This window comes from Schistocerca piceifrons, chromosome 9 (genome assembly GCF_021461385.2).
Source record: "Schistocerca piceifrons isolate TAMUIC-IGC-003096 chromosome 9, iqSchPice1.1, whole genome shotgun sequence".
NCBI lineage: Eukaryota > Metazoa > Arthropoda > Insecta > Orthoptera > Acrididae > Schistocerca > Schistocerca piceifrons.
In genome coordinates this window covers 115,531,371-115,675,549 of record NC_060146.1, presented here as the reverse complement: position 1 = coordinate 115,675,549, position 144,179 = coordinate 115,531,371, and the positions used below count along the sequence as shown (strand labels likewise).

The following is a 144,179-nucleotide window of genomic DNA, read 5'->3' as shown; positions in this document are numbered from 1 at the left end:
CTGTACGATACGTCAGTGCAATCCTCCGACCGATAGTGCAACCATATCGGCGGCATATTGGTGAGGCATTCGTCTTCATGGAAGACAATTCGCGCCTCCATCGTGCACATCTTATGGATGACTTCCTTAAGGATAACGACAACACTGGACTAGAGTGGCCAGCATGTTCTCCATACGTGAACCCTATCGAACATGTCTGGGATAGATTGGAAAGGGCTGTTTATGGACGACGTAACCACCAACCACTCTGAGGGATCTACACCGAATCGCCGTTGAGGAGTGGGACAATCCGAACCAAGAGTGCCTTGATGAACTTGTGGATAGTATGCCACGACGAATACAGGCTTGGATCAATGCAAGAGACGTACTACTGGGTATTAGAGGTACCGCTGAGTACAACATGGACCACCACCTCTGAAGGTCTCGCTGTATGATGGTACAACATGCAATGTGAGGTTTTCATGAACAATAAAAAGGGCGGAAATGATGTTTATGTTGATCTCTTTTCCAGTTTTCTGTGCACGTCCCTGAACTCTCGGAACCGAGGTGATGCAAAACTTTTTTCGATGTGTGTAGATTATACACTCCTGGAAATTGAAATAAGAACACCGTGAATTCATTGTCCCAGGAAGGGGAAACTTTATTGACACATTCCTGGGGTCAGATACATCACATGATCACACTGACAGAACCACAGGCACATAGACACAGGCAACAGAGCATGCACAATGTCGGCACTAGTACAGTGTATATCCACCTTTCGCAGCAATGCAGGCTGCTATTCTTCCATGGAGACGATCGTAGCGATGCTGGATGTAGTCCTGTGGAACGGCTTGCCATGCCATTTCCACCTGGCGCCTCAGTTGGACCAGCGTTCGTGCTGGACGTGCAGACCGCGTGAGACGACGCTTCATCCAGTCCCAAACATGCTCAATGGGGGACAGATCCGGAGATCTTGCTGGCCAGGGTAGTTGACTTACATCTTCTAGAGCACGTTGGGTGGCACGGGATACATGCGGACGTGCATTGTCCTGTTGGAACAGAAGTTCCCTTGCCGGTCTGGGAATGGTAGAACGATGGGTTCGATGACGGTTTGGATGTACCGTGCACTATTCAGTGTCCCCTCGACGATCACCAGTGGTGTACGGCCAGTGTAGGAGATCGCTCCCCACACCATGATGCCGGGTGTTGGCCCTGTGTGCCTCGGTCGTATGCAGTCCTGATTGTGGCGCTCACCTGCACGGCGCCAAACACGCATACGACCATCATTGGCACCAAGGCAGAAGCGACTCTCATCGCTGAAGACGACACGTCTCCATTCGTCCCTCCATTCACGCCTGTCGCGACAGCACTGGAGGCGGGCTGCACGATGTTGGGGCGTGAGCGGAAGACGGCCTAACGGTGTGCGGGACCGTAGCCCAGCATCATGGAGACGGTTGCGAATGGTCCTCGCCGATACCCCAGGAGCAACAGTGTCCCTAATTTGCTGGGAAGTGGCGGTGCGGTCCCCTACGGTACTGCGTAGGATCCTACGGTCTTGGCGTGCATCCGTGCGTCGCTGCGGTCGGGTCCCAGGTCGACGGGCACGTGCACCTTCCGCCGACCACTGGCGACAACATCGATGTACTGTGGAGACCTCACGCCCCACGTGTTGAGCAATTCGGCGGTACGTCCACCCGGCCTCCCGCATGCCCACTATACGCCCTCGCTCAAAGTCCGTCAACTGCACATACGGTTCACGTCCACGCTGTCGCGGCATGCTACCAGTGTTAAAGACTGCGATGGAGCTCCGTATGCCACGGCAAACTGGGTGACACTGACGGCGGCGGTGCATAAATGCTGCGCAGCTAGCGCCATTCGACGGCCAACACCGCGGTTCCTGGTGTGTCCGCTGTGCCGTGCGTGTGATCATTGCTTGTACAGCCCTCTCGCAGTGTCCGGAGCAAGTATGGTGGGTCTGACACACCGGTGTCAATGTGTTCTTTTTTCCATTTCCAGGAGTGTAGATTCAACAAGGAAAGTGGCGTTGTGTTGACCGTAGTGCTGAGCTTCTTCTGATTATTTGATAACTTTTTCTTTTATGTTCAGATCGCTAAAATGTCAGTACACGTATTTTTATTCACCTTAGCTATCTGTAACTATACTTGAAGGACATTAAAGTTTCTCTCGATAGATAACAAGTTGCAAAAACAACCTAATGAAGACTAAATTCGAAACATAATGTGGTGTCACCGCCAGACACCACACTTGCTAGGTGGTAGCCTTTAAATCGGCCGCGGTCCGTTAGTATACGTCGGACCCGCGTGTCGCCACTATCAGTGATTGCAGACCGAGCGCCGCCACACGGCAGGTCTAGAGAGACTTCCTAGCACTCGCCCCAGTTGTACAGCCGACTTTGATAGCGATGGTTCACTGACAAAATACGCTCTCATTTGCCGAGACGATAGTTAGCATAGCCTTCAGCTACGTCATTTGCTACGACCTAGCAAGGCGCCATTACCAGTTACTATTGATGCTGTAAAACATGTACCGTCAAGAGCGATGTTCACCAATTATGGATTAAAGTTAAGTATTCCAGCAGCTACGTATGTTTTTTGTTAGTCTCATTTCCTTGACCTGTTCCAGACCTCGCGCCAGCCTGCGTGAGCTAAAACACGTACCTTTCGGCTTCCTCTCATTGTGGGTTGGCTGTCTTGTCAATCCACAACACATAATTTTGTTGATATGTAAGCTAATAATAGGTATTGTGTAATAATACTATTTTCAAAATATTCGATGTTGTTATTGAACAGAATAGCAACGGGATGAAAAACTATTAAAATAAAGAGATAGCGAGGAACACGCAAAAGAAAGAAAGGTTATACAGAAACAGCCTTACTTCCTTTCCACAATATAAATTCTGCGTTTGTTATTTCATGTAAGTGTTTTACATTAACACGACATTTGTACGCACCTACGCGAACCGTTTTCGTCTTTGAAGGGGATAAGAAAACTGCCAAAGTCCACAATTGAAAAACTTGATACTCGCTGTAAAACCAAAATACACGTTGTTATCGAATAGTAGGCTAGAAGAAATTGTTTGAGGGCTCGTTCTTTAATGACCTCTGTGGCTAGGAGACGTTGAACGCTAACCGTTGAACGACGTCGAGTGCAATGACAAAGCCGGGCGCCCGAAGATATAGCGCAGTCGTCCAACCGAAAGCGAACATAAACGGAATAAAAGTTGAGTGTTGCGCCGAGATCAAAGATTTCCCGAGATGACTTCATTTGCGGGCAAAAACCCTGCGGTATTCGCCGGCAAGAAGCAGGAGCCCCCCACCACGCGTTTCGCGTCCGCCTTTACGCGCCTGTGCCGTATTTTCCGTCACTTCTAACTTCATTTTGCGCTTTCTTTCCCGCCTTTGTCGACGCGGGAGGAACTTAATACGCAAACAGCGGTTCATAATTTCGCAGCTCCTCGCCTCTCGTCAGCCTCGCCTTCCGCCGCCTGCTCCCTGAGGACTACTGTTTAATTATTCCGACTTAATTACAATCCAGACAGCCGACAGCAAAAACAGGCCGCGTACTGACTGCGCGCCCACTCCACTGGAGGTTTTGCTAAACGCGCTGCAGCCATTGAGTGCGCGCTGCTGGCTTCACAAGTCCGTTCCGTTATGGAAGGCCGTAAGTTCACCGTGGAGTCATTACCTAAGCGTCTGGACGCGGGTGGCAGTAGCAAAGATTTGTGGCGCCTGCATCTAAGTTCTGCAGGTCTTCTTGTAGTGCTTGGCGGAGGGCTTTTCTAGAGATCAGAAACTGAGCGAGTACGAGTCGTATGTTGAGGATTGCATACCTTCCAAGGGAAACTCCCCATCGCATTTAGTGGTAAGATGGCCCAGTGTTATAGCCCGCCAAACATTGAACACAGATCAAGCATGTAAACATGAAGAAGGTGTACTGAATTGTGAAAAAAAAGAAGCAACATTGGAACAGTGAAGGGTCGAAGCTCATAATGTGTAAGAGCGCAATGTGCTGGGTTCCAAAAGGGTAAGATCCATGCTCATATCTCCCTTGTACCTTTCCGTCCAGTCACTGACGTGTCTGTTCGCTGTATTCAAATTTTGTGTCTGTGTCCGTTTTGAGATGTTCATATTTTCCCACCTCCGCGTTGCAAATGTTTTGAGTGAAATGCCCAGTCGATGCGCTGTTGTTTTCTCGTCAATTCTACCAACATTGAGAGTTGTTTAGTTCTAGGGGTTTTGTAAAATTCCTGGATTCATGTCTCGTCGCTGTGCAGCCTATGAAAAGGATTGCGGAAGACTCCCAAATAAATTCCAAAGTACAGTGCAGTTTTAATACCACTATATTTCCAGGACTCTGGTGTCCGAGCCTGGTGAACTGTACCGGTCTACATCACATCTACCCAAAGTTGACATCAAACGACACAGAGTTCACAACAATCAAAAAACGGGTCAGCCTACAATACATTTGCTCGCAACCGTAGCCAAAAAAACGAGTGCCCCAAGGCGCCTGCGTGACCTCTATTTATACTTTTGTTACCTACAATGAAAACTACAATTTTATGTAAAATCACAATTAAAAGTTAAACCGAATATGAGCTACACATTGCTAAAAATTTACAATATCAGTGCTGAACAAGGAGAACCTATTTTCAACTTAGTTACGAGTTAATATAACATTTTCTGACTAATTATGTTACAGGTAACAATTACATTTCTAAATCTGTTTATAACAAATCAACTAGTGCCTGTATTTTAGTGCTAACATATATCGGAGATTCAATTAACTTGTTTTATTTTTATGTTCTATTTAATTTGCTGTAGTAATTTTATAACGACCGGTTTACTGGTACATCCTGACCATGTGCTACATTTCTTTCGATTAGTTACAGTATTAATTTCACATTTATATTGTGTTTCTAGCATTAGAACAATGTTAATCAGCAAAGCATCGTTTTCGAATTATATGTATACTGAAACAGTGGTTATTTTTGTACGTAATTTGGAAACAGGTCACTTTACAATTGGACAATTAGGGCTGGTGTTTATCTTTAATGCTCTCAGAGGGGTTGTGATAGGTAGCAGTGAGATACAGTAATATTTCAGTTTGCAACAGAGCGAGGTGTGCGGAAGGGACCTCCAGACGTACGTACCTCCTATTTGTTCTACATAAATGCCACGTGTTATGAGTATGGCGTTCGGTTTAGTAAGTTTTGACTCTTGAATTCCTTTAATGTGACGTAGTTCACACCTATTTATTTGTTGTTTTCGTATCTGTGGGAGGTCTATGTGGCATCTCGCCTGCTCTCACTATTCGTCATATTTACTTTGGACGGTAATATATTCTCACGAAAACACTCGCAATCTGCGGATGACGTTGTCGTTTATCGACTAATAAAGTCATTAGAATATCAAAACAAACTGCAAAACGATTTAGAAAATATATTTGAATGGTGCGAAAAGTGCCAGTTGACACTAAATAACGGAAAGTGTGAGGTCATCCACATGAGAGTTAAAAGGAACTCGATAAACTTCGGTTACACGATAAATCAGTCTAATCTAAAAGCCGTAAAGTCAACTAAATACCTAAGTAATACAATTACAAACAACTTAAACTGGAAGGAACACACAGAAAAAGATGTGGCGAAGGCAAAAAAGGGCGTTTTACTGGCAGGACACATAGAAAATTAACTGACCTATTAAGGGGACTGCCTACACTACACTTGTCCGTCCTCTTTTAGAATACTGCTGCGCAGTGTGGGATCCTTACCGGATAGAACTGACGGAATAGCTCGAAAAAGTTCAAAAAAATGCAGCATATTTTGTATTATCGCGAAATATGGGAGAGAATGTGATACAGGATTTGGGCTGGACATCATTAAAAGAAAGGCGTTTTTCGTTGCGACAGAATCTTCTCTCGAAATTCCAATCACCAACTTTCTCCTCCGAATGCGAAAATATTTTGTTGACACCAACCTACATAGGGAGGAACAATCACCACGATAAAATAAGGGAAATCAGAGCTCGTACCGAAAGATATAGGTGTTCATTCTTTCTGCGCGCTATACGAGATTGGAATAACAGAGAATTGTGAAGGTGGTTCGATGAACCCTCTGCCAGGCACTTGAATGTGATTTGCAGAGTATCCATGTAGATGTAGATAACCAGTGTACCGTATGACAATAGCCAAGAGTACGGAGGAGAACAGACAGGTCAGTAACCAGACGGAAAGTTCATAATTTTCTGAAAAAAAAAGGGGCACAAATGAGATTTGATCATGGATGTCCTGCGTAGCAGCCCAACAACATGACCATAGCACCACGACGGCACGGTTCCTGTAATGCGCTTGATGTTACATATCTTGAGATTGAGGGTTCACTCTTTCTGTTTTTCTCCTCTTTCCACAGCTCAGTGCACCTTCTTCCTGTTTTCATTCTTGATCCGTGTTCAGCTTTTGACGGGCTATCCACTGACTCAACTTACCACTAAATCTGAGGCGGGTGCGATGGGGAGTTTCCCTTGCTATAAATCAAACCGCCGCTGTTATGTCAGTGCTGTTCCGGCCTCTTTCCTTCCCGCTGCAATTCCGGAGTGTGAGAACGGTGGCATTATGCTCGCTTCCTGCTCGTCGACTTGTTCCGGGCACGAGTTTAAGGTTAGTCTATTGAAGTGGAATGCACAGTCTCGCTATATTGTAAAATAGCACTTCCAGGTCGAATGACGGATCCTCGGCATCTGATGGCCTCCATGGAATCTGTGTTTTGTGAGACTATGGAGGGTGTAAGACAAACATAAGGTGACACAATGTGAGTAATTACAAATGGGCTCCATTAGAAGAAGAGTGCTGTCTGGAAAAAGTTCAGTGTAATAGTCGACATTTCAGACGGAAAGCATACAAAATTCCAATGTAATCAGCAAAATGGTTGTATTCTAGTCCAGATCTCCTCCACCACCATGAGAAAACGCGTGTACACCAAGAAACGAACACTGTGCACTGTTATTTCCCTGTGACCAAAAAGCGCTCCGTTTGTGTATTCTTTGGGTATGCCAGCTTGCGTTTATGGACTAGTGTATCGTACATTTCTGTAACTTTCTCGAAGACTCCAGTAAATTAACTTTTATAATTAATCACCACTTGGAGAATGCTCTTGAGCCTCATGTCTTGTTTTCTTCTGCTAAAATAAACATGTACAACAGTGGTCAGAGACAGCCTGAAAAGCTGGTTATATTGAGACACAGTTGTAAAAAAAAATTCGATACGTTGTGTTTTTCTAATTGTCATTGGAGTTAGCCCATCAGGGTGTTGAAGCGGCCCGCCAGATGCAATTAGTGTCAGTTTGTAAGGTGGCTCAATAACTGAAGGTCAATTTCGCACCTTACATTAGAGTTCATACATCTTAATGGGAAGGTGAATATGACACCTAACTTGTTGTTTGTTGTTCTGGTATTCAGTCCAGAGACTGGTTTGGTGCAGCTCTCCATGCTACCCCATCCTGTGCAAGCTTCTTCATCTCCCAGTACTTCTGAATCTGCTTAGTGTATTCACCTCTTGGTCTCCCTCTACGATTTTTACCCTCCACGCTGCCCTCCAATACTAAATTTGTGATCCCTTGATGCCTCAGAACATGCCCTACCAACCGGTTGCTTCTTCTTGTCACGTTGTGCCACAAAATCCTCTTCTCCCCAATTCTATTCAATACCTCCTCATTAGTTATGTGATCTACCCATCTAATCTTCAGCATTCTTTTGTACCACCACATTTCGAAAGGTTCTATTCTCTTCTTGTCCAAACTATTTATCGTCCATGTTTCACTTGCATACATGGCTACACTCCATACAAATACTTTCAGAAACGACTTCCTGACACTTAAATCTATACTTGATGTTAACAAATTTCTATTCTTCAGAAACGCTTCCCTTGCCATTGCCAGTCTACATTTTACATCTTCTCTACTTCGACCATCATCAGTTATTTTGCTCCCCAAATAGCAAAACTCCTTTACTACTTTAAGTGTCTCATTTCCTAATCTAATTCCCTTAACATCACCGGACTTAATTCGACTACATTCAATTATCCTCGTTTTGCTTTTGTTGATGTTCATCTCATATCCTTCTTTCAAGACACTGTCCATTCCGTTCAACTGTTCTTCCAGGTCGTTTTCTGTCTCTGACAGAATTACAATGTCATCGGTGAACCTCAAAGTTTTTATTTCTTCTCCATGGATTTCAATACCTACTCCGAACTTTTCTTTCGTTTCCTTTATTGCTTGCTCAATGTACAGATTGAATAACATCGGGGAGAGGCTACAACCCTGTCTCACTCCCTTCCCAACCACTGCTTCCCTTTCATGTCCCTCGACTCTTATAACTGCCGTGTGGTTTCTGTACAAATTGTAAATAGCCTTTCGCTCCCTGTATTTTACCCCTGCCACCTTCAGAATTTGAAAGAGAGTATTCCAATCAATATTGTCAAAAGCTTTCTCTAAGTCTACAAATGCTAGAAGCGTAGGTTTGCCTTTCCTTAATCTTTCTTCTAAGATAAGTCGTAAGGTCAGTATTGCCTCACGCGTTCCAATATTTGTACGGAACCCAAACTGATCTTTCCCGAGGTCGGCTTCTACCAGTTTTTCCATTCGTCGGTAAAGAATTCGTGTTAGTATTTTGCAGCTGTGACGTATCAAACTGATAGTTCTGTAATTTTCACATCTGTCAACACCTGCTTTCTTTGGGATTGGAATTATTATATTCTTCTTGAAGTTTGAGGGTATTTCGCCTGTCTCGTACATCAACACCTAACTTACTTCAGTGGTAATGAGCAGATTTGCCTATAAGTATGTAATGTAAAAGGGATGACACTCGGTCGACGGTATTAAGACATGACTCCTATATAGTGCACGCCAATGAGCAGAAGGTGAAACAAGCAGCGAGAGGAAACGTTTTGTGTGGAAGCCAGCAGAGGCCGCACCACGGGAGGCACAATGAAAAGCTCAAGGGGGCGCGTCCTGCAGCGAGAGTCAGTGACTGGACAGATGACGCATACTGCAGGGCGAATAACGGGCCACCAGGACTAGGACAGAAAGAAGCTTTAGAAAACTGCGTTTCTGAATGTCAAAGGGATACAAACAAAACCAGTGATGCATTCGATCTGTGAACTGCAAGTGGTACACATGTGATAGACACATGCAACTTTTTAGGTGTCTGGAGCTGGTTCAAAACGTTCGATTGGCGGAAACGCATCGGGAAGGAGTAAAGTGGCGAGATTTCGACACAGTTCGATGGGAGGACCCTTGCAATTGGTAGAGAGAGTTTCCACAAAATAAGAAGAACACTCGTATTGGTAGAAAAAAGCCGTGACGTGGAGAACAAAAGAACACAGGTGGGAAGAGAGTTCAGCTACGAGAAAGACGAGAGCGAAATTTTCGGGGACTCTCCTGTGAACTGGCGTCAAGTCAGAACGGAGTGCATAACGCTCTGTACGACACAGAGGAGAAATTTGTGTGAACACTGCGTTCACAGAGGCTGACCTCCAGCTAGAAATTGGCTGTAGCATCGTTGAGCTCCAACTGTGGAGAAACCAATCAGCCAGTTAGTTAATTGTTCTTGCGAGAACTGAGAGGGCATTATAATATGCACGCTGGTCCAGCCATACACGTGTATATCGCCATAGTGATGAGCTCATGTTTTCTCTCCATATTGGGAAATATAGAGAGAGTTTCTTCGGGAAAATTCAGCAAAAAGCTTATTTAGATTTTTTAGGAATTTCAGTGGGCGAGAGCGGCCATGCAGACAACACCTCATCGCAGCTATGGTAAATACCGCGTGCAGAGGTTTAAAGTTGTTAGTTCGGCAGCTTGCGTCCACTGTAAAGTCGAGCGACCTTGGGTAATCTTTTGCTCGACTTGTCACAAAACTAACCACCCACCGTAGACTTGATTGTCATCCTAAAAATAGCACCGAACTTTGAACTGTAATCGAATGATTTATCGTAGTATTCGCCAACATCATAACGTAATCGTAAGAAAAAGTTGTAAAGAACTTCTAGTTAACATTTAATGTTGTGTTTAGTATTATTTAACTTTCTGAGAGTTACAATTTAATACTGTTATATTTAGGATTAGTTCAATTTCACAGGCCAAGATGTGTCATTTTGACAGCTGCCTAAACATTTTCAGATTGTAAACTGTGTAAAAGTGTGTATTTCCGTGACAAAATTGCAATATTAAACAATTTCATTACAGCTTACACAGTTGTGTTCAGTCATAGAATAAGAAGCCACGTAACCATAATCTTACAAGTTGCTCTAATAGAGCAGATCATTGGGCTCGAGAGTGCTCAGACTTTGACCGTCCCATGTACAATTTTTGTAGCGCTCTCTTTCTCGGTTTTAGGAAACCATACGGAGAACGCGTTTGGCGACTCTGTCTCTGACAGGCTGCTGGAATTTGTGCCCAACTGTCTGCTTGGCTGACTTAAGTACTAAGTAACTCCGAAACGGTGCAACGTAAAGTATTTTTTCTTAACTATTATTTCTCAACACAATATCCCCTGCAACACCCTTACAAGCTTTCCAGACTGTTCCTCACTACCCTATATTTATGTCGACAATATTCACTGCTAAGAAATCAGTCACGGTTTTGATATATATTAAACCTCGGTTACACTTGCAAACTCGTGTACTGAGATTTTCAGTCTGCTGCCAAGTGTGCGCTGTATGAAACTTCCACCGCTGTCCATTTAACTCAAAACTTGTCACTTCTCACTTGAGTCTTTTGTCGAGCACAACTGGGCTATAACAGCGTACAAAAGGAGAAATGAAACTTCCTGGTAGATTAAAACTGTGTGCCGGACCTAGACTCGAACTTGGGACCTTTGCCTTTCGCGGACAAGTGCTCTACCATCTGAGCTACCCAAGCACAACTCACGCCCCGTCCTCACAGCTTTACTTCTGCCAGTACCTCGTCTCCTACCTTCCAAACTTCATTCGGGAAACATCCCCCAGGCTGTAGCTAAGCCATGTCTCCGCAATATCCTTTCTTTCAGGAGTCGTCCAATTCTGCAAGGTTCGCAGGAGAGCTTCTGTAAAGTTTGGAAGGAAGGAGACGAGGTACCGGCAGAAGTAAAGCTGCGAGGACTGGGCGTGAGTCGTGCTTGGGTAGCTCAGATGGTAGAGCACTAGCCCGCGAAAGGCAAAGGTCCCGAGTTCAAGTCTCGGTCCGGCACACAATCTACCAGGAAGTTTCATTTCTCCTTTTATTCGCTGTTATAGCACAGTTGTGCTCGACAAAAGACTCAAGTGAGAAGTGACAAGTTTTCAGTTAAATGGACAGCGGTGGAGACACGCTAGTCGAATCTCAGAGCGTACGGAGACGGCAAGTTCATAGGACCCGCTGGCGAGTTTAAAGCGAGCTTATGGAGATCATTTTTGATCTCTGTGTGGTGTCGCTGTCACGTGGCAAACTATATCTCCACTTCGGGGTCACGGTGAAAGTAGGTAAAGCCCAATATGTTGATTTACGGAGTGATGCTACATGGAGCTCAATTTCGAGATCATCCACACCGTTACTAAAATGATTCGACATTAATGTGGGGAAAATGTTTCAGATTGCGTTTAAAAAGGTGAAAATAAGCTGGCAACACAAAAGATTAGTCTCTACCTTCAAAGAGGACAGTGGTAACTTTGGAACACTTTGAACGTTGTAGGAATGCTACGAGACGGTCATGTGATGCTCCACTGATGGCGTTATTGACGTTTTGAAGTGGTGTGTAAGTGCCAGTCGGTTATACAGAATCAACGGAATAGTAGTGATACTCATGAAATAATGGCAAGTAGGAGCTATCCCGTTGGGATGTACCGATGACAGTACTGAGTATAGAGTTGGCAGATTTTTTGAGTCTCGAGGCTGGCTGTTGAACGTGTCTACAAGGCATGGTGTACCACTCACAACTGGTGCCGCATACCGCCGAAAACCTACTAATCCGTGCCACGCGGAATAGCGGCTGTATTGCGTCCCAAGTGCTGAGCAATAAGCTGTTAGACAAGTGCTTATAATGTATTGGCTGATCAGTCTATACTGTGTTATAGTATCCATAGCCATTGTGTTTGTAAGCAGACTAGTACATTTGTTAGACAATAACGATCCTACATGAACAGTACTCAAGTTAATAACATTTCTTATCTATTTCTTTCAGGTAAGCCGTACTGCTTATTTGGATTTCGTGAATTTGGCTCTGAAACAAGAAACTTCGTCTGTAAGTACGTTTATAGCTAGTTCCTTTACTCTATAGAACTTAACTATAACTATTTATTTTGAATAATAATGAAATAATACCGAATCACAAAAAGATACAATTAGTGATAATTATTCTTAAATATAAATTGTTTCACTTCGATTGATTGTAATAATAATTTGAAACCTTACTGACTATTAATTGACGGCGACTGTTCCAAAAATTTGAAAATGTTTTCAAATACCGCTACCAGTCGCAAAATTTGTTGACAACAATATTATTTATTTAGCAACATGTTTCGAGGTGATACCTCATCATCAGGCTCAATTGGCATTACAAAAACATTTAACATATGTTTATGTAGACGTTAAAGCTTCTTTATACGACAGCTGTGATCATCCTGCGGTGAGAGAGAATGATAACCTAGTAAGAGGCGACGTCACTCTGCGTATTGGTCTTCTATTCGCACTCACTTTGTTCTTGGGCGTGGCGTGGCGGTCAAAACAAAACTTGTATTCTGCACTGCTGATTTATGTTGTGTGACGTGCTTTAAGGAGACCGTCGTGAAGTCTGTGAACTGTGGTGAAGAAGTCCAAAAGAGCCATGGAAATAGCGATGCCTCAACAGACCATACGGAAACTGGAAGGTATCTAATCAGTTCATATCGGATCACAGGGCCAGTTTCCATACTTCCAAATCAGGCAACGCGTTAACTTACAGTTTAATTAGAGCTTGTATTGCGAATGTGAACACATGTTACATAGAGATAAGGGTGAATTTAATCTCGTGCTGGGTTGTCATAGCTGTGGTACTGGTTCATAATTTTAACTGTATAGACTATTTGGCACTAGAAAGTAACAGCCTCAGGACATGGGGCTACACAAAGAAACAATGCAACAGATCAGAATGGCAATGTTTGCCATTACGAATGAATCTGCGTTGACAATTTATATCTAATATATTACTGTATCCAATCTGATTTCTTTAGACATTCCTTCCGAGTAATATGATCAGCTGTATTTATAATAAAAGTTACCACGTGAACGGCCAACGAACTTCACCGTTCGCGACAGTAAGCAGGTTCAAATGGTGGGGCAAATGAAAGTGTCTCAGAAAATACACACTATTTGATCAAAAGTATCTGGAGACCCCCAAAAACATACGTTTTTCATATTAGGTGCATAGTGCTGCCACCTGCTGCCAGTTACTCCATATCAGCGACCTCAGTAGTCATAGACATCATGAGAGAGCAGAATGGGGCGCTCCGCCAAACTCACGGTCGTCGAACTTGGTCAAGTGATTGGGTGTCACTTGGGTCATACGTCTGTACTCGAGATTTTCACACTGCTAAACATCCCTAGGTCCACTATTTCCGATTGATAGTGAAGTGGAAACGTGAAGGGGCACGTACAGCACAAACGCGTACAGGCTGACCTCGTCTGGTGGCTGACAGAGACCGCCGACAGTTGAAGAGGGTCATAACGTGTAACAGGCCGACATCTATCGAGATCATCACACAGGAATTCCAAACTGCATCAGGATCCACTGCAAGTACTATGACAGTTAGGCGGAAGGTGATAAAACTTCGATGTCATGGTCGAGCGGCTGCTCATAAGCCACACATCACGCCGGTAAATGCCAAACGACGCCGCGCTTGATGTAAGGAGCGTAAACATTGGACAATTGAACAGTGGAAAAACGTTGTGTGAAGTGACGAATCAAGGACAATGTTGTGATCCGATGGCAGGGTGTGGGTATGGCGAATGCCAGCGTGTTGAGTGCCTACAGTAAAATTGAAGGCGGTGGTTGTTATGGTGTGGTCGTGTTTTTCATGGGGGGGGGGGGGGGGCCTTGAACCCCTTGTTGTTTTGCGTGTCACTATCACTCTACAAGCCTACATTGATGTTTTAAGCACCTTCTTGCTTCCCACTGTTGAAAAGCAATTCGGGGATGGCGATTGCATCTTTCAACACGATCGAGCAACTGTTCATAATGCATGGCCTGTGGCGGAATGGTTACACGACAGTAACATCCCTGTAATGGACTCGCCTGCACAGAGTCCTGACCTGAATCTATAGAACACCTTTGGGGTGTTTTGGAACGCCGACTTCGTGCCAGGTGTCACCGACCGACATCGATACCTTTCCTCAGTGCAGCACTCCGTGAAGAATGGGTGCCATTCCGCAAGACACTTCCCAGCACCTGACTCAATGTATGCCTGAGGGAGTGGAAGCTGTCATCAAGGCTAAGGGTGGGCCAACACCATACTGAATTCCAGCATTACCGATGGAGGGCGCCACGAACTTGTAAGTCATTTTCACCCAGGTTTCCGGATACTTTTGATCACATAGTGTAGTTCCAGGGTACAAGGAAAGGCAAAACACTACTAACCTGACTATAGTAGATGTTGAAAGTGACCACCATTCATCTCTTGGCACTTTTGGGCCCTGCTCACCAAGCTGCTGAAGGCAGATCGAGACTGCTGGAATTGCTGCAATATCATCCTAAACGTTTTGCTGCCATTCTTGAAGACTTAGGGTTAGGAATCTTCACACAAAATAATCGCACACTGACAGATCAGGTGACCTGGGTGGCCAGTTGGGATGGTGACCAGACTGACCTCTGCTAACAACTCTGTCAGGCGTGGGTTGTGTAATGGGTTCCAAGTTTCGGCCGGCTGTATGGGGAGTTACTTCATCCTGTTGGAAGTAACTGTACGGCTTTTCCTCCTCCGTTAATGCTGCCACAAACTCACGTCCAGTCGTATCTGTTGTGCATAAACGTACATATGCAATATAATAAAACGTAAATACCTAAATATAAGCGCGCAGCGCAGATGAGAAGCGGCCTTCGGGGAGACGAGGCTCGAGGTCAACTCCCGTGGCTCATCTCCTGCTTACGGCGCGGTTAAGTGGAGGAAGCAATTGTAGTAATAAATAACACTGTCACGCCTCACCCACAAATCACGTAGAGTTAACATCACAACATACATACATACATACATACAGTACCCGCTATAGTAGAACAGAATATACTACTTGAGGTAAGACAGGCTTGAAGTCCTCACGCTTGAAATAGCCGGGTAAAGGGACCTGTTTTGCTAGCTGTATCTTCCCATTCGTGTATTTTTTCTTAAGAATAACAATTTATTCCCAATTGTACTTTATGTATCTTGCTCTTTTTTTGTTTCTTACTTCTTAAATTAATAATTTAATTATATAAATAAACAAGAAAAGTATTAACATTTTGAAAATTGTCTGGTTTGTAGTAGCAAACAAGCCACTATATTTACCAAGGTGGCGGGTCACTCTTAATGTAAATAAGTAAATAAATCGTATCTGTTCGTCTGGGCCACTTTTATTTTCCCCATCTTGCCTTCCACAGAATATATTTTCTAGATGTATCAAACAAGTCTACGGGCTGAAGACCACAGAAACGCCAGCCGCTGTGGCCGAGCGGTTCTAGGCTTCAGTTTGGAACCGCACTGCAGCTACGGTCGCATGTTCGAGTCCTGCTTCGGGCATGGATGTGTGTGCTGTCCTAGGTTAGTTCGTCTTAAGTAGTTCTAATTCTAGGGGACTAATGACCTCAGATGTCCCATAGTGCTTCGAGCCATTTGAACCATTTTTGAACCACAGAAACAATCGTTCCGTAGGACTACCTGTGTCATCTTCAGCTCCTCTTGAATTTTGGATTACATCTGATCAGAAGTATGTGCACAACATTTAGTGGACATTAATATGGGATATGTCTAGCTTCGCCTTTATGACGGCTTCAACTCAGCTCGAACCACTTTCAGTCAGGTTCCTCAAGAGCCGAAAACAGAGAAGCTTGGCTCTGTGGTCTGGAGCGAGGTTGATCTTCTAGCTCGTCAGGTGATCTGTTGGGTTCAGGTAGGGACGCCGTACATGCGAGTCCATTGCACCAATGTTATTGAAAACAAACAACTGCTTCACAGATGGTGCATTCTCAATCTTGTACAAACAACAATCATCTCCGAAATGCTACTCTGTCGTACACTGTACATAATACTCGAAAAATGTGTTTTCAGCGTTTGCTTAAACGCGGTAGGTAGGCAACGCCCTAACCACGAGTAATGCCCCTCACCCTGACTGCACTTCCTCAGTAGCTCATTGTTGGCACCATCCATGATAGCAGGTAACACCCTCCATGATTTACCAAACCCATACCCTTTCAATGGATTGGCATAGGGAGGGTAACATGATGTAGCGTGATTCATCACTCTAAATCTGTTTCCAGTCATCTACTGTCTACTCTTTACACCACTTCAAGTCTCTCTTAGCAGCGTCTACAGGAAATGGTGACTTATTACGACTCGCATTCGGGAGGACGACGGTTCAATCCCGCGTCCGGCCTTCCTGATTTAGGTTTTCCGTGATTTCCCTAAATCGCTCCAGGCAAATGCCGGGATGGTTCCTTTGAAAGGGCACGGCCGACTTCCTTTCCCCATCATTCCCTAATCCGATGAGACCGATGACCTCGCTGTCCGGTCTCCTTCCCCAAACAACCCCAACCCAACTTATTACGAGCTGCTTGACCGTTCTACTCCATTCTTTGTAACTCCCTACACACAGTCATTGTGCTGCCTGGACTGCTGGTAGGAGTCTGGAATTCATCAGTGATTGTTTCCTCCAGTTGTGTCCGATTTTTTAAAAGCATCATTCTGCAGTGTGATGGTTGCTGCATACGACTTCATATACAATGGTAAGGAGACGTAGGCTGCAGTGTGGTGTGACAACTGTGGTCGTAGGAAAACTCAACCAGAGCAGATACGATTAGCGAACAAGTTAACACAGTAAGCAGAACATCTACTAAACTTGTAATTAACAATGCAGCATCAAGTAATGTCCAGCTCTCGATGTCAACTAGGGTGAGGCTCTCTCAACTGAAGCACGAACGATGGTGTCTGGGCTACGATTAGGCGGCGTCTGTGTAGCTTCATGTAGCGAAGAATCTTCAAGTGCAGGTGGGTTGTCTAGCTATTACCGGGCATCCTATACCGCAGCGGCAGAGGGCGCTCGTGGTACGGAGCCGAGGAGGTATGGCTCAGCGGGCACACACCATTGGGTCTGCCAGATCCCGTGCGCCCACTGTTGGGATCTGACGGAAACTTGCAGTACCATTGCCAACATCGCGACACTCGTGGATACGTGATATCACAACAGTTTCTGACCGCCATTATGTGAGGTGTACCTGGTCTCGGTGTAGGTGTGGCTGTTCCTCTGCGTTTCCACGTCACAATATCATGAGCGGCAATCAACGTGGGCAGCTTTAGAAGTGTTGAAATGTCCCTGATTAATATCCAGTAACTACGATGCTGAGTCAAATGAAAACCTTAAATTTGTAATAAATCGAAATTTCGTGCCGTTATCCTGTAAGTTGGTAAGCGTGCTAGAAACCGCGTGCAGAATGGCCTGTAGGTGGCAGCATGGTGCAGATACTTACATACCGTCGGCCGGCCTGAGTGGCCGAGCGGTTCTAGGCGCTACAGTCTGGAACCGCGCGACAGCTACGGTCGCAGGTTCGAATCCTGCCTCGGGCATGGATGTGTGATGTCCTTAGGTTAGTTAGGTTTAAGTAGTTCTAAGTTCTAGGGGACTGATGACCTTAGAAGTTAAGTCCCATAGTGCTCAGAGCCATTTTTGAACACATACCGTCGCAGTATCAGTATAAAGACGGCCGCCCCACTTGCGACTTTCACCAGGGAAGAACAGCGTTCTGTCATTCAGTTTTTGCATAGTGAAGGTGTGAAACCTATTGAAATTCATCGACGAATGAAGGTTCAGTATGGTGATGCCTGTTTGTCACAGCAGCAAGATTACGAATGGAGTAGGAAGTTCGCAAATGGTGAGACTTCAGTGGAACATGCTCCTCGTCCAGGTCAGGCACAACGAGTTGTGACTCCACGGAACATTGCAACAGTTGAAGCCATATCCATTATAATTATCCGGGCTGTTATGCCGTGGTCGGTTGATGACTTCTGTGTCAATTCCCAACGTTTCGTCTCCGTCTGCGGAGGATATCTTCAAGGGGGTCTGTAGCTCGACGGAAGGTCCAACACACCCACTGGCTCACTACTGACTTCCATCGAGCTACAGATCCCCTTGAAGATATCCTCCGCAGACGGAGACGAAACGTTGGGAATTGACACAGAATTTATCAACCGACCACGGCATAACAGCCCGTATAATTATAATGGACATGACATTTCCGGCCGTGAAAGTCTACATTTTAGTATCAGTTGAAGCCATAGCGAAGGAAAACCGCCGAGTGACACTGAATGACACTGCTGCATGTTTACAGATTAGTCATGGGTCAACACACCACATTGTGCATTATGCGCTCCAGTTTCGCAGTGTCAGCAAGATGGGTGCCACGGCAGCTGACTCCTGAAATGAGAGAACGACGTGTTGCGCCTGTGAAGAACTTCTTCGGCGCTTTGAACGAGAAGGTAATGGCTTCCTTGCAAGAATCGTTACTGGAGACCAAACCTGGGTTCACTTCCACCAAACTGATACGAAGAGGGCGACCAAGGAATGGCGCCATTTATCATCACCAAAAAGTTTCGAACAGAACCATCAGCAGGGAAGGTTATGCTGACTCTCTTTTAGGACGAAAAAGGCGTCATTTTGGAGCATTGCATGCCTAGAGGGACCACTGTCACCAGTGCATCATACACAGATCTCCTAAAAAATCATCTTCGGCCTGCAATCAAATCAAAGCAACGTGGATTGCTGTCAGCAGGTGTACTTTTGCAACATGACAATGCAAGGCCCCACACTGCCCGTAGAACAGTTGCAACAATCACAGACCTGCATTTTGAGTGTCTTCCTCATCCACCATACTCACCAGACCTTGCCCCAAGTGATTTCCATAAGTCTGGACCACTCAAAGGCGCAATGGGAGGAAAGAAGTTCCGTTCTGATGAAGAGGTACGCCACGCGGTGCATGAGTGGTTGCGCGGACTACCAAAAGAATATTCGTCTAAAGGAATTTATGCACTTTGTAAGCGCTGGAGGACTTGCAGTGAGTGTGAGGGAGATTATGTTGAAAATTGATACAGCTTTGTACCTATTTCTGCACAATAAATAATATTTAAAAAAGTATTTAAGTTTTTCATTTGACTCACCCCCGTAGTACACAAACGAAATCACTGAGCACGCCTGACCTACCCATTCTGCTGTTAATGCTTCACCGATCGAGATGGCGCGGTGGTTACGACACTGGACTGGCATTTGGGATGGTGACGGTTCAAACCCCTGTCCAGCAAACCAGATTTAAGTTCTCCGTGAGTTCCCTAAATCGCTCCAGGCCAATGCTGGGACAGTTTCTCTGAAAACAGCACGGCCGATTTCCTTCTCCCAACCCTCTGTAATGCGAAGTTGGGTTCTAATGACCGCGCTGTCGAAGGGACGATTACCACTGTGTTCTGTGCTTTTTGCTACTGCTCCACTACGGACAACAAAATACTCCCGACGTCATTTCCCGCTGGCTGATTCACCTGTTGTGGCATTCAGTGGTCAGCTCTGCATCACACAGTAGTGTTCGGACACATTTGGTCAGATAGTGTACGAGGGGCGTTTGAATAGTCCGTGCAAAAATAAAAACTACTCACGTGTTTGGGGTAAACAATTTTTATTTTTCGACATAGTCTCCTTTTACACTTACACACTTCGTCCAACGCTGTTCTATTTTGTTGATAGCTTCCGAATAATAGGAATCGTCCAAGTCTGCAAAATAGCTATTAGTTGCTGCAATCACCTCCTCGTTTGAATAAAATCTTTGTCCCGCCAGCCATTTGTTCAGATTGGGGAACAAATAGTAGTCCGAGGGAGCCAAGTCTGGAGAATAGGGGGGATGTGAAACGAGTTGGAATCCTATTTCCATTAATTTTGCGACCTTAACTGCTGAGGTGCGTGCTGGTACATTGTCGTGATCGAAAAGGACTTTTTTGTTGTCCAATCGCCGGCGTTTTTCGTGCAGCTCGGTTTTCAAACGGTCCAATAATGATGAGTAATATACACGTGTAATAGTTTTACCCTTTTCCAAATAGTCTATGAGGATTATCCCTTGCCGGCCGGTGTGGCCGAGCGGTTCTCGGCGCTTCAGTCTGGAAACGCGTGACCGCTACGGTCGCAGGTTCGAATCCTGCCTCGGGCATGGATGTGTGTGATGTCCTTAGGTTGGTTAGGTTTAAGTAGTTCTAAGTTCTAGGGGACTGATGACCTCAGATGTTAAGTCCCATAGTGCTCAGAGCCATTTGAACCATTTGATTATCCCTTGCGAATCCCAAAAGACAGACGCCATAACCTTTCCGGCCGAAGGAATGGTCTTCGCCTTTTTTGGTGCAGGTTCTCCCTTGGTAACCCGTTGTTTAGATTGTTCTTTGGCGTCAGGAGTATAGTAATGTATCCATGTTTCATCCACAGTGACGAAACGACGCTTAAAGTTCTGCGAATTCTCCCTGAACAGATGCAAACCATCCTTGAAACACTTCACACAATCCCGTTTTTGGTCAAGCGTGAGGAAGCGTGGAACCCATCTTGCTGATAGCCTTCTCATGTCCAAATGTTTATACAAAATATTATGTACCCGTTCATTCGAGATGCCCACAGCACTAGCAATCTCACGCCCCTTATCTATATAAATGATCTTTTGGATAGGGTGGATAGCAATGTGCGGCTGTTTGCTGATGATGCTGTGGTGTACGGGAAGGTGTCGTCGTTGAGTGACTGTAGGAGGATACAAGATGACTTGGACAGGATTTGTGAGTGGTGTAAGGAATGGCAGCTAACTCTAAATACAGATAAATGTAAATTAATGCAGATGAATAGGAAAAAGAATCCCGTAATGTTTGAATACTCCATTAGTAGTTTAGCGCTTGACACAGTCACGTCGATTAAATATTTGGGTGTAACATTGCAGAGCGATATGAAGTGGGACAAGCACGTAATGGCAGTTGTGGGGGAATGCGGATAGTCGTCTTCGGTTCATTGGTAGAATTTTGGGAAGATGTGGTTCATCTGTAAAGGAGACTGCTTATAAAACACTAATACGACCTAGTCTTGAGTACTGCTCGAGCGTTTGGGATCCCTATCAGGTCGAATTGAGGGAGGACACAGAAGCAATTCCGAGGCGGGCAGCTAGATTTCTTACTGGTAGGCTTGATCATCACGCGAGTGTTACGGAAATGCTTCAGGAACTCGGGTGGGAGTCTCTGGAGGAAAGGAGGCGTTCTTTTCGTGAATCGCTACTTAGAAATTTAGAGAACCAGCATTTGAGGCTGACTGCAGTAGAATTTTACTGCAGCCAACTTATATTTCGCGGAAAGACCACAAAGATAAGATAAGAGAGATTAGGGCTCGTACAGAGGCATATAGGCAGTTATTTTTCCCTCGTTCTGTTTGGGAGTGGAACAGGGAGAGAAGATGCTAGTTGTGGTACGAGGTATCCTCCGGCACCCACCGTATGGTGGATTGTGGAGTATGTATATAGATGTAGATGTAGTCTTCTGTCATCCATCACCATATCATGGATTTTATCAATGATTTCTGGAGTCGTAACCTCCACAGGGCGTCCAGAACGTTCAGCATCCCTTGTGCCCATATGGCCACTCCGAAAATTTTGAAACCGCTTATAAACTGTTCTAATCGAAGGTAATGTTTATCAACTCTTTAGTCTCCTTAGGAGTTTTGCCTTTCAAAAAGTAACGTTTAATCACCACACGAAATTCTTTTTCGTCGATTTTTTGACAATCACTCGACTTCCTTGATTCACAAGAATGCCAAACACAAATAAATAGACGAATATGGCGGAAGCTTGGTGTGCATTCTTTCCAAAGATGCTACCAACTAAACATGATCTTGATACGCGCCGGTGGTGCTGTAACAATACAAGATAGATGTAACGGAACTTGAATAGCGTATTTGCCTCTATTGGTTACGGTAGAGAGATCGATCTTTCGGTCCTGTCTGTATATTTATATATAGTATTGCATGAATAAAGGCTGGCCGAGTGTAAAGCTATCGTTAAAAACGCACGCCGCGCGATTTGTTACGATTTGGTCAGTCATGATAATAATAACATGCTTTTGAATACAATCAAAATATAACGGCGATACCTGTTTAGTGTTATTGGAAATAATATGTAGTAAATTAATGAGTAAGGTAGCCGATCCTATAAGAAGAGGTAAAATTGGGCATATTGAGGTGTTTTGCTTTATATCGACGAAGCCGATGATACTGTGGGGCGGCGGATGTATAAGTTTGTAACAATAATAAAAAATCTGATTGCTGGATATATGCTTGCGTGTTGAATCAGTTTCTAGCTTTTAGAATGTTGTTAATGCTGTCTTTTGCCGTTCTCAACACTGGCTCTCTATTTACTTCGTGGCCCCCAGAAAGTGATTTAATAAAACTTGGAGCCAGTAAATAGATATCCTAGTGCCCACTTTACCTGAGAATGTTATTATAACTGCAGCTTATAGCTCTGAGGAATTAGGAGATTGTCCGGGATTTCTAATCAAAAACGGTTTTCCAAAATAGTTGAGTATATTCTGAAATTCACTGATAAACAACACAAGTATCCCTACAACCTAACTAACAGAACAGTTCAGAGTCTAATGCGCTGATGCAACTATAAATGTCCGAATCAAATGTTAAAAAGAATGCTCGCCATAATTTGATGAAAATATTTCATCAAACGCCACGCTAAATTTTTGGTAGAATGTCTGTCCCGCGACGGCACGTGAAAATACGACAATACGCAATTGAAGCTAGATAATGAAAATCATTCCAGAATTAACACTTCACATGAAATGTTTTCATGGTTCCGCATATCTCTAGTAACTTAATACGGCACCCGAGGCTGTTTGTAGCAGATACACTGATGCGACGCGACTACCGACACAGATGGCGTGTCATTCAGCGTCTGGAGAGAACTGGGGCCTTGCTTCCTCGCGCAGTGTTCTTATAATATAAAGCCGCGGTGCGGACGGCTGAGGGAACGCCTGATCAAATCCGCTATCCCGACTAGCCGCTGGGCTAGTAACGCACCACTTCAAGTTACATAATAATTTATAGCTTCTTTGGCTGATGGCCGAAGAAGCTCTTAATTTAAACGTGCATTCAGCACGCAGGTAAGTATTGATAATAAAATTTTGACGTGGCTAAGTTAAATACTTTGAGCGAGAGAATTAATTAAATTACACTGCATGCAGCAGATGAGCTCTGAACTGTCCCTTTTGAGATCCGCTATCGCTATAATTTTATAGGTATTAAAAAGAAACTTTACACATGTTCATAATCATAGCGGACCTCCAACCTATTTAAATCTAAACATCCTAGCCTTATTTACTAGCCTACTTAATCTATCTTGCTTCCTTCATTTTTGAGACGAAAACCAGAAAATCATGAATTTCCACTAAAGTCTTAATTTGTGAAATCCAAAGTACTGTTTTTATTAAATCATTATGAAAGATGAATCTAAATATAAATTTTGAAGTCTCTAGCTCTTTTCTGTTGCGCCAATGATTTTTCCAGAAAAACGTCCAGATCTCGGAAATGGCTGAAGTTATCGAACTGATATTTAACACACATTAATTTAGTAATATTCCTGACATGCTAGAAAAGTTTTAGGTTCTTTGCTTGATTTTTAAAGTATTGCGCAACATTTATGACGTCAGAGCTAGTTACAGCAGACTGGCTGGCACCCAATGGAAACTGATGTGAATTTACTACAGCGGGAGTAGGCTGCTTCCCTACATCACCCTCTACTTAAATTTTTTTGTTTATGAATGTTAATGAATGAAAAAAAAATTTAATTACAAAAAGGGAAGCAAGAGTAAAGTTTAACTCCCTATGAAAAATCAAAATTGAAATATAAACCTGTAGAAACATTAAAGAAAACTTATTACCTACATTAATTATTTAAATTGTAGGCATATTCACTGCCTTTTTAAACAATGTCATTACTCAAAATTTTAAGCAAAGTCAACGAAATATTTTGGCATACATATTGCCTTAGACAAACAAACACATACATATTGAAAAATTATGAAAATCTTAACTACATTAAATAAATTTTTACATACACAAATTCAAAGAAAATAACATGACACATAAACAGATGATTATCTCTTAGCAGTCTTTTCTAAACCTGAAAGAAAAGTTCACAAATAATTTTTACACACGTGGTTGTAGCCGCTTTGGCTGGCGTCCTACACTTCCATTCACAAGGGTAGAGGAGGGGAAGTTGCTATGGTGTGCGTCCTTCACGTTCACTCTAAATTACATGGGGGAAAGGGGAGGGGTCACTGTGAGTTGTGTCCAAGTCACTCCACGCTTTCACGCAGCTACCAGGCTGCCATTATCTGGTTTGTCCTGTAGAACAAACAAAAAGAGTGCCTCAGACTCTGTTCACTTAATATCTATGGGTGGGTCACAATGAAATGGGGATATATACATTTTATCCTTCAATATTTTTCTGGAACAAAGTTAACAGAACCTTTCTCAATTTTACTCTCGTGGTTACTTAACTGTCATAAAATCGGTAAACAAATGGCTCAAAACGCCGTTAGTCACGTACTAGAGAAAATCTATGCTCAAGGCATACAATCATGAATCCTATTTAACATCAATTTATTATTTCTGGGCCGGAACACTGAACCAATGCTCGGTACATCCTTGATACATTTGCATTTTAAGCACTTAACTGACTCATCTTTGATTACCTTATTCTTAGAGATAGTATGTGTATGATTAGTGGTTGTTTTCTCAGCTTCTTGTACAGGTGAGTAACTTTTGGTAATAGTACAGTTGTGAGTGTTCAAAACACACTACGTTTAGTTGACTACAAAATCCACTTATTGGTCCTCTGCTGTTGTCAGTTCCACATCTGCAATTAGGTACTTACTTACTTTGAAGTGTATTTATGCGGAGCTAAAATAATGTTTTACGTCTGTCAGTATGTTATTTATTTATTTTGCTAGTGTATGTACTTATTTAACACTCACTCTATTAATATTTAAAGCATAGGATAGCACATTTATTTCATATTCATAGTGTATTGCAGCTGATTAGTTTGCTCACGTGGCAATCCATTTCCACTCGATTGGACGCTGAAACCTCAGGTAGTCTCTCTCAGACCTACCACTAAAGTGCATCAAATAATTCTGGCCAAGCGTAATGCTAAATTCCTTAAACCTATAGGACACCATGAGCTATTCTGTCTCATCTAACATAAGGGTACCTATGGTCGCATTCACGCCTCCAACTCATAACCTCAATACGTGTAGGTGTATCCTGTCACACACTACACTAAAATAATGGCCAGCTCCAACCTTATAAATACTTCAGGGACGTGTCCTTCACGTCTCAACCACAAACACTGCCCAATTCTATTACACTGCCTTTCCTTGCTACACCAGGTGAGTTTATACTTACAACTTATCTGCATATTTTTCATAACACTAAGCAATCTCTTTTATTATTAATTAGTTAGCTCTACAGCATACACTAGGTTTCACTACCACTTCAGATCCTGCTTGTACACGAATTTGTACATCCTTTTAAAATATTATTGTAGACCATTTCCAATAAAACAACACTTTGTACTTATTATATTACCAGGGTACTATACATACTTGTTACTCAAATACATTTTATATCTTAATTACGTCATACTTCTCTATTGTTTGTCACTATTAGGTTTGTCACATTAGGTATTTTCTTTTGTCACTAATCGGTAGATAGAATGGTTACATAACTCATGGCTTGATAGTCATGACAGAAAATTTTCATGTCTGGAAAGAAGAGGTCGAAATTTTTGTGAACAGGAAAGAGGAAGAATGAGTGAGACCTGAAAGGGAAAGAAGATCTCACACAGCTGGGACTGCACAGCTGCCACACTGTGTAGAGGTTAAAGAACAACCTCCTCCCTACAGCATTCAGTGGCTACCTATGAATCTGCCAGGTCGATCTGAAAATACTTTATGATGCCTTTTTAGAACCTGTCTCAGTTCTTCCTTTTGATTGCCTGAAATCCTATCGATTTCCTGCAATTTAGCTTCTATTTTGTCCAAAATAATTGCTTCTTCTTCTTCTGTGTTTAGCTTACTTGTACTAAGATTAACACCATCGTCCCAATACCTCCTATTTTTCAGAACTCGAATAGGCAGCTCCCAAGTTTCATGATCAGTTACTACATGTTTATCACTAAAAGGTACTATAATTACTCCGGTTATTGGCAAGACCATTTTTAACTGGCTTCTTTCAAAGTCAACAACACTCTGATATTTCGACAAGAAATCTATGCCAATTAAAACCTCAATACTGAGATTGTTTACAATTAAACATGGATGATCAATTAAATTACCATTAATGTTAAAGGGTAGTAAAGCTTCTTGCTTTACCGTTTTTGACACCTTGCCAGTAGCACCAATTATTCTTAGTCCTGATACCCTCATTACTGTAAGCTTGTCTTTACCAGGTAATGCATCAAAGAAGGACTGAGATATTGCACTCACCTCACTTCCACTGTCTAAGAGACAACGTACATTGATACCCAACATATTCACTATTATTATAGGGTGGCTTATTCTAGGTTGTACAGGTGGTTCCTCAAATTCATCTAATAGTTCCTTTTGGATTTGTCTCCAACTAAAGTGATCAACATCTGTCTTCATTACATTTAGGTCACAGTGTGTAGGGGTTTCCTGAATTACATTTTCAGCTGCTTTTTCCAGTCGGTCTATTAATTTTAAATCGAAACACCGCACGACTTCATTACATTTAGTTTGCTGAACATAACCCAAATTACTGTAGTCTGAGCGATTCTGCGCCTCCAGACCGGGCATAACATTAGTTGCAGCTAAACCACTTTCACCATTATCGTCGGTTTCCTTCTCAAGTGACAACTGGTCACAGCTACTGGGTTCATCGACCCCAAACAGCCTACCCTCTACATTCCCACTTATCTCCTGTCCTAAATCTATTAGTACATTATCAACATCCTGCACAGGCACTTTAGATAAGAGCACATCATCCTCATCGTAAATATAAGCATGAATTTCTTCTGCTTCTTCACCTGTCAATTCAGTATTTTGTAGCTCATCCCTACTGTTACACTGCTGCGCCTTCTCTTTCTCTTCCCACTTAGAAAGCGTCTCTAACACGGTATCTATCAAATACTGTGAGTGATCTAATATTTCTGTTGTATCCTTAGGTGCTACCGACTCTTCATCCACATGTTCGGTTTGAGTATTCTGATCTGTCTTACCAATTCTCTTAACTACTGGCATAGGAAAAGTAACCGCCTGGTGAGCGCCAGTGTCCTCATAGACGGGAACTAGTTTTCCTGCCTCGGCATACTACTGTTTCCTTTAGTTTCATTATAGTTAGCTGGCATAGCCTTACTTTCCGTACTGTTGTTTACATGCATATTTCTGTTTGGAACAACATTATTATCCCTTGGACGCCATTGTTGGCTCTGATAATTATTTCCCCAATTCCTACCTCTCTTAGGATGACGAACACCTACTGTTCTGATGTTTACATTGCCATTTTGCTCGTTCCTAAAATTACTATCATTATTATTGGCATTACGGTTATTACGTGCTTGCTCCTCATTGGCAGCAACACGTTCTACACGTTCCAAATATTCAATGAAACGATCCAGATTGTCTCTAGGGGCTGATATAATTCTAGTTTGCCAGTACCATGGCAGTTTGGCTTCCAGACCTAGTATAATCATTTCTGGTTTTAGCTTTTCCGCCAAATGTGACAAACGTGAAATCCATGACCTAGCAAACTCTTTAATTGATTCCTTGCCTGCATTGAAGCGTTTCCCACTCCAAAATTCTCTCAACACTTCATTTTGCTTGTTACTAGACCAATACTCATTAATGAAAGCTGTTTTAAACTCCGCTAATGTTTTACACTTTAACATAACATCAGCTGACCAACGCATGGCGTCACCTGCTAAATGGCTTCTAATAAACGAGATTTTCTCTCGTTCAGACCAATTTGGTGGAATCACATCTTCAAAATCGTTCCAGAAATCTAGCGGGTGGATATTTTTATCTGGATCAAACCGCAAGAACTGCCGACACCCGATAAAAGCGGCGTTTGCAGCTACAACTTGTTGTATACTACCATTACCAGAAGTTACTGAAGCTACTTTACTTTCAATGTTAGCAATGTTAGTACTGATATTTTCTACTTTCATTTCAACATTATCTACTCTTTGCACAATATGAGTAGTGTCAGTTTTGATTGCTTCTAGTTCTGCTTGACATATGTTTACTTTTATATTAACATCTTTAAATCTATCTGAGCACAGTTCAGATTCCGCTTCGATCTTTTCTGTTAACTTGTGCTCCAGCTTCGCATCTTCCATTTGGAAGTCTTTGCGAACCTCAGCAACTTCGGATTTAACTGTTTTATACATTTCAGAAAACTGTTGAGCAACCTTTTTCTTAATATCCTCATGATTGCAATCAATTTTATAATTCAAACTGTCCAGATCCTCTTTCAACTTATTGCAACCAGCCTTGAAGGTATCGTCCATTACCTCCAATCGTTTATTAAAATTAGTTTGACTAGCCACAATCCTGTTATTTACCTCAATTATATTAGATTTTAATTCATCATTACTGCTTTTGACCTGTTCACTTATCTCAGACTTAAACTCAGCTGTCATTTGTGCATTACTGGCAGCTATTGCTTGTAATATAACATTTAGATCAACAGCCCCAGCATCTTTGGGTTGCTCACGAGCTGGCTTTTTATCACACTCAGGTGACGAAAAACTAGCTCCAATACCAGAATCATCAAAACCAAATGAAACTTCTGATTGGTTAGTCATCTCTAACTTCTCCTTCTTAAACTCTACCATTTCTGATGACTGTTTCATTTTTAATTCATCAGAGAAACTATCATCCAATAAATTTACAATTTCTACTTTCCGCTTTACTACAGGGGTCTCTATTATTGAATCATTGCCCCTTCCCACACTACTGTCAGGAGACAATACTTCATTTTTCACTTTAACATTACTACTTTCATGCATATTTACACTTGAACCGTTGTCTGGATTTACAGTTCCCTCAACAGACATAGGTTCTGATTTAAGTTTAACCTCAGTTTCTTTTGGCGGTTCCATCGCCGACAGTCTTTTAGTGCAGGTAAGTAAAATTTTTAACAGCTTTTCACTTAACTTAGTTCCTTCTGCACGACGTATGGCGTTGCCGGCGCGGCGTACCAGGATTCCTGATGCGACGTGGCACGTTGAGCTGCGGACGGCTCTCCGACGGCTGTTGTGTGTTTGCGTGGCCCGCAATTGCAGGCTCTGCGCCGGCTGCTCCAGGGGACGATTGCGGTACAGCGAGACTGGCTTCTCGCGATGCCGGCAGCACCGCTAGACTCAGTGCCAGCTCCGTCAATCCAGATGCGCTGTTAATCCAATTGCGTCGTCCACATGCACACGTAACACATTCACTGTTCTATTCTCAGTTGCGTGTCGCATTTCACTCGCGAATCCGAATAGTTAAAAATCACTTTCACTTAGTCGATTTCCCGGCCGATGCACCATATGTGGGGCGGCGGATGTATAAGTTTGTAACAATAATAAAAAATCTGATTGCTGGATATATGCTTGCGTGTTGAATCAGTTTCTAGCTTTTAGAATGTTGTTAATGCTGTCTTTTGCCGTTCTCAACACTGGCTCTCTATTTACTTCGTGGCCCCCAGAAAGTGATTTAATAAAACTTGGAGCCAGTAAATAGATATCCTAGTGCCCACTTTACCTGAGAATGTTATTATAACTGCAGCTTATAGCTCTGAGGAATTAGGAGATTGTCCGGGATTTCTAATCAAAAACGGTTTTCCAAAATAGTTGAGTATATTCTGAAATTCACTGATAAACAACACAAGTATCCCTACAACCTAACTAACAGAACAGTTCAGAGTCTAATGCGCTGATGCAACTATAAATGTCCGAATCAAATGTTAAAAAGAATGCTCGCCATAATTTGATGAAAATATTTCATCAAACGCCACGCTAAATTTTTGGTAGAATGTCTGTCCCGCGACGGCACGTGAAAATACGACAATACGCAATTGAAGCTAGATAATGAAAATCATTCCAGAATTAACACTTCACATGAAATGTTTTCATGGTTCCGCATATCTCTAGTAACTTAATACGGCACCCGAGGCTGTTTGTAGCAGATACACTGATGCGACGCGACTACCGACACAGATGGCGTGTCATTCAGCGTCTGGAGAGAACTGGGGCCTTGCTTCCTCGCGCAGTGTTCTTATAATATAAAGCCGCGGTGCGGACGGCTGAGGGAACGCCTGATCAAATCCGCTATCCCGACTAGCCGCTGGGCTAGTAACGCACCACTTCAAGTTACATAATAATTTATAGCTTCTTTGGCTGATGGCCGAAGAAGCTCTTAATTTAAACGTGCATTCAGCACGCAGGTAAGTATTGATAATAAAATTTTGACGTGGCTAAGTTAAATACTTTGAGCGAGAGAATTAATTAAATTACACTGCATGCAGCAGATGAGCTCTGAACTGTCCCTTTTGAGATCCGCTATCGCTATAATTTTATAGGTATTAAAAAGAAACTTTACACATGTTCATAATCATAGCGGACCTCCAACCTATTTAAATCTAAACATCCTAGCCTTATTTACTAGCCTACTTAATCTATCTTGCTTCCTTCAGTTTTGAGACGAAAACCAGAAAATCATGAATTTCCACTAAAGTCTTAATTTGTGAAATCCAAAGTACTGTTTTTATTAAATCATTATGAAAGATGAATCTAAATATAAATTTTGAAGTCTCTAGCTCTTTTCTGTTGCGCCAATGATTTTTCCAGAAAAACGTCCAAATCTCGGAAATGGCTGAAGTTATCGAACTGATATTTAACACACATTAATTTAGTAATATTCCTGACATGCTGGAAAAGTTTTAGGTTCTTTGCTTGATTTTTAAAGTATTGCGCAACATTTATGACGTCAGAGCTAGTTACAGCAGACTGGCTGGCACCCAATGGAAACTGATGTGAATTTACTACAGCGGGAGTAGGCTGCTTCCCTACAATACGGCGTCATTTTTTTCGTTTATTCTTAGAAACAAACAAGTAAAGAAGTGCTAATTGTGTGTAGTGAAAAAATACAGTGGAGCGTTTTAAATAACTACGGTATACAATCAGAGTAACAAAAGGACATTTAGTTACACGAAATCGCGGATAGCGAAGTGTGGTCATGAAATTGGGTACACCTACAGGGTGGTCAATTCCGGGATAAATATGTACGCATCTCACGAGGGACGCGGTACTGAGACCGTTTTTTTTTATGTCGCGGAGAGCGGGCTCCAATTTATGAAAAGGAGAAAAACTGTATCATTATCATTGACTGTTGGAGTCGAGCAACCAAAACTGTTCATCAAAGGGTTTTGATGAAACTTGGGAGTTAGGGTTCAGGCACTCACTTATACCTCACATCAGAGTGTGAATGAGTGGTGAATGCGAAATAAAACTGTGAACAAAGTTACGTTAAATAAAACAGAAGAAACAAGACAGTTTGGTCGTATCTGTTATTATTCCATAAACTGTAACATTTCTTATCGTTGTGCGAAGCCTTTATAGACGATCGTTATGACAATTTGCTTCGAAGGGATCTCGTTACGAGTTAAGTTTTGGGGACCTGGTCAAGAGGGGGTAGTTGCTAGATCCTAACTACTGCCGCTATTCTGGAATCAGGTGCTACCGTGACCGTTGTGTATTGTCAATGACTTGTTGTTGTTGTTGTTGTCTTCAGTCCTGAGACTGGTTTGATGTAGCTCTCCATGCTACTCTATCCTGTGCAAGCTTCTTCATCTCCCAGTACCTACTGCAGCCTACATCCTTCTGAATCTGCTTAGTGTATTCATCTCTTGGTCTCCCTCTACGATTTTTACCCTCCACGCTGCCCTCCAGTACTAAATTTGTGATCTCCTCATGCCTCAGAACATGTCCTACCAACCGATCCCTTCTTCTAGTCAAGTTGTGCCACAAACTCCTCTTCTCCCCAGTTCTATTCAATACCTCCTCATTAGTTATGTGATCTACCCATCTAATCTTCAGCATTCTTCTGTAGCACCACATTTCGATTGCTTCTATTGTCTTCTTGTCCAAACTATTTATTGTCCATGTTTCACTTCCATACATGGCTACACTCCATACAAATACTTTCAGAAATGACTTCCTGACACTTTATACGCGATGTTAACAAATTTCTCTTCTTCAGAAACCCTTTCCTTGCCATTGCCAGTCTACATTTTATATCCTCCCCAAATAGCAAATCTCCTTTACTACTTTAAGTGTCTCATTTCCTAATCTAATTCCCTCAGCACCACCCGACTTAATTCGACTACATTCCATTATCCTCGTTTTGCTTTTGTTGATGTTCATCTTATATCCTCCTTTCAAGACACTGTCCATTCCGTTCAACTGCTCTTCCAAGTCCTTTGCTGTCTCTGACAGAATTACAATGTCATCGGCGAACCTCAAAGTTTTTATTTCTTCTCCATGGATTTTAATACCTACTCCGAATTTTTCTTTTGTGTCCTTTACTGCTTGCTCAATATACAGATTGAATAACATCGGGGACAGGCTACAACCCTGTCTCACTTCCTTCCCAACCGCTGCTTCCCTTTCATGCCCCTCGACTCTTATAACTGCCATCTGGCTCAAATGGTTCAAATGGCTCTGAGCACTATGGGACTTAACAGCTGTGGTCATCAGTCCCCTAGAACTTAGAACTACTTAAACCTAACTAACCTAAGGACATCACACACATCCACGCCCGAGGCAGGATTCGAACCTGCGACCGTAGCAGACGCGCGGTTCCGGACTGCGCGCCTAGAACCTCGAGACCACCGCTGTCATCTGGTTTCTGTACAAATTGTAAATAGCATTTCGCTCCCTGTAATGACTTAAGGTTACCATATCTCATGCTCTAAGATTGACGCGCCTTTCCACTTGGTATAACGGTGCCTCACGGGAACAACAACGCCGAAAAATGGTTCAAATGGCTCTGAGCACTGTGGGACGCAACTGCTGGGGTCATCAGTCCCCTAGAACTTAGAACTACTTAAACCCAACTAACCTAAGGACATCACACACATCCGTGCCTGAGGCAGGATTCGAACCTGCGACCGTAGCAGTCGCACGGTTCCGGACTGCGCGCCTAGAACCGCGAGACCACCGCGGCCGGCAACAAAGCCGACGACGAAGGAAGATACGCTAGAGTGCCATCTCTCGGACTTTGTACGGACTTTTCAAACGCCCCTCGTATGTTCGCAGATTTTGAGGTGGTGCGAAACTAGCTCTGAGCTGTGTAGTTTAGCTATTTCTCCTGGCCGCGTGCGTACGCGAATGAAATACGGTGTGGGGACAGAGTAAGGAGCGCGTGGCGCGACTGGCTTCCCGAACCGCACTTTTTGGTCGCTCGCGATACCGGAGCCATCGCGTGGCTCGGCGTCCCAGAGGAGGGGGCGGCGGGGGCGTTAATGGAGGCCCGCCGCACACAGGGGCAGCCCTTGTGGCGCAGCGCCGCCTATCTGGCCACTTATCATAACACGGGCGGCCGCAGCTGGGCCGGCGCGTCTTCCCACAGGATCAGCCAGCGACTCGCTCCTCTCTGGCGTCCGCCGGCCACAAGGAGGGGCCCTGTGTGTCTCTGCGCTCTATCCCAAAGTAGTGAGTAAACTCTGTGCCGTGTGTACTCAGTGGTGTAGACACGCACTCGCTACAAAGTATTCGTTACTCGTTATCTGAGCCACTGAATGTCGTTGCGGACAATCATTTCTTTCGTCTTCTTCTCTCCGTGGAGCAGGCTTACAGCCTGTTCCGTCCTCACGTGGGCCGTCTGTTTCTCGGTCGTCCTACACCTCTCTTTCTTCTTGGCTTATTATCCACTATAACTAATCTGCTTCACCGCATCCTTTTTCCTACTTTTCTTCTCTTACGTAAGACCCACTATGGCCTACGTTCATTTCAACTGTTTCTCATTTCTTTTCCTCTTCATTTCTCTTATCATATCGCGATGTTTCTCTCTTCCATGTTCTGTCCAAGTATCTGCAGCTACGGAAAGAGAGAGAGAGAGAGATAGTCATATGTACGTGCGTATGATAAACCTTTTCTCTCAAAAATATTTCTCTCCTTCATACCACAGATGACGTGTCACTGATCTCATTTGTACTGAGATTGCAGTGAACACGAGGTGCCTATTTGCTTCCACCGCCCTGAGTGGAATGGCAGCCTTGTATACAGGGTGGTCCATTGATAGTGACCGGGTCAAATATCTCACGAAATAAGCATCAAACGAAAAAACCACAAAGAACGAAACTCGTTTAGCTTGAAGGGGGACACCTGATGGCGCTATGGTTGGCCCGCTAGATGGCGCTGAAATAGATCAAACGGATATCAACTGCGTTTCTTTAAATAGGAACCCCCATTTCTATTACACTACTGACCATAAAAATTGCTACACCAAGTAGAAATGCAGATGATAAACGGGTATTCATTGGACAAATACACTCCTGGAAATGGAAAAAAGAACACATTGACACCGGTGTGTCAGACCCACCATACTTGCTCCGGACACTGCGAGAGGGCCGTACAAGCAATGATCACACGCACGGCACAGCGGACACACCAGGAACCGCGGTGTTGGCCGTCGAATGGCGCTAGCTGCGCAGCATTTGTGCACCGCCGCCGTCAGTGTCAGCCAGTTTGCCGTGGCATACGGAGCTCCATCGCACTGGTAGCATGCCGCGACAGCGTGGACGTGAACCGTATGTGCAGTTGACGGACTTTGAGCGAGGGCGTATAGTGGGCATGCGGGAGGCCGGGTGGACATACCGCCGAATTGCTCAACACGTGGGGCGTGAGGTCTCCACAGTACATCGATGTTGTCGCCAGTGGTCGGCGGAAGGTGCACGTGCCCGTCGACCTGGGACCGGACCGCAGCGACGCACGGATGCACGCCAAGACCGTAGGATCCTACGCAGTGCCGTAGGGGACCGCACCGCCACTTCCCAGCAAATTAGGGACACTGTTGCTCCTGGGGTATCGGCGAGGACCATTCGCAACCGTCTCCATGAAGCTGGGCTACGGTCCCGCACACCGTTAGGCCGTCTTCTGCACACGCCCCAACATCGTACAGCCCGCCTCCAGTGGTGTCGCGACATGCGTGAATGGAGGGACGAATGGAGACGTGTCGTCTTCAGCGATGAGAGTCGCTTCTGCCTTGGTGCCAATGATGGTCGTATGCGTGTTTGGCGCCGTGCAGGTGAGCGCCACAATCAGGACTGCATACGACCGAGGCACACAGGGCCAACACCCGGCATCATGGTGTGGGGAGCGATCTCCTACACTGGCCGTACACCACTGGTGATCGTCGAGGGGACACTGAATAGTGCACGGTACATCCAAACCGTCATCGAACCCATCGTTCTACCATTCCTAGACCGGTTAGGGAACTTGCTGTTCCAACAGGACAATGCACGTCCGCATGTATCCCGTGCCACCCAACGTGCTCTAGAAGGTGTAAGTCAACTACCCTGGCCAGCAAGATCTCCGGATCTGTCCCCCATTGAGCATGTTTGGGACTGGATGAAGCGTCGTCTCACGCGGTCTGCACGTCCAGCACGAACGCTGGTCCAACTGAGGCGCCAGGTGGAAATGGCATGGCAAGCCGTTCCAAAGGACTACATCCAGCATCTCTACGATCGTCTCCATGGGAGAATAGCAGCCTGCATTACTGCGAAAGGTGGATATACACTGTACTAGTGCCGACATTGTGCATGCTCTGTTGCCTGTGTCTATGTGCCTGTGGTTCTGTCAGTGTGATCATGTAATGTATCTGACCCCAGGAATGTGTCAATAAAGTTTCCCCTTCCTGGGACAATGAATTCACGGTGTTCTTATTTCAATTTCCAGGAGTGTATATTTTACTAGAACTGACATGTGATTACATTTTCACGCAGTTTGGGTGCATAGATCCTGAGAAGTCAGAACCGAGAACAACCATCTTTGGCCGTAATAACGGCCTTGGTACGCCTGGGCATTGAGTCAAACAGAGCTTGGATGGCGCGTACAGGTACAGCTGCCCATGCAGCTTCAACACAATACCAGAGTTCATCAAGAGTAGTGACTGGCGTATTGTGACGAGCCAGTTGCTCGGCCACCATTGACCAGACGTTTTCAATTGGTAAGAGATCTGGAGAACGTACTGGCCAGGGCAGCAGCCGAACATTTTCTGTATCAGGAAAGGCCCGTACAGGACCTGCAACCTGCGGTCGTGCATTATCCTGCTTAAATGTAGGGTTTCGCAGGGTTCGAATGAAGGGTAGAGCCACGGGTCGTAACACATCTGAAATGTAACGTCCACTGTTCAGAGTGCCGTCAGTGTGAACAAGAGGTGACCGAGACGTGTAACCAATGGCACCCCATACCATCACCCGGGTGATACGCCAGTATGGCGATGACGAATACACGCTACCAATGTTCGTTCACCGCGATGTCGCCAAACACGGATGCAACCATCCTGATGCTGTAAACAGAACCTGGATTTATCCGAAAAAATGACGTTTTGCCATTCGTGCACCGAGGTTCGTCGTTGAGTACACCATCGCAGGCGCTCCTGTCTGTGATGCAGCGTCAAGGGTAACCGCAGCCATGGTCTCCGAGCTGATAGTCTATGCTGCTGCAAACGTCGTCGAACTGTTCGTGCAGATGGTTGTTGTCTTGCAAACGTCCCATCTGTTGACTCAGGGATCGAGACATGGCTGCACGATCCGTTACAGTCGTGCGGATAAGATACGTGTCATCTCGACTGCTAGTGATACGAGGCCGTTGGAACCCAGCAAGGCGTTCCGTATTACCCTCCTGGACCCACCGATTCCATATTCTGCTAACAGTCATTGGATCTCGACCGACGCGAGCGGCAATGTCATGATACGATAAACCGCATTCGCGATAGGCTACAGTCCGACCTTTATCAAAGTCGGAAACGTGACGGTATGCATTTCTCATTCTTACACGAGGCATCACAACAACGTTTCACCAGGCAACGCCGGTCAACTGCTGTTTGTGTATGAGAAATCGGTGGAAACTTTCCTCGTGTCAGTTCGTTGTAGGTGTCGCCACCGGTGCCAATCTTGTGTGAATGCTCTGAAAAGTTAATCATTTGCATGTCACAGCATCTTCATCCTGTCGGATAAATTTCGCGTCTGTAGCACGTCATCTTCGTGGTGTAGCAATTTTAATGGCCAGTAGTGTACATATTCGTGTAGTACGTAAAGAAATATGAATGTTTTAGTTGGACCACTTTTGTCGCTTTGTGATAGATGGCGCTGTAATAGTCACAAACGTATAAGTACACGGTATCATGTAACATTCCGCCAGTGCGGACGGTATTTGCTTCGTGATACATTACCCGTGTTAAAATGGACCGTTTACCAGTTGCGGAAAATGTCGATATCGTGTTGATGTATAGCTATTGTGACCAAAATGCCCAACGGGCGTGTGCTATGTATACTGCTCTGTACCCTGGACGACATCATCCAAGTGTCCGGACCGTTCACCGAATAGTTACGTTATTTAAGGAAACAGGAAGTGTTCAGCCCCGTGTTCGCAGGAGAGCTTCTGTAAAGTTCGGAAGGTAGGAGGCGAGGTACTGGCAGAAGTAAAGCTGTGAGGACGGGGCGTGAGTCGTGCTTGGGTAGCTCAGTTGGTACAGCACTTGCCCACGAAAGGCAAAGGTTCCGAGTTCGAGTCTCGGTCCGGCACACAGTTTTAATCTGCCAGGAAGTTTCATATCAGCGCACACTCCGCTGCAGAGTGAAAATCTCTTCCTCTCCCATCCTTCCCTAATGCAGTGAGAGCGATGACCTCGCTGTTTGGTCTCTTCCCCCCAAAATTAACCCAACCCTGCCCAGAAAACAGCACTCAGGTCGTGAATCCGTAATCTTGAGGCTGTAAGAAACTCTTTGCAAGGATCTGTTATTCTAGAAATGATTAAATTTCCAATCAGTTCGTTAATAAGCGATACCGCTCGCTTTTTATGGGCAGAACACGAAAAACTGCACAATTATATTCCTTTTTAGAGTCAAAGATGATTTTTATTTTTCAGGAAATTAATGAACTGCATATTTCCTTAACAGTATCACTCTGTTCTCAACTATATCTCCAAATATCCATACATTGCTATTAAAGTCTTAACCAACATTGACCGCGGCAGCATACATGTCTGTCTTCCGACACTGCCGAACCTGCTCTGATTTACACACTATACATTGCAAAGTAAGTCTTCACTAACACCGCGGCGGACGACATGTCCGTCCTCCCAGAGAGCGCCGAACTAGCTCTGATCTTACAGCCGAACCACTTCGCCCGCCATCCGGCCTTTTTGCAGTTCCGCAGTTGTTTATTATTCTGCTGGTTACTAACACTTGTGAAATAACGGAATGATAGCACGCTATTGAGAGATGCTCTAAATATGAAATGCAAGTATATGCGATGTGTAATTTGTCTAATTTTAAGAATAGAAAATTGTCATTTTGGCGCGCAACTTGCGAATGCAGCAGCCAATCGCCGAGAAGGACTATAATTTAGGCGGTCTTTCCCACGATACCTTTACCGAATAAACAACCTGTCATCGCTACCTCACACCACATTACCTCATCTCACTACAGCTGCCTTCTCAACTGCTCTAAGAAGAGCTTGTTGTATCTGAAAATGTTGACTGCAAAGCCAGAAGTATTACACAATCTTCTTCTAGGGTTTTACACGGAAATTTTTGGAATCTAACAACTTCTTTTTGAGCGGTAGTCGTTCTTCAATATCTTGTGGAGTAATTCGTTGTTTCTGTATGTCCCTCCCAGTTTACTTAGTTTATAATTTACCGAATTACGTGAACAGTTTCTTATATCAGTCTGTCTGGGTCATAGAAAGTTGTTCTTTTCCTAATGATGTCTGTAATTTTAAATATGACTATGTAGTTCACTATCATGACGTCCTATGTTTTCTCTTTAACTGGTTCCAAATTTTCCTTAGTATTAATCTTTCTGTGATTTCTGGTGTTTCCATGTTTAGTTAGACATTCTGTGCTTAAAGTGCTTCTGGGCAAATTACTGTAGTAACTAAGTGTAGGATTGAGGGATGTTGGTTTCTTACTTTAAACGTCCTAAGTGAGGTAGTACTCCGTTGTCATCTTGTTAACCCTTGCATTAATGGCTTCTTTCTCCAAAAATCCTTGTTCGATTTGCTCACCTAGATACGTGAATTTGTCACTGCCCGCAATTTTTCCGTAAGTAGTTTTCGTTATCTTCGGGATTGCCTTAATGTTTGTCATAAATCTGGTGTTCCGAAAAGAGATTTGTAAGCATGCTTATTCAGTTTATTTTTTTTTTTTTTTATCTCTCTAGTGGCTGTTCCTGCGCAGTCTGTCGCTGATTTGTTTCCATTTTATCACCGCTATATTTTTGTCATTTATAATACATATTAAGTTCTTCTCTTATAAGGACGTTCTATATTTGATGTCTCCGGCCACATAATTTAACTTCCCTCCAGAATTGCATTTTAGCCGGCTGTATTCGTCTTTTGTCTTTCTTTATTAATGTTCAAAATTCGCTTCCTTATGGTAGAGTGCGGGGTCGCCTTTACGTCGTAAAATTTTAGATATTGTTTAATTTATTAGTGACAGCGTTTTTGTATTATTCGTGACTAGTACTGATGCCTAACAGCTGAAATTGTCACGCCTAACCTGTTAACTGCTCGTGTAGTACTAGACTGGAATAGGCTGTGTCACTAACGCAAGGGAAGCTGTTATTTGAGGTGCCTGGGCAGAGGACCTGCTTGTGTGAGCCGGTTCGCAACCTACCAACTAAAAGGGACAATTTGCTCGGAGCTTTCACTTCCTTTAAACTAAGAGACCTGCCCCGGTTTCTGCTTCCCGGATTACGTCAATGTATAGTCAGCTTAAGACAAATGTGAGGGTGTAAGACAGGGATGTTGTCCGTCGCCCGCTACTGTTCAGTCTGAACACCGAAGAGGCAATGATGGAAATAAAAGAAAAGTTCACGAGTGGGATTAAAATTATAGGGAAGATATCAGTGATACGATTCGCTGATGACATTGATATCCTGAGTGAAAGTGAAGAAGAGTTACATCATCTTCTGAATGGAATGAACAGTCTAATGAGTACAGAATATGGATTGAGGGTAGATCGAGCGGTTCTAGGCGCTTAAGTCTGGAACCGTGCGACCGCTACGGTCGGAGGTTCGAATCCTGCCTCGGGCATGGATGCGTGTGATGTCCTTAGGGTAGTTAGGTTTAAGTAGTGCAAAGTCTAGGGGACTGATGACCTCAGATGTTAAGTCCCATAGTGTTCAGAACCATTTTGAAAGACGAAAGTAATTGGAAGTAGAGAAAATGAGAACAGCGAGACAGGTTACGAAGTAGATGAAGTTAGGAATTCTGCTACCTAGGCAGCAAAATAACCCGTGACGGAGGGAGCAAGAAGGACATCAAAAGCAGACTAGCTCTGGCAAAAAGGGCATTCCTGGCGAAGAAAAGTCTACTAGTATCATACATACGCCCTATTTTGAGGAAGAAATTTCTGGGTATGTACGTGTGGAGCACAGCCTTGTATGGTAGTGAAACATGGACTGTGGGAAACCAGAACAGAAGATAATCGAAGCATTTGAGATGTGGAGCTACAGGCGAATGTTGAAAATTAGGTGGACTGATAAGGTAAGGAATGTGGAGGCTCTGCGCAGAATCGGAGAGGAAGTAATATGTAAAAAACACTGACATGGGCAGGTTGTTGTGGCCGAGCGGTTCTAGGCGCTTCAGTCCGGAACCGCGCTGCTGCTATGGTCGCACGTTCGAATCTTGCCTTGGGCATGGATGTGTGTGATGTCCTTAGGTTAGTTAGGTTTAAGTAGTTCTAAGTCTAGGGGCTGATGACCTCAGATGTTAGGTCCCATAGTGCTCAGAGCCATTTGAACCATTTGAACACTGACAATGAGGAGGGACAGGATGATAAGACATCTGTTAAGGTATCAGGGAATGACTTGCATGGTACTAGAGGGAGCTGTAGATGGCAACAATTACAGAGGAAGACAGAGATTGGAATACATCCATCAAACAATTGAGGATGTAGGTTGCAAGTGCTACTCTGAGGTGAAGAGGTTGGCACAGGAGAGAAATTCGTGGCGGGCGGCATTAAACCAGTGAGAAGAATGATGACAAAAAAAGTCCTGTTTGTCAGAGAGAAATCACGGCAACCCTGGGTAGAGGGTCTGTAACTCGCGTAGTCGGCAAACGAAAACAAAACACGAAACTTCCTGCCAGATTAAAACTGTGTGCCGGTCCGAGACTCGAACACGGGACCTTTGCCTTTAGCTGGCAAGTGCGCTACGAACCGAGCTGTGAGGACGGGTGGGGAGTCGTGCTTGGGTAGCTCAGTTGGTAGAGCACTTGCCCGCGAAATGCAAAGGTCCCGATTTCGAGTCTAGGTCCTGCACACATTTTTAATCTGCCAGGAAGTTTCATATCAGCGCACACTCCGCTGCAGAGTGAAAATCTCATTCTGGAAACAAAACACGTCTGGCAGAGGCGTCGCGCACAGTGGTACGCTAACAGGTCACGCGCTCGCCTTGCCTGATGCTCGGGCCGGCGTTTGTTTGTTTGCGGATACGCGGCCAGCAGCTGCAGAAGTGGGGAAGACGGAGGCATTTCTATGAGCGGCGGCCGCAGCGACAGCGGGGGACGGGCAGGGCTAACTGGCGCGAGTCAAGAAGTGTCAACTGGAGCAGATTGGCGCTCATTGGCCGGCTCGGCCAGCAGCGGCCAAGCGCGCGCCTGCGGCACAGACTTCTGGAAACAGAGAGCTGCGTTATTCACGGAGCTACGTCGCACGTTGCTTACAGCCGAGACGCATTAACAGTTTTGGAGTGTGAGGTGGCTATTATTTCGCACCTTACAAGCACTCATCTACATACTTTGTCGTCATCTACAATCACAATTAGGTATCATTTGGTAGGTTGTACATCGAATATATGAATATTTAAAGAGTCTGACATTGTCACGTATGCCTCGTAAATAATAGTAAACGCTTTTGCATAAAAGGTGACGGAGTGTCTTTGTTATCAAAACGGCGTAATGAATGATTGCCTATACTAGTAGAGGTTGGAACGCCAATGGAGATGAAACGGAACTCAAGCCCTGGGTGGAAGGCCCGCACAGGTGTGTTGTGGCGATTCGTGAATCAGTCGTTCATTTGAACGACTCTGAATAAAGAATCGTAAGAATCGAATCGAATCGTGATACGGACGAATCGTCGTTCAAAAGAATCGTAAGAACGATTGCGTGTTTCCGAGTCGTGACGATTCCAACGATTCATCGATTCTTAGTACGCTATGCTTCGAAGGCAACTTCCGAATCATGCCGAGTCGTGCCGAATGATTACGACCGCCAGATGGCAGTCAAGTGGAGGATGCGTGTGGACAAATGAAGCTCGGAACGAACAAACGAAGTCCGTGGGCCGTAATATTACTCGTGAAAACCAAGCTGACACTTGGCGGTGGCTGACGGGAACGAGCGTAAAGGCATTTCCCATTTACTATCGCTACCATCAGCCACCGCGCCGAGGTCAGCTTAGTTTGCGCGAGTAATACACGAACTAGTGATGACAGAAACGATATACAGCGAGTACACACGATTAAAATCAAGAAATCCAAGTATGATGAATAAATACGCACCTCTTATTTGTTGCAGATGCAATGCAAAAGTAACACACCTTCTTTACACACGAGCAATAGCACTTGGATTATGTATTATATTTCGCGTATCTCGAAAACGGCCCTAACGATTTGGATGAAAATTTTGTATTTAGACTGGTTTTTGCTTTTTGAGTTCACCTACATAGTTCATTCTTTCGTAAAAAGTCAATTTTACAATACATATATATATATATATATATATATATATATATATATATATATATATATTATTGCACACAAATTCACAAACAAGAACGGCATGAGACTCATCGAGTTATGTCAGCAAAACAACCTAAAAATCGTGACAACATCACTTCGAAAAGACCCCAAGAAACAAAAAACATGGAGATCACCAAACCTTCAGCTTGGTGAATTTCAAATAGACCATGTTGCGATCTCCTATGACTTCCAGAAAGAAATACACGACGTTCAAGTCCGCAGAGGGGCAAATATAGATTCTGACCACTACCTTACCAGAGTTAAAATTAAATTCACTCCAAAAAGGAAACGCCAAAGGAAATCACCACTAATTCCCAAATTTGACTTGAAAAATATCAAGGAATCAGAAATTACAGAAGCATGGGATAAACAACCAACAAACAACTGGAAAGATTTCCGAACGAAAATTATACAGAAAGCAAGAGATTTGATTCCGTTAAAGAAAATATCCAAGCATCCATGGTGGAATTCGAATTGTGATAACGCATTAGAAGAGAGACAACAAGCCTTTTTAAATTACAATTGTGACAAACAGAAACCACACAACAAACATTTTTCAAAGTGAGAAAACAAACAGCTAAAATACTTAGACAAACTAAAAGAAAATACCTTAATGAACAGCTAAACACAATTGAAGAAAACTTTAAGAACCACAACACTCAAGATTTTTATAAAATATTCGCAAATCAAATCAAAGGATACACTCCACAAAATCTCTGCTTCCGGAAACAGAATGGAAAATTGGCACTAACTAACAAAGAAAATTGCCAAGAACTAGCTAAATATTTCTCACAACTCCTAAATTGCCCACAACCAAGTACAAGATTCCCCAGATTACAACCAGAACACACGAATGAGACTTCACTACCACCATCTCAAGAAGAAATTTATAGTCACATTAGAAAACTCAAAAATAATAAATCATCGGGAGAAGATGGAATTGTAGCTGAACTACTGAAAAACCTTGGTCCAAATTCGTTAAAAGAGATCACTAGCATCATCCAAGAAATTTGGCAGACAGAAAATATCCCAGAGGAGTGGAAGTGTGCACTAATTCACCCATTGCACAAAAAGGGAGAGAGATCAGACGTAAACAACTACAGAGGCATTTCACTTTTACCAGTTACCTACAAAATTCTATCTGCATGTCTCCTAAAGAGGGCACAAGAACAACTAGAACATACAATTTCAGACTACCAAGCAGGCTTTCGTCCTAATAGATCATGCCCGGAACAGATATTCAACCTTAAAACTATTTTAAAGATTAAAGCAATCAGGTCAAAACCAATAATCTGCACATTCGTTGATTTCAAAAAGGCATACGATTCCATAGACAGACAGTCTCTATGTCACATTCTCGAAGAACGAGGCCTAGACACTAAAACCCGAAAACTAATTGAACAAACACTAACAGAAACCAAATCAAAAATTAAATTCAGAGGGGAAATTTCGGAACCATTCTCAATTAAAACAGGAGTAAGACAAGGAGATGGGATCTCACCACTATTATTCAATATAGTTTTGGACAAAGTTATGAAAGAGTGGGAAGTAACACTAAGGAAACAAAGCTTTTGGAAGCCAATTGAACTAGGAAGAGGTAAAGGAAAATTGAACATCCCTTATTTAGCGTTTGCAGATGACTTGGCAATTATAACTGACAGTGAAGAAACAGCAGTAAAACAAATTGAGACACTTAAAGAATGTGCTGAGAAGGTTGGCCTGCAAATCTCCTTTGAGAAGACAGAATTCATCTGCTCAAAATTAGATATTTCGAAACTAAAAACAAAGTATGGTGAAATAACTAGAGTCAAGCACTTTAAGTATCTCGGTGAAGTTATTGAACCAACAGGACTTGAGAAAATAGCACAAAAAAACCGATTACAGAAAATCAAGAAAGCATTCGGACTTATTCAAAATATATATAACAAGAAATGTCTATCAAAAGGCACTAAAATCAGACACTACAACACAGTCATCAAACCAACAGTCACATATGCAAGTGAAACACTCTCCCTGAATAGAAAATTAGATTTACACGAAATTAAGAAAGTAGAGAGAAAAATTATTAGAAAAATCCTAGGACCACGATACACACAAGATGGATACAGGCTGCAGACTACCGAGACAACCGAAAAAATATCAAACATCGAGGCAGATATCAGGAAGAGGCGGATGAAGTTTTATGGACATATAGACAGATTACCTGGAAACAGGTTAACTAAACGTCTATTGGACTATATGACATCACTTAAGGCAACAATACCCTGGGTCACTGAAGTTAAGAAGGATTTGAAAAAGGCAAAAATTGACATAACAAACACATCAGACCGGGATACATTCAGAAGAAAAATCGACAAGTGGAAGTTTACTCCAGAGACGGAATCTAAACCTTTCCGACCAAAGTGGACCGAAGAAAGGAAGAAGGCCTTTGGGGAGGCAATGAAGAAATACTGGGAAAATAAGAAGAACATTAAGAAATGTTAATCACCTGCTTATCGTTCTCCCATGGGGACATTCGCTAATAATAATATATATATATTATATATCCTACATAGTTCCATTCGTAAAAACGCAATTTCATATTATAAAAACGCTATTTAATATGTTTTTATAACGCCATCTCGTAAAATTTTGTTAGTACGCATTGAATGTAGTTAAGGTTATGGTTTTTATGTTTATCTGTATATAGGTGTCTTTCCTTTCATCAATTAAGGCATTACACGTATAAATCGAAAATCACACTTGTAACGTCATATGCATGTTTATTTATAAATAAACTATTTCTGGCATATCTCATCATGACACAGTTCGATTCTAACCCAATTTCAGACATGTCCTGCCATTTGTGAGTAAGATGTAGAACTTTTTGCATTCCGCAAGAATCATGCCATCGCAGAGTAGAATGAATCGTGAAAGAATCGTGAACGAATCGTAGGAATCGATTCTCAATGTGAGATTGAATCGTAGGAATCGAATCGGGAAAAAGAATCGTGTTGCCTAACTCTACTGCACTGGTTTATTGGTCCTGCTCAAACACAGGAAGTAGCAAGACGGACGTCGTGGCACCTAAGCGCTGGAGCACAATAGAGTCGCGATTGGCCAGTGTTGTAGCCGGACAGGAAGGATTACCGGGAACTCTGCGAATCTTGGATGCAGCTGAGAAGAACGAGGAAGCGTCACCTCGGAAATCATGCAGGCTGGGTTATTTCCAAGGATTTTTACTCAGAAGCGTACCATTGTACAAGTATGGGTATTCCCGCGGAAACTTTTGCACTGAACGACAAAATATGGTTGGTCGGCGTTGCGAAGAATCTGTACAGAGGGAGAATATTCCAGGGTTTCGAGAATATGATTCGTCTTCTGCAGTTACGAGGGAGGGGAGCCGAGCCTTGCTGGGAAGCCAGTGGCGGAGAGAGAGCGGTCTTCCGTTTCGAGCGTCCATGGGTGACGGTCGCTCAGTATCAGCTTATTTGGTACAGACGAACTTGCTGTCTTTGCTCTCAGGAGATACTGTACTGTTGCGAACGTACGATTCTGGACTTCACCTCCGGGTTGGACGTCGTCATTGAGTACACAGCGTTCAGTGATTGAGAGCTCTTCTTTTGCCTATACTTACATTGAAACATTATTTGAACTCTGTCCTTGTGGCTGGGAGTTCGCGATTCTCGTCTATAGAACACACAGAGGAGAAGACAGTATTAGAGTTTATTAGTTAGAGGACCGCCTTCTGCCGTCCTAGTGTTTGAAAGAGTTTTATTTTGTGGCTAGAGTTCTTCCATCGTCGCAGACATGTACGAGAACCATCACTCCGACGAACCGGATGCAGTACATACGGTGATGTTGCTAATTGCTTTGGCTTATTAGGGCTATAAAGCTAAACAACTGTGATCACGCTAGTTTATTCCCACTGAGCTTGCACACCGCCATAGATCTTCTTTGAAAGTAGTGTCTTCTACTGTTTGGTGCGTGGACGATGTCAGTCATTTCGCGTTATTTATGTTAGATCGCGTGGCCATAAACAGGGACAGAGTTGGACAATTGATCAAAAATCTTAGTTAGGAAAAAAAATGTTCAAATGTGTGTGAAATCTTATGAGACTTAACTGCTAATGTCATCAGTCCCTAAGCTTACAGACTACTTAACCTAAATTGTGGTAAGGACAAACACACACACGCCCGAGGGAGGACTCGAACCTCCGCCGGGATCAGCCGCACAGTCCATGACTGCAGCGCCGGAGACCGCTCGGCTAATCCCGCGCGGCAGTTAGGAAATATAGACATTTGTAATAAAGGGTTGTTTTTAACCTACAATAAATATATAATAAGAAACAACGTTTTAACATTTAGTAGTTTTAGTTGCCTTACTCATTCATTTAAGTTGAGGCTCCAGTTTATATGTTAAAGAGCATTAAGAGATCCTGAGACCTGCTTCAGGGGATAGTCAGACAGGGCCAAATAATTTTAGTGTTCAATATCTTTCCGTTGCGCACATGCATTTTACACCCCCCCGGAGTAGCGTCATGGGCGTGTTCTAATCGTGTAAACAACATAGTGTACAACGTTCGCTCTGTTGCAGTATCTAAACCAGCAAATCCCCCCGCACCCCCAATACTTTAAAGAATTCAACTCTCATACATAAGCAGAAACGACATATTGTAACACGTGAAGCCCCTGTATAATTTATTTTCAGTTGTACGACAGGTTTCTATCGCAGACAATTGTCCAATAGAAAGTCATGTCAATGTCGGGTGTTTGCACACATATACAGGGTGTTACAAAAAGGTACGGCCAAACTTTCAGGAAACGTTCCTCACACACAAATAAAGAAAAGATGTTATGTGGACATGTGTCCGGAAACGCTTAATTTCCATGTTAGAGCTCATTTTAGTTTCGTCGGTATGTACCGCACTTTCTCGATTTTCAGAATCAACATGTGTGGGCTGATGAGAATCCGCACGCAATTGTGCAATCACTTCATCAACACATTTTCTGTGAACGTTTGGGCAGGCATTGTTGGTGATGTCTCGATTGGGCCCCATGTTCCTCCACCTACGCTCAATGGAGCACGTTATCATGATTTCATACGGGATACTCTACCTGTACTGCTAGAACATGTGCCTTTACAAGTACGACACATGTGGTTCATGCACGATGGAGCTCCTGCACATTTCAGTCGAAGTGTTCGTACGCTTCTCAACAACAGATTCGGTGACCGATGGACTGGTAGAGGCGGACCAATTCTATGGCCTCCACGCTCTCCTGACCCCAACCCTCTTGACTTTCATTTATGGGGGCATTTGAAAGCTCTTGTCTACGCAACCCCGGTACCAAATGTAGAGACTCTTCGTGCTCGTATTGTGGACGGCTGCGATACAATACGCCATTCTCCAGGGCTGCATCAGCGCATCAGGGATTCCATGCGACGGTGGATGCATGTATCCTCGCTAACGGAGGACATTTTGAGCATTTCCATTAACAAAGTGTTTGAAGTCACGCTGGTACGTTCTGCTGCTGTGTGTTTCCATTCCATGATTAATGTGATTTGAAGAGAAGTAATAAAATGAGTTATAACATGGAAAGTAAGCGTTTCCGGACATATGTCCACATAACATATTTTCTTTATTTGTGTGTGAGGAATGTTTCCTGAAAGTTTGGCCGTACCTTTTTGTAACACCCTGTATATGCTGAGCTAACGAAAGTCGTGGGATAGCGATGAACAGATGGCGGTACCATCGTGCACACAAGGGATATAAAAGGGCAGTGCGTTGGCGGAGCTGTTACTGTTACTCTGGTGATAATGACCGCGCGACGGCAATTAACAGACTTGAAAAGCAATGGTAGTTACAGCTATACTTGTGGGACATTGTGTTCCGAAAATCGTTAGCGAATTTAATATTCCGAGGTCCACAGTGCAAGAGTTACCGAGACTATCAAATTTCAGGCATTACCTCTCACCATGGACAATGCAATGGCCGGGCGGCTTTCACTTAACGACTGAGAGCAGCGGCGTTAGCATAAAGCCGTCAGTGGTAACAGACAAGGAATACTGCGTGAAATAAATGCAAAAATAAATGTGGGACGTACGACGAACGTAGCCATTAGAACAATGCGGCAAAATTTGACGTTAATGGGCAATGGCAGCAGACCACGGAAGCTAGTGCCTTTGCTTACAGCACGACATCGCCTGCAGTGCCTCTCCTGGGCTCTTGACTATATCGGTTGGGCGCAACACGACTGAAAATTCACGGGCGTGCTCAGGTAAACCCCAATTTCGGATGGTAAGAGCTGATGGTAGGGTTAGAGTGTGGCGGAGATCCCACGAAGCTATGGACCGAGATTGTTAACAAAACACTGTGCAAGCTGGTAGTGACCCCACAACGGCGTGGACCGTGTTTACATTGATTGGACTGGGCTGAACCGATCATTAATTTAAATGGTTATGTTTGGGTACTTGGAGACCATTTGCAACAACCATCGATGGAATTTTTATGGATCCAATGCCCATGTTACGGGGCCACGAGTGTTCCCCATTGGCTTGAGGACATTTTGGACAAATCGAGCGAACGTTTCTACCACCCACACAACCCGACATGAATCCCATAGAACACTCACGAAACGTATTCGGGAGTCACTTCGTGCAAAAATCCTGCACCGGGAACATTTTCACTGTTATACGCTACATAATGAAGAGCCAAAGAAACTGGTACACGTACCTAATATCGTGTAGGGCCCCAACGAGCACGCAGAAGTGCCGCAACACGACGTGGCATGGACTCGGCTAGAGTAGTGCTGGAGGGAACTGACACCAGGACTCCTGCAGGGCTGTCCATAACTCCGTAAGAGTACGAGGGATGGAGATCTCTTCTGAACAGCACGTTGCATGGCATCCCAGATATGTTCAATAATGTTCATGTCTGCTGTGTTTGGTGGCCAGTGGAAGTGCTTAAACTCAGAAGAGTGTTCCTGGAGCCGCTCTCTATAAATTCTGGATTTGAGAGGTGCAGGTGGTCAGACAGGATGCTTACGTACGTGTCACCTGTCGGACTCGAATGTAGACGTATCAGGGATCCCATATCTCTCCAACTGCACGCCCCCCACACCATTACAGACCCTCCACCAGCTTCAACCCCTGCTGACATGCAGGGCCCATGGATTCGTGAGGTTGTTACCATACCCGTACAAGTCCATTCGCTCGAAACAGTTTGAAACGAGACTCGTTCGACGAGGCAACATGATCAACACTCCAATATCGGTGTCGATGGGCTCAGACGAGGCGTAAATCTTCGTCAATTATTCAAAATGACAGTCACAATCGCATTATTTATTTTGCCGCCAATCGGTTTCAACCCGCGATGGGGTCATCTTCAGGGCAATTTACACCATGTGCTTGCTCGCTGGAGTCGTCACCCTGTCTGTGTACAGTGCGACCAAATGGTGTAAATTGCCCTGAAGATGATCCCATCTCGGATGAAACCGGTTGGCGGCAAAGTAAATAATGTGATTGTGACTGTCATTTTGAATAATTGATTATAAGTAAATCAATCGCTGTTATTTCCACACAGGTATGTTGTCCAAAAAAAGTAAATCTTCGTGTCGTGCAAGACATCAAGGGTACACGAGTGGACCCTTGGCTCCGGAAACCCATATCGATGATGTTTCGTTGAATGGTTAGCACGCTGACACTTGTTGATGGCGCATCATTGAAATCTGTAGCAATTTGCGGAAGAGTCGCTCTTCTGTCACGGTGAACGTTTCTCTTCAGTCGTCGTTGGTCCCGTTCCTGCAGGATCTTTTTCCGGACACAGCGATGTCGCAGATTTAATGTTTTACCGGATTCCTGATATTCACGGTACACTCGTGAAATGATAGTACGGGAAAATCCCCACTTCATCGCTACCTCGGAGACGCTGTGTCCCGTCGCTCGTGCGCTGACTCTAACACCACGTTCAAACTCACTTAAATCTTGATAACGTGCCATTGTAGCAGCAGTAACTGATCTAACAACTGCCCCAGACATTTGTCTTATATAGGCTTTGCGGATCGCAGCGCCGTATTCTGCCTGTTTACATATCTCTGTATTTGTATAAGCATGCCTATGCCAGTTTCTTTGACGCTTCCGTGTTACGCCACTATTCATTTTTTTCTTGTTTCCTTCTTGTTCTCTTCCAAAACATCTTCATTATTTGGCAGTGTTCCTGTTTCCGCTGCTCTGTCCATATTTTACCTTTTTTCTTCCTTTCTTTTACTTCAAATTTCGTGTTCATAATTTTGTTTCTAAATTTGTCTTTGCCATTTCAGAACTGCCTATTTCAGGTCGTCTTGTATTTTTTTGATGCCATTTTGTTCTTTTGATTGAAGTATTTACTACGTCTAAAATCTTCTTTGTTGTTCATTCTATGTATATTTCCATACAATGTTAGTCGGCGTTTTCTGATCATGTCTGTGACCCTGTCTGTGCATCATTCGTATAATTCTCCGGTTGGTCTCTTCATCAATATACCATCTCTGTGTACCGCACCAAAAATTTTTCTGAGGATTTTAGTTTGTTTTTTCTGTCTTTATGATTCCTGATGCTCCGATAGTGGCCGTTTGTGATGAGTAGAGTGCTCTCTGTAGTACAGCTGTACTGTAGCACCTTTGTTTGGCCTGTCTTAAATATTTCTTTTATTGTAAAGTGTCTACGTCTGTTTCTACGCTTTCTGAAGTTTTTCTTTCTGTGTTCGATGCCTTGTTTGCTCCTCCTATTTGTATACATTCCCCAAGATATTTGAATTTTTCCACTCTGTTAACCTTTACGTATTTTTTGTAAATACCTTGGTGGTTGTTGTTCTTTCTTTCCACATACTGCGGTCTCTCATATGATGTCTGTGCACCTGTTTCGGCAGAGACTTCTTGTAAGTATTCCAGTGCTTCTTTTTCTTCCTGTCTGTTGCTGAATACTGACAGATCATCTGCAAATGCCAGGCATTTTATGATCGTCTTGTTTGTGTACGTTCTTGCTAACTGAATTCCTGTTACTTTTTCTTCCCATTGTATGATAATTTTGTCCAAAGCCATGTTGAATAAAAGAGGTGAGAAACCATTTTATTTTTTGACCACTGTATGTGTCTCGAAAATTTTATTTTTGGTGTGGTGTCTGTAAGTGTCTGTTGTATGAGTGTCCTAGTTTTTCTGTCTATTCCATGCCCTCCTAGTGTGTCAAAGAGAGTATGCCTGTCTATGAATTCATAGACCACAAACGTGAATACTCGTGTTGTTCGTCTTCCTGACCTTCAGGGGCGTTCGCGGTTTCCAAATCTGTTCAGTGCAGGACCTTCCTTTTCTAAAGCCTGCTTGATATTCACCTATCTTTGCATGAGCTTGTGGTCCTATTCTTTTGTGCAGTGCCTAGGAGAGAATTTTGTAGGTGACGGATAATAATGAGATACCTCTGTAGTTAACAGGATCAGTGTTGTGGTCCCTTTTTTGGAGCCGGTGAACCAAAGTACATTTCCATTCCTGTAATTTTCTCTGTATTCCATATTTCTGTGAAAATGTCATGGATTTTCTTTGTGATTGTTTGGTCTTTGAGTTTCAATATCTCGGAGATATTCCATCTTGTCCTGGGGCTCTGTTGTTTGTTAGTTGTTTTATAATCTCCTCTGCCTCTGTTATTGCAGCGGTTTTGAATCTGGGTTTGGTGCTGTTTTCGTGAAGTGTAATTTTTCCTTAGGCCTCTCGCAATTGAAGAGTTTATAAAAACAGTATTTCAAGAATTTTGCAGTTTTCTTTAGTATTTGTTTCCACACGCCCGTATGTTTATTCGTAGCAAATATGTGGAGCGTGATATATACGTATACTCATGTTCCGAAAAAACAAGACTCCTCGAACGACTAGAGATAGGACGTTCATACTCAGGGGACGTGTACGTTAGTACGTTCTGCAGAAATGATTAACATTTGAACTATGTCGGCCCGCGGTTTCGAGATCAACATGGATATCGCGGCGCAACACCACCTACTGGTAAAATGTGCCTGCGGCTCTCGTTGTCGCTGTAAACCGAAGGTAATGGATCAGTTTAGCTTGAGCAGACGTGCAGGACGCCTCGAAAACGTATGTGCGAACCGTGCCGTCAAATCAGTGAGTTTGAAAGAGGGCGCATTGTTGGCATGAGGGAATGTGATGCATCAATCCGGGAAGATGCTGCTCATGTGGGACCAAGTGTTTCGGCAGAGGATATTGCTAGAATTGTAAAAAGAAAAAAAAAACGCGAGTACAACATTTTTACAGTGTACGAAATCTCCAAATTTGACGTTCTGTTTTTTTTTTTTTTTTTTTCGTCAGAGGTACCGGTGCATACTGTCACAAACCAAGAACAATATAACACACGTCAGAATATAATATTTGTAAATAATTTTTTTCATGCAAAGGTAGCTGCATGAAGTGGCGATTACACAACTGCTTCCCATAGCTGCCAGTAACAGCAACATCAACTCCTGTTTCTCGTCTTGCTGCTCCTCCTCCTCTGTCACCATGACTGTAAACCATCACAACCACGACGACGACGACGACGACCACCACCACCACCACCACCACCACCACCACCTGCATTAACATCACCTCCTCATCCTCCTCCTGTATCATTATCATGGCAAACCATCATAGTCATCGCCATTGCCTCCTCCTCCTCCTCCTCCTCCTCCATCAGAGTAGATCACCAAGACCGCGAATACGAAATCTGTAACCGTCAATCGTTCCCACCACTACCTCCTGCTACCCAGCCATCATCTATGTCACCAGCTTCTTCGTCGTTTTTCTGTCAAGTAAGTACTAATTCCCTGTGTACATATTTATTTTTAAAATTTGTATTCGTTTTGTTTTGCTGTACCAAGGCAGTGAGTTAAAAGTATTGGTACATTTCCTCTTCTAATCTCCCCGTATTATTGAGTAAACTTTACAAGGTACTTTTTAGCTGACATCCTTCAGTAATGTTAATTTCCAGCAACTTGCAAATATTTCGTTTTAGGACGTATATTTGTAACCATATTTTTATTTCTCCCTCAGTTCGTCAGAACCCTCTGCGAAGAGAGGTTGTATATACAATTTGCGCTTATTTATATACCAATCTTTTCACTCTTCTTTTCTCCAATTCTTAAGCGCTTCTTGGACATACATATGAAACAAGCATAATGACAAAGAACACGTCTCAGTTAGAAATTTGTTGACTATTTTGAGGCTTTGCGGCTGATCTTGAGATAATCACTTAATTTTAAATTTTAACAATATTAGAGAAGGAAAGTTGGCACTCACCATATAGCAGAGAAGCTGAGTCGCAGATAGGCACAACAAAAAGACTCACACAATTATAGCTTTCGGCCATTAAGGCCTTTGTCAACAACAGACAGCAACTCGCACACACACACACACACACACACACACACACACACACACACACACACTCACGCACAAACGCAACTCGCACACGCGAATGCAGTCTCAGGCAACTGAAACCATACTAAGATACACACACACGTGCGCACACACACACACACACACACACAAACAAACAAAAACGCGACTTGCAGTCGTGTGTGCAAGTTGCGTTTGCGTGAGTGCGTGTGTGCATGTGTGTCTATAGTTGAGAAAGACCTTAATGGCCGAAAGCTACAATTGTGTGAATCTTTTTGTTGTGCCTATCTGCGACTCAGCGTCTCCGCTACATAGTAAGTGGCGACTTTCCTTCTGTAATAATGTTACATTCCATCCTGGATTTTGCATTGTTTGATTTCAAATTTTCCTGCATGGATGTGTACCGCTGTGAGAGATCTAAAACCTACGTGGTGGTGAATTTTGTGTCGTGATGAAGGGAAGTGTGTTACGTATCATCTTATTCATTTTGACGACGTGACAGACAGTTTTAACAGGAACATCAGAGACTTTGCAGATGATGTGTTATATATAATGAAGTACTGTCTGAAAAGAGTTCCACAAATATTCAGGCAGATCTTGATAAGATACCAGTCTTCAGAAACGTTGAAAGGGTCCTGTAGCCACCTTTCATTGCCAACTCTCGTAGTGGTCAAGTCGGCAAAGAGGTTTCCGCTACTTGTGAGAAATCCACCTGCGTTAGGTTGGTGGCGGAAATGGCATCCTGGGGTTTTCCGGTCCACGCGGAGCGTGGAAGAGGCTGGAGAAGCGGGAGGCAGTCTGCCGCCGGTACGGGAAGCGTACACAGCTGTGCTCCAGTCGAAGAAGGGTGAGTTGGACTGACCGCGTGGCGCGTTGTCACATAGAGAGGGGAGCTTTTAGCTTTTGGTCTCGAATTTCGTCTTATAAAGATTTACTTGCTGGGTTGCAGCAGGGAATGCAAGGCTTTTGTAGACTTTCAGTTTGATTCCCAATGCAGTCTTGACTTTGATCCGTGAGAGGAACGCAGCACAAACGAGTTGCATATGTTGAAGTGCCCTCGGTTCAGTGTGAATGTTTATGTGCCTACAACTGTGTGTGTATGCTTCTAATCTTTTCCGGATCTTGGTAATTTTTGTGTATTTGTGGATTTTCTTGGTCTCATGTGATTAAAATTTGGCCACGGTCCATAGAAGTTGTCTCCGCGGACCGAGTGGGCACGCGAGTCTGTTATGAAACGTATAGTATTTCACAAGCAATTGTACATAGTTAGCATGCAACAGCAGTCTATAGATGCACTACATCAATGTTTTAAGGAATAAATAATTTTGCCTTCAATCTTATCTTGTGTACCGATGTTACGTCGCCGTTACCTTCGCCATTTACCTTGTAGTCTTCCTTGTTGGCCCACCTATAGCGTTTCCATGTGCACAGGTGTAGTGATTAGTGTCCCTTTTTTTATCTGAAACAAATGCTCTGGAATAGATCGTGTTTTCACGAATCTTGCTGCAGGCTGCACTTACGCATGGTGTTCACGACCTATTTACTTTACTCAATATTTGATTCACGGGAAGAATGCCTGGATCATATTAATAACTACATCCCATTCTTTATCAGTGACTTTACAATGAATGTTCTTTTGTGAGTTTTTCTTATTAATAAATTAAGTAATTTTCGGACTCAGTGCTACCTCTTCTTTGTCGTGTGGCTAGAGTTGGTGGCGACCCTATCTTTTATATTGATTTCAGTGTCAAATAGCATTTTCTTATTCAAAGTGTGCGTGGGTCTTTTAGCTATCAGGATACATTCAAAGGGCGCTTCATGCTTCTTGCACATAGCGTCCTTTTATTCACGCTACTTACAACGTAAAATTGTGCACTTCACAAAACGTTGGAACGTAGTGTCCTATGATCACTATACGTATCAGTCAGCTCATACAAATGCCTAGGTGTAATAATTTGCTGGAAAATTAAATGGATCAAGTAGCTTCAGTCGTAGGTACGGCGGGTAGCTAAAGGGAAAATGAAATCAGTGTAGAAAGGAAACTGCATACAAAACACTCGTCCTAGAATGTTTCTCAAGTGTGAGGGACCCGTGACAAATTGGACTAACAGAGATATCGAACGTGTATAGAGAACACCATAAATGATTAGAGGTTTGACCTGTGGGAGAGATTCACGAAGATTGTGAAGAAACTGAAATGGTGCACTCTAGAAGATGGACGGAAACTATCCCGAGGAAGCCTACTTACAAAGTTACGAGAACCGGCTTTAAATGATGAATCTGCAAATATACTGCAACTCCCTAAGTAGTACTCGCATAGGAATGGTGAGGACAAGATTTTGGTACGTGCTAACTACTGTCTGTTATGGACTGTACAGTGGTTTGCAGAATATGGGCGTAGATCGCGAAGGAAAACCCTTGAAGCCATACCGACCACAACAATTCCCTGACGATGCTCCGCCTTCTTCTGCTTCACCGAAGATTGTACAGGTCACGCTAACTGAATAAAGGCGCGAATGGAAGAGCGCGGGCCTTAAAAAGCTGATAATGAAATGAAAATTTCTCACAGGAGTTATTTTTCCTGCGCCCCTCTCAGCAGTTACAATAACGCTCTCACGCCTGTCAGACATTTACGCGCTCCCATTGTCTGCTGCGGACCGTCCGCTTTAGTACCCCAGCCGAAGGGCTCACATTATTTACACCCTTGGCCAGTTTATCACGCCACTCACTGTCGCACATCACGTATCAAAGGCAAGGGCACGGAAATAAACTCCTCGCGAAACCATAAAAGCAGCGAGTTCTGGGGGCACCTTCACTACCTGTCTGTCCGACGGCCATCAATCTCGCAGAGTCTGGCGCCAGAGGAGTTCTGAGCTGGGGACAATGGATCGCTCTTCCAGCTCATTGCGGAGGGGCAGTCGTATCTTTACTGCGACGGCACTCCTAAATTTACTTGAAATAGTTGCTGGAACTGCTCTTTGAAGGGCAACGAGAGGGCAGGAGGTTACTGAAGTCAGTACTGTGGGTGTACTGACCTAGTCTGGCGATGACATGTCGAGGACTATCAAAAAAGCAGGCTCGTGACATGTCGAGGACTATCAAAAAAGCAGGCTCGTTTTCATTTATGGGGGGGGGGGGGGGGGTACGTGAGGATTATCTGCAAAGTAACGTTACAAGGCATGTAGCTTTAGCACGAGCATTCCCAGCGATCAGTAGCTCGCCAATTATTGTTGTGGTGACCACTAGAAATGATCGTTCTCTTTCCGGTTTCTGCGAAAGTGCGCGCTGTAATTCGCTAACTAAATGCTAAGGGCATGAACGCCGCTGCGATTCATCGCGAAATTGTTTCAGCTTATGGAGAGGACGTAATGTCAAGGCAGCATGTGACGAAATGGGAAGGACGCAAGTTCACGATGAAGACAGAAGCGGAAGGCCGTCTGTTGTCACTGATGATGCAGTGCACAAAACTGAAGAACATCTTCCCTATGATCGCCGTTTGACAATTGACGACCCGCATGTAGTTTGAGTTTGTCCAAAAATGGCGGTGAAAACTCTGCCCACGTCTGAAAATTCGTAGAAAGTGCGTTGTCAGACGACCATAACTCACAGAAATGAGCGTGTTCACCTCGCCAAAACAGATGAGAAAACTCCGCAACATCAAAGCCATAACAAGCTGTAGATTGTGTAGCAGACTAGCTACCAACTTAAATACCCAGTAGCTTCATGTAAGTAAGCACAACAAGTGCTGAAAAATGTCTGGGTAAAACGAAGCTGAAGAGATGTCTTGGAATTCCTCGTCATATTTTCAAGCAAGCACGGATACAAGAAAAACTGCAACCCCACAAAATGATTATTTGCCCAAACATTTCACGAACTCAATAAATCATAACTGATCTAATAAACTGTCGCAAGTCGTGTGCGCGATGAGTTCCCAAGATGGTAACAGAGGCACAGAAAATGAAGTCAGTGCAGCTCGCGAAGCCCGCCTGTGCTGCCGAGCGGTTCCAGGCGCTTCAGTCCGGAACCGCGCCACCGCTACGGTCGCAGGTTCGAATCCTGCCTCGTACATGGATGTGTGTGATGTCCTCAGGTTAGTTAGCTTTAAGTAGTTCTAAGTCTAGGGGACTGATGACCTCAGATGTTAAGTCCCATAGTGCTCAGAGCCATCTGAACCAGCTCGCGAATTTCTTGGCCGTTTTGAGACAGGAGATAAAACTTGGGCTTGTTACCGTACTCCAGCGAGCCAACCACAATCAGTGCTGTGTCGGCAGACTCATTCTCCTTCAGCCAAAAAATTCAAAACTGAGCAAATAGCGAGGAAAATCATGGTGTCAGAGTTTTGTTACAGAAAAGAGGCTCTGCACGTACTTTTTTTTTTTTGTGGAGGGGAAACAATAAATGCTGCAAGATATTGTGAGGCCGTGAAGAAAGTTGGCAGACCAAATACAAAACAAACGGTCGTGATGCTGATAACGGGAGTCTGTCTCCTTCATGACAACGCGCGTCCGCACACCGCTCATGCAACGCAACAGTTCTTCGTTTGGTTGGGATGTTATAAGCCACCCCTCTCACAGCCCATACCTCGCACCAAGAGGCTGTCATCTGTTCACTAAACTGAAGGAATACCTTCGTGGATAACACTTTTCCGACGACGAGGAGGTGAAAATCGAAGTGAAGAACTGGCTGAAAAATGCGGAGGGGGACATCTCTGACACAAGAATCAAAAAGCTCGTCCCACGGATGACAAAATGTATTGAAGTAAATGGTATATTTGTGGGAGATTAATGCGAAACCTGTGCTACAATCCATGTAAATTTTGTTAAATTCAATTTTTGTACTTCAAAAAATTCTTGTAACCTTACTTCCAGGATTAGCCTCGTAGTATGTAGAGTGTGCATAAAATAACTTGGCATGTATCTGAGCATGAATGCTGTTCATAAATGGCGGCACAACAGGTCAAATCACCATACTGACGTACCGAAGTTGAAACAGCTGATTTACGACCAACTTTCCATCCTCCAACGACAGGGCAAGCAAGTGTCCTTTTGCTGGGTGCCAGGGCATGTGGGCATACGAGGCAATGAACAAGCTGATCGAGCTGTCAAGGACGCCTGCAGATTACCGGAGGTGACACAATGTTCTATTCCTTTGCAAGGCGTCGTTTCTGTGCTGCGGTGGAAGTCTATGCAATTGTGAGAGGAGGAATGGCTGGCGGTGAGGGAAAATAAGCTGCGGTTGGTGAAACCCACCATCCAGCCGTGGTGTTCCTCCTGCGAGTCACCTAGGCGTGAAAAGAAGTGACCCTTACAAGTCTTCGCATAGGGTACTATCCTCTTACGCATGCCTTCTTACTACGGCGAGAGGAACCCCCGCTGTGTGATGCCTGTGGCGTACGAATCACTATACGCCACATTTTAGTTGAGTGTGGTTTATATCGTTCTGTCAGGGCGGAAGTTAATATTAGTGGGGATCTGCCTTCGATTTTAGCCGATGACGAGGCGAGTGTCAAGAAAGTTCTAGGTACTGTGATGTTTCTGGGTTTCAGCCTAAAATTTTAGGTTGGAATTTTTAGTGTGTTGCCGAGTGGCTGACCACTCCTTTCTATTCTTGTAATAGACCAGTTCCAAACATGTGCTATGTGTTTCATTTTAACCCCTTCCCCTACGTTCTCTTGCAAATGGTTCAAATGGCCGTGAGCACAATGCGACTTAACTTCTGAGGTCATCAGTCGCCTAGAACTTAGAATTAATTAAACCTAACTAACCTAATGACATCACACACATCCATGCCCGAGGCAGGATTCGAACCTGCGACCGTAGCGGCGCCCGGTTCCAGACTGTAGCGCCTAGAACCGCACGGCCACTCCGGCAGGTCGTTCTCTTGCAGTTCTCCTCTTCATGTGCTGCTTTCCACTTTGCTACTGTTGACGTGCACACTGCCTATGTAGACTGTCACCTTTATTTTTAATCTTAATTTTGCACTTGCTGCATTTTAGTGACACTCGTCCGTTATTGTTTTCCGTTGGTTGGTTGTTGGTTGGTTTTTGGGGGAAGAGACCAAACAGCGAGGTCATCGGTCTCATCGGATTAGGGAAGGAAGTCGGCCGTGCCCTTTCAGAGGAACCATCCCGGCATTTGCCTGGTGCGATTTAGGGAAATCACGGAAAACCTAAATCAGGATGGCCGGACACGGGATTGAACCGTCGTCCTCCCGAATGCGAGTCCAGTGTGCTAACCACTGCGCCACCTCGCTCGGTTATTGTTTTCCGTTCGGGCGCTAAAGACTACACTGTTGAGCGCCCATAGCACCATATCCATCCACACACAACCATTCATACTGACGTACCAATTTGCAGTTAGGGTGCGTGGTATATCGATCGTACAAATATGTTAGTATGACTGTTTGCAGACTCGCTAGCTGTAGGCTACAAGTTAGACGAGATGTGCGTTTGCGTGTAGGCCTCAGCTGTCAAACCGCTCCTCCCCTACTGCGTGGCTGGGATCCCCACCCCTGCCATTGCCCCCCCGCCCCCAACTGTGTTCGGAGGGATGTCGGATATCTGATCTTTTACCGGATTCCTGATATTCACACAACACTCGTGAAATGGTTGTACGGGAAAATCCCCACTTCATCACTACCTCGGAGATGCCGTGTCCCATCGCTCGTGCGCCGACTATAACACTACGTCCAAACTCACTTAAATCCTGATAACCTGCCATTGTAGCAGCAGTAACCGATCTAACAATTGCGCCAGACACTTACTGTCTTATATAGGCGTTGCCGACCGCACCGCCGTATTCTGCCTGTTTGCATATCTCTGTATTTGAATAAGCTGTTTCTTTGGCGTTTCAGTGTAAAAACTTAACACTCCATTCGTAGTATTCAGTAAAAATATCTGATGTCTTTGTCTACATACATACCTTAATCTGCTTTCTGCATTTCAAAACGGACAAAATGACACGATAAATGGAGTTCTTCAACCTCAGTGTTCACCCTTTAGCACTATTCCTAATGTTCAAATAATGTTATGATCCCCGATAACATTATGACTTTTGAGCAGAGTTTCAAGAAATTACCATAAATAAGAGAATGTTGGTGATTTTCCGTAGTAGTCAACCACTTAGCACTTTTCCAAAATAGCAGCAAATGGTGGACGGAGTAAGTGTTTTTTATTTGCCTATTTAATTTAATATTTTGATTCTATGTATTTTATAAGTGAGGGAGTGAAAATTTTTCAGTCTTTGTTCGATTTCTATGTTTATTATAGGAAACAGGAGGAAAAATGTCAAAATTGGTTATTTCAGAAACCGGTTATTTTGAGCGGATTTAACCCTCCTGTTAAAATAGCGTTGAAAAAACCAATATAACCGAAAACCGGTCGTTTCAGCAAAAAACGTCATCCCTTGCCACCAGGCGATATTCCATCTCACCTGAGCAGTAGTCAAAATCTTTTAGGTGATCAGTGTATAATTGTCCGCAAACGATAATTTTACGTGTTAATTGGGGAACAGAAATAAAATAACAAAAGAAAATAACTCGCGTAGAATCTGCATTGTTAGGGCAACTATTCCTAACGAACAATGCGTGAGTCGCGGACTTAGGCGTGTGTGTGTGTGTGTGTGTGTGTGTGTGTGTGTGTGGAGAGAGAGAGAGAGAGAGAGAGAGAGAGAGAGAGAGAGAGAGAGAGAGAGAGGGAGGGGGAGAGAGAGCGCGAGAGCCCATTTATTGTGACGCTTTAGCCACACATAACGAGATTTTGAAAGGCTTATAACCGACATGCAGATGTGTACCAGTGGGATTTTTGTGCCACGTCTTTACAAGATTTCCTCGTCAGTTACTTTGATTTGCAAAACCCGTGCTGCTCGATCGCATGGGAAATAATGTATGCGAATATTCTCTTTCAGAGCTTTCCAGCGCACTGATATGCAAAGAAATACTCGTCCATTATTCACACAACAGATTCAATTCCGCCGCTTGATGGACGCAAAAGAGCAGTGCATAATTTCGGCCGTGTTATTGCAACTTACTTTACACGGGAAATGAGACTTTAAACAAAATTTCCGGCGCCGCTGGTCCGTTTAATACTGGTGACCGCGCTTCCAGCCTAAAGTAATATTCTAATAGCTGCAGTTTCTGCTATAAATAATGCACGCGTATTCCAGACTAATAGACGGTGATATTAATAATTATTTTATACTGCAGAATTCACGAACACTGAAATATGTTCTAGATAATGAATACCTGTTACGTAACAGTGGACAGTGATAGATATAACGATTTTATGGTGTATGACACACGAATATAGAAATACATTGATGAATTTCAGCGATTTTCCAATGTGCCAGTTCGCTCTGATTGGACGTGGCTACTCATATCGCCAGAGAACCGAAGTACTTGAGAACACGGCAAGTGCCATGACCCGATTTCCCAGGAATTTCGCTCAGTGGAACATAAATAAGCGGGCACGTGTCTCGGCTTATACGTCGACACTCGATCGCTTCTGTAGAAAAGCGACAACCGAATTTTCGAGTATTTTCGAGGCACTGTATGTGGTGTCTAGGAATCCTGCGTACTTGATTCGCTTGACAAACATTCAAACAAATCATGTTAACGAGTTTTAATACAAAAAGAAAAGATACAATACTTAACTTTACAACTAAACAGATATGTCGCAAGCAAAGAGCGACATACGAAATATTCAAGCTTCATCAGTATAAACAATTCACAATTCCGTGATATAGAGAGTACAAGCGAACTAACTAGATTTGACGCTGCTATAGGACTGGGCTGTCACAGCACTTATGTCCTCTTCACATAGGGGCCACTGCTGTGGCGTTGTCGTCCTGAATGGAGGTCCGGTCAGCGTGCGATTGGCTGACGTCTTCTCACAGCCTTCTCCTCCCCCGTCGTTCCCGACAGCCGTGCCGGCGCTTGGGTTTACGCTGCAACATGTGGCTGCTATCGCTTCACGTCGTTAGATGAAATAGTGGCTCTGTGGTTAGCGTCTTTGCTTATTTATTTTGCGCCTCGTGTTCCAAACCCGAATATTGTTTTTATTTTTATTATTTTCATTTATCTACCCATGACCGTAGAAGGTTTCTACGCGAATGTTTCTTATCAAATTAAGAGATACAAGGGCGTTATATTAACTGCAAAAAATCAACTGGATTTCACAATGAGGGTGATACATTAATTATATATGTGTGCATAGTATGTTGAGAGGTTACAATATTTTTAAATTCTCATATTATGATATTTCATTCTTAAATATCAATTCTTGTATTAATTCTTATATTTTATTCGTATGTTTATTCTTCATGAACGTTTAGTGCATTCCCTTTCATGGTACCGATCGTAGAAACATTTCAATCACAGACATTTCGAACACAATGCCCGAAGGCAGGTTGCCACAGTGACATTTCTTCGTACGTATCTCACTTGGCAAAGGAATGTCTTTAATACTCATGAAACCGAGCGAGATGGCGCAGTGGCTAGCACACTGGACTCGCATTCCGGAGGACGACGGTTCAAACACGCGACCGGCCATCCTGGTTTAGGTTTTCCGTGATTTCCCTAAATCGATTAAGGCAAATGGAGGGATAGTTCCTTCGAAAGTCCCCGGCCGATTTCCTTCTCCATCCTTCCCTAATCCGAGGTTGTGCTCCGTCGCTAATGACCTCGTTGTCGACGGGACGTTAAACAATAATCTCCTCCTCCACCTCAACGCTGGTGAAGATTTCGCGCGTTGTCAGCAATTTCGCGGCAAACCATGCTTTCCGAAAACTAGCGCTTGCAACTGATTCTCAATCACAATAGGCTACAGGAACTTAACCGAAAACAATTTCAAATAGGATGCGATTTTCACTCTGCAGCGGAGTGTGCGCTGATATGAAACCTCCTGGCAGATTAGTAAGCCAAGAGGATAACCACTATGCCGCCGTTTCGCCCGAGGATATCATGCGTAAAAGGCTCATAAAGTACTGGAAAATACCTCGAAAACTTTGACCGTCGTTTCTTCAGAAGCGGTCGAGTACCTACGAGTAAGCCAAGACACGTACCAGGTATAGAAGTATGAAACCGGTGTTAGCACTCCGTGTAGGAACCTTGAGACAGCGTCTGCAGCTCCATCTGCTTCCAGTCACGGCTGACGACCACTGTCAACACGGAATAACCCAAGTTCCTTACATCGGTATCAGTTTCAAACCCGTAAACATGTCGAGTTCTGTGCCTACGAACTACGATTTACGGACAGCATTGGTTTTCTGTTATCATCTGAAGAAAACTGCTGCAGAATCGCATCGAATGGTTGTCGAAGCTTTCAGCTAACATTATCTTCGAAAATTACAGTATTTCTAGTGATACAAAAAATTCAAAAGTGGTGATTATGACGTGAGGAAGGACTAGCGCGGGAAACCAACGAAAACGTACGAAGTAAATGAATTGCAGGAATTATTGGATGAAGATGACACTCAAAGTCAACAGGAACTCGCGCAAGAATTGAAAGTGATGCAGAAAGCCGGCCGCTGGTGGCCGAGCGGTTCTAGGCGCTTCAGTCTGGAACCGCGCGACCGCTACGATCGCAGGTTCGAATCCTGCCTCGAGCATGGGTGTGTGTGCTGTCCTTAGGTTGGTTAGGTTTAAGTAGTTCTTAGTTCTAGGGGACTGATGACCTGAGATGTTAAGTCCCATAGTGCTCAGAGCCATTTTTTTGTGATGCAGAAAGCCTTTTCGGTTGAAAGCTATGGGAAAGGTGAAGAAAGTGGGAAAACGGGTTGCTCATAAACTGAATGAAACACAGCAAGCAAATCGGAAGACCACTTGAGAAATGCTGTTCGCCAGATAAAAAAGAAAGTCGTTTCTCCATCGAATAGCGACAGGTGGTGAAAATGAATATATTTTGAGAATCCTAAGCGTCGCAAATCATGACTGAATGGAGGCAAACCGTCGACATCCACTGCAAGACCAAACCGCTTTGGAAAGAAGACGATGTGTTTGGTGGGATCGGAAGACTGTTATGTATTATGAGCTGCTAAAACGTGAAACCGTTAACACTGATCGTTACCGACAGCAAATGATAGATTTAAATCGAGCATTACCTGAAAAACGACCGGAATATGAAAAAAAAGGCAACACAAAGTCATATTGCCCCATGATATTGTCCCATGTCATCGTCCTTCTGGAATTGCCCAAGGGCGTCAGAATGCACAACGGACATGCGTCAGAGTCGTATCTAAATGTATGACCGGGTCCCGTATCGTTCCAACTGCACACGCCTCACTCCACACATAACCTGCAGCAGTTTGAACAGCCTCTGTTGACTGCAGGGTCCGTGGATTCATGAGATTGTCTCCATACCCGTACACATCCATCCGCTCGATACAATTTCAAACGAGACTCGTCCGACCAGGCAACATGTTTCCAGTAATCAACAGTCCCATGTCGGTGTTGATGGACCCAGGCGAGGCGTAAAGCTTCGTGGAGCGCAGTCACCAAGGGTCCGCGAGTGGGCCTTCAGCTCCGAAAGCCCATGCCGATCACGTTGCGTTGACTGGTTTGCAAGCTCAGACTTGTTGATGGCCCAGCATTGAAATCAGCAGCAGTTTGCGGAAGCGTTGAACTTCCGTCACGTTGAACGATTCACATGAGTCGTCGTTGGTCCCGTCTTTGCAGGATCTTTTTCCGCCCGCAGCGATATCGGCGATTTGATGTTTTACCGGATTCTTGATATTCACGGTACACTCGTGAAATGGTCGTACGGTAAAAAGTCACATCATCGATACCTCGGAGATACTGTATCCCACCGCTCGTGTGTGGACCATAACACCACGTTCAAATTCACATAAATCTTGATAACGTGCCATTGTAGCAGCAGTACCGATCTACAACTGCACCAGACACTTGCTGTCTTATAGGGGCGTTGCTGACCGCAGAGCCGTATTCTGCCTGTTTACATATCTCTGTATTTGAATATTTATGCCGTACCAGTTTCTTTGACACTTCAGTGTACCTGCTAAAACACTACTGGCCATTAAAATTACTACACGTGCTACAGACGCGAAATTTAAGCGACAGGAAGAAGATGCTGTGATGTGCAAATGATTAGCTCTTCAGAGCATTCACACAAGGTTGGCACCGGTGGCGACACCTACAACGTTCTGACATGGGGAAAGCTTCCAACCGATTTCTCATACACAAACAGCAGTTGACCGGCGTTGCCTGGTGAAACATGATGCCTCGTGTAGGAAGGAGAAATGCGTACCATCACGTTTCCGACTTTGACAGAGGTCGGACTGTAGCATATCGCGATTGCGGTCTATCATATCGCGACATTGCTACTCGCATTGGTCAAGATCCAATGACTGTTAGCAGAATATGGAATCGGTGGGTTCAGGAAGGTAATACGGAACGCCGTGCTGGATGCCAACGGCCTTGTATCACTAGCAGTCAAGATGACAGGCATCTGATCCGCATGGCTGTAACCGATCGTGCAGCCACGTCTCGATCCCTGAGTCAACAGATGGGGACGTTTAAAGACAACCACCATCTGCGCGAACAGTTCGACGACGTTTGCAGCAGCATGGACTATCAGCTCGGAGACCGTGGCTGCGGTTACCCTTGACGCTGCATCACAGACAGGGGCGCCTGCGATGTTGTACTCAACGACGAACCTCGGTGCACGAATGGCAAAACGTCATTTTTTCGGATGAATCCAGGTTCCGTTTTCAGCATCGTGATGGTCGCATCCGTGTTTGGCGACATCGCGATGAACACACATTCGTGTATTCGTCATCGCCATACTGGCGTATCACCCGGCGTGATGTTATGCGGTGCCATTGGTTACACGTCTCGGTCACCTCTTGTTCGCATTGACGGCACTTTGAACAGTGGACGTTAGATTTCAGATGTGTTACGACCCGTGGCTCTACCCGTAATTCGATTCCTGCGAAACCCTACATTTCAGCAGGATAATGCACGACCACATCTTGCAGATCCTGTACAGGCCTTCTGGATACAGAAAATGTTCGACTGCTGCCCTGGCCAGCACATTCTCCACATCTCTCACCAATTGAAAACGTTTGGTCAATGGAGGCCGAGCAACTGAACAGTTATTACTCTTGATGAACTGTGGTATCGTGTTGAAGCTGCATGGGCAGCTGTACCTGTACACGCCATCCAAGTTCTGTTTGACTCAATGCCCAGGCGTATCAAGGCCGTTATTAGGGCCAGAGATGGTTATTCTGGGTACTGATTTCTCAGGATCTATCACCCAAACTGCGTGAAAATGTAATCACATGTCAGTTCTAGTATAATATATTTGTCCAATGAATACCCGTTTATCATCTGCATTTCTTCTTGGTGTAGCAGTTTTATTGTCCAGCAGTGTACATGTCTCATTAGTGATGGTCAGATAGTATAGATACAGTGCTGCCATTTAAGTTAGTACGTCTTGCGCACAGAGAGGACCTGCCACCGCGGGTTAGGGTGCAGTGCAGTGACCGCACGAGCGGTGTCGAGGGCGTGCTGCAGACGACGCGCTGTCCAGGGCGCGGCGTCCCCGCCGCCCGGTCGATTTCCCTGGGGGTGGGCACCCCTCTCCGGGGGGTGTTGCGCCCCCGTAAACACCGGAATTAATTAAAATACTGCCGCGCTCACAACTTCCTCACTCCGGCGCCAACTTGCCGCCGGCGCTCCCAGCCTGGCCGCATGCAGCTTTAATGGCCGCCGGACAGGTGGCGACTCCCTCACCGTACAGCCACAGTGCACACTGTGGCGCTCCCAGGAGGCCGTCTACGTGGCGGGCTGTTCCATCTGCGTCTCCATTCCTGCTCTGTACAGTAATCCGTACACTCTGCCGTTTGTGGCGGAGGACATTGCCAACACACCAAATTCATCTACATCTCCACCTGCATGTACACCTTCATGATTACTCTGCGGTTCACAATTGACTGTTTGCCGATGATGCTGTAGTATACAGGAAAGTAGTATCACACGAAAGTTGTGAACAAATCAGTGAGGATTTGCAGAAATGGTTCGAATGGCTCTGAGCACTATGGGACTTCTCAGGTCGTCAGTCCCCTAGAACTTATAATTACTTAAACCCAAGGCAGGATTCGAACCTGCGACCGTAGCGATCGCGCGGTTCCAGTCTGTAGTGCCTAGAACCGCTCGGCCACATCGGCCCGCATTTGCAGAAAATAAATGCGTGGTGTAATGACTGGCAGTTATATCTCAATATTGGTAAGTGTAACCTACTGCGTATAACAAGGCGAAAATCCCCATTAGTGTACGAGTAAAAAATAAATACCCAGTCTCTGGAAGCGGCAACATCCGTCAAGTACCTGGGTGTGACTGTTCGAAAATGGAATGATCAGCTTACACAAGTAATGGACAAGGCGAACTCTAGATTGCGGTTTATTGGTAGAATCCTGAAGCGATGCAGTCCTTCAACAAAGGAAATTGCTTACAATACGTTAGTTCGTCCAGTCTTAATTGTTCGTCTGTATGGGACCCTTACCAGTTGGGTCTAAGAGATTGAGAAGGTCCAAAGAAGAGCGGCAAGATTCGTGACTGGTGTATTTAGCCATCGTGACAGCTTTACAAATCGCATAGGAAGTTTGAAGTGGGACACACTTGCAGATAGGCGGCGCGCTAAACGGAGGGGCTGCTCACTAAATTCCGAAATCCGATCTTCGCCGAGGATGTAGATCATATATTATTACCACCAACTTTCAAATCGCGTAATGACCATCATTCAAAGGTAGGTGAAATTAGAGCTCGTAGTGCCCCTGCCCAGTACACTCACTACTCGAGGCAGACAATCTTGCCGAGTCCCGTAAGAGTTCGGGCAATGCGTGTGCATCCGCGCAGAAGAAGAAGGTCAATAGCCTGTTAGCTTTAACTGTATGAAGGTGGTATCTGTTCTTTCTTTTGATGTATATCAACGCCTGACGACAGCGTAGTGTCTTGATTTATTTCTCATTTCTACGTGATAGAATGCTCGACGTTTCGATCCCTCTGCTGAGGACTTCTTCAGGCTTGTTTTTGTGTACTCTGGTGCTTCGACAACACGAGACACCAGAACAATCATGAAGAAGTTCTCTGCAGAGGGGTCGAACGTCGAGCATTCTGTCATTTAGAACAGCTATAATACACGGCGTAACATCTCGGAAGATGTTATCACGAGGAACGGAGCTCTGCTATCTCGTCCGAGCGCCAGTCCGGAGAACGTTGGCGATTCTGCTACCGCCTCTGGCTGACGCGCACACGGAGTTGGCACGGGAACCCAGGAAACGCGCGCAGAGCCTGGGAAGTGCGGAGGCTGGGCTGGTCTGCTGTGGTGACTCAGCCAGCCATTGGCGAGCAGCTGGGCGCTCGCGGCGGGCTTCCCACCCACCGCCCTACCTTAACTTACAGCTGGCACCGTCCACACTGCCCGGGACCCTCACCTAACAGTACTGCTTCCTACGGTAGCGCGTGGTTAGTTCTACAAAAATTCACAGCGTAACCGATTATTTTTCAATTCATAAATTGTTAGTAGACCTTGAATTCAAACGAGGGTCATTCAATAATTAAAGAGACAAATTGGTCTGGGGAAAAAACTGTTGGTAGGGCAAGTTTGATACTTTTATGGCTTTAAAGGGATGAGCCCTGATCAGCTGATGTATCAACATTGTTTTGCTTATAACCTGAAAAATACATTTCAAGATGGCGAATCCGCTTGAAACGTCCACATTAGTTGAACAACGTTTCGTTAATGTTTTTTACTTGCTGAAGGCGAGAAACCAGTGAATATACAGGGTGATTCAAAAAGAATACCACAACTTTAGGAATTTAAAACTCTGCAACGACAAAAGGCAGAGCTAAGCACTATCTGTCGGCGAATTAAGGGAGCTATAAAGTTTCATTTAGTTGTACATTTGTTCGCTTGAGGCGCTGTTGACTAGGCGTCAGCGTCAGTTGATGCTAAGATGGCGACCGCTCAACAGAAAGCTTTTTGTGTTATTGAGTACGGCAGAAGTGAATCGACGACAGTTGTTCAGCGTGCATTTCGAACGAAGTATGGTGTTAAACCTCCTGATAGGTGGTGTATTAAACGTTGGTATAAACAGTTTACAGAGAATGGGTGTTTGTGCAAAGGGAAAAGTTCTGGACGGCCGAGAACGAGTGATGAAAATGTAGCACGCATCCAGCAAGCATTTGTTCGCAGCCCAGGAAAATCGACTCGCAGAGCTAGCAAATTCCACAATCAACTGTATGGAGAGTCCTACGAAAAAGGTTGGTTATGAAACCTGAACGTCAACTACCCGAGGCGATGGATCGGCCGCCAGGCAGCCCGTGACAGAGCACTTCATCACTGGCCTCCAAGAAGCCCTGATCTTACCCCCTGCGATTTTTTCTTATGGGGGTATGTTAAGGATATGGTGTTTCGGCCACCTCTCCCAGCCACCATTGATGATTTGAAACGAGAAATAACAGCAGCTATCCAAACTGTTACGCCTGATATGCTACAGAGAGTGTGGAACGAGTTGGAGTATCGGGTTGATATTGCTCGAGTGTATGGAGGGGGCCATATTGAACATCTCTGAACTTGTTTTTGAGTGAAAAAAAACCTTTTTAAATACTCTTTGTAATGATGTATAACAGAAGGTTATATTATGTTTCTTTCATTAAATACAAATTTTTAAATTTGTGGTATTCTTTTTGAATCACCCTGTATACTGTAGAATGTCTAAACTTTATGGTGAAAGTTGTATGAATCGAGCAAATTTTTACAAGTGGGTAGAGCAGTTCAAAAATGGTCGCGACTCAGCGACTGACGGACACCGGTCTGGCCGACCAGTCGCAGTTTCAACGCCCTCACTTGAAATCGAAAAAAATGGTTCAAATGGCTCTGAGCACTATGGGACTTCACTGCGAAGGTCATCAGTCCCCTAGAACTTAGAACCACTTAAACCTAACTAACCTAAGGACATCACACATATCCATGCCCGAGGCAGGATTCGAACCTGCGGCCGTAGCGGTCGCGCGGCTCCAGACTGTAGCGCCTAGAACCGCTTAGCCACCCCGACCGGCTCTTGAAATCGAATTGATGACGTTATTCGTGCCGACCGCCGTGTGACCGTGGAAATTATAGTTGATAAGGTTCAAGTTAGTACTGGTACAGTTCATTACATTATCTGCAACAAGCTGAAATACATATGCAAGATGTGCACGGAGGTAAAGCAACGTTACGAAAGAGAATATGAGCACTTCCTCAATAAAATTTTAACTTGTGATGAAACTTGGGTTCACTATTACGAACCAGAATCAAAAAGACAAAGCATGGAATGGAAGCACACCAACTCACCTCTGAAGAAAAAATTCAAAACCCAAACATCAGCTGGAAAAGTCGACAGTGTTTTGGGATGCTGAAGGGCTAGTTTTTTGTGATTATCTCGGAGATCAGCGTGCAATGAACAGCCAATACTACTCGGATTTGATTTTAAACAAGGTGAAGCCAACCATGAGAGAGAGGCGTCGTGGATCTCAGAGGAGAGGTGTGATTCTCCAGCAAGGCAACGCACGTCCCCATATTACTCAACTAGCCCGTGAAACCATCGACAAAATGGGCTCATCCCCCTTACAGTCCTGATTTAGCACCTCCTGATTTCCATTTGTTTGGTGCACTGAAGGAGGCATTATGTGGGGAGAGGTTCCAGGACAATGAGGAAGTGAAAAAGTTTGTGGGAAATTGGTTCAAACATCAAGATAAATAGTACTTTGCAGCCGGTATAAAAAAAGCTTGTAGCTCGTTGGAACAAGTGCGTACATGTTCAAGAAGATTATGCTGAAAAGAACAGGCACCAAAAAAAGTTTTGCATCACCCCTGTTCCCAGAACTGAAGATAGACGTTGACTATGTATATTGTATCAAAAACACATGGCTCTGAGCACTATGGGACTTAACATCTATGGTCATCAGTCCCCTAGAACTTAGAACTACTTAAACCTAACTAACCTAAGGACAGCACAAAACACCCAGCCATCACGAGGCAGAGAAAATCCCTGACCCCGCCGGGAATCGAACCCGGGAACCCGGGCGTGGGAAGCGAGAACGCTACCGCACGACCACGAGATGCGGGCTATCGAAAACACAGTCCCATTGACTGTTCAGAGGCCGGCCGGTGTGGACGTGCGGTTAAAGGCGCTTCAGTCTGGAACCGCGTGACCGCTACGGTCGCAGGTTCGAATCCTGCCTAGGGCATGGATGTGTGTGATGTCCTTAGGTTAGTTAGGTTTAATTAGTTCTAAGTTCTAGGCGACTGATGACCTCAGAAGTTAAGTCGCATAGTGCTCAGAGCCACTGTTCAGAGATCTCACCGAACCCGCCCAAAGATGTAAACAACCTTGCATGAACAGCGCCTATTAGACGGAGGGGGTCCGACAGCCGATCAGTTCCAGTCATTCACCAGGAAGGAGTTACACGGCTCGTGTTGTCTGTAGTTCAACCATGCCTAGACGGTCAATACTGCGGTTCGATCGCGTCCGCATTGCTACTTTGTGCCAGGAAGGGCTCTCAACAAGGGAAGTGTCCAGACGTCTCGGAGTGAACCAAAGCGAAGATTTCGGACATTTTAACGTCGCTCAGTGCGGGTATACAGAAGGAAGTAAAATCGATAATACTGGCACGATGTACCCTCCGCCATGCAATGTGCTCTATTTGTGGACATAATGGAGATGTAGATGAAAAATACAGTAGTAGAGGTACAAGTGCAGATGTTTCTACTGATGGCCGAGGACAATGTACTCAACAACATTAGGTCACTATTTACTTAATATGTCCGCCCCGATAGCTGAGTGGATGCCGGCACGGTAGCTCAGCGTGTTCGGTCAGAGGGCAGCGTGCTCTCTGTAATTAAAAAGAAAAAACTGAGTCAAGGAGTCAACGATCAACTTGAACGGATGTCTTGTGACGTCCGTCCAGACCAAACGCAACGAACTATATCGGGAAAAAAAGTGTTCAGCGCGGCGGTCTGTCACGCCTAGGGACTCGGGTTCGACTCCCGGCTGGGTCGGAGATTTTCTCCGCTCAGGGGCTGGGTGTTGTATTGTCCTCATTACCATTTCGTCATCATCAGTGGAAAGCAGCGGGACACCACCACTGGAATCACTTCGCTAGACGCTCATGCGGTGGACCTCCTTGACGAGGCTTCCCCCTTGACCAGACCTGCCGCAAGGCAGAACACAAAGTTTAAGTTACTTCATTTGCAGACTAATCGGCTAGAAAAGGAACTAATTCTATGGTTCATGCAGTGTGAAGCTTGATCGAAGGGTAACAAGGTAACAGCGCCGTAAGCTAGTCTCCTGCGGTTATCAGAAAAGGTGCCACAAACACGTGACCCACTGTACCAAACAACATGAATCAGGTGTCCGAGTTGCAAGAGTTCGGTGCGAGCTGCGAGCGGCGGGCTGCAGCGAACCCTGGACGGGCGCCAACTGCGCGCAGCCCGACAGCTTGCAGTCACACACACACACACACACACACACACACACACACACACACACGCTGCATGTACACTCGCTTCCCGCCGTGACTCACCGCCCACGGTATGCACTGAGAGGAAGGCTGCAGCATCACAGACTACGTCCTTGTATCCCAGCTGGCGCTAACGCCAGTCCCGTTATTCCGTAGATACTTTCCAAGATTATCTTCTCGCGGTGTTAATCGTATGTTTCCAGTGTGTCCACGATGTTTCGGGAACAATACTGTATCTGCCCGCCACCACTCCGCAGCTCCACTCCTCCCAAAAAAGGAAAAAAAAAGTCCTTGCGGACACCTTGCGAATTGACGCGAATATGAATCCGCCAAGATTTTATAGGAACTGCTCGTAAAGTTTCACATGCGTAACACTTACGCTGCACTCACGCAGACGAACAACTTACTTTCCGTTTTCACTTCCACCAATCTATTCACAAAAAGAGAACATTACTAACGTTTTGATAATTACTGTTACTTTCACTACAGACTCTGCATGAATAAGTGTAACGTATGTGATACGCCCGCTAAACCCGCAGGGCAGAACAGGTGATTAGGATTGTGGAAAGGGCCAAATAAGGTGGTGGTCAGTTTCACTTCAAAATTGTAATTTAATAACACATTTAAACCAAAACGGCACATAGCCGAACCTTTACAACTACGAGTTTCAAAATCCAATACTTTCCAAGGCCTCCAAACAAGAAATCTTAAAAATCAACGAGATAAATTTTAAGTGACTGAAGACACGCTGTTAAAATTGCAAATAAAATAATTGAAAGTATATGTATATATTATAGTTATGCTGAAAGCCTCGAGGCAAAACTGGATACAACAAACATAAACAAGGTGCAATACCAACGGATGAAGGCCACAATTGCCGGCCGAAGTGGCCGTGCGGTTAAAGGCGCTGCAGTCTGGAACCGCAAGACCGCTACGGTCGCAGGTTCGAATCCTGCCTCGGGCATGGATGTTTGTGATGTCCTTAGGTTAGTTAGGTTTAACTAGTTCTAAGTTCTAGGGGACTAATGACCTCAGTAGTTGCGTCCCATAGTGCTCAGAGCCATTTGAACCATTTGAAGGCCACAATTAAATTTTAAAATATATTACCATAATCTTTTAAGGCAGAAGGCCGCAATGTTTTCTCTTAAGGGGAAATAAGAATAAGGTTTTAGGCGGCTGAAGGCCCACAACTGATTTTCCAAAAATTCAAAATACCTTAAGCCTTTAAGTTTTAAGTGACTGACAGCGCACTAAATGAAAAGATAGCACAACAACAGTAACTTTCAGCAAAATATCCACTTGCCAGAATTCAAGCTTACTTATACCAGCTTAAGACCCTTGATTTACATAAAACACAACAAAAAGATTTTGCCTTTAAAGCATTGGCTATAATAGATTACCAACAGACCATTAAACACCCATGAAAAGGACATTATAGACAACGGCACTCAGAAGCCTCCAGAGGGGGAGGTGGACTGCCCTCGAAACATTAATGTTCACTTAGGTGAGACAGGTGGTGCACCCAACTACACTTGATCCGTCGGTAACCCAACCAAGAGACAGTCACAGACCGACCGACCAATCGACTTGCTAGCCACCAATCGGTACATGAAAACTCAAGGACCAAACTGTTACGGACGTGATTATCTACAATGAAATGTGTATTAAGCTGTCAGAACTGCACACCGTGTTGGACAGCGACAACAGGTGAGGAAAGGACACTGCCTGAAATTACGTTAGTGGCCATGGCAGGTAACTGGAACACTAACGGCCACAAGGCAGAAAATTCCGCTGGTGCACTTGAATTGTAGTGAACGAATATAGTTAATTCCACTGCACGGCGGCTCGATTTCACCACTACAAACACTCGGTGTTGCTCACAGGAAAAGCTCCCCAACAGCGAACCACCGGAACGAATGACACAACATGAACGGACGTGGTTTGGGTACTGAACACACCACTCAACTCTGTCGTCCTGGGTCGGTGAGCTACGAAGTTCGTAGCGATCGGACAGCTCCACACACGCTCCGACACTGTGCAAGGACCGCCGGCGGACTCAGCCGACTGCGCCGCATGGAGATATCCTCCCTGGTCCGCACCGACCGACCGACTGCCCGCACATCCCCTAGGCGGAAACTACAGGGTGTTTCAAAAATGACCGGTATATTTGAAACGGCAATAAAAACTAAACGAGCAGCGATAGAAATACACCGTTTGTTGCAATATGCTTGGGACAACAGTAAATTTTCAGGCAGACAAATTTTCGAAATTACAGTAGTTACAATTTTCAACAACAGATGGCGCTGCGGTCTGGGAAACTCTATAGCACGATATTTTCCACATATCCACCATGCGTAGCAATAATATGGCGTAGTCTCTGAATGAAATTACCCGAAACCTTTGACAACGTGTCTGGCGGAATGGCTTCACATGCAGATGAGATGTACTGCTTCAGCTGTTCAATTGTTTCTGGATTCTGGCGGCATACCTGGTCTTTCAAGTGTCCCCACAGAAAGAAGTCACAGGGGTTCATGTCTGGCGAATAGGGAGGCCAATCCACGCCGCCTCCTGTATGTTTCGGATAGCCCAAAGCAATCACACGATCATCGAAATAGTCATTCAGGAAATTAAAGACGTCGGCCGTGCGATGTGGCCGGGCACCATCTTGCATAAACCACGAGGTGTTCGCAGTGTCGTCTAAGGCAGTTTGTACCGCCACAAATTCACGAAGAATGTCCAGATAGCGTGGTGCAGAAATAGTTTCGGATCTGAAAAATGGGCCAATGATTCCTTTGGAAGAAATGGCGGCCCAGACCAGTACTTTTTGAGGATGCAGGGACGATGGGACTGCAACATGGGGCTTTTCGGTTCCCCATATGCGCCAGTTCTGTTTATTGACGAAGCCGTCCAGGTAAAAATAAGCTTCGTCAGTAAACCAAATGCTGCCCACATGCATATCGCCGTCATCAATCCTGTACACTATATCGTTAGCGAATGTCTCTCGTGCAGCAATGGTAGCGGCGCTGAGGGGTTGCCGCATTTGAATTTTGTATGGATAGAGGTGTAAACTCTGGCGCATGAGACGATACGTGGACGTTGGCGTCATTTGGACCGCAGCTGCAACACGGCGAACGGAAACCCGAGGCTGCTGTTGGATCACCTGCTGCACTAGCTGCGCGTTGCCCTCTGTGGTTGCCCTACGCGGTCGCCCTACCTTTCCAGCACGTTCATCCGTCACGTTCCCAGTCCGTTGAAATTTTTCAAACAGATCCTTTATTGTATCGCTTTTCAGTCCTTTGGTTACATTAAACCTCCGTTGAAAACTTCGTCTTGTTGCAACAACACTGTGTTCTAGGCGGTGGATTTCCAACACCAGAAAAATCCTCCGTTCTAAGGAATAAACCATGTTGTCTACAGCACACTTGCACGTTGTGAACAGCACACGCTTACAGCAGAAAGACGACGTACAGAATGGCGCACCCACAGACTGCGTTGTCTTCTATATCGTTCACATCACTTGCAGCGCCATCTGGTGTTGAAAATTGTAACTACTGTAATTTCGAAAGTTTGTCCGCCTGAAAATGTACTATTGTCCCAAGCATATTGCAACAAACGGTGTATTTCTATCGCTGCTCGTTTAGTTTTTATTGCCGTTTCAAATATACCGGTCATTTTTAAACACCCTGTATATGCACAAGACCAAAGATGGTACACGGCGCAAATATCGATACGCATCGCTGCTGCCTCACGTAGGAGGAGGAAGAACCACGGCATAACCGCAACAACGGCGGGAATCCAAACCCAGATAGACAGCCAAGTTCAAGGAAACGCATAGTTCGGATTGAGTATGGCTCATAAACAGACGGAAGATACATTGTCTTTCGGTTTCACAACTGGCTCTCAATCCCTGGAAACTGTAACGACTGTCAAATTTATAGGTACGTGTGTTTGTAGGAGCGAACTTCTAACAACCACAAGCTGTTATGTGTATCTAATACACTGATCCCCAAAACATTATGACCACTTACTTAATAGCTTGCTTGTCCGAACGAACGAAATACATCACTCATTCTGCGTATCAGGGTCCGACAGTTTGTTGGTAGGTTTGTGGAGGTGTGTGGCACTAGATGTCTACGCACAGGTCAGGTAAATCGCGTAAATGACGGGACACTGATTTGTGTACGCCGTGATAGCACCTGACAGCTAACCCAGATGGATTCCACAGGATTTACATCAGGCGAATTTGGTCGCCAAGATAACAACCCGAGTTCAGTATGATGCTCCTCAAAACACTGTACCACGGTTGTGGTTTCGACACAAGGACAGTTATACTGCTGAAAGATGACATAGCCGTCGGGGAAGACATCAAGCATGAAGGGTTGCAGGTGGTTCGCAACAGTTAGCGCGTCTTCCCTTGCAAGCGCAGGAGATTGTCTCCCACAGCATATACTGCTCCCACCAGCGTGCATCCGTGGCGCGTTGCACGTTTCGAGCCGCCGTTCACCTCAGTGACGGCGTTTGTGGAGACGAATATCGACCTGGTGTAGCAAAAATGTTGTACCACCCCACCCGTCACTTATCTGGTTTTGGCGTGTGTTCACCCCAGCTAATTGACTAACAGATCAACAGAGAGTGCAAAACTGCCGCAATATCGGATAATGCAAAGAAAGTAATAAGGCCCTGTGACCCCTGATTGAACTGTGGTGGCAGTGTTGACATCAATTGATTCAGAATTGATCCCTTTTAATTAAAAAGGGGTGCACATTGATGTTATATTCAGCTATTGAACACCAGATGCAAATGTTGAACATTAAATTAATTAAGAAAATGACTTGGGATTTCAACTACTTGATTGAAAACAGATGCAGTCGATTAGCACAAATTTATTTTAACTCACGACCTTCAATCAACACATTACATGACTCTCCTAACGGGCAGTGGGAATGAATTGCGTTTACGTGGAGGAAACGCGATAAATCAAAATTAATTCTTATCGACTGACCCAGGCATAATGCGAAATGCAAGAAGAATTCTGCAATTCACGGCCCATGAAACCCTCATGGAAACTTTGCCGGTGTGATCCAACAAATTAATCAGTGGCCTAACTCGAGCCAGAGCGGGCGCAATATCATCGAATTAAGCGTGGCAGGGCGGCGCCGTAGTGCGGACATCGGTCGGCATCGTGGTGCTGCAAGGCTGCGCTCGTCTATTCACTCCTAGCTATCTTGCTCAGTACATAGCTGAACCAAAACTATCTATCTCCAAGCTCAATCGTTCCATTTGCTAAGTCCTAAACTGCAGAGATGCTCACTCTCTCTCAGGCAGGCTGAGTAAAGAGCGCCACATCCGCACTCTAGGCAAGCTAGGAACGGAAGACTTCTACCGAGACTTCTGCCAGTCCGCTCTTCACCTCGGTTTCCCCTCCAGCAAAATCACATACGCCAATTGCAGTGCAAGTCACGTTAATTATGTGTCGCTTCCCAGCGCCGACGAATGTCTGCTCTGGGAAGTGAACAAATTCCCACAAAATTTCCCTTCCTCTCAACTTCTGCTATTTAGCTCCTCCCTGGCGTAAAACACAAATTTTTCCGAAATTCTGACTCCCAGGAGAGTACTTCAAATTCCTTGGTCCTACGTTCCCATCGGAGGGTGGCGTATTTCATTCTGTCGCTCTTCACCTTATTTACTTCAGACTCTGTGGACCGTGAATTGAGCGTGAAGTTGCTATAGTCACGAATACGCATATTTTGGCCTCTGTTCACTGCTCCACCGTACCACGGTGCGGCTTTCTCGCATATTTCACTGAAAACGGGTCAACGGACATTTGTCAACAGGCGTGCAAGTTGTCTGCTTTCCGCTACACCAGCATGGAGTCAACCACCCCCTTACTGTCACTCATCTTAAGGCAGCTGGAGGCCGCGCCCTGTTACTGGTTTCTCAGAGGTTGAGCCACCCTAAGCTGCCTATTGTTGCTTCCTTTTACCGCTCCCCAGCCACGCACCGCCACCTGTCTGTGGTCCACTCTGAATACTTCACTGGGATAAACTAGCCTCCAGTAAATCGACGCGTTTCCACAAAGTTTTCATGTCGCGTGAATTACTTTAAAACCATCACCTGACATTAATTATTCCAATACGTCCATACTATACCCTCTACAAGATGCGTTGTGCCTTGTCAGTCATTTTTGTTCAGCCCTACTGTTTGGTCAACATGAGTTCGGTGATATTTGATGACTTCATGTAAGGGGCATAGTTCTTGCCATCTTACAATGTGACTCACCCGAAGAGCCAACACGTTTCCATTGACTGACGGGGGAATCAGGGTGGCCTCGTGTCCACTGCTTTCGTAATTGACCATGTCGTAGGGTCAACATGTGAACACGTAGGGATGGTTGCTGAGGAGCTCCATGTTCAACAACATACGACGAACAGTGTGCCCTGAAACACTTGTGCGTGCACCAGCATTGTGCTCCTTCAGGAGAGATGCGACAGATCACCACATGTAATACTGCAGAGAGCAGACAAGCCTCCGACCCCCACGTCCTGTGATGAGTCGTGGACATGCAACGATTTCTGTAGATGTTCACGACACTAGCACGTGAACATCCTACCAGCTTCGCCGTTTTCGAGATACTCGTTCGCACGCTCTGCGTAGTAATATCTGCCGTTTGTCAAAGTCGCTTATCTCAATGGATATCCCAATCGGCATCCAATGTCGCGGTGTGCAGTGGTCATAATGTTTTGGCTTGCCAGTGTATGTTCCAAAATGCCGGTCATAAAAACGGGATTTTCCAGAGCCAATACCTCGGGTTCTATTGATGATTAAAAGGTAGGGACGAGTGTTTTGGATAGCCCTTAGGTTAGGGACCATTTGTATACTCAACAGAAGAATCTTCTATTCTCACTATTCTACAGTATAGTGTCAAACTACGAATATTACACACTTCCTCTTGCTTAGGCAAATGGAGCAAATCGTTTGGTCCCCTTTGCATTTGATGTGGTCTTCGGTGGGCTTGATGGGACTTACGGAGACACCGTTAGTTCATGGGCGGTTCCTCGGAAAACTGCAAAAAAAGGTTTTTTTACTATATTTTCGTCGTCACCAAAAAAATGGCTCTAAGCACTACGCGACTTAACATCTGAGGTCATCAGTCCCCTAGACCTAGAGCTACTTAAACCTAACTAACCTAAGGACAGCACACACATCCATGCCCGAGGCAGGATTCGATCCTGCGACCGTAGCGGTCGCGCGGTTCCAGACTGTAGCGCCTAGAACCGCTCGGCCACTCCGGCCGGCGTCAGTAGATGGATATGAGCGACTCACAGCGGTGGCCTAGTGCGTGTGAGTTATAGTCAAGGGAGCTTGGGGAAGTTTGAGGCTACCTGCACGTTAAAAAAAAGCGCTAATATGTTCACATGCCAAAAATTTTTGAGAAAATTCTTAAAGATGCTGGGGAAGGTAGAACGAGGCAGCTGCTAATTGGAGCACTTTCCGTTGGTGTGTTTATACTGTGGTAAGCATACACCATTCAGCAGAACATTACAAGCTCTGCCCGCTGCCACACTGAATGCCATCTGGTAGCGTTGCGACCGCGTGACGCTGTCAGAGATGTTTATAGGCGGAGCAGCGGCGATACGGGCTGCAAAGGGCGGGAGCGACTTTGGCAAAGAGCGGATTGTTATGGCCCGGAGCTTGGGAAACTCCCAAGTCTTCCCGCATGCTACTGTCCCGAGAATCTAGAAAAAGCGGTGAAACCACGGGCAGCCGGCAAAGTGTTGGACGACCGCGCCTGATCTCAGAACGTGGATGTCGGAGGCTTGCCTGCTCTGTAAAGCAGGAACGGCAGCGATTTGTGGCAGGTCTAAGGACGATGCTGGTGCAGGGACAAGCGTTTCGGAGCGCTTCATTGTGATAACACTTGCGGCCCCGCAGCAGACGACTCTTACTGTTGTCATGTTGACCCAGCGACATCATCAATTACACATGCATGGGGCACGACCCGTCTTGACTGTGAGAGTCTAGCGTACGGTTCAGCATCCCCCTCGGCATTGCGGATACTGGGCCTCTTTATCATTGGCGTCCAACTTGCGACGAGAGCTTTCCGAACTAGCCCTGTGAACAGCCTACTAGCGGAGGCTGGGGTCCGTCCATTGCCCATCAGGCGCCAACAACAGCTGCTGAATTACGCTATACGCGTTCGTAGTGTCCCTGAACATCTCAGCTGCCGTATCCTCTTCCCTGGAAGGGAGCTCCACCTCCACATAACAGCGGCGCAGAACTGGGCTTAAAACTGCTGCACGCCAACGCATGTGTTAAAAAATACATATATTGAAGAATTGGCTACGTAAAATGACGCCCGAATTAGAATTGAACTTGGTGTCAAAATTTCAAAGCAATCAGTCCAGAACTTCCGGAGAGTAGCCATTTTGAAGAAGCCAACGTTTACGTATTTATAACGTTTCCTCTCGTATTAAATATATATTAGGCATAAACCAGGTGGCGTTCCAGTAGGTATAAAAAAGACGGGAGTATTCGATTGCAGCGTTGTGCCAAAATTTCAAAGCAACCCATGAAGAACTTTCGGAGATCTTACAAAGAAACGAAGTTCCACGTTTGTACTTATGTAGAAAATTGTAAATGTTCCTAATCCCAATACCCTGAAAGTTTTTGACCAAATGCTTGGAAATTTAGACACAGCATTGCCTTGGAATACGCATGTGGTTTTATACAACTATTTTTTAATATCTATAATATATAATTTTTTATAAATTTAAAAATAGGGAAAAGCTGTTACAAAAATATCTCAAAAAGTTACTTATACGTATGTTATACATCGTGTATTAAAGAACTAGCGTAGCGCCCGCTGCTTCGCTCTCGTAGTCTGTAACGTCTGCAGGGATTTTTTTTGTTTTTATTTAATCCACTTTTAATGTTCTTCACAAACTGAAACACCTCCTAAGTGCCGGCTGGGGTGGCCAAGCGGTTCTAGGCGCTACAGTCTGGAACCGCGCGACCGCTACGGTCGCAGGTTCGAATCCTGCCTCGGGCATGGATGTGTGTGATGTCCTTAGATTAGTTAGGTTTAAGTAGTTCTAAGCTCTAGGCGACTGATGACCTTAGAAGTTAAGTCCCGTAGCGCTCAGAGCCATTTGAACCATTTTTGAAACTTCTAAGCTTTTCTTTTACGAAAGTACTTCTGACAAATAAGCGATTGTCGTAACAGGAGTCCAAAGTTTTTGTTAATCAGTCCTTTTGCGTTGTTGTGGAGATATTTCCATTGCAACTTCCATCTCCTAACAAATATTTCTTTGTATCTAACTAAGAAGTGAGATACTAATTTTGATAAAGTTAGTTTTAAAACTATTCTAATGTAAGGAAATATTTTCTTAAAAATTTTCGTACCTTGTTACACTCCCCTAAGGGTTGAATTTCCGGAAAGACTGATTCATGCCGGCCGCGGTGATCTAGCGGTTCTGGCGCTGCAGTCCGGAATTGCGGGACTGCTACGGTCGCAGGTTCGAATCCTGCCTCGGGCATGGGTGTGTGTGATGTCCTTAGGTTAGTTAGGTTTAAGTAAGTCTAAGTTCTAGGGGACTTATGACCTCAGATGTTGAGTCCCATAGTGCTCAGAGCCATTTGAACCATTTTTTGAACTGATTCATGTTTTTGTCTATTTTTAACCGAGAAGTCAAATACCAAGTGTCATAGATGTAGTATTAAAAATCCTTTAGTAGTTCCTTAGCTATTATTTATTCTCAAAAAAACTTTCACCCACTGTTTTATCGCCTTACTGCTTGAACTTCCAGAAGTGCTGAAACACGTTTTTTTTCTTTAATTTTCTGACTGAGAAATTGGATTATGTAACGTGGCGTGTTCCCCTCGTCAGTATCTCTTCTCTGATGACGGTTGCGTCTTCGCCTGTTCCTGCAGTGACGTATCGTGCACACGTTCCCTTTGCTCGTTCTGCTCCTTGGTCTCGGGGTCACGGTGATAAACGCTCAGCTCTGCGGTGAGGAGGCGGCTCAAGACGTCATCTTGATCGGACTGACACAGTTGCAACATTATCGCTGGTGTCGCCGTCTCACAGCCTGTTTTGATTGAATGTGAGCAGTCGCGGAACACAGTGGGCGGCGACCGTTCTGGTGCTGAGAATGTCGTGCGGTGTGTTCGAAAACTGGTCAGTGGCTGATTTTCACTTTTCACACTATAGCTTCGATTGTGATACGCCGGTATTCGAGCACCAGGGCCTGCATTTTCGTTACTACACTTCCCGGTTCTTCACTGGGAGGTAGTCAGCAAGCAGTCCGTAAGTGGAATACGAAAAACGTTTTGTGTAAGTGGGTAATCACTCGTGCTTGCTAGACGCGGGAGCTTTCACTGTCGCCGTGGATAGGAGGGCACTGCCCTCTTAGCTTGTGTGCAGACCACTGCGTGAGACACGCTACGCCCACACGTGCTGTCCTGTCTGTCATGTCGGCCGGGCGCGGCCGCCGGCACAAACACACAGTCAGCGCCGGACGAAGAGCTCAACGCAGGGACAGCAAAAATCCGTTTTTTTTAAATATGTAGCCAATTTCGGTGTAATTTTTGCTGATATGTACGGCAGCACGAGTGGTCGCAGGTTTGTTTCACTTACGTCATGGCGTCACATAGATTCTGAAAAATATGGACTGACAGACCCTTGAAAATAGATGAAAACCGTCTCGCGAAACCCTGTTCAAAAATTAGGTCTGTTGATATAATATATATCGATATTCTTCGAAAAATATCGATATACTGCTACAATGTCTCTCAGGATATATCGATATATAAATGGCAATAAGTACCGATAGTTTTATATTTCTTTCGTAATTTTCGATATTGCAGTAATATTCGCGAATATTATCGAGAGATTTGTTACTGTCTATGTTTATGAGCAGGCAACTTCATTGTATACTAAGGTAAACAGGTACTGCAAAGATGTAACAAGTACCAAAGAAAATAAATTGCTCCTAACCATGGAGGTAAGAATAAGGGGAGATGGCGCTACGTATCCCAGCCGTACTACGTTTTGAAGACATGGGGGCGTGGCTCGCTGCCATGACACTCTGACCAAAACATTGCCAGTGTGCTACAGCGCTGCGTGTATTACAGTCGCTAATTGCACCATATACGCATGTAACGTCATCAGATTGGTTGTTTCAAAGTTTTTGTTTAAAATAAAATCTCGTAAAGGCGAAATTCCGCGTTTCTTCTGATTAAAAATAGTTTTTAATGCAATATTACGAATAGCTAGCCTTCAATGTAAACGATACAATTTTGTTAATTCAGTAATAAACGTGTATCACAAACTAAATAATAGAGACTGAAACCTAAGTTAGCTATACCCTCCCTCCAAAGTCCCATAAATACATCTTGTTTGTAATACGTACTGGGACATTTCAGTTACGTTACACTACTGGAAAACACTGTTCATTACCACCAATATTCACTGAAATACGGTACATAGAATGGTAAATCTACACAGTGTCCTGTTTAGGCCTATACTTTACGCCAGTTAATGTAGTGTTAGCTTTTAATTTGGTACATGATGAAGACAAAGTGAGTTACTCAACACTTCGATTATCGACGATACGTACGTATTATACTGAAATGTGAACTTGAAAACTAAGAATTTAATTCTTTGAATTAACATACCTTTTGCAAATGTTTTGGGTGTGTAGGGAAAACTGATGGTACAGCATTTTCTTGGAACCTTACTGTTGAAAGGGAAGTTCGGTCTATGTCCTCTTCTCAGAAATGCTGAGAACATATAGTGCTCCATTTAGACGCACGCCAATTCTTCCTCCTCACGGCATTCTCCCACACAGCTTTCCGACTTTCATTTTTAGGAAATCTAAAATCATACAGGAGAAAAACACGCTATAGTACAAGTACCGATGTAGCACACGTTCATTCACAATGAAGTTGTAAAATCACACTTAACGAGACAACTTACACACAAAATGTTATTCCCTTCGATTTCGCATCACAATCAGAACGATTCGTACATCCGAACATCACACAAGTCACCATAATAGCGCAAAATCCTTCCAAAAGCGAGCGACAAGCCTATGCACACAAGCTTAACAGCAGCAATGTTTTGGTCAGATTGAGATGGCTACCCTCGGCTTCACATAGCTTCACAACTGTGACGTCACGGCGTCTCCCTCTATTCTTACCTCCATGCTCTTAACCTTTCCTATCCTACCGGACACTGAGTCCAAAGATTAAAAGAAAAAGTCACCTGCTTCTAACAGGAATTTCTTTCACGAAAACAATTTGACACTTAGCCAACTGTCATTCAGTTAAGATGATATACTCGGTGATGAAACAAAGCAGTAGGCTTTACCAGAAATATCGACCCTTAGACAATGTGTCTAATAGCGTATTTTTAATACGAGAGTATGCCATCTTAGGCACTGTATAACACTTGGGAGTAAGCATCACAAATAAGGATACTTATATGGTTGTATCACTAGTTATGTATTTCACTGTTATTGTCTAATATGCTTACAGGAAACATTTGATAATGGCACTTTGAAGCCGAAATCATGATCGTGTAAGTGTAAATGCCGTGCGGGATTAGCCGAGCGGTCTCAGGCGCTGCAGTCATAGACTGTGAGGCTGGTCCCGGCGGAGGTTCGAGTCGTCCCTCGGGCGTGGGTGTGTGTGTTTGTCCTAAGGATAATTTAGGTTAAGTACTGTGTAAGCTTAGGGACTGATGACCTTAGCAGTTAAGTCCCATAAGCTTTCACACACATTTTTTTAAAGTGTAAGTGTAACACTTCAAATAAACCACAGTACGGTACTGACTTTAAAGGCCACTGCATTGTCCGTGGTGATAGGTAATGCCTGAAATGTTGTATTCTCCGCATACTCTTGACACAGTAGATGCCAGAATACTGAATTCCCTAACGATTTTCGGAATGGAATGTTCCGTGCGTCTTGCTCCAGCTACCAGCCCTTGTTCAAAGTCTGTTAATTCGCGTCGTGCGGCCATAGTCAAGTAAGAAACATTTCCCCATTAATCACCTGAGTACAAATGATAGCTCCGCCAGTCCACTGCCGCTGTGTACGCAATAGTATCGTCAATTGTATATGTGCATATCGCTACACCGTGACATTTGTCAACTCACTGTAAGCTATTAGTTGGGCAATATTGGGATCTGTCAGCACCTGCCATATTTCTTGAGGCCTCAGGATATTGCACCTGTCTCGTATGCCTTCGCGCTGTGAAGCTAAAGACACCGGGTGTTGGGTTATTTCTGGCGTCGTCGTTTAGGTGAGGTTTTCCAGTACAGGCTGCAGGGCGGCTGAGGCGTCGGGCGCTCTTCTGCTCGCCTCTGCGTCAGCGGCTGGCTGTACCGGCGAGGCGTGGGCGCGTCGTTTTTCGCAGATCGGCCGCCCTGCGCCGCCATATTGGGAGCGGGCGTCGGCGGCGGCACGTGGGCGGCCCACGTGGGGGGACGGGTGCGGGTATACAGGTACGAGTATATAGGGGCAGGTGGCGGGGCGGCGCCGCCCACGGCGAGCTGCCAGCCATACAAACAAAGCTCCCTCACCCCAGACCAGCGCCGCGGCGGTGTGCCGGCATAACACGGGACCCAAGTGCCGGCCACCTGTTAACAACAAAATCCGTTTTTTTTTGTTTTTTTTTTTTTTTGTTTTTTTTTTTTTTTTTTTTTTCATCAGTCTACTGACTGGTTTGATGCGGCCCGCCACGAATTCCTTTCCTGTGCTAACCTCTTCATCTCAGAGTAGCACTTGCAACCTACGTCCTCAATTATTTGCTTGACGTATTCCAATCTCTGTCTTCCTCTACAGTTTTTGCCCTCTACAGCTCTCTCTAGTACCATGGAAGTCATTCCCTCATCTCTTAGCAGATGTCCTATCATCCTGTCCCTTCTCCTTATCAGTGTTTTCCACATATTCCTTTCCTCTCCTATTCTGCGTAGAACCTCCTCATTCCTTACCTTATCAGTCCACCTAATTTTCAACATTCGTCTATAGCACCACATCTCAAATGCTTCGATTCTCTTCTGTTCCGGTTTTCCCACAGTCCATGTTTCACTACCAATACAATGCTGTACTCCAGACGTACATCCTCAGAAATTTCTTCCTCAAATTAAGGCCGGTATTTGATATTAGTAGACTTCTCTTGGCCAGAAATGCCTTTTTTGCCATAGCGAGTCTGCTTTTGATGTCCTCCTTGCTCCGTCCGTCATTGGTTATTTTACTGCCTAGGTAGCAGAATTCCTTAACTTCATTGACTTCGTGACCATCAATCCTGATGTTAAGTTTCTCGCTGTTCTCATTTCTACTACTTCTCATTACCGTCGTCTTTCTCCGATTTACTCTCAAACCATACTGTGTACTCATTAGACTGTTCATTCCGTTCAGCAGATCATTTAATTCTTCTTCACTTTCACTCAGGATAGCAATGTCATTAGCGAATCGTATCATTGATATCCTTTCACCTTGTATTTTAATTCCACACCTGAACCTTTCTTTTATTTCCATCATTGGTTCCTCGATGTACAGATTGAAGAGTAGGGGCGAAAGGCTACAGCCTTGTCTTACACCCTTCTTAATACGAGCACTTCGTTCTTGATCGTCCACTCTTATTATTCCCTCTTGGTTGTTGTACATGTTGTATATGACCCGTCTCTCCCTATAGCTTACCCCTACTTTTTTCAGAATCTCGAACAGCTTGCACCATTTTATATTGTCGAACGCTTTTTCCAGGTCGACAAATCCTATGAAAGTGTCTTGATTTTTCTTTAGCCTTGCTTCCATTATTAGCCGTAACGTCAGAATTGCCTCTCTCGTCCCTTTACTTTTCCTAAAGCCAAACTGATCGTCACCTAGCGCATTCTCAATTTTTTTCCCATTCTTCTGTATATTATTCTTGTAAGCAGCTTCGATGCATGAGCTGTTAAGCTGATTGTGCGATAATTCTCGCACTTGTCAGCTCTTGCCGTCTTCGGAATTGTGTGGATGATGCTTTTCCGAAAGTCAGATGGTATATCGCCAGACTCATATATTCTACACACCAATGTGAATAGTTGTTTTGTTGCCACTTCCCCCAATGATTCTGATGGAATGTTATCTATCCCTTCTGCCTTATTTGACAGTAAGTCCTCCAAAGCTCTTTTAAATTCCGATTCTAATACTGGATCCCCTATCTCTTCTAAATCGACTCCTGTTTCTTCTTCTATCACATCAGACAAATCTTCACCCTCATAGAGGCTTTCAATGTATTCTTTCCACCTACCTGCTCTCTCCTCTGCATTTAACAGTGGAATTCCCGTTGCACTCTTAATGTTACCACCGTTGCTTTTAATGTCACCAAAGGTTGTTTTAACTTTCCTGTATGCTGAGTCTGTCCTTCCGACAATCATATCTTTTTCGATGTCTTCACATTTTTCCTGCAGCCATTTCGTCTTAGCTTCCCTGCACCCGTAGAGCTCAGTAATATACACTCTGATCAGCTGGACATTATGAACACCGACCTGCTATCGATGTAGGCGTCACCCGGCGAGGAACGACTGCTAGCCAGAGACACGCACGGTGCATGTAATATCAGTGAGCGTGTAGAATCGGGAAGGCGCGCCATCTGTTTGACCGAGAGCAGATTGTGATGGTCCGGAGGCTCTGCACGAGCATTTCGGAAACTGCACATCTTGTCCAGTGTTCGAGGAGTGATGTGGTGAATGTCTTGAACACGTGGCGAAGCCAAGGTGAAACCACGTCCAGATGTCGAGGCGCTGGACGGCCAGCCCTCACTACAGATGTCGGACGTAGTAGGCTGGGCAGACTGGTAAAGTACAACAGGCGGCGAACTGTGGCGCAGCTAACATCACACTTTAATGTTTGGCGTAGTATAAGTGTTTCTGAACACACAGTGTGCCGAACACTCCTAACGCCCGCAGCTCTTGGTCGTGCGGTGGCGTTCTCGCTTCCCGCGCCCGGGTTCCCGGGTTCGATTCCCGGCGGGGCCAGGGATTTTCTCTGCCTCGTGATGACTGGGTGTTGTGTGATGTCCTTAGGTTAGTTTGGTTTAAGTAGTTCTAAGTTCTACGCGACTGATGACCATAGATGTTAAGTCCCATAGTGCATTTGAATTTTGAATCACTCCTAACGAAGGGCCTTTGCAGCCGACGACCTATGCACGTGCCGATGTTAACGCCACGACATCAGCAACTGCAACTGAAATGGTCACATGACCATCAGCACTAGACGCTGGCGCCGTGGCAGAGCGTTGCGGGGTCTGATGAATCTCCATAGCCGGCCGCTGTGGACGAGTGGTTCCAGGAGCTTCAGTCCGGAACCGCGCTGCTGCTACTGTCGCAGGTTCGAGTCCTGCCTCGGGCACGGATGTGTGTGATGGCTTAGGTTAGTTACGTTTAGGTAGTTCTAAGTTTAGGGGACTGTTGACCTCAGATCTTAAGTCCCATAGTGCATAGAGCCATTTGGACCTTTTTTTTTAATCCCGATATCTTCTTCATAGAGAAGAGAATAGAACAGAATAGAAGCTTTCGAAATTTGGTGCTACAGAAGAATGCTGAAGATTAGATTGGTAGATCACATAACTAATGGAGGTAATGAATAGGATTGGGGAGAAGAGGAGTTTGTGGCACAACTTGACTAGATGAAGGGATCGGTTGATAGGACATGTTCTGAGGCATCAAGGGATCACCAATTTAGTATTGGAGGGCAGCGTGGAGGGTAAAAATCGTAGAGGGAGACCAAGAGATGAATACACTAAACAGATTCAGAAGGATGTAGGCTCCGGTAGTTACTGGGAGATGGAGAAGCTTGCACAGGATAGAATAGCGTGGAGAGCTGCATCAAACCAGTCTCAGGACTGAAGACCACAACAACAACAACACCTTCATCACGCCGATGGGAGGGCGCATATGAGTCGTCTCCCAGGGGGACAGCTCCTAGACGCCTGCACTGCGGGAGCGAGACAGGCTGGCGGCGACTCCACTATGCTCTGCGGAACATGCACGAGGGCATCCGTGAGTCCAGGGGAGGCCGAGCAGGGCACCTTCACAGCCAAGCAGTATCGTACACAGTTTTCAGACCACGTACACCCCTTCCTGACGACCATGTTCCCCGACGGCGCTGACATTTTTCAGCACGATAATGCGCAGTGTCACAAAACCGAGAGTGTGATAGAGTGGTTCGAGGAACACTGTGGCGAGTTCCAGTTGATATGCTGGCCAGATCCAAACACAATCGAGCACATCTGGGATGTGATTGAAAATTGTGTCAGAACTCATCGCACTCCTCCACGGAATTTACGGGAATTAGGTGGCTTGCGTGTGCAGATGTGGTGCCAACTGCCTCCAGTGAACTACGAAGGCCTCGTTGCTTCAATGCCACGAGCCGTAGCCGCTGTTCTCCGTGCTAAAGTTGGACATACCGGCCATTAGTTAGCTGAACATAACGTTCTGGATGATTAGTGCATGAAAGATTTGAGAACAAGAAAATCACTTGTGTAACACTGTAAGCCTTAAGTAAAGCCTTTGACTGTATTACACATGACGTAATGATAAAAAAGCCAGTACATTATGGTGTTCTAGATAAGACGTTATAACTATTCCAGTCATATTTAAGCAACAGAATACAATTAGTGCTGGCAAACAACCAAAAGTCAACACCCATCAAAATAAAGAGGGGAATCCCACAAGGCTCAGTGCTTTGGCCTTTCCTGTTCATTATGTATATCAATGACGTCCCAAATTACATGTCGTGTGAAAATGTACTCTATGCTAATGATATGACACTAATTGCAGATCGAGAAAATCTGCATGGTGTCTTAGAATGCAACAAAGTAGCAACTGTAATGAACAGTGACTGGTGCAGGGCCAATCTTTTAACTATAAATATAATAAAAACCGACGAACGCTTAAGACATTTTAACAAGACACAAAAAGCGTCAATTTACTGGGATTGCATTTAAATCAAAAACTCACTTAGGATAAGCATACAAATTATCTATGTGGCAAACTAGCTCGTGGGCGGCCCCGGTGGCCGAGCAGTTCTAGGCGCTGTAGCCCGGAGCCACGCGGTTGCTAAGGTAGCAGGTTCGAGTCCTGCCTCGGACATGGATGTGTGTGATGTCCTTTGGTTAGTCAGGTTTAAGTAGTTCTAAGCCTCGGGGACTGATGACCTCAGATGTTAAGTCCTATAGTGCTTAGATTTATTTGAACCAAACTAGCTCGTACTGTCTTCCTACTGCGGAAGTTGAGATACATTGCTAGTAAAAACTTATTAATTACTGAATTTTTTGTTTTCCAATAATATGGATACGACTTTGGGGCAGAAGAAGGCAGTTAGGTGTATATTAGGTCTAGGACCAAGGCCACGTTGGAAAGGCCGCGGAGGCGCTGTAGGATGCCCTGCTAGATCACCGGAATTAAAACCCCTGTATTTTTACCTCTCGGGGCATCTGAAAGGCTCTGAGTATACTGAACCAGTCCACGACGTGCAGACCGTTAAACGGCGCGTTCGTGACGCCTGAGACTGTATTCGGAGAGAGGCCAGAACGTGCGAAAGACTGGAGCAATCCATGATGCGAAGTGTAAACGCGTGCTTTGCATCTCATAGAGGTCACTTTGAACATCTGTTGTGATTTGGATTGCGAAATTAATTCATAGTACCTACAAAGGTGATTGTAGTGTCAATTTGTAGGGAAATTCATCAAGTTTCGCCTCGAGTTGTTTCGCTAGTGCCGAATCGCACCGTAAGGAGCGCTAGCGGCAGTTGCGTTAAAGATGGCTACCTTCACTGGACCCGAGCGTGCTAGCTGTGTTTTCTTGTTTGAAGAATCGAAGTCGGCAACAACCCGTTCTGCGTAATTTCTGTACCAAGTACACTAAAGATCCTCCTAGTTGGCCTGTTCGTGACAGCCCTAACTTGTATGATTTTTGTGCATTGAGCAAGAACAAAGTGTACGGCCCCTTTTTTCCGTGAGAGTACCATTAACGGGATAGTGTACGTGGATATGTTACAACAATTTTTGATATCACAGATCAATGAGGACGACCAAGAACGAAATGTTTACTTCATGCAAGATGGTGCATCACCCCACTACCTGACTGATATCTCGAATTTTCTCAGTGACCGCTTTCCAGGTCAATGGATTGGCTGTGATGCGCCAATTGCATGGCCCCCACGTTCCCCAGACTTGACACCACTCGATTTTTTTTTATGGCCGACTTTTCTGCCTGAACTCAGAGCAAGAATTTACGTCGCCGCTGAGCAATTCACACCTGCAATGCTACAACGGGTTTGGGAAGAAATTTGACTTCTGATGGGATGTGTGCTGGATAACCAACGGAAGCCACATACGATATCTTTGGTTTAAGGTAAAAAAAAAAGTGATGTGCTTCTCTTCAAAGTAACACTAAACTCAGCGCTATATCTTCTTTCAAATTTTGAAGTTGTAAAGTCCTGTTTGAAACGCCCTGTACTGTGTCCCAGGAAGATTTGTTGGCGATGCACGCACATTGTTGAGCCGTGGTAAAAATTGCTGTTTTGAAGAGCGCGCCGCAGCGCGTAGTGTGAAGCAGTCGCCCTCCGTTTCTGGCGGTGGCGCTGCTGTGGCAATCGCAGCTTTGGTGTCTCCCTCTGGTGGGAAAGCGGAAAGGTTGCCTGTTTACCTGCATTTCAGGTGCGCTATGAGCTCACCAGTTGGTCAGTCTGGGTCAGTCTGGAGTCAGTCTAGGGTCAGTCTCCAGCTTGCTAGTCTGTCTCTCGTCCGCATTTGTGAGGCAGTCTGTCGTTCGGAGCTGCCTGTCATATTTGTCGGATTCGGTGTGTCAACGAATTTATTGCTTGGTGTGTAACGCCCTAATTCCTGGAATATGTTTTCATTTTGCCTATCATCTTGAGAGGCGGTGTCTGTGTACTGTAGAGCATGTTAACTCGTTTGGCCAACCATTTATAATTTTATATAAGATTGCATTTCATGGGCTTTTATTTAAATGGTCATTTTAGTGTATAAAGTTGCCACCCTTCCACCGTAAGACTTTTCTTAGAAATCAAGTTGCACCTTCGGTGGCAAGTTGATCTTTTAATTTCAGTGTTTTGTACCATTTTCATGCCTCCTAGGGGGTGCATGCTTTGTGTGCTTGTGTGAATTGTTAAAACTTTTACTTTAAGGTAATCTGGTGTGTTGTAGATTTGCACAAGTGTAGTCTTTCAGAGGTTGTTGTGAGCAGTCGTGACTACGGCCGTGTCAAAAGGCAGCGGCAAGGTTCTCAGCCCGAAAGCTCATACAGTCAAAAATTTGTTCTTTCTGCCTCTGAATAAATTGTAACTTGATATTTAGAGGGTGGTTTCCGATTTTAAATCTGTTCTTAAAAAAAACTCTTTTAGGAATAAAATTCGCATTTGTTAAAAGCAATTTGAATACGATTTCATCAGTTACTCCCTGGCAACTACTTCCATGCTCATTCTTGATGAATCGCTAGTAAATAAAATAAATTTTTTAGAATATTCTTTGAAAAGAAATCCACGGTTCAATTGTCTATTTCCGAACACAAGTTCACAGGATCTTTCGATTCAGAAATCCGTCCATGCAGTTTGTCGGTTTTGTTAAGGTACACTCTGCATACAGGGTAAACGGTATAAGCTGCCAAAATTATACAAGTCGTACATCTCGCTGTGGTTTATAAAAAAGTCTAATGAAATGTCGTTGTATCATGTTCTTTATTTTTGTATTTCTAATAGATATTTGTACGTTTGATAGTAGACACATTTCCATTTACGTTGTCAGCTGACGACACATGACCTTGCTTGTGTATTGCCGACAGTGACGCGGCGTTCATACAAAGGTAACGGACGAACCAGAGCAACGTAAACATTGGACTTGTATAACGGCGCGGCGCGGTTGCTAAGTACTACCGAAACACGCCGTATAAACAGTCACTGGGTTGTCAAGAACGTGCAATTCGTTTTACGTAAACAATGAATTATGTACAAACAGACGTGTTCTCTTTTAAAACATTACCATTACGAAGGTCGTGGTAGTAAGGAAAAGCTGACTTCAAATAAAATGTGTTTTCCTTAGTACAAAATCAACCAATCACCACGTAATTTTTTGTGCGTTAATTACAGTCAACTGTTTTCTGTTTTTACAACAATGCCATATCGAAAATTAAATTCAAATTATTTTCGTTTTCTACAACAGTACCGTAACGTAAATGAAACCACATTAGTTTGTTTCCTATTACACCAATACTACGATAAGCGTTCAAAATGCCCACCATTCGATTCGACACATGCTTAATTACGGCGAAACCAGTTTTGAAGCACTCGTTTGCACACACGCACATTTGTCTTTTTCATTATTGGCAACATCGAAAATCCTCTGCGTAAGTTCGTCCATATTATTTATTTATTTAAGTTCTTCGTTACGGCCCCAAAAGTAAAAATCCAGTGGATTTAAATCAGGACTGCGTGCTGACCTGCGACGTGGACGAAAATGTCCTATACATCGTCCTTGAAAACGTCCATTCAAAAATCTTCGTACTCTGTGACTAATGTGGAGTGGAGCACCGTCGTGGAGGAAACACATGTTATGACGTACGGTCAACGGAATATTTTCTAGCAACGTTGGTAGCAACGTTTCCTCTAGAAAGTTTCGGTAATTATTAACAGTCAATCGTGCAGGTAAAATGTAGGCCCAACACTGTAATTATCGATTATACTCGCCCACAGATTCACGGAAAGCGGCACGGAAAATGTATAGCTACTACCTAGCGCGGATTGTGTACACACTACGTTATGTAAATTGGTTATTCCGTCGCGAGGGAAACACGTTTCATCTGTGGTGAGTATTTTGTTCACAAAATCATGCTGCGCGCTTTGTAATAAAAGCCACTCTGAGAATCCTCGTCGCGGAGAGATATCTTGGTCTTCCAACGCTTGCGCGCGTTGAATGTGGTCAGGCTGCAGACGCTGTTCTTTCAAAGTGAGATGAACGACAGTGCGTGATACACCCACTTGCGGGCGATGCTTCTAGTACACTGAGTAGCATCTCCGTGGATGCGGTCCAGAATTTGTTCCTCGACTTGCTTCGCGTCCTGGGCCTTTGCCTTCCGCGCCGGGTAGTAAAGAGCCAGTGTCTCTCAATGTATGCGAACTAAATACGTACTCGTAAGCTGTATTCTGTCGTGATTTAGTTAATAATAAAACGAAAGCATATCAAAACAGACAATACGTTTCGCAATCAGAATTGAAGATAGCTGCTACACTTTGTTGCGAGTGAATGTCAAAACAATCGACTAAAAGTGGAGAATTATGGTGATACAAACGTTTGGTGAACAGAAACAAATGTTGATCGTGCAGGAAGTCTTCGTTGTGGGAAGCGTTCTGGGTAAATTCGTACAGTTGCCTTCGCAACACCTTTTGTCTCGCCATAAATTAAATGAATATCGCATAATTCAGTGATAGTAAGTCTCCCGTCCTAACGCTTAACGGAGTTGCAATAATGTCTGCACAGGTAACTTGACGACTGCACACGGCCAGGGTATTAGGAGGGGCGTTTGAAAAGTCCGTGCATAAATAAAAACTACTCACGTGTTTGGGGTAAACCTTTTTTATTTTTCGACATAGTCCCCTTTTAGACTTATACACTTCGTCCAACGCTGTTCTAATTTGTTGATCCCTTCCGAATAATAGGAATTGTCGAAGTCTGCAAAGTAGCTATTTCTTTGCTGCAATCACCTCCTCGTTTGAATAAAATCTTTGTCCCGCCAGCCATTTCTTCAAATTGGGGAACAAATAGTAGTCCGAGGGAGCCAAGTCTGGAGAAGAGGGGGGATGTGAAACGAGTTGGAATCCTCTTTCCATTAATTTTGCGATCACAGCTGTTGAGGTGTGTGCTGGTGCATTGTCGTGATGGAAAAGGACTTTTTTGCGGTCCAATCGCCGCCGTTTTTCTTGCAGCTCGGTTTTCAAACGGTCCAATAACGATGATTAATATCCACCTTTAGTAGTTTTACCCTTTTCCAGATAGTCAATGAGGATTATCCCTTGCGAATCCCAAAAGACAGACGCCATAACCTTTCCGGCCGAAGGACTGGTCGTCGCCTTTTTTGGTGCAGATTCTCCCTTGCCAACCCATAGTTTAGATTATTGTTTGGTCTCAGGAGCATAGTAATTTATGCATGTTTCATTCACAGTGACGAAACGACGCTTAAAGTCCTGCAGATTCTTCCTCAACAGATGCAAACCATCCTTGCAACACTTCAAACGATTCCGTTTTTGGCCAAGCGTGAGCAATCGTGGAACCGATATTGCGTATAGCTTTCTCACGTGCAAATGTTTGTGCAAAATATTATATACCCGTTCATTCGAGATGCCCACAGCACTAGCAATCTCACGCACATTAACTCTTCTGTCATCCATCACCATATCATGGATTTTATCAATGATTTATGGAGTCGTAACCTCCACAGGACGTCAAGAACGTTCAGCATCACTTCTGCCCATATGGCCTCTCCGAAAATTTTGAAACCACTTAGTAACTGTTCTAATCGAAGGTGCAGAGTCACCGTAATGTTTCTAAAGTTTCTTTTTAGTCTCTTGAGGCGTTTTGCCTTTCATAAAGTAATGTTTAATCACCACACGAAATCCTTGTTCGTCCATTTTTTGACAGTCACTCGACTTCCTTGATTCACACGAATGTCAAACACAAAGAGATAGACCAATGTGGCTGTACTTTGGTGTGCGTTCTTTCCAAAGATGCTACTAACTAGACATGACCTCGATACGCGCCGGTGGTGCCATCTCTCGGACTTTACACGGACTTTTCAAACGCCCCTCGTACAGCGACTCAACGACACAGGCCTTTGTAGCCATAGAGTAAATATTTCTGGAGTGAGCATTCGGATGCGCAGAACAGATTTTGTTTTGTCAACATACATTGCCGCCTGCCTGGCTGGTCACGTGTTCTCGGGACGTCGTGTGTTTGTCCGTATAGCGCCCTGTATATTTCGAATGTCACTACATCCCTAGTACAGACGTATTCTTTTGGAACGTGTCGTGGATTATTTATATATGTTGCGCAGACATTTTAACAGTATCCATTTGATACGGGGAATAAACCAGCTACGTAATTTTTAAGGGCAAGTGATATTACATCCTGCTTCTTTGCGGTAGGTGTCACAGATCAGATGCACTCGGTTTTTGGTAGTTTTCGGTATGATACGGCACTTTATAATATTACAGAGCCTGACGTACATTTTTGCAGTGATAGTCTGGCAAAACGACTTGACAGTATGCTAGTACTTTTGCAAGTGTCCGAAAAACACCGAATTTGCCACACATTAGCGATTATATCCCTGCTAATTCGTCCTTTTTTCTGCTATTTCTGTGTATTTATTTTCTCGTTTTTGCGATCTAAAGCACAATTTTTCTTACTGGTGACACATTGAAGTATTTATTTAACGCATTTTACGTACTTGCTCCCAGTTTATTAAATACATAGTAGACTGAGTAATCTATAAACATAATCGACAAGTCACTGAGAAATGCATGGAGGATGGTATTTGCTGAAACAACTAACCATTCCCTTTCCTGTTCCACTAGCAAATTTACGAGAGGCAGCGATCGTTTGTAAGCTTCTGTACGAGCTGTAATATCTATTACATAGTCACAAAATCGTAGAAAAATGTTGTGTCGGTATCTGGGCCGACACCGTGAAGTTGATATGGCTGAAAAGGCAAGCTAGACTAACGCAGACGGGCGTGAAGTACTGGAACAGGATACGTAATTAATGTTAGGAAGAAAAGTACGGAGCAGGTTTAATACTTAACTTTACTCATTCCTTGTGGTACATCGATCTTGACGATACACAGAAGACTTTAAGTACAATCACTGTATGGCTAATGGCGCCTTGCTAGTTCGTAGCCATTAACTTAGCTGATGGCTATTCTGTCTCTCGGCTAATGAGAGAGAAAGGCTTCGTACATCTGGTCGGTAGCTAGGTTCTCGTACAACTGGGCGGTAGCTAGGTTCTCGTACAACTGGGGCGAGTGCTCTCTCGTATCACGAGACCTGCCTTGGTGGTGGCGCTAGGTCTGCGATTACACAGTGGCGACACGCGGGTCCGACATGTACTAAATGGACCGCGGCCGATTTAAGCTACCACCTAGCAAGTGTGGTGTCTGGCGGTGACACCACAAAAAATATGTCTACAGAATCAAGCCTTAATTATAATGCGTCTCGAAATTTTTAAACATATACTGTGTCTCTTACTGATGTTGTTGTTGTGGTCTTCAGTCCTGAGACTGGTTTGATGCAGCTCTCCATGCTACTCTATCCTGTGCAAGCTTTTTCATCTCCCAGTACCTACTGCAACCTACATCCTTCTGAATCTGCTTAGTGTATTCATCTCTTGGTCTCCCTCTACGATTTTTACCCTCCACGCTGCCCTCCAATACTAAATTGGTGATCCCTTGATGCCTCAGAACATGTCCTACCAACCGATCCCTTCTTCTGGTCAAGTTGTGCCACAAACTTCTCTTCTCCCCAATCCTATTCAATACTTCCTCATTAGTTATGTGATCTACCCATCTAATCTTCAGCATTCTTCTGTAGCACCACATTTCGAAAGCTTCTATTCTCTTCTTGTCCAAACTATTTATCGTCCATGTTTCACTTCCATACATGGCTACACTCCATACGAATACTTTCAGAAATGACTTCCTGACACTTAAATCAATACTGGATGTTAACAAATTTCTCTTCTTCAGAAACGCTTTCCTTGCCATTGCCAGCCTACATTTTATATCCTCTCTACTTCGACCATTATCAGTTATTTTGCTCCCCAAATAGCAAAACTCCTTTACTACTTTAAGTGCCTCATTTCCTAATCTAATTCCCTCAGCATCACCCGACTTAATTAGGCTACATTCCATTATCCTTGTTTTGCTTTTGTTGATGTTCATCTTATATCCTCCTTTCAAGACACTGTCCATTCCATTCAACTGCTCTTCCAAGTCCTTTGCTGTCTCGGACAGAATTACAATGTCATCGGCGAACCTCAAAGTTTTTATTTCTTCTCCATGAATTTTAATACCTACTCCGAATTTTTCTTTTGTTTCCTTTACTGCTTGCTCAATATACAGATTGAACAACATCGGGGAGAGGCTACAACCCTGTCTTACTCCCTTCCCAACCACTGCTTCCCTTTCATGTCCCTCGACTCTTATAACTGCCATCTGGTTTCTGTACAAATTGTAAATAGCCTTTCGCTCCCTGTATTTTACCCCTGCCACCTTTAAAATTTGAAAGAGAGTATTCCAGTAACATTGTCAAAAGCTTTCTCTAAGTCTACAAATGCTAGAAACGTAGGTTTGCCTTTCCTTAATCTTTCTTCTAAGATAAGTCGTAAGGTCAGTATTGCCTCACGTGTTCCAGTGTTTCTACGGAATCCAAACTGATCTTCCCCGAGGTTGGCTTCTACTAGTTTTTCCATTCGTCTGTAAAGAATTCGTGTTAGTATTTTGCAGCTGTGACTTATTAAGCTGATAGTTCGGTAATTTTCACATCTGTCAACACCTGCTTTCTTTGGGATTGGAATTATTATATTCTTCTTGAAGTCTGAGGGTATTTCGCCTGTCTCATACATCTTCCTCACCAGATGGTAGAGTTTTGTCAGGACTGGCTCTCCCACGGCCGTCAGTAGTTCCAATGGAATATTGTCTACTCCGGAGGCCTTGTTTCGACTCAGGTCTTTCAGTGCTCTGTCAAACTCTTCACGCAGTATCATATCTCCCATTTCATCTTCATCTACATCCTCTTCCATTTCCATAATATTGTCCTCAAGTACATCGCCCTTGTATAGACCCTCTATATACTCCTTCCACCTTTCTGCTTTCCCTTCTTTGCTTAGAACTGGGTTTCCATCTGAGCTCTTGATATTCATACAAGTCGTTCTCTTATCTCCAAAGGTCTCTTTAATTTTCCTGTAGGCGGTATCTATCTTACCCCTAGTGAGATAGGCCTCTACATCCTTACATTTGTCCTCTAGCCATCCCTGCTTAGCCATTTTGCACTTCCTGTCGATCTCATTTTTGAGACGTTTGTATTCCTTTTTGCCTGTTTCACTTACTGCATTTTTATATTTTCTCCTTTCATCAATTAAATTCAATATTTCTTCTGTTACCCAAGGATTTCTACTAGCCCTCGTCTTTTTAACTACTTGATCCTCTGCTGCCTTCACTACTTCATCCCTCAAAGCTACCCATTCTTCTTCTACTGTATTTATTTCCCCCATTCCTGTCAATTGCTCCCTTATGCTCTCCCTGAATCTCTGTACAACCTCTGGTTCTTTCAGTTTATCCAGGTCCCATCTCCTTAAATTCCCACCTTTTTGCAGTTTCTTCAGTTTTAATCTACAGGTCATAACCAATAGATTGTGGTCAGAGTCCACATCTGCCCCTGGAAATGTCTTACAATTTAAAACCTGGTTCCTAAATCTCTGTCTTACCATTATACAATCTATCTGATACCTTTTAGTATCTCCAGGGTTCTTCCATGTATACAACCTTCTTTCATGATTCTTAAACCAAGTGTTAGTTATGATTATGTTGTGCTCTGTGCAAAATTCTACCAGGCGGCTTCCTCTTTCATTTCTGTCCCCCAATCCATATTCACCTACTATGTTTCCTTCTCTCCCTTTTCCTACACTCGAATTCCAGTCACCCATGACTATTAAATTTTCGTCTCCCTTCACAATCTGAATAATTTCTTTTATTTCATCATACATTTCTTCAATGTCTTCGTCATCTGCAGAGCTAGTTGGCATATAAACTTGTACTACTGTAGTAGGTGTGGGCTTCGTATCTATCTTGGCCACAATAATGCGTTCACTATGCTGTTTGTAGTAGCTTACCCGCATTCCTATTTTCCTATTCATTATTAAACCTACTCCTGCATTACCCCTATTTGATTTTGTGTTTATAACCCTGTAGTCACCTGACCAGAAGTCTTGTTCCTCCTGCCACCGAACTTCACTAATTCCCACAATATCTAACTTCAACCTATCCATTTCCCTTTTTAAATTTTCTAACCTACCTGCCCGATTAAGGGATCTGACATTCCACGCTCCGATCCGTAGAACGCCAGTTTTCTTTCTCCTGATAACGACATCCTCTTGAGTAGTCCCCGCCCGGAGATCCGAATGGGGGACTATTTTACCTCCGGAATATTTTACCCAAGAGGACGCCATCATCATTTAATCATACAGTAAAGCTGCATGCCCTCGGGAAAAATTACGGCTGTAGTTTCCCCTTGCTTTCAGCCGTTCGCAGTACCGGCACGGCAAGGCCGTTTCGGTTATTGTTACAAGGCCAGATCAGTCAATCATCCAGACTGTTGCCCTTGCAACTACTGAAAAGGCTGCTGCCCCTCTTCAGGAACCACACGTTTGTCTGGCCTCTCAACAGATACCCCTCCGTTGTGGTTGCACCTACGGTACGGCTATCTGTATCGCTGAGGCACGCAAGCCTCCCCACCAACGGCAAGGTCCATGGTTCATGGGGGGGCTCTTACTGATACGGTAACTATAATTAGAGCTACATCGTATGTACGCATGAAAAGTTACTATCCCTCCTTTCACATATTTTTCTTTGCATCCGTAGCAACAACAGTAATTCACCATCGCTATTACACTATCAACAAACGATGAAACACAACAAAAACTCTTGATATTATAAACTTCAAACGCTGCAGAAAGCACACACGCACAGCGAAGTCCCGAAAACACGTGACAATCCTGGTTTAATGTTGACAACATGCGCAGAACGCAATGCCCACTCCAGAGATCTGTACTCTATGGTTGTAGCCTGCGTGTTTGCGACTCCCTCTCGCGATGTCAGTACGCGGAGCGGTAATATCTACTTTTCCAAAAACATTATCCCAACATGAACTGGCTTTTTTCCGTGACAACTGTAGGAAATGGACAAACAGTTGCTTGTGTTCTAATATGACCGACACTTCCTGTGGGCCGCAGCAGAGCGTCACGGGCTGTCCATCCCGTCAGCGGCCTGTGTGAGAGGTTGTTGGGGATTGGGGAGTCAGGGAGTGAAGTGCCGCCAGGTTTCTGGGACGCCGGAAGCGCCCCGGGCCGCCAGCTGAGTCGCCGCTTCCGGGTAGCGGTTTCGCCGTGACTGTCGCTCCCTCTGTCTTTCCTTCGCCAGCCCCTGTCCCCTGGTGTGCCCAAGCGGGACGAACCAGGGCGAAGCACCGGTTGACACGCTGGCGGATGTCTGCACCACCCTATAGTTGATTTCTGCGCGCCGATGCCTCCACAGAACGTAGGAGAGGAAGTCGTAGAGTTTTAATTATCACCTCGCAAAAAAGAAGCTGCGAGTATGAAACTTGACATGTCAGTGGACGCCCCAAGATAAGGAAACAACGGGCGTGGGAAAGGTGCTGGACATTTATCACGGGTCATTTACTACTTCACAAGAGTCCAACAATCTCCTATTGCACAGATACCAAAACGCTAATAAAATACGAATGATTCAGCGTGTTACTCCAAAATTTCTTCAGTAAAACCAAAAGAAAGCTGGCGTTGACAGTGTGAAAATTACCGAAGTCACGGCTGCAAAATACTAACACGAATTCTTTACAGACGAATGGAAAAATTGTTAGAAGCCGGCCTCAGGGAAGATCAGTTTGGATTTCGAAGAAATGTTGGAACACGTGAGGCAATACTGACCCTCCGACGTATCTTAGAAGATAGATTAAGGAAGGCAAACCTACGCTTCTAGCATTTGTAGACTTAGAGAAAAGCTTTTGACAATGTTCACTGGGCCGGCCGCTGTGGCCGAGCGGATCTAGGCGCTTCAATCCGGAACCGCGCTGCTGCTAAGGTCGCAGGTTCGAATCCTGCCTCGGGCATGTATGTGTGTGATGTCCTTAGGTTAGTTAGGTTTAAGTAGCTCTAAGTCTTGGGGACTGATGACCTCAAAAGTCCCATAGTGCTCAGAGCCATTTGAACTAATGTTGAGTGGAATACTCTCTTTCAAATTCTGAAGGCGGCAGGGGTAAAATGCAGGGAGCGAAAGGCTATTTACAATTTGTGCAGAAACCAGATGGCAGTTATTAAGAGCCGAGGGGCATGAAAGGGAAGCAGCGGTTCGGAAGGGAGTGAGACAGGGCTGTAGCCTACCCCCAATGTTATTCAATCTATATACAGGGTTATTACAAATGACTGAAGCGATTTCACAGCTCTACAATAACTTTATTATTTGAGATATTTTCAAAATGCTTTGCACACACATACAAAAACTCAAAAAGTTTTTTTACGCATTCATAAATGTTCGATATGTGCCCCTTTAGTGATTCGGCAGACATCAAGCCGATAATCAAGTTCCTCCCACACTCGGCGCAGCATGTCCCCATCAATGAGTTCGAAAGCATCGTTGATGCGAGCTCGCAGTTCTGGCACGTTTCTTGGTAAAGGAGGTTTAAACACTGAATCTTTCACATAACCCCACAGAAAGAAATCGCATGGGGTTAAGTTGGGAGAGCGTGGAGGCCATGACATGAATTGCTGATCATGATCTCCACCACGACCGATCCATCGGTTTTCCAATCTCCTGTTTAAGAAATGCCGAACATCATGATGGAAGTACGGTGGAGCACCATCCTGTTGAAAGTTGAAGTCGGCGCTGTCGGTCTCCAGTTGTGGCATGAGCCAATTTTCCGCGGGCTACGCGTGAAACTTGCCCGCACGCGTTCAACCGTTTCTTCGCTCACTGCAGGCCGACCCGTTGATTTCCCCTTACAAAGGCATCCAGAAGCTTTAAACTGCGCATACCATCGCCGATTGGAGTTAGCAGTTGGTGGATCTTTGTTGAACTTCGTCCTGAAGTGTCGTTGCACTGTTATGACTAACTGATGTGAGTGCATTTCAAGCACGACATACGCTTTCTCGGCTCCTGTCGCCATTTTGTCTCACTGCGCTCTTGAGCGCTCTGACGGCAGAAACCTGAAGTGCGGCTTCAGCCGAACAAAACTTTATGAGTTTTTCTACGTATCTGTAGTGTGTCGTGACCATATGTCAATGAATGGAGCTACAGTGAATTTATGAAATCGCTTCCATCATTTGTAATAGTCCTGTATTGAGCAACCGGTAAAGAAAACAAAAGAAAAATTTAGAGTAGGAATTAAAATCCACGGGGAAGAAATAAAAACTTCGAGGTTTGCCGATGACATTGTAAATCTGGCAGAGACAGCAAAGGACCCGGAAGATTACTTGAACGGAATAGACGGGGTCTTGAAAGGAGGATATAAGATGAACGCCAACAAAAGCAAAATGAGGATACTGGAAAGTAGTCGAATTAAATCCGCTGATGCTGAAGAAATTAGATTAGGAAATGAGGCACTTAAGGTAGTAAAGGAGTTTTGCTATTTGGGGAGCAAAACAACTGATGATGGTCGAAGCAGAGAGGATATAAAAATATAGACTGGTAATGGCAAGGAAAGCGCTTCTGAAGGAGAGAAGCTTGTTTAACATCGAATTTAGATTTAAGTGCTAGGAAGTCTTTTCTGAAAGTATTTGTATGGAGTGTAGGCATGTGTGGAAGTGAAACATGAACGATAAATAGTTTGGACAAGAAGAGAATAGAAGCTTTCGAAATGTGGTGTTATATGATCCATTGGTTAGCTGTACCATCAATCCCATAAAACTTAAATTTATCTAGGAGTGTAGTATGATTCACATAATCAAATGTCTTGGATAGGTCACAGAAAGTAACTACCGGTGCTATTTTGTTATTTAATGCTTGTAATATCTGGTGTGTGAACATGTAAATGGCATTCTCAGTAGAGCAACCCTTGTGAAATCCAAACTGTGATTTGCTGACACACTTCTTTGACACACTTCTAGGACACACTTCTTTGAAACGTATGTGCCGGAAGCACAAAAATAGAATCTCCAACACTCCTTTTGACAGGGAACAAAGAAATGGTGGTATACAGTCGACACCCACTTCAGGGCGGTTGGAGAGCCCTCAGAAGTATTAAGCGACATTCCCACGAGGGAGCAGCGCCTAGTAGCAGAATCGCCGGTATGCCGCATTTCCCGACGCTGATATTGCGCATTATCAGGCTTTACCTGAATCTCCTCTACGTGGCACGAATGTCGACTGCGGAAGCTCAGAACCGGCTGCCAAACCCCCAATTCCAGAATCGATACGGGGGTGTTTAGACGATCGACGTACTATTGGGAAATCGGTTTATGGAAAACTGGATTCGAGACAATAAACAAACGGAACGCAGGGTATGGTAGCTTAGGAGAGTGCGAGACTGGCTCCGGGAACACTGACATTTGGTCGGGCTAGGAACAATTGACTGCGGTCTGTGATGCAAACGCGAGAGCTGAAAACTGTTTGCAGAATAGGCTATTTTCCTATGTTAGAAACGTGGTTCGGATTGTTCTTATTGTGATTAATTATCTAAATAGCATTTATTGTCAATATTCCCACAAAATATGTTACTTTTATGTAATTAAAACTTAAAAATCGTTAAGTATCAAGATTTGGCCACGTGATCCAAAGCGCTCTGTTTCTGGCTGAAGCTCTTGTGGCGTCAGAGATTACAAGTATTACGAGACTATACGTGTGTCGTAAGTGTTAGCCGAAGTTACGAGGTTTTTACATATTTTTTCTGCAAACAGTTTACCTATTTAGTGAAGAAAAACGCAATTACAGCTTTCAAGTTGTAGCAGAAAGAGGTTTTGTGAACGCTGATAGTGGCATCCTTGCGGAAGCTGATACGTTTATGCTCGACCCATTTAGAGTGGCGAAAAGTGGAACGATGGACATTCAGCAATACCATTAAACTCGCTCAAAACTGAGGATTGTAGAACTTTTGCAAATGGGTCATTATATTATACTAGATTGTCAACTATCAGTCATGAGCTACGACCCAAAACAGAATAAAATTATTCTTGACAAACCTTAGTGCTGATTTCCACTCTAGAACACACTTAACAGGTGCTTTGTGGCGCAACGGACGGCGTATTTGAGTGCGGATAGAGGGTCACACGTTCGAGTACTGGTAAGGTAATATATTTTTAAAGTTTTACACGAAATGCGTAAACAGCGTTAGCAAGAGCTGATTTTAGCACTTGTTTCGATTGTGGGATGTATTATATATAGCTCCATATTAATCTGAGAAATGGACGACAGAGGATAAATGCATTTACCTTGCGAAAAACAATTCACATTTTCTGGAAAGTATTGCTAGCACCATACAACGAGATGTAGGACGAAGAGGTTTTCTGTATGAAGAGGTATAAAGCGTGTACAACACGCAATTAGTACAAACGTGACGGTTGTGATATTCGTGAGTGTAAACTAAGTCAGTGTCTGAAACAGACTTACTTCATCTACGTGTAAGATGGTGAAACTTCATAAGTTTAGACGACAAGGATCCCTAGCTGGACAGCACCAATATAAAAAACGTTGTTTGCAATAAAATAAAAAGTGTGTGGTTACATGAACTAGAAAATATCGTTTTGAACGTGACGTGTTTGAACAGCGATTGCAAATGTAAGGGCATGTAGACAGCAAGGAAAAAATAATTTTCAGTTTCTGATCGGTAAGGTGAAGTTTTGTAGTTGTGACTGAGTTTTCATATGAGAGGACTGTCAAGGGGTTTTACAAGCAGATTGAAATATTCTTTCGGTTTGCATTCGAACCAGCGATCTGTGGACATCATCTTGTTAAATTCGACGCTCTACAGTTCTAACAAGTGAGCTACCGAATAATTTAAGTGAAAGTGGGTAAAATGGCAGTTTTCACGAAGAGTTTAATTTCGTCGAATGACGCTGTCCTTCCTTGTAATAGTGGAAAAACATATCTCTGAGGTAAATTAATGTCAACACATTTTAATCAAGTTTGTTAACTTGTGCGTCGACGTGGTGACAGTCTGCCGGTACAGTGGAACCACATTTTACGCATCTTACCATTGTCTGGAAGGCTCAGTAACAACTTTTCAGGAGTTTTTATAGATGTATTTGTACAGTATGGCACTACACACCATTTGTAACCTATTTTCCTAAACGTAAATTCCAAAATAAGACGTCACTGTGAATTATCATTATGACAGTAGGGGCACCGAGCTAGCCAATGACGTCACAGGCATCACATGACTCGAATGGAGCGTTTTAGCGGTCTTCCAAATTACCTGAATTTCATTTCCGTTTTTATAAAAGAATACTGGAGCAACGGCCTTGCCGCAGTGGATACACCGGTTCCCGTGAGATCACCGAAGTTAAGCACTGTCGGGCGTGGCCGGCGCTTGGATGGGTGACCATCCAGCCGCCATGCGCTGTTGCCATTTTTTGGGGTGCACTCAGCCTCGTGATGCCAATTGAGGAGCTACTCGACCGAACAGTAGCGGCTTCTGTCAAGCGGGAGAGCGGTGTGCTGACACCACGCCCCTCTTATCCTCATCTACATCTACATACATACTCCGCAATCCACCATAAGGTGCGTGGCGGAGGGTACCTCGTACAACAACTAGCATCTTCTCTCTCTGTTCCACTCCCAAACAGGAGGAGGGAAAAATGACTGCCTACATGCCTCTGTACGAGCCCTAATCTCTCTCTTATCTTATCTTTGGGGTCTTTCCGCGAAATATAAGTTGGCGGCAGTAAAATTGTACTGCAGTCAGCCTCAAATGCTGGTTCTCTAAATTTCCTCAGTAGCGATTCACGAAAAGAACGCCTCCTTTCCTCTAGAGACTCCCACTCGAGTTCCTGAAGCATTTCCGTAACACTCGCGTGATGATCAAACCTACCAATAACAAATCTAGCAGCCCGCCTCTGATTTGCTACCATGTCCTCCCTCAATCAGACCTGATAGGGATCCGAAACGCTCGAGCAGTGCTCAAGAATAGGTCGCATTAGTGTTTTGTAAGCGGTCTCCTTTACAGATGAACCACATCTTCCCAAAATTCTACCAATGAACCGAAGACGACTATCCGCCTTCCCCACAACTGCCATAACATGCTTGTCCCATTTGATATCGCTCTGCAGATATTTAATCGACATGACTGTGTCAAGCGCTACACTAGTAATGGAGTATTCAAACATTACAGGATTCTTTTTCCTATTCATCTGCATTAATTTACATTTATCTGTATTTAGAGTTAGCTACCATTCTTTAAACCAATCACAAATCCTGTCCAAGTCATCTTGTATCCTCCTACAGTCACTCAACGACGACAGTTTCCTGTACACCACAGCATCATCAGCAAACAGCCGCACATTGCCATCCACCCTATCCAAAAGATCATTTATGTAGATAGAAAACAACAGCGGACCTACCACACTTCCCTGGGGCACTCCAGATGATACCCTCACCTCCGATGAACACTCACCATCGAGGACACGGCGGTCGGATGGTCCCGGTAGGCCACTCGTGGCCTGAAGACGGAGTGCTTTTTTATATAAAAGAACACTGAAATCCAAGAGGAAAAAAAGCATTTTAAGAGTATAAAATGACACAATTTCCAGAAAGCAGTCAAATACCCTATTCGGTTCTCGCCGTGCGCAAGTTGTGTGGCGTGTGAACGCTGGTGAGTGTGTCACCCCGGAAGCCCGGCAAGTGCTGCAGTTGCCGCCAGACAGCGGAGTGCCCGGTGAGGTGTGGAGTGGACAGCTGAGCTGAGCTGGTCGCGTGCTGCGCCCGCCGCCTCCAGCTGCAGCCAGTGAGTGTGTGGGACCCCCTGCCCCCCCCCCCCCACCAGGGGGGAGGGTCTTCCTTCCGGCCAGCTGCCGTGGCCGCGGTCACTTCAACACCTCCAGCTGACCACACCTCTCCCCTACACGGACTGGAGCACTTAAGGACAGACGCAGGGTGTAAAAGGTGTATAAATTTGCTTCCGCCGTTTTTTCCCCAAAATTTGAGGCTTTAATGAAACAAACTGGTTACACGTTTATCATTCGAAGTATTTTCCATCGCTGGCCACTACCTTCTCTCATCTTTCGGGCAGTGTACGAGTCCCGCGTCGAAAAAATTTTTCATCTTTTGAAGCGATCTACGAGGCGATCCAGTTTGTGTCTTCTTCATGAAAAAAATGTGTGTGAAATCTAATGGGACTTAACTGCTAAGGTTATCAGTCCTTGGCGGCCGGGGTGGCCGAGCGGTTCTAGGAGCTACAGTCTGAAACCGCGCGACTGACACGTTCGCAGGTTCGAATCCTGCCTCGGGCATGGATGTGTGTGATGTCCTTAGGTTAGTTAGGTTTAAGTAGTTCTAAGTTCTAGGGGACTGATGACAGCAGAAGTTAAGTCCCATAGTGCTCAGAGCCATTTCATCAGTCCCTAAGCTTACACACTACTTAACCTAAAGTATCCTAAGAACAAACACACACACACACCCATGCCCGAGGGAGGACTCGAACCTCCGCCGGGACCAGCCGCACAGTTAACCTTTGTTGCAGCGCTTAAGGCCCTATAAATCTATCGCTAAGTACGCCTGCCCGTGCGTTGATTGAGAATCGGTGTTGATTCTCCTTTCCTGAATTGCTTGGGGACCTGCATCAGCCCATGCATGCTGCTTATGGAAATTAACAACACCATTTCCTGTGAGCCCCGCCTCATTGGTAAATAAAATCTTGGCTGTTGACCTGCGGCACACTGCAACAGCCACTGACAGAATTGCTGTCTGCTATGATGATCCTGTAGACTTGGCCTGAACGCGGTGTAGATGATATTGTAACTAACCTGTTTCTACGGGTTATTACGTTAAGAGTGGGAATGGAAATGCTTATTGATTGTGAAATTAACGTGAGAAGATTAGAGTCGCCACCGACTCTAACCATACAACTAATCAAATGTTTGGCCGAGTCGGAAAATAAATTAATTTGATCAAAGACCAAAAACTCATAAAAATACGTACGTCGTGATATCGCTCATAGGGGATGCGATGTAATAAATAGTATTTCCCGTTCACTATTCACGAGAATCAACCATTTAAAATAAAATAGCACATGCATGAACACTGTGCAGAAGATCAGCTCCCAGCAACACACCTAAAAATAAGACTTAATCTAAAGCATTTGTTTTAAAATAAAAGGGGAAACTCATCACTGGACCTGTGCGTAAGGAAACGCGTTGGATGTGCTAACAGGAAAGCTACGAGGTGAGTGGCTTAGGTGCAAAAACGTAACCTCGTTATGCAAGATAAAATTGTGTATAAAATCATTCATTCCTAAGATATGGATGTGAGGAATGTACACAATTCCTGATAACGGTAATTCCTAAAACATTAAAGAAAAGCATCGATACATTCACCGTTATAATCTACAACTAAAATCATTGGTGTGAATCATTCATACAACTGCTGTTGCCTGATAACTGATCGCAATAACTCGTGAAACAGTACACGTTTCGTAGTACACCCGCGTGCCCATGTGGTTTGTGGAGACGCAATTTCTAGGTATCGTGGTCAAGTTGCAACAATATCACATCACACAATCATGAACAGTTAACATTCTTTAAAACAAATATGAGATTGGACAGTTAGTGATGACGGTAGCCCAACAAACTCTAATGTTCAACCACGCGGTCGGCTCCCCACAGATGAAAGATACATAAAGCTAGGAAAATTTACAAGAAGGCAAAGCTATTAATATTTAGAACAATGAAAGCTTATACAGGCACAGCTGAATGCAAACAGACATTCATACAGAAGCGAGTGCTCACTTCTTATCGACACCTTTGTGTGGCGCTCTTCCGGTGGATCCAAGACTTACTATAGAAATTTACTAAAAGAAAAATCTGCCAAAGTTTTGCATTCCTTGCCGTACCGGCGGCAGACTGCCTCTCTCTTTCATCTCCAGCCTCCTCCACGCTCCGCGTGGCCCGGAAAACCCAAGGATGCCATTTCCGCCACCAACCTAACGCAGGTGGATTTCTCACAAGTAGCGCAAACCACTTTGCCTACTTGACCACTACGAGAGTTGGCTATTCTGTACAATTGCTGCTGAATCTATATCACTATTGCAGACTTCCTGCAGCAGACTACGCCACCGTCTAGCAGCGTGACACACAACCACATTCATTCAATCACACCACTATGAGAGTTATGAGAAAAGAGAAACAAGGAAAAGAAAGAGAAATGCTAGTGAAAATAGGCTACCGTAGTAGTGAAAGGTGGCTACAGGATCCTTTCAATATGGGTACAGCAATTGTTAATGAAGTATCCCCCAGACAAGAGAGTGAGGCACGGCTTCTGCTGCTGCTAATTGTCGCACACTGGTCCCACGTGTTTCTTCCACCTAGCGTAGCACACGCTTCTCCATATCGTGCGGACTGTGGGGTGCCCTCCACTGTCAGTCTTCCGATGTGCAAGGCTACCTCTGTCCCTCAGTCTGTGGAACAGCTTACCAAACGGCACTCTGCGCAGTGGGTATCTTTCAGCGTAGAGGGCAAGGGCTCGCAGGCTACGTCCGTTTGCTAAACCATAGCAAAATATCATATCCTGCATTTCACTTGTCGAGTAGTAGGCTTGCATTGCCAGCAAGTTGTGGAAGAGAGAAAACGTAAATGTAACATGCCATTTGTACGCACAAACAGCATATTAACAGTAAACACACAAGCTAACCCCCGTTTGGAAGAAGGTAAAACATCGTGATACGTACCCAGCATTGACAGTACAGTACGGTAAGGCATACAAACACGATAAAAACTAACGTAGCCCACAACACGACGAACCACACAACTGACTGCAGAGCACACATTTGACGGAGGACTGTGCTAATATTCGAAACCAACCGTCGTGCAGCCCTTTCCATAAACATGTGTTTATCTCAGGAAGTATGGGTTTCTGGACTCATGTTTATTGAACTTACTTTTTTCGTCTCGATGAGTACTACGATCTCTCAAAGTATTCGACACTTTTTTTAACACCCTGTTTGCAGCCCCCCCCCCCCCCCCATTAAATGTTTCAGCACAAATATCTCTGGTACAAAAGCCTATATTGAAAAACTATTTTCACTGTTACGAATGTAAGGCAGGGGCTCATGAAAATAAATTCTATCAGACATTCTAAAACGTAAGCAAATATTAGTTTCAACACAAACTTATGATTTTTTTTTAATGGAGACCCCATGTTACCAGGTATGTCCACAAAGTAAGTTCCGTTTGGTTATTTAAAACAAACGTCTACAGATACAGAAAAAATATTTATTGTACAAAAATCTATAACTGTTAAACTACTTTCCTACATAGCTTGCGAAGTTTTGTAGGTACTTGTCATAGCGTGGCACAAGAGTTTGTATGCCTTCTTCATAGAAGGTTGCCGCCTGTGTTTTCAACCATGTGGTAACATGTTCTTTCAGCTCGTCATCATCGTTGAAGTGTTGACCACCAAGGACAGATTTTAGGTGTAAGAAGAGATGAAAGTCGTTAGGACTTGTTGTGCTTAACCTTCTCTTCAATTGTGTGAACCAGTTCATCAGTAACCACAGACGGGCGTCCACCTCGTTCTTCATCGTGCACTTGATGTCCTTCATTGAATAGTCTGACTCATCTTCTAACCATGACTCACTCATAGGATTTTGTCCGTAAACCTCGCAGATTTGCCGATAATTTTCCTTTTGTTTAACTTTCTTTGCATTTAGAAAACGAATCACAGATCTGATTTCACACGCGGCGGCATTTTCTATTACGGCTGACATTATAAATGGATCTTGAGCTTGTTTATTCTTATTTATTTTTTATCACGTTCTGTGGGACGATGTGGGTCAAAGCTGTTAAATAATTGGAAGAGTCGCTATATACATAGCCGACAAAAGACAGATACGAAACTCGTGAGAAGAAAATTAAGAGATACCCGATCTGCCGCCGATACAGTAAAGTGAATGATAGGCGGCTGACGGAAGTGGGTCAGACTGTGAATAGCCCACGGTAGCAGCTGCAGCAGCAGTTCGTCTTCTATTGTATCAGACTGGGAACAACCATCCGAACAAGAAATGAGTCCTATTGTTGTATATAATTATCTTCTGTAATACACCATATATCAGTGAAGGTCTGACTTAATGAGGCATCGCGAACGGAATGACCAGCCACTTGCTACATAGGTGGTACACCTAACAGTGTAAGGATCAACAGAATGAGCGCCTCCATGCCAGCCAGCCCGGTTTCCGAAAACGCCTGTAGTGAAACCCAAATCCACTTTCCTCACTAGATGGATTCAGTATTTCTAGATGGAAAATCATTCGACTCGGTACCAAATCTTATCAAGGAAATGAAGGTCATACCTGTGGCTGCACTGAGAATTTGTTGATAGGGAGGACGCTGAATGTCGTCTTGCGCGGAGAGTCAGTTACTGAACTAGCGACCGTAACTAAATGGCTCTGAGCACTATGGGACATCAGTCCCCTAGAACTTAGAACTACTTAAACCTAACTAACCTAAGGACATCACACATATACATGCCCGAGGCAGGATTCGAACCTGCGACCGTAGCGGTCACGCGGTTCCAGACTGAAGGGCCTAGAACCGCACGGCCACACCGGCCGGCGCGACCGTAACTGTTAATGTTTTATCTTAATGATCAGGCCGAGAAGATTCATAACACCCTCGGACTTTTCGCTGATGATGCAGCTGTCTACAATGAAGTATTATCTTAAAAAAGATCCACAGACACGTATTCCGATCGTGATAAGATTTAAAAGTCACTCAAAGATTCCCAAGTTGCTTTAAATGTTAAGAAACCCAAAACTATGCACTTCATAAAACGCAGAAGCTTGTGGTGTGTTTACATATAATGCTTCTACTACCAGTTATGGTTTTCTTTCTTTACTTTTCACTCGACGCATTTCGGGAAGTGATTCCCATTTGCAAGAAGGTTTTTTTTGTGTGTATTATGCCATTTCTATGTGATGTCGATGTATGAGAGTCTGCTTGATTTCGTTTACTTTACTGCAATATATAAGAAACACGCGATTTTTAGTTAGTTATCGATCCTTTTGTGAAGTTAGTGGCGAAATTTAGAAGAATTTGTATTTACAGTTTTCTTATGGACCATTTGTGCAGAGTCTCACACACACTTAACATCACACACAACTTGTTGTTCACTTTAAACATCAAATATATCATACATAAATAAAACAGTTACTAAGATATTCCTACAAGTAGTCAACAGAGATAAATTATAGGTCTTCCACACAGTATGTGATCTCTGTTGACTACTTGTAGGAACATCTTTGTAACTGTTTTGTTTATGTACGATATTTTCGATGTTTAAAGTGAACAGCAAGTTGTGAGTGATGTTAAGTGTGTGTGAGAGTACACAAATGGACCATAAGAAAACTGTAAGTAGAAATTATTCTAAATTACGCCACTAACTTCATAAAAGGATCGATAACCAACTAAAAATCGAGTGTTTCTTATATACTGCAGTAAAGTCAACGAAATGAAACACTCTTATACGTCGACATCATCACATAGAAATGCCATAATATACGCAAAAAACGCACTTGAAAATGGGAATCATTTTTCGAAACGCGTCGTATGAAAAGTAAATAAAGAAAAACGTGACTGGTATCAGAAGAATTATTTTTAAAAAATCTATTGTTTTCACAGTCGCAGGCTTTCAGAACCATTTATAATGAATCAAACGCGGAAATTTGGTATCTAATGACTACAGTATCAATGAATCTCAGTTGTAAACTGTTTACTCATACAAATACCTGTTGTACGGGTATGGAATGGAATGATGACATGGCACAGTTGTATGTAAACAGGTTGTACAGTTAGTGTCACTGGCAGGATTCTGGGAAAATGCAATTACACTGCAAAGGAGACACCTTACAAACACTTGTGCGACCTATGTTGGAATACTGCTCAGGTGTGTGCGATCTATCCCAATGTATATATTGAATGTATACAAGCAAGAGCAACACGAATGGTCATAGGTTTGTTTGACTCACGGCATACTATGACTGGAATGCTCAAGCACATGTATCGGATACACTTTGGGATATCCGCCAGTTACACCACGTGTTTACTTCAGAGAAAATGTGAGCAAAAAGAGGAAATTAGGTAATGATCTACCACATGGCTCCGTCTTAGCTGTGTGACTGAGCGGTTCTAGGCGCTGCAGTCTGGAACCGCGTGACCGCTACGGTCACAGGTTCGAATCCTGCCTCGGACATGGATATGTATGATGTCCTTACGTTAGTTAGGTTTAAGTAGTTCTAGGGGACTGATGATCTCAGATGTTAAGTCCCATAGTGCTCAGAGCCATTTGAGCCACCTTAGCCCCCCTGTAATTCAACCTATATATCGCCGATCTCCCCAATACCAGGTCAACAAAATTTTGATACGCGGACGCGCTTTGGTTTTAGAACCAAGGATCTTGGACGAGCGGAGACAATTCTCACAGAAGATTTAGCTGTTGTGAGTGCCTATTTTAGAAAGTGGCGGCTTAAACCCAGTAAAAGTGAAGTATGTACATTCCGTCTGACAAACAAACAAGCTAACGCGGACCTCAGAGTAAACTTACCGGAAATACTCATTGCCACAACAAGTACCCTAAGTACCTTGGTGTCACCCTTGACGGCACCCTTTCATACAGAAAACGTTTTCAAAATACTGCTGCCAAGATAAAAACTCGTAACAAAATTATTCAAAAATTATGTGGAATAACATGGGGAGCTCCAGAAGATACCTTGCACACACCATCCATTGCGTTGGTCATCTCAGCAGCCAAGTACTGTGCGCTGGTGTGACTAAACAGCTACCACACCAACTTGATCGACGTCCAGTTGAACCACACTGTGCTGTTAATAACTGGGACAATCCCAGCAACACCGATGTATTGGCTTCCTCTGCTGAGCAACATCTATCCCAAGCTGTAGGAGAACCTGGTATTGCCCACACGCGAAGACATACCAAGTTTACGACGAAACAGATTCCGTGCAAGAAACCCACCATTACGCCAACAGAACAGCTAGATGCCAGTAATACCGGGGTGAGAGACCTGTGGGATCAGAGCTGTCAACTTGTTGAAAATCCTGAAGAGAGTGAGTGGTTCCCGAGGTATGGCTGTGATACTGGTGGCACAGAACTCGACAGCAAACTGTGGGTGAAATTGAACAGAGCTCGCACTAGGCATGGCCGATGGGTATCCAGACTCTCATTACAAATGGGGTGCTACAGAATCTCCGATTTGAGACTGTGGGGCTCCGAACCAGACAATCAAGCACATTAGAGATGAATGCCTCCTGTGTTCCTACAGGGGAGTTGGAGCGACCTCATGAAGGCTGATAATACGGCTCTTATATGGATTAGGAATTTAGATATTGACATTTAGTTAGTTTTATATGTAGTTTTGTATATTCACATTCTTGTTGTATATAGTATTACTAATGTCATGTGCTTGTAATTTTAAGCTGTGTGTGAACCACACGAATAAATAACCCCACGTTAGATTAATGATAAAGATTTAAGAGCCAATATTAGGTAAGGGATCCAACAATATGCAAAAACCCGCTACGTATCGTTCCCATAGGGATCGAAAGAACAAGATGAGGATAACTACAGCCCACACAGTTGCATATAAGCAGTGACCCTTTCCGCATTCCATAAGCGAATGCAACGGTAAGAAACTCTAGTAAGTGGTACATTGTGAAGTACCCGTCGCCATGCACCTCACGGAAACACTGCAAGAAATCCATGCTTCATCATAACTGCAGATGCTAGCGAAGGCTTGAGGTTACGCCATTGTGTTTGATCGCAGACGGCACCTCTGCAGCGTCCTCAGCACCTTACAAGTGCCTGTCGTGGCCCGAACAGTTGAGTGTACTATGTCGCAGGGAAGTGACTGTGAACTTCAGCAAATCATTGGTGTTTGTATGGTTTTACCCTCCGTAACCGTGGTAGTGGAAGTTGGTTGGTTGACTTGGGGAGGGGACCAAACAGCGAGGTCATCGTTCCCTTCGGATTAGTGAACGATAGGGAAAGAAGTCAACCGTGCCCTTTCAAAACAACCATCCCGGCATTTGCCTGAAGCGATATAGGGAAATCACGGAAAACGTAAATCAGGATGGCCGGACGCGGGTTTGAAGCGTCCAGTGTGCTCCACCTTGGTCGGTGGTAGCGGAAGTGTTTTACACTACTGGCCATTAAAATTGCTACACTAAGAAGTTGACAAGCTACAGACGCGAAATTTAACCGATAGGAAGAAGATGCTGTGATATGCAAATTACACTCCTGGAAATGGAAAAAAGAACACATTGACACCGGTGTGTCAGACCCACCATACTTGCTCCGGACACTGCGAGAGGGCTGTACAAGCAATGATCACACGCACGGCACAGCGGACACACCAGGAACCGCGGTGTTGGCCGTCGAATGGCGCTAGCTGCGCAGCATTTGTGCACCGCCGCCGTCAGTGTCAGCCAGTTTGCCGTGGCATACGGAGCTCCATCGCAGTCTTTAACACTGGTAGCATGCCGCGACAGCGTGGACGTGAACCGTATGTGCAGTTGACGGACTTTGAGCGAGGGCGTATAGTGGGCATGCGGGAGGCCGGGTGGACGTACTGCCGAATTGCTCAACACGTGGGGCGTGAGGTCTCCACAGTACATCGATGTTGTCGCCAGTGGTCGGCGGAAGGTGCACGTGCCCGTCGACCTGGGACCGGACCGCAGCGACGCACGGATGCACGCCAAGACCGTAGGATCCTACGCAGTGCCGTAGGGGACCGCACCGCCACTTCCCAGCAAATTAGGGACACTGTTGCTCCTGGGGTATCGGCGAGGACCATTCGCAACCGTCTCCATGAAGCTGGGCTACGGTCCCGCACACCGTTAGGCCGTCTTCCGCTCACGCCCCAACATCGTGCAGCCCGCCTCCAGTGGTGTCGCGACAGGCGTGAATGGAGGGACGAATGGAGACGTGTCGTCTTCAGCGATGAGAGTCGCTTCTGCCTTGGTGCCAATGATGGTCGTATGCGTGTTTGGCGCCGTGCAGGTGAGCGCCACAATCAGGACTGCATACGACCGAGGCACACAGGGCCAACACCCGGCATCATGGTGTGGGGAGCGATCTCCTACACTGGCCGTACACCACTGGTGATCGTCGAGGGGACACTGAATAGTGCACGGTACATCCAAACCGTCATCGAACCCATCGTTCTACCATTCCTAGACCGGCAAGGGAACTTGCTGTTCCAACAGGACAATGCACGTCCGCATGTATCCCGTGCCACCCAACGTGCTCTAGAAGGTGTAAGTCAACTACCCTGGCCAGCAAGATCTCCGGATCTGTCCCCCATTGAGCATGTTGGGACTGGATGAAGCGTCGTCTCACGCGGTCTGCACGTCCAGCACGAACGCTGGTCCAACTGAGGCGCCAGGTGGAAATGGCATTGTGTATGCTCTGTTGCCTGTGTCTATGTGCCTGTGGTTCTGTCAGTGTGATCATGTGATGTATCTGACCCCAGGAATGTGTCAATAAAGTTTCCCCTTCCTGGGACAGTGAATTCACGGTGTTCTTATTTCAATTTCCAGGAGTGTATTAGCTTTTCAGAGCATTCACACAAGGTTGGCGCCGGTGGCGATACCTACAACATGCTGACATGAGGAAAGTTTCCAACCGATTTCTCATACACAAACAGCAGTTGACCGGCGCTGCCTGGTGAAACGTTGTTGTGATGCCTCGTTTAAGGAGGAGAAATGCGTACCATCACGTTTCCGACTTTGATAAGGTCGGATTGTAGCGCATTGGAAGCGTGTATTCGTCATCGCCATACTGGAGTATCACCCAGCGCAATGGTATGGGGTGCCATTGGTTACACGTCTCGGTCACCTCTTGCTCGCATTGACGGCACTTTGAACATTGGACGTTACATTTCAGATGTGTAACGTCCCGTGGCTCTACCCTTCATTCTATCCCTGCGAACCCCTACATTTCAGCAGGATAATGCACGACCGCATGATCCAGGTCCTGTACGAGCCTTTCTGGATACAGAAAATGTTCGACTGCTGCCCTGGCCAGCACATTCTCCAGATCTCTCACCAATTTAAAGCGTCTGAGTCAATGGTTGCCGAACAACTGGCTCGTCACAATACGCCAGTCACTACTCTTGATGAACTGTGGTATCGTGTTGAAGCTGACGCCATCCAAGCTCTGTTTGACTCAATGCCCAGGCGTATCAAGGCCGTTGTTACAGCCAGAGGTGGTTGTTCTGGGTACTGATTTCTCAGGATCTATGCACCCAAACTGCGTGAAAATGTAATCACATGTCAGTTCTAGTATAATATACTTGTCCAATGAATACCCGTTTAGCATCTGCATTTCTTCTTGGTGTAGCAATTTTAATGGCCAGTAGCGTATGTTTCAAGGGGCACCGTATCGAACTTTTAGACTGCGTACAGGGAAAGCAGAAAACTATCATGGGCCGAGTTTACGTCCTAAGAGTGAAATATGGCGGCGTTTTGGTAGAGATTTGGACTGCCACTACGTGATATTCCATGGATCCCATGAGAACTTTAGGTCGCATTACTGCCAAGGATTATGTGACCACTTTTGGCTGATCAGGTCCATCCCATGGTTCAATGCTTTTCCCCAGTGATGGGACTATGTCCCAAGACAACAACCCCCTGTTCACACAGCTCGCGTAGTCCTGGACTGGTTCTGTGAGAACAAGGATGAATTATCGCATCTCCCTGGTCACCACACACACCAGATCCAAATTTTGTTGACTGTCTGTCGTCTGCTTTGGAGTAAAGGATGTGGGACCACTGTCCATCTCCAGCATTGTTACCCGAACGTAGCAGTATTTTTGCAAGACATACGGCAAGTTGAAAAAGAGAGGCAGAGAGAGGGTGATATATATGTGCGTATGATAAACCCTTTCCCTTGAAAATTTCTCTCCTTCATACCTCCTCTGTGTTACCACAGATGATGTGTCACCGATCTCATTTGTACACGTGAGGTGCCTATTTGCTTCCACTGCCATTAGTGGAACGCTTAGGTTGTAATTAATGTTCACCAACCTGTAGTCTTCTATAGTTGTTGTCCCCTGCGCAGCCGGCCGGTGTGGCCGAGCGGTTCTAGGCGCTTCAGTCTGGAACCGCGTGACCGCTACGGTCGCAGGTTCGAATCCTGCCTCGGGCATAGACGTGTGTGATATCGTTAGATTAGTTAGGTTTAAGTAGTTCTAAGTTCTAGGGGACTGATGACCACAGATGTTAAGTCCCATAGTGCTCAGAGCCATTTTGTTCCCTGCGCAGAAAACAGCATGTAAGTCGTGAATCCGTTATCTTGAGGCAGTAATAAACTCTGAGGGTGGAACTGATGTTGAATAAATAATTACATCTTCAATTAACCCGCCAGGTTAGCCGAAAGCTAATGCACTTCCTGGACTCGGGTAGGCGCGCCGGCCGCGGATCTAATCCACCCAGCGTATTAACGACGAAGGCTGGTGTGCCGGCCAGCTTGGATGTGGTTTTTAGGCGGTTTTCCACATCCCGCTAGGTGAATACTGGGCTGGTCCCCATGTCTCGCCGCAGTTGCACGACTCTCAGACATTTGAAAACGTTCACACTATTTCATGGCTTACAGGAGATGCAGACAGCTGGGGTACACTACTTCCATCCCGGGGGTGTACGTGGTGGTGACAGGAAGGGCATATGGCCACCCTCTGCCACTAACATTGCCAAATCCATACTAACAGGCCGACCCCACATTGAAGTGGGACAAAGGCCCAAGGCAAATTATGATGATGATGATGATGATATCTTCAATTAGTTCGTTTATACGGGATGCCACTCACTTTTTATTAACAGAATACGAGAAACTGCACAGTTATACACCACTTTATGAATCACAAATAATTTCCTTCCTTCTCACTTTTATAGAAAATGAGCAAAACAGTGAACTACGTATTTGCGCAATTACTGTCAAATTTTTCTCAGTTACATGTCCAAATAACCAGAGATTGCTGAATAAGTTCTTAACTGAACCGGCCATGGCAGAGAACACGTCGTCCTCCTAGACTGCCGAACCAGCTCTGATCGTACAGCCAAACCACTTCCCCCGCCATCCAAGTTCGGCGCGGTCCGAATCCCTGTGAAGCGCTTCATCTGCCTTTTCGTTTAGCAAAGGTTTATTATTCTGCTGGTAAAAAACACTTTTGAAATAATGGAGAGATAGCCTGCTATTGAAAGATACTTTTACATGAAATGCAAGTAAAGACATTTTTTAGTTTTTCAGACAATAATAACACAAGATTATAATTTTTGCACGCAACTTCCGAACGCAGCAGCTAATAGCTGAGAAGGACCACAATTTAGGCAGTCTTTCTCAGGATATCCGTACCGAACAAACCATCTGTCACCGATACTTCACATCACATTACGTCATCTTGTCAGTGCTGCCTTCTCAACTAAAGAGCTTTTTGTAGCCGAGTGTGATGGCTGTAAAGCCAGAAATATTACAGAAGTATCGTGTAAGTGTTGTGTACATAGTTCCACGTAGTCAGCACGTACACAACTTTCCCACTAGAGCGCGCCCCGCTAAGCACAACAGCGCAGGTGCAGCGCTCGTCCGTCTCCGCACTACGAGATGGCGCTGCCGTAGAGACGGACCAAATTCTGCTTCCGCCGATCCGCGTATTAATATGTATCGCAGCCAATGAGATTGCTGCTAACGTAGAACCTTTTCTCCTCGTGGATCACACTCGCGCAGTGATACCTGAATGCACGAGGTATTATAAAGAGTGTACAGACCTCCGATTAGTCAGTCTGCATTTATCTGTACCAGTCTGTACCAGTCTGCATTAGTCTGTACCAGTCTATAGTCAAGTTTCAGTCTGCACCTAATAAGATTATCCTATTCCTGTACATAGCCATGAAGATAAATGTATAGACACTTTGTCAAGTATCAGAGATATGTAGGAATAAGATTAACGTACCAAGGAACTTCAGATTGTCAATTGTAAATAGCATCCAGAACCAAGTTAAGTAATTTTTATGCTTGTTATTATTTTAATAAATGTGGGTGAAAATTAATCAAGTTCTGTTTAAAGTTGGTCACCGTCAATCTGTTACTCTAAGCGTGCAAGTGGCATTTCTATCGTCTGACCTAACGGCAGAAGATAAACACGCCACGATAAGACCACGAGACATATCGCTGACACTCGCCTACTTCGTTAGAGCGACAAGTCAAATAATCTGATGGTGTGTGTACCGAAGGTACACGCACACCACAGTAAGTTTACTTTGAAAGCACACAGGACCTGTATTTATTCATTCCGAGGCGACTGGAAGATGCTTTAAATGCCGACGGTTTTCCTACACCGCATTCGGCACGGTAATGTGTTGTGTTGTTTTGTTTCCGTATTTTTGTCGACCCCTGTAGATGTCGTTGTAGTGCGCTATAGTCCCCTAGCGCCGAACCAGATAACGCTGCGCTCGTGTCGAGACAGCTATGCGAGAGCGTGCCACGGAGTTCTGGGAAGAGCGAGTGTTTTTGCGAGGCCGTTAAGAGGGTGTGTTAGCGGGCGTAATCGGCCCTGCAGCAGCGGCGGTGACGCGTTAATGAATGGCTTTGGCACGCAGGATGCGTGGCGTTAACTCGGCCGCTGCGCAGAATAAGCGGCCGGTTTAGAGGCGCCCGTGTCTGATGCCCGCGAGAGCGGCCGGGCCGCTCTGTCCGGCGAGTAGCGAGGGCATGCATGCTAGGTGGAGCTGTAAGTGACACATCGTAAAACAGCTTTTGCACAAACACGCTGGAGAAAAAAACATAGTCACTTCCAGGAGGGACCACGCTAATAACGTGCAGCAGCACGTGATGGTCTCAAAAAGAATGGGAAGGCCAGCCGCTGTGGCCGAGCGATTCTAGGCGCTTCAGTCCGGAACCGCGGTGCTGCTACGGTCGCAGGTTCGAATCCTGCCTCGAGTATGGATGTGTGTGATGTCCTTATGTTAGTTGGGTTTAGGTAGTTCCGTCTAGGGGACTGATGACCTCAGATGTTAAGTCCCATATTGCTTAGAGCCATTCGAACAATTTAGACAGGGATGAGAGTCGACAGTTTACAGGTGGCGGAAAAACGAAAACTTCAGCAATTGGCAAGGCTATTCTTGAAAACCAAAAGGCATCAACACATACTACAGGACGAGCAAAATAAAAGTGATACGGAAACTACTTCATGCATCTTAAAACAAGCTTCCCAAGTTACAGCTTTCGCGTCAAAATATTGGACGACGTAAGATGGGCTGCCTATCTAAAGGTGCATGAAGCAGTTTCCATGACACTGTTACATTCCCCACATTGTAGAATCTAGAACTTGAAACGAGTTGCAACTGTTTTACAGGTAGTGTGGGGCCTTGCATTGTCATGTTGCAAAAGGACACCTGCTGACGGCAATCCACGTCGCTCTGATTTGATTGCAGACCGCAGGTGATTTTTTAGGAGATCTTTGTATAATGCCCTCGTGACAGTGGTCCCTCTAGGCATGTAATGCTCCAAAACGACGCCTTTTTCGTCCCAAAAGAGAGTCAGCATAACCTTCCCTGCTGATGGTTCTGTTCGAAACTTCTTTGGTTTTGGTGACGAGGAATGGCGCCATTCCTTGCTCGCTCTCTTCGTTTCCGGTTGGTGGAAATGAATCCAGGTTTCGTCCCCCGTAGCGATTCTTGCAAGGAAGCCATCACCTCGTTCAAAGCGCCGAAGAAGTTCTTCACAAGCATCAACACGTCCTTCTCTCATTTGAGGAGTCAGCTGCCGTGGCACCCATCTTGCTGACACTTTGTGAAGCTGGAGCACATCATGCACAATGTGGTGTGCTGACCCACGACTAATATGTAAACATGCTGCAGTGCCATTGAGTGTCACGGGCGGTTTTCCTTCACTATGGCTTCAACTGCTGCAAAGTTCTGTGGAGTCACAACTCGTTGTGCCTGACCTGGACGAGGAGCATCTTCCACTCGTCATACCATTTGCGAACTTCCTACTCCATTCGTAGACTTGCTGCTGTGACAAACATGCGTCACCGTACTGAACCTTCATTCGTCGATGAATTTCAATAGGTTTCACACCTTCACTACGCAAAAACCGAATAACAGAACGCCGTTCTTCCCTGGTGCAAGTCGCAAGTGGGGTGGCCATCTTTATACTGGTACTGCGACGGTATGTGTGCATCTGGACTATGCTACCACCTACGTGCCATTCTGCACGCTGTTTGTAACACGCTTACCACCTTACAGGATAACGGCGCAAAATTTCGGTTTGTTATTATGAAAGGTATGTGCTGAGATTCGATCAGGATAGAGCCAGTGAAAAATGTCGATAGTTCCCAACCGCAAGGTTGGACGTGTAGTACATCTTCGAGTAGTAAGATCTTTGACAGGTAACAGAGCTAGGTGCACGCGGTAAAAGTTTGAGTAGTGATGAGGAGATGCCCAGAGACAGCAGACGTGTTTCGAGTCGGAGCTAGATGCTTGCAGGAGGCAGCCGGGTCGTGACGGCATCAAAGTAAGAATGGGCGCTACGCACATAATAAGCTACATATTGAGCGAAACTCGGCACATACCTGGGGAAACTAGAAAGAATATTTAATAAAATAGGTTTTATTTGGTTAAATAAATCCCATTGTTGATGCAATAAGCGTTTTGTGAGACTTTCTCGTAAATCCATGCTATAGAAGTTTTTTTAGTTTTTCACATGTGCCTTAAAAGTTTGAACAATAAATATTTTTTAGATAAAATTAGGGTTTTATCTTACACGTTATGTCGTTCTCCGCGTCCTGTGCTTGCATTGAATCAAAAGGTACATTAAAGTTAAGTTCCCATGAGTAAAGCTAATAACTTCATTTATCAGAGTAAAATAATCTATATGCCACTGCACAGTTGGCAAATTATTCAGACCAGGACAGAATTTTTATTAAATAACAAACAGGGCCAAAATGAGTAAAGTTATCTAGAATGACAATTTTATGCCATTGCACTACGGCTGAGTTGAATATATGTTTTATTATCGGCTAAACGGGAAGGAGCGCACGAGCTAAGTCCACAGACGCAGTCAGATGCAGGTTGGTGACTTTCATTTATTTTTACCACTAAACTTTCATGCAGTCAGATGTGTATTTTGAGTATTAATTTTCCAACAATATTTTCATGCAGTCAGATAAAGTTCAGTTCAGTTAAATACGCAGTCAGATGCAAGTTTTATTAAAGACTAAAGCAGTCACATGCAGTACAGTCTAGTTTAAATAGAGAATTTTACTAACAATACTTTCAATTACAAATTTAATGTTTTCATTTGACTCACCCTCGTAAATAGAATACAATAGTATTGGTTTATGATTAGAATACTACTACAGAATCTGCATTTGCAATTATAATAAACAAGGTGCAAGGGCAACGAGACGGGGGAAGAGGAGATGGACAGAGTGGTGGGAGAGAAAGGAGGAGATGGACAGGGTGGGGGAGGGGGCATTGGAGCGGTAAGACACGGAGAGAGGGAGGGAGAGAGGAGGAGGCAGACAGGGAAAAGGGGAGGTGGTGATAGAGAGAGGGGGAGATAAAGAGGAGAGGAGGAGGAGATGGGAGGAGATGAACAGGGAAAGCGGGAAGGGGCAGCAGGCGGACAAAGAAAGGCGGAAAGGGAGATGGACAGAGACAGGACAGAGGATGTATATCCAGTTCCCATACATATCAGAAATGTGGGCTTTCTCATTTCCTTCTTTTCCACTAAAGCCACAGCAACACGTGGGCCGATACAGCTTTTTAATGATAATAGTGCTAGATGTGACGGCGTCGGTCGCTTGCTGCTCCAGCAGCAGGGAGTGTAGACATCGACGCATGGCCGCCCGGCTCTCGCGACGTTACGTTCCCCTCGCCCTCGCGTGTGATTGATCGCCGGCGCTGACAGCGTATGTAAATATTGTCGATCGTCCCGTCGTTCACATGTCGCGCTTGTGTGTCAGGGACGTCTCGCGCCACAAAAACCTGTGTCGGCGTCTCGCAGAAGACTATTCTGAACCAAATGAAGAATCTGTTTTGATTGCTTTGTGTTGGGTAACAGCTTAATCTCGTGTTTATTTTGGGCTGTGAATCTACATCTGACCCCAGTTCTTTTTGTATCGCGCGTAGCTTTGTTACAATGCGACCCTCGATAATCCTTTGGCAGCAAAGGTGAGTAACTTTCATCCTCCGGTATCTTGAGCTTTATTGTCCAGCCGCATGTGCGCCCCCCCCCCCCCCTTTCCACCTGATGTAAATTTCAACTATATGTTCAGGCGTTCCCATTTCATCCCAGTCTCAGAAAGCTATTGGTCGTCTCCATATTCTGTGTGAGTGGTCGGGGTAAGGAGAGTTTCCAGCTAGTCATCTCATCTATGCGGCTCGTAGAGTGTCTTTAGCACTTGGAAGAAGGGGCTTAGGGGCGCTCAATGTTGAGGTTACCGTTACTGTAGCACCCGGGAAAAAGTTATAACACGCGCCTACTGGTAGTCCTATGGTTCCAGTCGCGCCGCCATTCACCTGATCTCCAGGCCCCGGAGTTTGATTCTATTTCTGATACTCTATTTACCTCTGAAATCACTTCCACTCGGTGGAGCTTGTCTCGACATAACATATCGTACCCGAATGTCGGTGGGGCAGTGTTACCAATATACACTATGTGATCAAAAGTATCCGGACACGTGACTGAAAATGACTTAGAAGTTCGTGCCGCCCTCCCTAGGTAATGCTGGAATTCAATACGGTGTTAGCCCACGCTTAGCCTTGATGATAGCTTCCACTCTTGCAGGCATACGTTAGTTGCTGGAAAGTTTCTTGGGGAATGACAGCCCATTCTTCGCGGAGTGCTGCACTGGGGAGAGGTATCGATGTCGGTCGGTGAGGCCTGGCACGAAGTCGCCGTCCTACAACATCCCAAAGGTGTTCTATAGGATTCAGGTCAGGACATTGTGCACGCCAGTGCATTACAGGGATGTTATTGTCACATAACCAAGCCGCCACAGGCCGTGCATTATGAGCAGGTGCTCGATCATATTGAAAGATAACAATCGCCATCCCCGAATTGCTCTTCAGCAATGGGAAGCAAGAAGGTGCTTAAAACATCACTGTACGCCTGTGCTTTGATATTGCCACGCAAAACAACAAGGGGTGCAAGCCCCCCTCCATTAAAAACACAACCACACCATAACACCATCGTCTCCGAATTTTACAGTTGGCACTACACACCCTGGCAGATGACGTTCACCGGGAATTCACCATACCCACACCGTGCCATTGCATCGCCACGTTGTGTACCGTGATTCGTCACTCCACGCAACGTTTTTGCACTGTTCAATCGTCCAATGTTTATGCTCCTTACACCAAGCGAGACGTCGTTTGGCATTTACCGGCGTGATGTGTGGCTTATGAACAGCCCCTCGACCATGAAATACAAGTTTTCTCTCCTCCCGCCTAACTGTCAATATACTTGCAGTGGATCCTGACGCAGTTTGGAATTCCTGAGTGATGGTCTGGAAAGATGTCGGCCTATTACACATTACAACCCTCTTCAACTGTCGGCGGTCTCTGTCAGTCAACAGATGAGGTAGGCCTGTACGTTTTTGTGCTGTACGTGTCCCTTCACGTTTCCACTTGACTATCAGATCGGAAACAGTGGTCCCAGGGATATTTAGGAGTGTGGAAATCTCGCGTACAGACGTATGACACCAGTGACACCCAATCACCTGATCACGTACGAAGTTCGAAGTCCGTGAGTTCCTTGGAGCGCCCCATTCTGCTCTCTCACGATGTCTGCTGAGGCAGCTGATATGGAGTACCTGGCAGTAGGTGGCAGCACAATGCACCTAACATGAAAAACGTACGTTTTTGGGTGTGTTCGGATACTTTTGATCACATAGTTTAGCTTCGTGTCGTACTGAATACCCCAGAAAGCCTGAAGCCTCCTCTTCACCAGAAGGAACACGAGCGAACGTGCAACAGCTAAAGACACTTGTCTCCGGTGTAAACGCTAGGCAGGCGTTCGCTAACCTCATTCGGTCGTGCGCGGTTCGCATTCGCAGTTGTTCACTCGTGTTCCACTGGTTGTCGGTCTCCAAGCGAACCGCCGAAGGAAGTCCGCGTCCTCTCCACTCCTAGCAGTTTGCTATCTTGTCTGCTCCTATTGTTGATGTGAGTCGCGTCACCGGCGGAGTGGTCCGAAAAGAATGTAATATTGCTGACAGAATACAGATATCATACCTGCTTCTGAGATCCAAAGCCGCGCGGGATTAGCCGAGCGGTCTGGGGCGCTGCAGTCATGGACTGTGCGGCTGGTCCCGGTGGAGGTTCGATTCCTCCCTCGGGCATGGGTGTGTGTGTTTGTCCTTAGTATACTTTAGGTTAAGTAGTGTGTAAGCTTAGGGACTGATGACCTTAGCAGTTAAGTCCCATAAGATTTCACACACATTTGAACATTTGATGCAAAGAAATGGCGAAGAAAAACAAATATGATTGGAGAAAATTGCCGAAGCATTCAGTCGGGACGTGAGTAAGACGATAGCTTCATTAGATGGTGAGAGTGAATAAGCACGAGCTTCATAATCCATTTTTATTAAAAGGGAAAAGCAAGGTATTTCCCCTAAAGTAAATATGTCCAGTGATATAATGTAATACGTATCTATTATGCTCGAAAACATTTTTCGACACGAGGCACCTCCCTCTTTCGTCCCTCTCTTATACAGGGTATTTCGGTATGAGCGTGCAAAACCTTAACAAGACAGAGGATGATCCACTGAACAATTTGAGGTAGGGAACCTGGGGTCGGAGAAACCAGCTTAAGGAGACAGCAGGAATAAAATAAGATTACTGTTTACTTTTTTATTTACATTACTTACAGTTAACTGCAAATACCATCATTGACACAAAGAACGTACCATTTGTACTGTATCTTACAAAGTGTGCTGACGCTGACGGCCATCAACCTCAATGTAATCATGACATCGGCGAGCAAGGTTCTGACCCACCCTGATGTGCTTCGAATCACATCACAGGCAGCTAAAATTCTGGCAACTAATTCCATATCCGTACCCGGTGGGGTCTCATACACAAGTGACTTTAGATATCCGCGTAGGAAATAGTCAGTGGGATTCAGGTCAGGTGACCTCGCAGGTCATGGAATAGGACCTCTGCTTCCAATCCAGCGACCTGGAAATACAGCATTGCGGACATCCACACGGAAGTGAGGCGGTGCACAGTCATATTGTATCCACATCCTCTCACGAACAGCCAAGGATACGTTCTCCAAGAACTCTTGTAGAAGTCTTTGCACGAACATCAAGTATAGGTGGCCATTCGAACGGCCAGGTAGAAGATAGGGCCCATTGAGATTGCCGCGTACAATGCTGGCCCACATGTTCACAGGAAAACGTACTTGATGAGATGATTCTACTACAGCGTGAGGGTTTTCCTCATCCCACACATAGCTATTCTTGCCGTTCGAAATACCATCACGATGAAATGACGCGCGTCAGTGAACAGCACGATTTGGAGAAAATCTGGTCGATCAATCCACTGTTGGAGGAACCGCTGACACAAAGCGACCCTTTGTGCAAAGTCAGTCCGTCACAAGCATAGCGTCGACTCGTTGTGGGTGATGTGGGTGTCATTGTTGTTCGTGGAGTACTCGCCGCAAACTAGTATGTGCAGCGCCCATTTCACGTGTAATTCGAGTACTTGTAGTGGTGTCCGCTGCAACGCGTCCCAGCACTTCCACTTCAACATCGGGTGCGCGAGTGGTCCTCATGTTTCCAGGTCCCTCTTTTCTTCTTCCCAATGAACCCCATTCGTCGATCGAGAGAAATTGACGGATGATGCCTGTCAGGAAATCGTTCTCTGTACAGCCTTTCAGCAGCGAGAGCATTTCAACGTACTTTCGAATACACAAGGTGCATGTCACTGAGTTCTGCGAAACTGTATCCGAGCTGCTCCATCGTATTGTATTGCACGTCTGTCAACAGCACTGAGTAATGAATCAGTCTGTCGTTGATTCATAGCGGGTTCTCTCATGGGACAATGTAAATACAACAAAGATACCCTGTGGACAAGTAAAGTAAACAAAACCTGCATCATTACTTCCTAGTAATCAGGCTCGTCTTCCTAATTTCCTTGCAGGAAATAAAGAATGTACATGTAAATAAACAGTTCAGTACGTGTAAAGTTATACGCATGTTAGTTGCAAATAAGCTGTAAGCCAGTAATCTAGACAAGGCTGTAGGCAAATTTACTTCTATATCTGCTTAAGCTGACTCCTCCGACTGCACGTTCACTACTTCAAAGTGTTCAGTGGATTTTTCTGTATGAGCAACGTATTTACACCTGCTACGTCTAAGTTCTTAGATCATAGCCCACATGTTTGTATGAAAACACAGTGTATTTGGCTCTGAGCACTATGGGACTTAACTTCTGAGGTCATCAGTCCCCTACAACTTAGACCTGCGTAAACCTAACTAACCTAAGGACATCACACGCATCCATGCCCGAGGCAGGATTCGAACCTGCGACCGTAGCGGTCGCGCGGTACCAGACTGTAGCGCCTACAACCGCTCGGCCATCCCGGCCGGCACAGTGTATTTCACGAGTACACATCGTAATAGTGAAATATGCACGTAAACTTTATAAAACTGAAATATGGACGTGAAAATGATAAATGTATAACTTAGTGGAAAAACTGTCAGCACAGCGTAACTATAATAATGATGCTTCATCTTTATGTAAGTAGAGATATATTTTCGACAAATGCTGCCTTGCCACTTACAATTGTCCCATTTGTATCTGTTTAGTCACCAGCAAATAATTTTTTTGCATTTATACAGTGATTTCCAGCAATATAAACATGTACAGGAATGTATAAACACTTGAGGATCGGCGCAAGCCCGAAACCGGTCGTGTGACAAATAAATAACCTTTTATTGTGACTGGTAGCGGAAATTTTTCTACACCCTACATCAGGCGTATTTGGTCACCGAGACATCAACGTGAGTCTACTATAATGCTCATCAAACCATTGTAGCACGCTTGTAGCTCAGGGACATGGACAGTTGTACTGCTGTAAGATGATATCGACGTCGGGGAGACATCAGACATGATGGGATGAAAGTCGTTCTTAGCTCTTAGTATGTCTTCGACTAGTACCGCAGGTCCCATGCGAGAGGAGCAGAATGTCTCCCGTAGCATAATAGAGCTCCCACCAGCCTGCGTCCATGGTGCGACATACGTTTCGAGCCACCGTTCGCCTTGATGACAGCGTTTGTGGAGACTGCCATCGAACTACTGTCGCAAAAATGTGATTCACCCGAAGAGCTGACGTGTTTCCGTAGATCGACTGTCGAATCCTAATAGTCCCGTGCACACAGCAATCGTAATTGACGATGTAGTTGGGTCAACATGTTAACACGAAGGGAAGGTGTGGTGCGGAACTCCATGTTCGACAATCAGGGTATATACATGGACAAGGAAATAAACTTCCCGGATTTTTCCCGGAGTTCCCGGTTGAAAACACACCTTCTCCCGGATGAAAATACACTTTTTCCGTGTTAAGTGACAGTATTCTTTTCCTCAGCACTGTAAAACTTATCAATCCTTTGACTGTTTATGGTTTTATACACTGACGTAGAATTACCCGGCACTTTAGAAAACGAAACTCAGCGGAAAAAAACACGCTTCGGAAAGAGCTTTGATGTGCAGCAACATGTAGCTGTATATTTTCGTGTTACGAAAGTATAAATTCGAATTCCACCAAACACCACATGTTACTTTCCGAAGCATTGAAATCGAGATTGCGACGCGCTTTCGTAAGCCAGCCACAGTTCATGTCATGTGATCTCGCCAGCTGATGACAGCATAGGACATGTGATGTAGTCAGCCAATAGCAAGATCACTCTTAAGTACCGCGAACACACAAATAAGGAAAGTTAATGGTTTAAATTAATATACATAGTTTTGCTAGAAGAAAAACAAAGCTTTCATATATAATATGGGTCTCTAAGATTAATAAGCTGCAAGAGACGCTAAGCTTCCACATATAATCTTGATCTCTTTTGCGCGTGTTACACTTTAAGATACATCACATAAATGTACCGGTAAAATTTTTAATAATGACGTAAGTGTCTGATCTTCTGGGCTCTAAATTCTTCTAGATGGTCGTCCTCAAAGAGTTGATTTTTAAATGAGAGTCAAACGTTCTGTGGTTTAAGAAATTCGTCGTACACTCTCTCACATAGTTTATCTTACATAAAAGGAAATTTACTTTGAAAGTAACGCTTTTCAAAGCAATATTTGCAATATTTTTCCGTGACCTATTAGAAAGGTACGTTTCAGCAGTTGCCAGAGAGCGCCAGATAACAGGTGTCACTGCACTTGCGCAACTACGATGACGCAGGAAGGCCGTATGTTCGTACATGTAAAACATTAAAGGAACTTGCATTAAAACGAATCCAATGTAAACAGCTCTCACGTCACGCTCATTGGAGGCAATTTGTTGTTAAGAAGCATTGCATAGTCTTCCTAAACTCTTTGACATACTTTCCTGTTGGCAGACGCTTGTATGAGCACTGTGTTTTGTTGAATACAGCGCATTTCCTTTGCGACTTAAGTTTTATTTTTTTTCTCTCCTTCATGTGTTGTTCCTGCAATATTATTCTGCAGAAGCGGGATACAGTAATATTCTTTGTTACAGTATTGGTTCTTACCAGTCAAAATCCCAAAAATTTAACTGAAAACTAAAACAATGAAAAATTCCCGGAATTCTAAAAAATTCCCGCGTTTTTCCAGGTTTTCTCCCGGATGAAAAAATTCCCGGGTTTTTCCCTGATCACCCGGTTGTCCCGGGTCGTATACATCCTGACAATGTACGAGTAATATGTGATCCGAAACACGTGTGCGTGCACCAGCATTGTGCTCATTCGGCAGAGATGCCACAGATCACCATCTATCTTACTTTACAGAGCCGACAAACCTCCGAACCCCAGTTCTGTGAAGAGTCATGGACGTCCAGCCATTTAGCGCCTAGTGGTAGTTTCACTGTCCTTCTACCTCTTTCCCTAGATTCTTACGACAGTAGCACGTGAACACTTGACCAGCTTCGCCGTTTCCGAGATACTCGTTAACAGGCTCTGGGTAATAATAGTTTGCCCCTTGTCAAACTCGGACATCTCAATAGATTTCCCGATTTGCCGCTAGGGTGATCGCCCATAGTGTCTGCTCCGCTTACATTCTTTTGTTACCGCGTCACGCGCCCGCAAAGCCACCACACGGCATCTGACGTCTCGGTGAACAGTGGTCATAAAGTTTTGGCTTATCAGTGTGTACTACTGATGACTGACGACTCTCTCATGTGTATCTGCTGTGTTTACTAAACTTTTGCGAAAACGCTACGAACTTACGCACGAGCCTAGTAGTATACCGTGTGTACAAATATTGCGATAAAGGCGCTCCTCTCAGCTTGGCAGCATAAGAGACCGCCTGCGTCGCTTAGGCCTACGTCCTCAATTTTGCTGGATGGATTTCAATCCTAGTACCATGGGACTCATTAACAGATGTCCTATGATCCTGTCCATTTTCCTTGTCAGTGTTTTCCACATATTCCTTTCCTCTCCGTTTCTACGGAGAACCTCCTCATTCCCTACCTTATCAGTCCACCTAATTTTGAACATTCTTCTGTAGCACCACATATCAAATCCTTCAATTCTCTTCTATTGCGGTTTTCCCACCATTCATGTTTCACTACAATACGATGCTGTGCTCCAAACATATATATTCAGAAATTTCTTCCTCAAATTAAGGCCTATATTTGATACTAGTAGACTTCTCTTGGCCAGAAATGCCCTTTTTGCCATTGCTAGTCTGCTTTTGAAGTGCCAGTGCTCCGTCCGTCATTGTCTATTTTGCTGCCTGGGTAGTAGAATTCCTTATCTTCATCTATTTCGTCACCATCTACCCTGATGTTAAGTTTCTCGCTATTCTCATTCTGCTACTTGTCATTATTTCCGTCTTTCTTCGATTTGCTCTCAATCCATATTCTGTACTCATTATTCACTAACTCAGGATAGCAATGTCATCAGCGAATAGTATGATTGATATCCTTTCACCTTGATTTTAATTCCACTCCTGAACCTTCCTTGTATTTCCATCATTGCTTCATCGATGTACAGATCGAACAGTAGGGGCGAAAGACTACGCCCATGTCTTACACCCTTTTTAATCCGAACACTACGTTCTTGATCGTCCACTCTTACTATTCTTGGCTCTTATACATATTGTAACCGAAGCACCAAAGAAACTTGTATAGGAATGCGTACTCGAATATAGAGATAGGTGCACAGGCAGAATACGATGCTGCGGTCGGCAACACCTCTATAATTTTGGAAACTTTTGATAAGCTTCTATGGGACCAAACTTCTGAGGTCATCGGTCCCTAGACTTACACAATACTTAATCAAACTTAAACTAACTTACGCTAAGGACAACACACACACACACACACACACACACACACACACACACACCCATCGCATCTACATCTACATGATTACTCTGCAATTCACATTTAAGTGCTTGGCAGAGGGTTCATCGAACCACAATCATACTATCTCCCTACCATTCCACTCCCGAACAGCGCGCGGGAAAAACGAACACCTAAACCTTTCTGATCGAGCTCTGATTTCTCTTATTTTATTTTGGTGATCATTCCTACCTATGTAGGTTGGGCTCAACAAAATATTTTCGCATTCGCAAGAGAAAGTTGGTAACTGAAATTTCGTAAATAGATCTCGCCGCGACGAAAAACGTCTTTGCCTTAATGACTTCCATCCCAACTCGCGTATCATATCTGCCACACTCTCTCCCCTATTACGTGATAATACTAGACGAGCTGCCCTTTTTTGCACCCTTTCGATGTTCTCCGTCAATCCCACCTGGTAAGGATCCCACACCGCGCAGCAATATTCTAACAGAGGACGAACGAGTGTAGTGTAAGCTGTCTCTTTAGTGGACTTGTTGCATCTTCTAAGTGTCCTGCCAATGAAACGCAACCGTTGGCTCACCTTCCCCACAATATTATCTATGTGGTCTTTCCAACTGAAGTTGTTCGTAATTTTAACACCCAGGTACTTAGTTGAATTGGCAGCCTTGAGAATTGTACTATTTATCGAGTAATCGAATTCCAACGGATTTCTTTTGGAACTCATGTGGATCACCTCACGATTTTCGTTATTTAACGTCAACTGCCACCTGCCACACCATACAGCACTCTTTTCTAAATCGCTTTGCAACTGATACTGGTCTTCGGATGACCTTACTAGACGGTAAATTACAGCATCATCTGCGAACAACTTAAGAGAACTGCTCAGGTTGTCACCCAGGTCATTTATGTAGATGAGGAACAGCAGAGGTCCCAGGACGCTTCCCTGGGGAACACCTGATATCACTTCAGTTTTACTCGATGATTTGCCGTCTATTACTACGAATTGCGACCTTCCTGACAGGAAATCACGAATCCAGTGGCACAACTGAGACGATACCCCATAGGCCCGCAGCTTGATTAGAAGTCGCTTGTGAGGAACGGTGTCAAAAGCTTTCGGGAAATCTAGAAATACGGAATCAACTTGAGATCCCCTGTCGATAGCGCCCATTACTTCGTGCGAATAAAGAGCTAGCTGCGTTGCACAAGAACGATGTTTTCTGAAACCATGCTGATTACGCATCAATAGATCGTTCCCTTCGAGGTGATTCATAACCGAGAGAGTACGGGCCTCCGATGGGAGGGGGGGGGGGGAGGGGGAGCCGCGCGCAAGACGTCTCAGACAGCGGGCCTACCCCGCGCGACCACCTGTATAAGACAAATAGCTGGTGTAGCTGTTAGATCGGTTACTGCTGATACAATGGTAGGTTATTAAGATTTAAGTGAGTTTGTACGTGGTATTATAGTCGGCCCACGAGCGATGGAACACGGCATCCCCGGGGTAGCGATGAACTGGCGATTTTCCCGTACGACCATTTCACGAGCGTACCGTGAATATCAGCAACCCGGTAAAACATCAAATCACCCAAATCACTGCGTTAGGGAAAAGATCCTGCAAGAACGGGAACGAGGACTGAAGAGAATCGTTCAACGTGACAGAACTGCAACTCTTCCGCAAATTGCTGCAGATTTCGATGATGGGTCGTCAACACGTGTCAGCGTGCGAACCATTCAACGAAACATCCCCGATATGGGCTTTCGGAGCCGAGGAACGACTCGTGTACCCTTGTAGAGTGCACGACACAAAGCTTTACGTCTCGCCTGGGCCCGTCAACACTGACATGGGACTGTTGATGACTGAGACGCCCGCTAAACCCGCTGGGCAGAGCAAGTGATTAGGATTGTGGAAAGGGCCAAATAAGGTGTCGATCAGTTTCACTCCAAATTGTAATTTATTGTAATTTAATAACACCTTTAAACCAAAACGGCACATAGCCGAACCTTTAGAACTACGACTTTCAAAATGCAATTCGTGCACGCCTGAGGGCCTCCAAACAAGAAATCTTAGAAATCAACTAGGTGGAAAGCCTCAAGGCAAAAGCAGATAGAGCGAACATACAAAGTGCAATACAAACGGCGAAAGGTCACAATTAAACTTCAAAATCTTAAAATATATTACCATAATCTTTTAAGGAAGAAGGCCGCAATGTTTTCGTTTGAGGGGAAATTCTGAGAATAAAGCTTTAAGCGGCTGAAGGCCCACAGTTGATATTCCAAAAATTCAAAAATACCGTAACCTTTAAAATTTCAATGGCCGAACGCACACCGAATGAAAAAGTAATGGAACGACAATAACTAAATTTAAGAATAAGGTTTTAAGCGGCTGAAGCCCCACAATTGATTTACATAAATTGATTTACAGAAAATAATTTTTTTTTCTTTTTAAACGTTGGCTATAATAGATTACCCACAGATCATTAAACACCCATGAAAAGGACAGTACAGGCAACGGCACTCAGAAGCCTCCGGAGGGGGAGGTGCTGCCCTCGAAACAGTAATGCTCACTTAGGTGAGACAGGTGGTGGGCCCAACTACACTCCTGGAAATGGAAAAAAGAACACATTGACACCGGTGTGTCAGACCCACCATACTTGCTCCGGACACTGCGAGAGGGCTGTACAAGCAATGATCACACGCACGGCACAGCGGACACACCAGGAACCGCGGTGTTGGCCGTCGAATGGCGCTAGCTGCGCAGCATTTGTGCACCGCCGCCGTCAGTGTCAGCCAGTTTGCCGTGGCATACGGAGCTCAATCGCAGTCTTTAACACTGGTAGCATGCCGCGACAGCGTGGACGTGAACCGTATGTGCAGTTGACGGACTTTGAGCGAGGGCGTATAGTGGGCATGCGGGAGGCCGGGTGGACGTACCGCCGAATTGCTCAACACGTGGGGCGTGAGGTCTCCACAGTACATCGATGTTGTCGCCAGTGGTCGGCGGAAGGTGCACGTGCCCGTCGACCTGGGACCGGACCGCAGCGACGCACGGATGCACGCCAAGACCGTAGGATCCTACGCAGTGCCGTAGGGGACCGCACCGCCACTTCCCAGCAAATTAGGGACACTGTTGCTCCTGGACTATCGGCGAGGACCATTCGCAACCGTCTCCATGAAGCTGGGCTACGGTCCCGCACACCGTTAGGCCGTCTTCCGCTCACGCCCCAACATCTTGCAGCCCGCCTCCAGTGGTGTCGCGACAGGCGTGAATGGAGGGACGAATGGAGACGTGTCGTCTTCAGCGATGAGAGTCGCTTCTGCCTTGGTGCCAATGATGGTCGTATGCGTGTTTGGCGCCGTGCAGGTGAGCGCCACAATCAGGACTGCATACGACCGAGGCACACAGGGCCAACACCCGGCATCATGGTGTGGGGAGCGATCTCCTACACTGGCCGTACACCACTGGTGATCGTCGAGGGGACACTGAATAGTGCACGGTACATCCAAACCGTCATCGAACCCATCGTTCTACCATTCCTAGACCGACAAGGGAACTTGCTGTTCCAACAGGACAATGCACGTCTGCATGTATCCCGTGCCACCCAACGTGCTCTAGAAGGTGTAAGTCAACTACTCTGGCCAGCAAGATCTCCGGATCTGTCCCCCATTGAGCATGTTTGGGACTGGATGAAGCGTCGTCTCAGGCGGTCTGCACGTCCAGCACGAACGCTGGTCCAACTGAGGCGCCAGGTGGAAATGGCATGGCAAGCCGTTCCACAGGACTACATCCAGCATCTCTACGATCGTCTCCATGGGAGAATAGCAGCCTGCATTGCTGCGAAAGGTGGATATACACTGTACTAGTGCCGACATTGTGCATGCTCTGTTGCCTGTGTCTATGTGCCTGTGGTTCTGTCAGTGTGATCATGTGATGTATCTGACCCCAGGAATGTGTCAATAAAGTTTCCCCTTCCTGGGACAATGAATTCACGGTGTTCTTATTTCAATTTCCAGGAGTGTATATCTGATTCGTCGGTAACCCAACCAAGAGGCAGTCACAGACCGACCGACCAAACGACTTGCTCGCCACCAATCGGTACATGAAAACTCAAAGACCAAACTGTTACGGACGTAATGATCCACAATGATATATGTGTTAAGCTGTCAAAACTACACACCGTGTTCGATAGCGACGCCAGGTGAGGAAAGGAGGGTGCCTGAAATTACGTTAGTGGCCAGGGCAGGTAACCGGAACACTAACGGCCACAAGGCAGAAAATTCCGAGTGTCGTTTCAAATTGTATCGAGCTGATGGACGTGTACGGGTATGGAGACAACCTCATGAATCCATGGAGCCTACATGTCAGCAGGGGACTGTTCGAGTTGATGCAGGCTCTGTGATGGCATGGGGCGTGTGCAGTTAGAGGGATATGGGACCCCTGATACGTCTAGACACGACTCTGACAGGTGACACGAACGTAAGCATCCTGTCTGATCACCTGCATCCATTCATGTCCACTGTGCATTCCGACGGTCAATTCCAGCAGGAGAATGCGCACTGCACACGTCCTGAATTGCTCCACAGTGGCTCCAGGAACACTCTTCAGAACCATTTCCGCTGGCCACCAAACGCCCCAGACATGAACACTATTGAGCATATCTGGGATGCCTTGCAACGTTCAGAAGAGATATTCACCCCCGGCCGCTGTGGCCGAGCGGTTCTAGGCGCTTCAGTCCGGAACCGCGCTGCTGCTACGCTCGCAGGTTCGAATTCTGCCTCGGGCATGGATGTGTGTGATGTCCTTAGGTGAGTTAGGTTTAAGTAGTTCTAAATCTAGGGGACTGATGACCTCAGATGTTAAGTCCCACAGTACTCTTACGGGTTTATTGGGAGCCCTGCGGGATTCATGGTGTCAGTTCCCTCCAACACTACTTCCGACATTAGTCGAGTCGTGTTGCGGCACTTCTGCGTGCTCTTGGGGGCCTCCACGATATTAGGCAGGTGTAATATTTCTTTGGCTCTTCTGTGTCTCCTTATAGCTTACCCCTATTTTTCTCAGAATCTGGAATATCTAGCACAATTTGGCATTGCCGAACGCTTTTTTCCATATCGACAAATCCTTCTTCTTCTTGCGTTACGGCCTCTGTAGGACCACTGGTAGCCCCTTCGTGGACTGAATTTTCCTCTTCTTCTCCCAGAACCTCTTCATTCTTTCTCTTCTCCTCTCCCGCTCTTCTTCCGAGATCTTCAGTTTCCGTTTCTCCTGGCGGCTCCACTGGTGACATTCTAATCTTTTTCTGTATTCTCCTCTGTCATTGATCTCCGGCATATTTGTCGGTGTATATTTGTTCCTCCAATTATCCTTTCCTTCGACCTTGATCCCCAATTCCAACCAGTCCTTCCGAAGTTCAACAATCCACTTGGTTCCTGTCTTTCCGCTTGTTCTCCCTGTTGTTTCCCACACTCTCTTCGTCATTCTGTCCATACTCATCCTAACTACGTGCCCAGCAAGCCTTGCCCTTTTGAGTCTGATTTCCCCAGATATTGTTCTCATGTTCCGGGATCCACCACTGCAGCCGGACGCGCCATTCATTTCCGCTGACCCTCACTACTGACAAATCCTACCCCCGCGGCCACCTGTATAAGACCAGTGTCTGGCGCAGTTGTTAGATCGGTTACTGCAGCTGCAATGGTTATCAAGATTTAAGTGAGTTTGAACGTGGTGTTATACTCGCCGCACGAGCGATGGGAGACAGAATCTCAGAGGTAGCGATGATGTGTACGACCATTTCACGAGCGTACCGTGAATATCAGGAATCCGGTAAAACATCAAATCTCCGAGATCGCTGCGGTCGGGAAAATATCCTGCAAGAACGGGTCCAGCGAGGACTGAAGAGAATCGTTCAACGTGACACAAGTGCAACCCTTCCGCAGACTGCTGCAGATTTCGATGAGGGGCCGTTAACAAGTGTCAGCGTGCGAAACATTCAACGAAACATAATCGATATGGGCTTTCGGAGCCGAAGGTCGACTCGTATATCCTTGATGACTGCACGACACAAAGCTTTACGCCTTGCCTGGGCCCGTCAACAACGACATTGTTGATGACCGGAAACATGTTGCCTGGTTCGACGAGTGTCGTTTCAAATTGTATCGAATGGATAGACGTGTACGGGTATGAAGACAACCTCATGAATCCATGGACACATGGACACTGCATGTCAGCAGGTGACTGATGGAGGCTCTGTAATGGTGTGGGGCATGTGCAGTTGGAGGGATATGGGACCTCTGATACGTCTAGATATGATTCAATGGGGGAAGAGAGAATGGGACTCTGAATTAAAATGGGTACAACGTTTACCTGGATTTTGTAGAAAGAAGGAACTAGATACGTATTACAAACTAAGGAAAGCCTATCAAGTAGACGTAGATGATACCTTGCCAGCGACAGGTGACACGTACGTAAGAGTCGTGTCGAATGACTTGCATCTATTCTTGTCGATTGTGCATTCCGCCGGGCGCAGTGGCTAGACACTGGACTCGCATTCGGGAGGACGACGGTTCAGTCCCGCGTCCGACCATCCTGATTTAGGTTTTCCGTGATTTCCCTAAATCGCTCCAGGCAAATACCGGGATGGGTCCTTTCAAAGAGCACGGCCGACTTCCTTCCCCGTCCTTCCCTAATCCGATGAGACCAATGACTTGGCTGTCTGGTCTCTTTACCCAAACAACCCAACCGACCCATTCCGACGGTATTGGTCAATTCCAGCAGGACAATGCGCACTGCACACGTCCAGAATTGCTCCAGAGTGGCTCCAGGGACACCCTTCTGAACCTAACCATTTCCCCAGACAGGAACATTGTTGGGTTGGCAGAAGAGCTAACACCGTGTTACTAAAGGAGGCCGAAAAGAACGCGTTTTAGCTCACGCAGGCTGGCGTGAGGAGGGAAGGACTATGACGTGAGGTCTGGAACATGACAAGGAATTAGAATTCCGAAAACGGACGTAATTAGTTTCATACTTAACTTTTATCCATTACTGATGAACGTCGCTCTTGACGGTACATGATTCTCAATATTATCTGTTCAGAATAGTAACTGAATATGGCGTCTTGCTAGGTCGTAGCAAATGACGTAGCTGAAGGCTATTCTAAACTGTCGTCTCGGCAAATGAGAGCGTATGTAGGCAGTGAACCATCGCTAGCAAAGTCGGCTGTACAACTGGGGCGAGTGCTAGGGAGTCTCTCTAGACCTGCCGTGTGGCGGCGCTCGGACTGCAATCACTCATAGTGGCGACACGCGGGTCCGACGTGTACTAACGGACCGCGGCCGATTTAAAGGCTACCACCTAGCAAGTGTGGTGTCTGGCGGTGACACCACAAACATTATTGAACATATCTGGGATGCCTTACAACGTACTTTAAAGAAGAGATATTGACACCCTCGTACACTTACGGATTTATTGGCAGCCCTGCAGGATTCATGGTGTCAGTTCCCTCCAGCACTGCTTCAGACGTTAGTCGAGTCGTGTTGCGACACTTCTGGGTGCTCGCGGGAGCCTCCACGATGTTAGGCAGGTTTTCTTTGGGTCTTCAGTGTATAATACCCGTGTCTCCCTATAGCTTACCCCTATTTTTCTCAGAATTCGGAACATCTTGTACCATTTGACATTGCCGAACGCTTTTTTTTTCCAGGTCGACAAATCCTATGAGCGTGTCTTGATTTTTCTTTCCTCTAGCCTCTAATAGCAGCCGCAACGTCAGAATTGCCTCCCTGGTGCCTTTACTTTTGCCAAAGCCAAACTCATCGCTATAGTATTTCGCAAAAGACGTCGGAGCGGTGAGGCACGTGAGCGCGTGTCGCGGTGACGCGCGTGGGCAGACCGACCCCTGGCCAGCAGCTGATGGCTGGCGGCTTCCCCGGCGCCCACGTGCGCGCCTGCCTCCGTGTCTGGCGCTGTTGCCGCCGCTGGGGCTGCTCCTCGCTGCCGCCTGCACGGCCTGCGTTGCCGGTTGCCTCCCCGCCGCTCCACTGCCAAGTCTCGCGCCCCGCCCCTCCGCGTCACACGGAGCAGCCGGCAGCCAACGGGCACCAGTTGGCCCGCAGCCGCTTCAGCGCGGAGGCCAGGCTGACGCCGCGCCAGCCCGCGAACTCCAAGACTTCTCCTCTCTGCCCGCCGCGTCGCCCACTGGCCGCTACCTCGCTGGCGCCTGCCTCGCATCGCAGACCCACCGTCCGAGGGCGTTGCCTTCGGGATCCACCACTGCAGCTGGACGCGCCACTCATTTCCGCTGACCCCAGCTAGTGAAGTGGCGACGAAGCCAGTGTAATCTGCACGACCGCCCCGTGTCGACCATCGATTTCAGCCTGTTGGTCTACTCACACTCAGCTCGCACTGTTTGCACTCACAACTGCGTGACTGCAAAGC

The 144,179-nt window shown here is 44.9% G+C and overlaps 1 protein-coding gene across 1 annotated transcript; it reads right to left on the bottom strand.

Moving 5' to 3' along the window:
* Positions 1 to 87,494: 87,494 nt before the first annotated feature.
* On the bottom strand, positions 87,495 to 143,972 carry LOC124716744 (protein FAM246C-like). Its single transcript, XM_047243287.1, has 2 exons — positions 143,625 to 143,972; positions 87,495 to 87,854 (listed from the first exon to the last, which is right to left on the bottom strand). The coding sequence occupies exons 1-2, from the start codon at positions 143,970 to 143,972 to the stop codon at positions 87,495 to 87,497; spliced, it is 708 nt and encodes a 235-aa protein (XP_047099243.1).
* Positions 143,973 to 144,179: the final 207 nt, after the last annotated feature.

Coding starts and splice junctions, on each gene's coding strand:
- LOC124716744 (XM_047243287.1), bottom strand. CDS start 143,972: ATGCGAGGCAGGCGCCAGCGAGGTAGCGGCCAGTGGGCGACGCGGCGG. Junction 87,855..143,624: donor CCAGGGGTCGGTCTGCCCAC/GCGCGTCACCGC, acceptor TGTTGTTAACAG/GTGGCCGGCACTTGGGTCCC.